This window comes from Peromyscus maniculatus, chromosome 7 (assembly GCF_049852395.1).
Source record: "Peromyscus maniculatus bairdii isolate BWxNUB_F1_BW_parent chromosome 7, HU_Pman_BW_mat_3.1, whole genome shotgun sequence".
NCBI lineage: Eukaryota > Metazoa > Chordata > Mammalia > Rodentia > Cricetidae > Peromyscus > Peromyscus maniculatus.
In genome coordinates, this window is record NC_134858.1 from 10,692,872 (window position 1) to 10,833,538 (window position 140,667).

A 140,667-nucleotide genomic window follows, 5' to 3' on the forward strand; every position below is an offset into this window, starting at 1 on the left:
AAATAATATTGGGCAATGTTCATAAGCAAGCTCTCTCTTGAATAAGTCTGTTAAAAAAACAACCTAGGAACAACAAGTTAGATAACTGGTCTATCTGTGGAAGTCTTCACAGAAGAGAGGTCGAAGACAGCCCTTCTTGTATGTCCTTCATTTATTCAGTCAGTGACAACCACTATAAATCATAAGAGCAAAGCCAGCATAACTCAGTATAAATGTTAGATATTTTAGATTTAAAATAAGATTAATCAGTCTGGAGTACAGAGAGAGGATATAAGCAAAGTGGTAATTTCTAGGGAGGGATGAGCAGTGTTCAGGGAATAATGAAGATAGAGCAGTTAATTCCATCTCTGAAAATGGACGAGAGGAGTTGATCACCAAGTTCATCCTTCAGAATGCTAGGATTTTGCATTAGAAGGTAGGTGGGTCTTCCAATTAGCAACAATAGCATGAAGGTATCACATATGTAATTCAGATCAGGTAATCAGGGTAGTATGGAAAGATGATGTTTCTGTCGATCCTACTAGCGAAGAGTCCCATCCACCCCAAACCAAAATAGTTAAGGCATTAGCATCCTCTAATTGAAAATAGAACACTGAAAAATGCATCACATATTTAGTAAACTCTTGAACAATTCATTTATAAATTACTACAGTTACAGTTAAATGGTAGTACTTGATGTTAGACTTAAAATTCACATATACCCCCTCTCTCTCGAACTGTCCCATTAAAACTGAAATAGAGAACAGATTCCTAAGACTGCAAGGTGAGAGGTCTTTGTGAGGAACATGAGAAGAAGATTGCCAATAAAAACAACTCCCAGCCACCAGGCTCTGTAGGAGCTGAGGCTACAAAAGTGAGCCTCACTGGTGAGAAGGATGCTTCTCTCTCCCTCTGGTCTGCTGAAACTTGATCTTGGGGTAGACCAGCTTAGATGGAGGTATGCTCCTCCATCAGAGGACACCTGGAGCCAGCCCACAGAAAGGAAGGACAGTACCATAGATGTGAGAGTGCCCCACATCAGTGTTAAAATAGATCTCTGGCCCTTTCCTTAGCCCATTCCCAGGACAATGCCCAAAGAACAAGGGTATTCCTTCCGTGTGGACTGATATTCACACTAATAGCAATGGACAATGGAGAATGATCACTCACCAAAGAAAGTAGATTGGACCTAGGAGAATTAAAAGATTCCATTATCCATGCCTAACTGAGGAGAAATGAATTAAGATTCATGAACCTACCATATGTGTTTGGGTCACATTTAGGCTGCAAATTTCTTGATATTCTGATCTTTTATAATAAGACCACAGGAATACACAACTTGGAAAGATCAGGGGTTCAAGGATACTTGGTTGAGGGAGGTAAAAAACAATGTCAGAGAGGTCCTGGGGCAAGATTTTGAATACCATTTTTATGCCATGTCAAAAGTGCTGAGGATAGTGGAGAGGTACATAAAGACAGGAAGGGAACGAAGAGTTGAGCTGTAAGGAGAAGCATTTTTTTAATTAAGAAAATTTTTTCATTCATTTTACACACCAAAGATCCCTATCTTCCCTCCTCCTGCCCCCCAGCCTTCCCCCAACCCACCCCCAGGACCCCCTACCAAAAGGCAAGGCCTCCCATGGAGAGACACATTCAGTAGAGGCAAGTCTAAGCCCTTCTCCCTGCCTCAAGGCTGTACGAGTTGTCCCATCATAGGTAGTGGGCTCCTGCCTCTAGGACCCAGGTCCTGAGAAGCATGTTTTTAAAGCAGGGAATGATATAGCAAGACCTGAGCTTTAGAAAGATGTCTGAGCCCTGTGAGATGGTTCATAAAGGTGCCTGCTTAGCACGTCTAATGTCCTGAGTTTAATACCTCGGAGATCCACGGTGAAAGGAAAGAACTGACTCCTGTAAGCTGTCCTTTCACGTCCACACTAATGCCAGGCCGGGCCTTGCATGAATACATACTTCTAATTTTGAGAAATTAAAACAAGAGCATGATCATGCAACGTCTGAGTAATAGAACTGAGGCCGGAGATCAGCAGACAGGGAACGCAGGAAGGAGGCTGTACAAGTGCCCAGATGCCACCTGCCCCAAACGAGAGCAGTGCCCATGAGAACAGTGCTTCCTGTGCACCACGCCAAGTCCTTCCTGTCCCACCACTTCCCTGACCTTTCTTCACAGACTCCACCCAGCTTTGGCAGTGCAATCTGAGGGCATATCCCCGTAGCCCTGGTCACAGGCCCGGGACTGCTTGCGTCTTGACCAGAATGTCTCTGGGTGAGTTGCTGTGATCTTTTGCACATCGAGGAAGTATAAGGATGCTAATGGGATAAAGTATTAACAATGGTGTCCAGGAGCCCTGTGAACAAACAGTTCTCTGCATTTCATAAAGCCTCTCAGAAGAGACTGCGGAAGCAAGAACGTCCATTGGCAACACAATGCAACCTTAGCTTATCGCCTTCTGCTCACCCTGCCACAGGTCCCCAGCCTACTATCAACTCATCCAGTATCCATGGGACTTTTCTCAGGCTGTTTGGGTAGAAATTAGGCTAAGGCAGTACTCAAAGGGTCCAGTAATTCACATGGGATCAAAGAAAGGAGAAACTTCTGAAATGGCTTAGGTTTCCATTGTAGGTGACAGAACTGGTAACTGCTGAGGCTCAGAGGATGTGTCCACCCCCACCATATGCGCGCACACACACATACACACACACACACACACACACACACACACACACACACACACACACACACACACACACACACGATGTGTGCCATTCTCACTCACTTCCATGGGTCTTGGGAAATGACTGTACTGTAAGTATCCAGTTATACCGTGGGTTGACATTGGAGACTGTTTGCTTTCTTTCCTTTGTGGTTGTTTCTCTTCCATCTCCTCCTTCTCCTCTTCCATCTCCTCCTTCTCCTCTTCCATCTCCTCCTTCTCCTCTTCCATGTCCTCTTCCATCTCCTCTTCCATGTCCTCTTCCATCTCCTCCATCTCCTCCTTCTCCTCTTCCATCTCCTGTCCCGTTTCCTGCCCTCATGTCTTTGTCACTCATATCACACAATCCATTTGCATGTTCCAAGGTAAAACTCTAAGCTGAATACACAGAAAGAATAAATAACATTTTATTAAAGATAGAGAGGAAAGAATAAAGTTAGTCCCTTGCTTACAGAGCAATTTGCTAGTATCTTCTAGTAATTTGCTAATGCCTTGGGGTCTACCAGGGACTGGTTGCGTAGTTTCTTGTGTAACACAGGCATGACTCAACTCTCCTCCATTGGGGATGCGGAGGCGGCCCCGTGCAGGTGGAGCTCAGAGACAGCCTGCACCTTCCTTCCTTGCAGTTTCTGTCCATGTGCAGGATTGTACTGAAGTGGTGGGTGCCATGCAGTATTGATTATGCGTGTAGCTGAGTCATGTCACGATGAGACTGTGTTTCCCATTATAAAGTCACGGTGACAGGAAAAAAACATCAGTATGCAAACCAATTCAACAGCTATTTCCTGTGCAATTGAGATGACCCCTGCCTCTACGTGTTTACAGTCCAGCAAAGCTGAAAATGTTTTAAGATGGAGACCATCCACCCACACCTTTCCTCTTCACTTGTGATGGTTAACATTGACTATCAGCTTGACAGGATCAAAATGAAGACAAGGCTCTGGGCATACCCGTGGAGACTGTTCCTGATGTGATTAAACTAAGGTGGAAGTCCCGTTCTAACGGTGGGTGTTACCACTCCTTGAGCCTGGATCCCAGGCTAAATAAAAAGGAGGCGGCCAGCTGAGTATCAGCATTCATCTCTCTCCGCTCCCTGACCCCAGATGCAATGTGACCGGCTGCCTCACCTTCCCACCATCACACCTTCCTTGTTACCTCAAATTGTGAGCCCAAATGAGCTCTTCCTTCCTTCCTTCCTTCCGTAAACTGAGATTGCCAGCTGTTTTACCATAGTGATGAGAAAAGTACTGAATCTAGCATCTCAGACTACCTGAGCTGGAGTAGAGCAAACAAAAGCAGAGGCCAGCCTCTCCCTGTACAAGCTTTTGTGCCCTTGCAAATGGCCAGAAAATCTAGTGCTGCTCCATCTCAGACTCTGCCACACAGCCACCACCACAGTCTCTGACAGAGGTCACAGAGTTCTGCTTCCTGCCTTACAATCTACAGAGCACATTGCTGAAGAAATTGCAATGTTAGGAAATATCATTGTTTAGAATTAAGAAAGAAGTCTTGTCATTGTAGCAAAAGATCATTGTTTTTTATTTCCTTCTAGGGCAGACACCTCCTCTGAGATCTGCCCCCTCTCAACTGATGCTGGCAAGAGCTGACCTCCTGGCCTGCTGTCACGGACCCCTTACTGTCATCCATCTGGATTAGAAGTATCTATAGAAGCAGAAAAGGAGTGAAATTCCACGCTCTGTGTTCAGGGTCATTGTCTCAAAGTCCTCCTTGGGGACTTGGGATGGGGACAGTTGGGTACTAGCCAAGGAGCTGGGTAAAACACGGCTGAATGAGGTGCTGTTTTTCCACATGCAAACAGTGGCATGGAGACTTGTCTATGCTTTGTCATGACTAGACAACCCAAATATCACCAGGCCTGCATCAGCAGTTAGGTCTGGATTCTGTCATTGTCTGTCCCTCTGGTATTCAAAGATGCTGGCTCAGGAGAGCCAGCACAGTCCCGTTTCCAAATGCATCTGAAATCCTTTAAGCCCTTTGTTGGAGGCGTTGCAAAATCACAGTGGGTATGAGCCTTTCCCTTCAGTTGCATCACAGCCACCAAGACAGCACAACTGGCTCTTTCTCCGGAGAAACCTTGGCATCTGTGGTGCAAAGGTTAAGCATGCTGGGGCCTGGCTTGTTGAATCGCATTTCATTAGAGAGTCCCAGAGAGAGCCGGCTGAGCTCTACAGCTCACTGGGGAATGGGAAGGGATCTCTTGCTATTCTTTCTCCTGGTGCTCTGCCTGGGGGCACAAACAGTTAAATCCACTGGCTTTTCTGTAGCTTCCGGGGCAGCTCTGGGGTTGGAAGGACAGGTTCTTTTCCGTTCCCTGCAGTACCTCGCTTTTGTTCCCCAGCAGCTACGTCTTGCTTGGGAGGTAAACGCTTAGCTTGGAATTGAGAATTGAGCTGCTTTGATTTCTAGATGCTTCAGCTCAGTCTCTGGAACAGTTATTGTGACTCCTGAGGTAGTTTGAAATGTTTCTCCCTTACTCCCATACACTAACAGCCTTCTCTCTGTTTCTCTTTGCCCTCCTCTGAAATGCTTATTAATGACTGTGGAACCACATTGATCCACGTGGGAAAGGCCAAGATAAAGCAAAGACAAAATACTTGGTGGTGATAGCCACGATGGTGATAATTGTGGTGTCATTGTGGTGCCAAAGACAAGGGCAATAAATACTCCTAACAAGCATTTGTTGAGATATTTTTATGTACCATGCACACAAAAAGATACTTTACATGAAGTCTCTTATTTAATTCTCTGATTCTTTCCAACACTTACAGAAATGGGTTTTCTTACTAGCCCCCCATTTTGTAGGAGAGAAAAGTAAGGCCTAATTTACTGAGAACACGATTCTAACAAAAAAGAATCAGTTATTAATCATAGTATAATGCTAACAGTGGATATTGTGGCCCCATGACATTCTCAGAATTCTGTTCTAGATGAAGATAATTGATCATTGTTCTTCATGGCAGCAAGTCCTGAGACAATAATGATGATGGCTGTAATTATTGAAAGTTTTACATATCAGACATCGTGCTCTGAGCGTCACACATACTATCTCACACAAAGCTACATGTTCATAAATAGCAAAACAGCTTGAGCGTCACAAACAAAAACATCCATGTGCAAGAGCCTTTGCTAGCTGAAACATTCTGCGCACTGGCATAATGCCACAAGTGGGACACTCCATGCCTAACTTCATGAACTGGGCCACAGTAAAAATAAAGGCACATTGAAAATGCTGCATATTGGGCTGAACACGGTGAGGCTTACAGAAGGAGCATCCCAAGTTCAAGACCAACTGGGTCACACAAAGGAGAAACAAACAAAGGAAGGAAAAGAAGAGGAGAGGAGAGGAGAGGAGAGGAGAGGAGAGGAGAGGAGAGGAGAGGAGAGGAGAGGAGAGGAGAAACCAAGATAATAGTAACATTTAAATGTTTTATCTTTAGGCTCTATAAGGTATAAACAGGTGAATGTCATATTTTATCCTAAGCCTTATCATATCACTGTATACATGCAAATATTTAATAATTCAAAACAATGCAAACCCTTCTAAGCCTCAGATAACTGCAAAATGCCACCTTACAAATGAGAAGACACAAGGTAAACTTGTGTAAATAAGTAATGTGCCCTGGTTAATCCAGCCAGTCTATGGCAAATTGGAATTCAGAACCAAAGGTGTTGATTTCAAAACCACAATATTTTCACAGGCAGTTTCAATTTTATTTTATTTATTTATTTATTTTTTTGGTTTGGTTTGGTCTTTCAAGACAAGGTTTCTCTATGTAACAGTCCTGGCTGTTCTGGAACTCACTTTGGAGACCAGGCTGGCCTCAAACTCATAGAGATCTGCCTGCCTATCTCTTGAGTGCTGGGATTAAATTCGTGCACCACCACTGTCTGGCTTAAATTTTTTTCTTACTGTTTCCTTAGGATAAATGCCCAAGGAGAGAATCACATGTTTGATAGTTTCTGTATTTATCAGAGTGTGACTGGCTGGACATCATTTCTCCACACACATTCAGCTTTGTGTGTTGGATATACAGTGTAAGTCCACTTTCAGAAGTGAGTGCCTGCTGAAATCTGCTGTATGCCAGGCTCTCCATGGGACTCTGGGATGTAATATTTGTCTCTAAGGAACCCACAGCCTCACAAGGAGGAAGACTTTCAGGAACACATTTGCCAGAATGCAGTGAGTCATGAGAGAGGCCTGCATACCCTTTCACACTATTGACACTCGGTACAATGGAGCTTTGGAGGCACTCTGGCATTGGCTAAGCACTCTTTACAGGTAGTTCAGTTTTTCACTGTTACAATTTTAGAGGGTGATGGTGTTGTTAGAAGTTTGTGAAACTAAAAAGCAAGCAACCATAGCAAATAAAACAGCCATCAGTCAGTCAATCAATTACTGAATCAGTCAGTTAGAACCTCCTCATCAGAAAGGCTTCCAGGCCATCCCCTCTTGGAAGAATAGAGCCCCTCAGGCCAGGCCACCTGTGCTGCAAGTGCTACCCTCCGCTCAGCCTGCCTTGTCCCCTGCTCAGGGTTCACTGTGCTCCCCTCCCAGCCCCAGGTGGCTTGATTGAGATGGGGGGGGGGACCCATTGTCCAGGGACAACTAGAGTCTCTCCCACAGGATGCCTTTGCTCATCACCACAGACTAGTAGCTTTCCTGGGTTGAACCAAGAGAAAGTCAGAAAATGCCAGAAAACCAAAATAGGAAAGAGAAGAAGAAAGCAGATTAACAAGAGGTTGAGGCAAGATCTCACAGTCTTGGGGTACAAAAAGAACACCCTTGAAACTCTAATTGCCTTCAAGTTCAGGGGAACAAATAACCTTCCTGTCTGGAGTCCCCCAATTTATTTTACTAAATTCTTTTGAATGTGCTCACTCTGGTAGATTTCTATTTCCTGAAGAAAGATCTTTGGCTAGACTGCTTCCAGATCCTTCTTGACTACCACAAAGTTATCTTTGTGACCCATTATTTCATCTCAACAGTCAGAACCAGCGAGAGATACCTGAAAACAGCAATATATTAGATCTGTTGCTGCTGCCTCTGTCTCCTTGCTCTGGGTTCTCTAAGCTCCAAAGACTCAGTGCCTACTTGTCTATGTGTTGGGTGTCAGCCAGCCTTTGACTCCCATGGGCACTTCCTTCAGATGGCTTCTGGGACCAATGGCTGCAGACACGTTCTGCCTTTTCTGCAGGGTGTCACTGGGGACTCCTCCTGGTCCTTGCTTGTGCTTTCTCCCCCGTGGGAGATCTATTAGTGTAAACAACTCACCTGTCAGAATGGACTATGTTCCAAGGCAAGAGACTTTCATCATCTTCAGACACCCTCAGAGTTTAGCAATCAATAGATACTAAAAATTCAGTTATGTGGCTGGAGAGACAGCTCCGCAGGTCCCTGGAGTTCACATGGTGGGAGGAGACAAGGGACTCCCACAGTTGTCCTTTGACCTCTATAGGCATGCAGTGGCTTGTGTGGGCCCCACTCTCACAAAATAAATACGTGTAAAAAAATAAAATAAAATGCAGATATAAAATTAATGAATAAGTGGATACATTCAAATTATTAGAGAGCATGAGTTAAAAATATCAACACTGAAATTCTGAAGGGAAGTGACAAGTGGAGGCATGAGGTCACATCAAACATGCACATGTCTAGAGAGCAGTACATCCAATCAGTTCTCTCACTGAAAATGCCTGGGTGATTATATAGAATACATATCATACACTGAATCACACACTCCTCTGGAAATCAAGTCTTCCCATGCTGTGTGTCTTAGTGGTAAACTGTTATCAGCATACCATGTGCTTTTCACCATAGGGCATGGCAGGTAATTGTTACATTTGTATGCTTGTTGTCTTTCTCCATGAGAATATAAGACAACGGCCTTCCTCTCACTTGCTGAGGCATCCCATGTTCCAGAAGAAGTGATGGGCAATAAACTAACTGCCATTGGAGTAATAACTGAAGGGGGAAAGACTGGAAAATGGAGATGCACAGTGGACACAGCCTCACCCTCAGTGAGCAGGAAGTGTCTTGAGCACAGAAGACTCCTTGGGTGTCCTGCCCAGATCCTTGACAACAGGCCAGAGCCTTCACCCCAGCGCTGATTAGCTTGCTGGCTGCCAGAAGCCCAAAGCTGCTCCCTCTCCTGAGAACTGCCTTCAGTGGGCAGACACAGCTCTCTCTGAAATGGCAGGGAGGTTGCATATTATCCTGAGAGGTGGCCAATGGCCAATGGCCTGGTTAACAGAAGAAAATTTTGTGCTATTGTTTGCCATCTAGTTTCCCCACAGGATCAGGATGGAGACATCTGCCTCCTCTTCATTCTGTCTCTCTCCCTCCTTGGCAGTTTTACTTGGGAGCACTCTCTCAAAAGAAATCCCTGGTATAAAAATCCTGCCACAGCCCCTGGATTTCAAGAAGCAAATGTGAGACATGGGATTAGTTATACTCTGTAACCTCTTGCTTGACATTCTCTTGTTTTGTTTTTGAGACAGGGTTTCTTGTGTAGCTCTGACCACCCTGGAACTCGCTCTGTGAACCAGGCTGGCCTCTAACTCAGACATTTATCTGCCTCTGCCTCGCCAGTGCTGGGATTAAAGGTGTATGCCACCACTGCCCAGCACTGACATTCTTTATCCACTTGTAAATTTACTTTAATTTCTCACCTTCATAACCAGGTTACAAAACCATTACCACTGATCTACTCAAGTTCATTCAGGTTAAATCACAATTAATATATTCCACATGGTCAAAGCAGGATCTGAACATCAATTATCCAACTCCAGTTTCAGGATTCATATTACTCTACAATCACACACTGTTTGCATAATCTGGAATGTCCAGATGGGCCCTTGTTTGAAGGCTTGCTCCCCTGCATGTGGCAGTATTTTGAAGGTATGGAAGCTGTAGGAAGGGCTCTGATGGCAGAGCAGGCAGTGGGGCAGGCCTTTGAGGATTATGGCCACCCCTAGCTCCTCCCCACACCCTCTGCTTCTTTTGCATGAACAACCACTGCCCCATGTTCCTTCTCCCATGCCTTCCTTGCCAAGGTGGCTGAAATCTCTCTGAAACCGTGAGCCAACACAAATCTCCCCTCCCTTAACTTGTTTCTGTCATGTATTTGGTCACATTGATAACAAAACTAACACAGAAAAGACTCAGAAAAAATTTAATGGCAAAATCATGTTTTGTGGCTGGCCCCCAGTTAACTAAGATGGGCAATTAATCTCAACTAAAAAAATCCCTAAATTAAAAGGTAATTAAGTCACTTTTCCTTTGCCAAACTGGCTCTCTCTGCAAATTCTGATGAGAATCTGGCTTCCAAGTAGATGTGGGGTAAGGGTCAGTGCTTTTCACTGCCCTCTGGGCCTTAAGTAAGTTCTAAGCACAACGGGAGACAGGTAGACCTAGCCTGTTGATTGATGAGGACATCCAGAGATGCTGAGTGCTATTCCCCAAGGCCACATAACACTTTCTCATCAGGCTTAAGCATTTCAGATTCCTTAGCCAAGCCCAAGTCTTTGGAGCTGTTGTCTTGTACAAATCCACCGCTCTCACCATTACTGAGAGTGAAGGCCCTGGAAAGAAACTGGTTTTGGCTTTAGTATCTCCATCCACGTCTGATTCTATTGGTCAAGAATGGGACAAAAGCCATGCTGGTAAGAAGCATCTCCCATGGGTAACACTCACAGTGTCATTGCATGTCTAAGTGAAACTTGGGTCAGTTGGTATGTAGAGTTGAAATCTATAAACTGTCAAATATTGGGAGGAAAGGACTGCTCATTTCTTTTGGAGATGTGTTATCTTGTCATAGGGAGATTTTGGTTTCTAAATTAAACATTTCTTTCTTCCTGGTCCAAATGAGTAAGCAGAGGTTATCAGTAGGCAGATGCACTATAAACCAAAGAGATGACAGACAACACCTCAACACAGTGCCAACAGAGAGAAAAGAACGTTGGAACTGTGGCTCAAGGGATTGCTAGTTCTTGCAAAGGAGTCAGAAACAAGGATACGGGGTAGATATTGACTGCTCTGTTCTTTCTGTCACTGCTATGTTTTGTTTCTGTCAAAAGAATGCACCGAACTTTCAAGCCCTCTCTAGATTTTATTTGCACTTGAAAACAATGGACTTTGTACCAAAGAAGAAAATAGAAAAAGTTCATTTCATTAAGTCTGCAGTATAAAAGACAAAATTTGCAATGTGATCCCCAGATTATAATAAAACTAAACTCTATTATTAGAGTCTCCTGATGGCTATGCTGTCTTGCTTACTTTGGACCAGTGGTTCTCAACCTTCCTAATGCTGTGACCCTCTAGTACAGTTCCTCATGATGTGGTCACCATAAAATTATAAAATCATAAAATTATTTTCATTTCTACTTCATAACTGTAATTTTGTACTGTTATGAATTGGAATATAAATATTTCTGGATATAGAGGTTTGCTAGAGGAATCATGAGAACTGCTGCTTGGACAATTCTGTACTCAAAGCAGAACCTCACAAAACAAAGACTTTCAAATATTGCATTACAGTAGAGAATACTTGGCTATCAATGCCTTGAACACCATTTTCTGTGTTAGTGCTGAGAGTTGAGCCCAGGGCCTTATGCCCACTAAGCACACCCTTGAGTAACGGTTACAATGTGCAGTTCAAAGACTGCACCATAGAGTGGGGAGACTTACTAACAAACAGATGGACTATTACACATTCTATTCTTTCTTGGCTTCAGTGGCCTCAGAATTATATATTAAAAGACTAGAACCAAACAATCCTTAGTGTTTCTGGTTTTTTCTTTCTTTTTTTGGTTTTTTGAGACAAGGTTTCTCTGTGTAGTTTTGGTGCCTGCCCTGGATCTCATTCTGTAGACCAGGCTGACCTTGAACTCACAGAGATCTGCCTGTCTCTGCCTCCCAAGTGCTGGGATTAAAGGCGTGCACCACCGCTGGCCAGCTCTTAGTATTTCTTCTAGCTCTGCAATTCACATTTATAACATGATTGTAACTGCTTTCGAGAAAGATCTCAGAGACTCCATAGTAAATACTTCTTGGATAATTTCTTTCTAGGATTTTGTGGTGTGATGAAGCATAACTTTCTCCCCTGAAATACCTATCATGTTGAGGGCTGGGAACACAGCTCAGTGGTAGAGCACTTGCCTAGCATGTGTTAGATCCTAAGTTCAACTCCCAAAACCAACAACAAAACAATAATAAAAACCAACAGACCAAAACAACAATAAAAGCTCTACATTTTGTATTGAGAAATTCTTGCATAAGAATTACTTTTAAATGTTTAAGCCTCATATATAATCAAAGAAATTATAGTTGACACAGTGAAATGAAATTATGTGATAAAAAAATCTGGATACTGATTCTGAAGAAGAACTTGAGATTGAAATGGTTGGGCAGACAATGTAAATCTGACAGGTCAGAAGTCAGGTCCAAGCAGATCAGCCAGCACAGGGAGCCAAGGGTGCTGTAGGTCCAGACAGAGAGAACTCAGTATCTGTAGTTACAAATGGAGAGTGGAGTCTTAAAGACCAGAATCATGGGGAGATGAGATTTTTTTCAGGCAAAGCATAGCTTATTTATGTTTTCTGTTTCTTTGTGTCCTCCCTCTTAGTTTAGGGAGCTGTGCCTCTAGAAGTGGATGATACAAATGGCTGCCTCGACCAAGATGATAGCAAATACATCCGAGGCTTGCTTTCCGTCAAGGTGCATGGGGAGAGCAGGGCGGGTTGGGGCTGAAGAGAGATACCATCCAGCTGCGCTTGCTCTCGGGCTCTCATTCTATGCTGGCTGGGTGTGGAGGGAAAATTAGCCACTCCGCTTCCTTCACACTCTCAGGCCAAGCTGAGCCAGGACACCTGGCACCAGGGCACAGGAATTAGAAAAGAAGGCAAAGCCATGACCCTCAACCTCACAGAGAACTTAACAGAAGTGCTGGCACAACCTTCACCTCCCTTCCAGAAGCATCTCTTACACTTTCCCGAAGAAAGCCACCTAGAATACCACTATGTCTAAGGACCACTCTCAATGACTTCCATAAGGTTCTGTGAGGAGACACTTTGATCTTGTCCGTCCTTCAAAGATTCAGGAAATTGGTTAGTATAGAAACACAGCAACATAGAAGATGCTCAGGAAACAAAGCTCTCTATATCCATTGATTAGAATAGACGTTCTGGTTTATATGTTTAGTGCATTCTCTAGTTGTCGTATGGAAAAACGAACATCACTGGGTTAAGAATAATAGAAAAGTTGGAGTACTTCTGAGGAATCCATGGGAGAGGTGGCAGTGCTTGGAATTCTAACAATATGTTTTGGTTAACCAGACATATGGACTAGTTTAGAGTTGGGTAGCACTGTGAATTAGTCCTGACCCATGGGCTATAGGCAGAAATAACCTATTCATGTCTGACCAGTGCTGATGTGAGGTGAATCTCTCTGTGTCCTACTGTCTTACCAGTTCCTGGGCCTGGTGACATCACATTGTGGAAGCCTTTCAATGAGGAGTTAGTGAGGAAGATGGGGCGGAGCCCCTGACGTCTAAGCAGCCTGCGTGGACTCTGGCCTGAGTGGAGCAAATGCTGAGTGTGTAAAGCACAGCGGGGAGAGTTGTGTTTGACTGCAGAACTGTGCAACAGATCTGAACATGTGGACACTGACTGGAGATGAGTGATCGGGGTTAGGAAGCAGCTCAGAGACGGATCTCACAGGACTTCCCGGTGGGTTGAAGGTAAATGGGCACTGAAAGGATTGTTAACAAGGAGCCAGAGATTAGCAATGGCTGTCAGTGCTCATCAGTTACAGATCATGCTTCCACTGAGTTCAGCACAGTCTCTAAGCCTGTTCAACAAAATGCCTTGGAAACGTCCTCAAGAGAAGAGCGGTGAGCGACTTGCTATACCTGGGGCTGCAAGCCCTCTGGCGTCATTCAACAGTGTTTTGACACTCTACGACAGGCTTGGACGCATGATTAGAACTTTTATTCTATTATGGAGCTAGTGAGTTGGGATGAAGGCAGCGCAATCGTTTTCATTTGTTTCAGCCTCTCAGAAAGAGTAAAACCCTGGGCACATCCTTGTCAACACCAACAGCAGAGTCAGAAAAGACAGAAGGGCTAAGGAAAACAACCAAAACTTTTATGAAAACCATAAATCAGGAAGAAGGAACTGCTCTTGGGTGATGGCTACAGGTAGTGTAGGTGTGCACAGCAGCTTACCTGAAAGCTAGTGACTGGTCACACTGTCTCTGAAGAAGAGGTCAAAGGTCCTTGTGGGGTTCTTGTTCTCAATATCACTGTCGCCCTGGCACAAATCTTGTTGTTAGATCAGTCATAACCACTGTGTCTCAGCCACTGGATTTTTTTTTCAGATTTAATTTTCTGATTATTTTATTTATTGATTTTATTAATTATTATGTAGCCCAGGCTGTCCTAGAGCTCACTACATGTATAGGCTGGCCTAGAAATCTTGGCAATTCTCTTTCTGCCTCATCCTTTCAGGTACTAGAATTAGAGACAAATGTCATTACACTCAGTTTAACTTAGCTATTGTAAACCAGGAATAATTAAGAAGGTTTATTTTTTATTATTATTTAGCTCCTTTAAGAGCTAAATAATATAATGCACATAAAACTTCTGGCAACCTATATAATTTGAGTCTAATATGCAAGATTGTTATTATTTTTGACCAAACCTCAAGGTTTCCTCTTTAATGTTGAGCCCACACGCAATCCTGATGGGACTACAGAGGAAGCTTAAGTCTAAATGCAAACCATGACACAATAGCATTTTCAAGATGTCACTGGCCCTGGACCCTACACATCAACTCCTGTGGGGGAATTAAATGGTCTCACTGTGAGCTTTATTTGAACTAATGAAATCGGCAGAGCATGCTCTCATTAATCAAATGTTTGTTAAGCAGTTTATGGCCCTAATCACATAGACTAAGCTCCTATTGTCCCCGCCCCAAACATGCCCTACCTCTGTAAGGCCAAATGGGGGAAAATTGTATCTAGACCTAGTTCCCACTCACCCCAACACCAATTTCCCAACTGGATTATAACAATGGGATCAGCCAAGCACCTAGATACAAAGGTATTGAGAGAAGGGTGGACCAGAAAGAAGCTCAGAGCAGCCTTGTGGTGAAGCAGTACAGGAAGGGATGCTGGACAGACCTTGCTACAGGCTATAGTTCCAACACAGGCCAGCCCTGAAAGAGAATAAGCTGTCTTGTTGGCAGTTGGAGAGCATGATGATCCCACTCTATAAGAGTCTCTTCTTAGGTTATATAAATTGGACCCTGCCTTGATTCTTTTCCTTTGGGACACTCAGAGATAAACATACCATCAATTCCCACAGCCCTTACTTTTAGTTATTAGCCAATTCAGTCCTAGTTTTATATATATCAAAATTATGTCTCTCTCTTGTCTACACAGCACAGAACAATTAGAAACCAGAGCAATACTACAGGAAACCGAGGAAGACCAGCCAACAGCCTGGACCAGACTCCAGATCTGCCTAAAGAGATAACTGCATTCTTAGGGATTCTTCATTCATTCCCATTTTTTGGAACTCACCAAATATTATCTGGCAGTTTATTATGATGAAAGTCTTAAGAAATGTTTATTAACCCTTACAATGTGCCAGGCACTTAGGTGTTAGGCACCAGGCACACAAAAATTCTTTTAACTTATCTTCCTTTAAGTGCTTGAAGTATAGTGAGACAGACAGATACAAAATCCACATGGACATGGCATGTGGAACTTTCCACACCGTGGTGTCTCTGGGAGGACACTGCATGAATTCTGAAGGTACATAAGAGGCTAGTTCTGAAGACACACAGGAGACCAACTGTGGTGATTCCTTCAACTGCAGCATTCTGAAAGCTGAGACAGAGAAGACTCTGAGTCCAAAGCTAGTCTGAGCTACACAATAAGACTCTGGCTAAAAAAAGGAATCATTACCTACAAAAGACAAGTGTGTGTGTGTGTGTGTGTGTGTGTGTGTGTGTGTGTGTGAGAGAGAGAGAGAGAGAGAGAGAGACAGAGACAGAGACAGAGACAGAGACAGAGACAGAGACAAGGAGAGAGAGGGAGAGAATGTGTGTGTATGAACAAATAAAAAGGGAAAGGAAAAGCATTTCAGACCCAAGGACCAGCCTGGTTAAAGACACAGGAGGAACCTTACCTTTGGGGACAATGGTGACCTCAGCATGGGATGTGTTTGCTATGTGAGGATGGAATAAGAATCACAGGAATCCGCTATTAAAACCCTAATCCCAGGGACACTTAAGAGCTAGAGATGTAGATTTGGCAGTTATCAGCTGCTGGACAAGGGAGGAAAAAGCCAACAAGGGGAAATGACAGATGGTGAGATTCGGACCCATGGAACACCCAGACTTGAGGGCCAGAAAAAATGGGCCACCAAGAAATGATCACTAAGGAGAAGTAATATAATACTGATAGTTTTAAGCATATGGTCTATAACAACAAAAGCACAATTAAATAAGCCAAAAGTAATAGCCATTCCATTTAGGGCCATGAAGAGGTTTTGTAAGTTTTCCAGAAGTGTACTCAGTGCTATGGGAGTCACGCACCAATGAGGAGAGTTGTAGTTGGCTTGTGTTTCTGTACTAAGAAAAGGGGTGAGCTGAAGATGGTCTCAGATAAGAAAGGACAGCTTTAAACAGAGGGCCCTGTAGGCTGAAGGGTAAGAATGAGTCGAAATGAAATACGTGGAAAAGATAGTCAAGGGAATGCAAAGTGTGAAAATATAAAGAGCAGAGAGAACACCTTGGACAGGCTGGGCTCCTAATACATTCTAACCTGTCCACTGTAAATACACGTGACTCAAGACCCAGCACAACCACAAGTGAATATTCTTAATCAAGTTTATACGTAAAACAAATTAGGAGAGAATACTCACTCTCTGCATTTTGTGAGCCCCGCCTTTTACTTTCTCTACTAATTTATTTCATTGACAAATGCAGATCTGCCAGCTTGATTCCATGGCCCACTAACTAAGAAGGACCCGGTGAATGGCAACCTTCTTCAGTTCCTAAGACTGAATGAGGAAGATTGAGATGAGATGAAAACAAATATCCAGGCACAGGCAGGAAGTAGGAGCAGTCGAGGGTGTGATGCATAGATGGGGTCATGTGCTAAGTATTTAGAGGATAGAGTGGAGGAGAGAGGCAGGAATGAGAAGGGGGGCATCCAGAGAAGTGACTGCGAAGAGAATGAGATACTGAGCAAAGAAAGGGCGGCTGCATGCTGCCTGCCAGGCCGTTGAAGCCAGAGTTTATAGCATCGGCAAGGATAATTCTGCAGAGCTGACTCCCTTCCACCAGGCTTGCCAGTTTTGTTTAGTACTCTTTCACCAAAACCAATCCATAGTTACTGAATACATACCGAAACAAAACTACACCACTCCATGAGTTCCTTTGTTGCATGATCTGACAATACCACACGGCTGTTTTAATTCCGCCCCCGACCCTGAGCAGACACAAGCACTTCCATTAAATTCCTCCCAACAGACGCACATCCTCTTCCCTCTTTATTAAGGCTTTTCTTTGGAGTCAGAAAATGGTCCAACTGTCAAACTGACAACATCAAGCATGGCCTTTGGCTTTCTATAAGTATGAATTGTTTACTCACCTGCATCTGTTTGCCATACATTGTAGAGACATGCCAGTAGCTAACAGACTGCTTCCATACATGCCACTGTAAGGTTGGAAACAATATGGCTTCTGTCATTCATTTGACAAATATTTATTGGGCAGTGCCCATGTGCCAGACACTGTTCCAGCACAAGGATAGAGCACGAACAGGAACAACATGGTCCTTGCATTCAAGTTGGAGCATTCACTTCTGAGGAGAAAGGGAGAATGAGAGACTATTTTGTTTTATTTCATCTCCTCCTCCTCTCCCTCCTCCTCCTCTTCCTCTTCCTTCTTGATGATGGAAAGATAATTAGAATGGAAGCATGTGGTGGTAGAGAAATTGCGTGCAAAATCAAGGCTGCATGTAACCTGGAGCCTGGAGCTACCATGTTCCTAGAACTGCAAGGCAATGTGGCTACAGCCTGCCATGGAAAGAACAAGACCAGAGTGTGTAGGGTTTGTAGACACATGCATTTCTCTTCCACAAGGCATTTTAGTCAGGGTAGCGATATACAGATGGCCATTCCTGAATATCTGAATATGTAGTCAATTGTAGAAATGAAATATATCCAACTGAGGTATCTCAGTGGCAAACAAGTTGGAGGTCTATTTCACATGATGCTTTGATTATTGCTGCCCCAGATGTAAACATTGACGAGCATGGTCTGCATAGTGAGGCATTTCCCTTCCATCTTCACAAAACATTTCAGTCACTTGAGCTGTAGTCCTCTCTCATTTTGGTCACTCAACCGTGAGGCCCAATGATAATGGGCCTCCTTTATATGACTGAGAAGCTGGAGTTTCCATAAGATATCTGACTTTGCACTACCAACACCTTTGGATGAGTCCTTAGGTTTCAACATCAAAACAGAACAGCATGAAGACATCTCTTTGTTTGAGTGCTGGTTTTGCCTGGAGTCACCTCTGCTCTTCAGACCTTATCACAAACTGGAAGTCTCAGAAGTACTCACTATGCTTGCCTTCCTTGCTTCCTACTCCATTTCCTGTCCTAAGGAATGTCAGTGTTCACGTGACCCTCTCCTGTCCCTTCCCATGGCTCCAAAGGTGGCTGCCGACTGAGCTGGTGTAGAGTTGACTCTGTGAGAGGCACCTGCTGGGTGTGGCAGAAGAGATGTAAGCTGTTAGCTCATGCATCTGGAATTTGTCTTGTGTCTGCTAAGTGCAAGTCTTCAGGCTTAATGATTAATTGGAATGACACCAGAGACCTGTGCAAGATGTGTACTAGAATGGCTGCATTTCGGTGAGGCTGGAAGCCTTACCCGGGGAGCCTAGGCCATGAAGTTGATGGAAAATCCGGCCTTTGCCAGGGAGACCCTGAAGCTGCCACCACGCTTGCCTATGGAAGAGGAAGGCTGTTGATACCTTAGGAGGAGAGGGGGAGGGGTCTCTAGTCTTCTCTCTGCTCCACTTGCTGACCTCTGACTTTTGCCTGTTGTGCATCCCAAGTCTCCCAGGCCCAGCCCTTTAAACCAGCCCTTTGAGGAACTTTCCCCTCTCCTAGCTCCTTATACCTGCAAGATTCAAATCCTTGAGTTAAAAACAAGTTTTTCTATTATTGCAATGACGTGTAATTAACTCATCTAATAGGTCAGCTTTGAGTTTCACCTTTTAAGAAGGTAAGTCCACAAGGCCTTTTGTGTAGTGGACTACGAGAACCTTCCTCACTGTGGTTATGAAAACTGAGATAATGAGATAATGTCCAGTGTCTCAAACATGGAACTGTTAGCTTTGCCATTGTCTTTCACTAATCTGAGAAAAGTTGATATCAAATCAAAATCTTGGACACTTGGTGATTCAGCGTTTCTCTGTTGCAGCTCAACCCTGCTGCAGCTGAGCCCCATGGTGTTCAGTAGTGCATAACTCTGGGAGTACTGGCTCTACTCACCCAGGTTAGAAGCTGGGGACAAGGGCAATGCCACTCATTAGGCTCTGATATGTGATGCAGCTATTCTTCTGAACTGGTTCACGTGATGGAAATAATTTTTCTTTAGAGTCAAATCCAGATCCAGGATATTCCCAAGCTAGTAATAGCCCAGAGTTCCTGAGTCCTCATTCCCTAGAGACTGGTGCATCTTTCCACAGGTGTGGAGGCAACAAGATACTCATTCCCCTGCTTCATTACTTGTCACCGCCTGTCCCCACACTGCTAGTATGCAATCTTCTCACAGGGCTTTCAGGTGCTCATGCCTCAGACCTCCATTGCAGTGACTCCCAGGTCAGTTACTAAGTTGCTGAGGTGCTGGGCTCTGCCCAGGTGTGTTCTAGTAACATGCACCTGCACCTACATTCACAGTCTTCTGATTGTTAGTGAAACTGACTGCCTTATCCCTAAATGCCCCTGGTTCTTAATTTCCTGCCTTTAGACTTTGCTCCCTTTGTTTACTTCCAGGAAAACCATCTCCACTCTTTGCCTTCCCTCCTGCTGACCCCCATTATCTCGTCTTGTCAATGTTCTTCTGTCTTTGTAAGTTCAACTCAAACACCTCCTCCTTGCAGCTCCCGCCTTCCCTATCTCTCCTTCCCCACTGAGCCTCAGGTTATCTTACACAAAGTTCACTTGGAGTGTTGTTTTCAAGCTACACATTTCTTCCTCTAGCTTGGAATATCCTGCTAGGGAGTCACATCTCTGATCTTCAGTTTGGGATCCTACAGAATGTCTCAGGAACGACTAAAGGTTGAGCTGCTGATCCAAGCAAGTCAGCCATAAGCCAAGTAACTTATCACCTATCCACCATGGCCTAGCACAGTGTCCAGATGCCGTGAACACACAGGTGATTAACTAGGCAAACTCTTTGTCCTTGAAGATCCCATGTTTTGTACAAATAAAATTTCAGAAGTATTTAAAAGGCAGAGGTGCAGAATGTTAGCTCAGAAGGAGAGTGCATTCCAGGCTGCTACCCCTTTGCCATCCTGGTAAAGCGATGGTTAATTAAGTTCCTATCATCCAGTGTTTGTTTTAACAGATATACTTGCATTTGATCCTCACAACAGTGCTATGAAGTCAGAACTGTTGCTACATCTGAGGAAGCTACAGCTCAGAGAAGGCCAATACTCTATCCAAGCCTATATGACTGAGTACATGGGAAGGCAGAGTCTGCTTTACTCTGAGACATTCCATCTACCAGTGATGGTGTCACCCTCACCCCAGGACTATAGGGCAAGTCTCCATACTGCCAAAAGCCACATGACCCATGGGGTGCATTTATCTGTTTTCCACTTGGACGTTTCCCAGCAATCAGTCTTTGTTGCTAAAATTCTACACACCACTTAATACGTTTTCAGCTAAAAATATTTACTCCATAAATTCCAACAAGTTCTGCCTCCACTTTTCACTAGCTGATCCTTTGTCTAGAGAGTGTTACAAGAGTGACTGCCACTAATTTAGATTTCCATGTCACCTTCAGCCCCAGAGCTGCCTCTTGACACAGTCTTCACACCCCAGACTCCTAGTAGGACCAAGTAAGTACTCTGAGTCCCTACGCTTCTGCACAAGGAGCCACTGATTAGCTTATAAAGTATCTTCTAAAACTCATACTCTCAGCATAAGGTGTGACTTTATGTGACTTTTATCCAAGACTATCTGTGGAGCAACTATTGGCAGACAGAACGGTCTACAAAAGAAGGCACAGAGGGAGCTGGGGGTCAGGCTGTGTTGCTCTGACTACCACACATCTGAAACATACTCCTCATACAGTAAATGTTGGCTAAGAAAATTCGTAAGTTACTTATTTTTTAAAATCATGTTGAAAACACTATCAGATGAACTATAGAATGTGGTAAAAAGAAAACTGACTTCATGTTAAAAATGAATTTGATGCCTGATTCCACTCTGAGGTGTGTGTGTGCCAAAGTAAATGGTTTCTTCACTCAAAGGGGATATGCTATTTGACTATTGTAAAGAAAGAGTGAATAACATGAAACATCCAGAAGTGTTGGTGCAGGGAGGGTCCTCCCTGCCAAGTCCACTAAACACCACACACTTTTGTTGGTTTGTGAACCAAAGCTTAGAAAAGTCAGAGCACACCTGGGAATGCTCCTGTCCGTGTTTGCAAGGTCCTGTAGCTGAGCTCAGGACGGTGTCGGCACGGTGTCTCACACTGACCGCTTCCTGTGTTTTAGGAGGTATCTCTCTCAGGGCTCACTGTTGTTATTTTAAGGTGTGTTAATTTTGTTTATATTGCATTTGTTTAACTCTGTGAAGCTGTGTTACTATGCCTGTCTAAAACACCTGATGTTCTAATACAAAGCCAAATGGCCAATAGCAAAGCAGGAGAAAGGATAGGCGGGGCTGGCAGGCAGAGAGAATATATAGAGGGAGAAATCTGAAAGGAGAGGAAGAAGGAGAAGGAGCAAGAGAATAAAGACCCAGGGGCCAGGCACCCAGCTATACAGGAAGCCATGGAGTAAGAGTAAGATTTACGAAAGTAAGAGACCAGGAAAAGCCCCAGGAGTTTATAAGTAAGAATAAGCTTCTGTGTGTGTTTTATTTGGCAGCTGGGTAGCGGGCCCCTCAAAAGAGTAAAAACCAAACAACAACAGCTCACCCAGCACTTGTGAGCACATTCAACACCTTAGCTTGGGAGGTTCATAATGGAGAGGGTTCCAAAGTCCAGAAACACCAGTTACCCCAAACAAGTGACTGTCCTTCCAAACTCCCAGGGGCTGTGAGCTCTTCAGTTGGCTTTATGTCACAGGGTACTCTCACTGAGTTCTGAGTAGAGCAGCAATGGAGATCCCAAGACCAGGGAGGGCGATTGCTCAAAATGTGGGAAGGTGATGGCAGCTCTTTCTATTTGTCATCCATTCCCACAGAAGATACCACCCAGGGGACCTCTGAAGCCTTTGGCATAGCCCCTGCTCTGTTGCCAGGCTCATAGTAGAGTATCAACAATTTCTACTTCCTCTCCTCCTATGAGAGGCCATTATAATGCAGTCACTGTCTTTAAGCAAAACTGCAACACTAGTCAAAGAAGAAAAAAGAGAGTGTGATGAACAGTGGTCTGGCCACTGCCATGTCCTATCCTCTGAAGGAAACCCCTCACTGATGCCACTGTGGGACAGACACTCAAGAGTTGATGTTCTCTTTCTGTTCTCTAACAAGTTCTTTGAGACAGATGCTGCTGTCCTCCACCTACAGATAGGGAGGATGATGTGAGAGAGGTTAGAAAGTTGGCCATGACCACACAGCCTGTGACTGGTTAAATCCACGGAGTCTTTGCAGATTAAATTTTACATTATATCTTCAGCTGTGAAACACCGTCTTTAAAATCTTTTCCCAGTTCTATCTACCTTACTTTAACTCATTTTAAAAAATGATGCTCAGGGGCTAGAGAGATGGCCCAGTGGTTAAGAGCACTGACTGCTCTTCCAGAGGACCCGGGTTCAATTCCCAGCACCCACATGTCAGCTCAGCTGTCTGTAACTCCAGTTGCAGGGAATCCAACACCCTCACACAGACATACAAGCAAGCAAAAACATCAATGCACATAAAATAAAAATAAATAATTTTTTTTTAAAAAAATTGATGCTCAAACATATTTCAAGTCCCACATCTAGTTCTAATACCAAGTTTTATTGATTAATTGAAGTACTCAAGTTCAGTTATGGTAAGTATAGTTGGATGGTATCATGAAGACTAGAACATGAAATTGAAGGTTTATTCTGACATATAATCATGAAACAGGAGTAGGGACAGTGGCTCCATAAAAGTAGGGAATTTGGTCTGGCAAAGCAGCACCTGGGTCACTTCTTAGAAGACAAAGAATGTGACTTGGACCTCAAGTGTCCACTAGTGCTCAAGGACACTTATATTTCACAGACAGCATGGTGCCACGCTCCTCCTGTTTGTCTGTTTAGGTCATCTAATGCACAGAATGCGAAAGCTTGGCCTTGCTCACCTCCGTCATGCTCAGAGCACTTCTACAGCGCCTGAGGTTGAGCGAATCATTTGACAGAATCATTTGACAGAGTCATTTGACGGAAAGCCTGTCTGGTTACCACTTGATCCTTGAGCTGATGAGAGAGAGCTGCAGCTCCCGATGTGCTCAGTTCTACACGAGTATGGAACCACAGGGCACTAGCTGAGGAAAAACCCAAATTCAGAATTGGAAGTTTGATTTCTGCTAACTGGATATTGATTCTGCTCCACCATAAAATTTAATCTAACCCCAAATTGAACCACTGTAATTTGGAGGCTGTCTGTACTTAGGACAAAGCACTGTGCATAGAACTGGGATGTGCCTAGCTAGAGAACTGATGTAAGAAAACTGTAACATATTAAAAAATTAGAAAATGAAAAAAGAAAGACAGACAGACAGACAACCAAGACAACTGTAACAGAACATAGTGACTGAGGGGGCAATACAACAATTTAGATCCCTACATAGAGGGGAAATCTTGGAAATGAGTCTTCAAACACGAGTCTCTTCTCTTCAATGCATCATTATTTAGCCTTTATTATGTGGTGGGGGGAGTCCAGGGTTGTAGAAAAGCTATTGTAAACCACCGTCCTTTTGAGGAATTTAAGGGTGGGTGGAAAGTCTCTAGGGGCAGGAGGTTTCCCAATTCCAGAGAAGGGAAGTTTGTGGCCTATTTAGGAAGCAATGTTCTGGTATAGTATATGGAATGAAGAGGTGAGTGGAAGAGGGTTGGGGGTGAGGCACGGTATCAAACAAGCCTGAAGAGATATGTTTGGTCCAAATAAGAACCAGGGCAAGTCGCCCAACGCAGGAGTTTTGATAGGATTTGGTGGGGAAAGTCAGGCTGCAGAGGTACATAGAAGGGAACCTATTCCTAGATCTGTGTCTACAAAGATTTCTCAGGTACCAGTTGCATATGGATTGAGCAGAAACATCATTTTACAGCTTTCAAAGAAGAAAGTAACTGAGCCCCAACTTGGACATGGGTGAGTACAGATGGAGAGAGAGAAAAGATTCTAGAATGAGGTCAGAGGAGGAAGAACCACAGGGTACTGGGGACCGACTCAATGTTCCAAGAGTCCTTTGAGTCATTTATTCTACTCCTACAACACAAGTAAGAAAACTCTCTTCAAGCTGGGTGGCAGCGGCGGCAGTGGCGGTGGTGGTGGTGGCGGCGGCGGCGGCCCATGCCTTTATCCCAGCACTCGGGAGGCAGAGGCAAGCAGATCTCTGAGTTCGAGGCCAGCCTGGTCTACAGAGTGAGTTCCAGGGCTACACACAGAGACTCTGTCTTAAAAAAAAAAGGAGAGAAGAAAGGCAAGTTGCCTGACCCATCACCATACAATGGCAGCTTTACCGGGCATGAGGTGGCATCAGTCATTTTAGTTATTTTAGTTGTGACCACGTGTCAGTTTGTTAAGACTGTTTAACAAAGAACCATCAACTAGGCAACTTAAAACAACCCAAATGCGTTGTCTCATACTTATGGAGAACAGACATCTGAAGTTAGGGTCCAGGAATGGCCAAGCTCATTCAGAAACTCTAGGGGAACTCTGCTTGGCCTCTTCTGTGCCTCGTCAGCCACCAAGTTTTGGAGTCCCTGGCTTGTGGCTGGGCTGGAGCAATCCCTCTGCAGTGTTCCTCAGCCACAGCGGATAAGAAGTCTGCCCAACTCCAGCTTCACCTTCATATGCGACATTGCAGATAAGGAGCTGACCCGACCCATGTCAGTGTAACCAATGACAACACAGCATGCCTTCCCACACAGAATGACACTCTCTCTGTGTAGACTGAACCTCTTCTTATTTGGGACTTTAAAGACAGAAGAATGCCAAATGCCTCAGGACAGGACTCCCTTCAAATGCTGCAACATTCAGAGTCCCCCAGCTTTCCCCTCCTCCTCGTGGTCACTGCTTCTGTAAGTAAGCCACACTCAGAGACATCCAAATAATTCAGACACCTTCCCATCCAGGCTTTTCTCTTCACTCATGGAGGGTGGGCAGAGGGTTTGGTTTCCAAAGTTCAACAGCACTGTGATGCCTGGTTAGAAAATGCAGGTCTTTCACTGTGTCAAGCAAGATTCCAGGGCTAGCTCTCTTGGAATAAACTGGCTTCCCCTTGCTTAAATATAGGCCAAGATCTGATAGAGCCTGTAAGGGAATAAATGGCCTATTGACTCAAACTCAGGTCTATCTCTACTCCCAGCCACAGCTGTAGCTGCAATCTTTATGCCATCTCTACTTGAACTTCAGTGGTGCAAGGTAGACAGGAGGGCGTGGCAGTGCACCAGGGAAGCCTCAGTTTCCCTGTTTCCCTGCCAGCTTCCCTGTCCTGCCATCATCCGGCACTCCGCCATAAATCTCGGAGCATGCTCAGGTTGTCTCTGTCCAGTGGGAAGGAGGAGGCTTCTCTGGATGTGGGAAGCTAATCCCCAGGCCCAGTGCATTCTTAGTCAGCAGGTGCATTTCTGTAGGAAACAGGCTGGGTGGGAACAGTCAGTGTTGCCACGTCCCGTGGTCTTCTAGACTACTGACTAATGAGGAAGCAGAGTCCAAAATAGCTGGTTTGAGCTCACCCAGGAAGTGCACCCACACCCCACTTCCTCTGACTTCTCTGGCACTGCAACTGCCGTCCGGTGCCCTGCAACCTGCCCCCGGGGTTTTCTCCTCCACACAGGCTCCTGGTCAGCCCCAGTTAGCAGCTTCTCTAAAGCCCTCTGCACAGGAGCAGACAAGCAATTGTCCCTGAGGATATTCAGATGGAGTCAGGGAATAAGGACCTTGCTTCAGGTGTTTTATCTGTCCTCTCTCTCTTGCAAAGACCCACAAAGGGTGCTATAGAAGCTTTAGGAGCCCCCTGGCATTACTCTCATAGTTTTCAGAACAGTGAAACTTAGATCACACCTTCACTTGGTATCTGAGGTCAACCAAACAGAATAAAACTGAAATTTAATTTTGCCCTCACAGTGACGGTTTGCTAAGCAAATGAATGCTGGAGTGTAAACAAGGCCTCTCCAGTCTGCCCAGGAACCTGTAAGGCACAACGTGCTTTCAGCCTTGGAAGCAATCCTTTTACATGCTAATTACAAATCCCACAGTATTTGTGAAAGTGGGTCTCTCTGGGATGTCTATTTGCCAACAAGTTGTTTATTTCCAGTTTAAAGGGAAGCGAGGGCTATGAATTATTGAGTAGCCCTCCACTCCACTACTGTGTGCTCGGCCAGCGAACCTCTGTGTGAAAGGTTGTTTATCTTCCTAGCCATCCTTGGATCTGAGCATTGCCCAGTCTGCCCCTGTGGGCTGGAGCTTCAGAGCTCCTAAGTGATGAAAACAAACTGCCAGCACAGGCAGGCACCTGTACCAGCGGGCGCTCCCCTTTGGCCACATGCTCTGCTTTTCTCTTGAGTCTCAGACTCGGCCGTCTCAGGAGTTCAGAATGGTTTGTCCCGAATTGGCTCAGATTAACCTGATTTGATAAATCTTGTTTTCATTTCAGCCAAGACCCAGACTATCAAAAGAGAAAGGTTGTGTCAGATGTAGACTGGTAACTAGTCTGTGGAGCTCCCTGAAGCCTGCCAACAACTCTGAAAGAAGAAAGGTGGAAAACCACCATCTCCTTGGCAGATGTTTCTTTCCTCTGCAAAAAAGTGTTTTCACCACTCGTGGGAGAGGAAGCTTTCTGGCCTTAGCTCATGCAAACAAGGTGTGCGCCTGGGAGGTACGGACAGTGATGCAGACACGTGGATTTAACCCTTCATCTGCACCCTTTCTGATGCTGCTGTCACTGTCTACCAAGCTCTGAAGACTGAAAAAAGGTTTGGAGACAAACTCGATGTTTGCAGAAGTCCTGCGTGCCTGCCTTGCCTGGGAGGCAGTCTGTAGGCCACATCATAACCCCCATGTAAACTTGTTTTCAGTGTGCACAGAGAACACATTGTAGTGAATTGGAAAGCTGGGCTTTTGACCCAGAGATGAAACAGCTGTTGATTTTCAGGCTGCTTGTCATTAGAAGACCTGAAACGTCACAGGAAAGTTCAAACTCTCTGAAGTTTATGGAGCATGCACTGAACTTTGCATAATGGCCCCTGTGCCATTAGCTTATTAATGGCACAGCAGCATCCGATGCATGAAACAAAACAGCTTTCAAACGATTCCAAGGCACACATATAAGTCAAGCCTTTAAAATATCCACTAATGCTGACTTTTCATGCTCCCCCAAATCTTGCAGAAACACATCAATGGGACTCTTAGGAGTTGCAGGACTGGCTCTGGATGCAAATGGCCTCAACGCCTGCGCTCACAGTGCTCTTTGTGGAGCCGCTCAGTCTAGGCTCCCAGTGCAGAGGAACTGCACATAACCCCTGCACTTCAGAGCTGAGCTTGCTTTTGCTAGGAGACTGGAGAGTAAGATCCCAGCACGCTCTGATTCATTCTGCTTACTGATTGGTTGTTTTCCCTGGCCGCTGACGTCATCCTGTTGCTGGGTGGAAAACTTCTGCACCACAGTCCTCTATACTGACTTCAGATTCTCGTGAAAGGGACATTGTACTCGACAGCGAAATCAGATTATAGCTCAAATGGAATTAGAAATCTTTTTGTGTGATTGCTTCAGTCATTGCACAGCCCTCTACCCCATAATTTAGCAAATGCTTTTATGTGGCACTTTCTCCTTCAAGCCACCCAACCCCCTTTAGAATCTCAGAAGAAACCTATCCTTTTCTCTTCCCTTTGTAGATGGAAGACGTTTTCACATCTCTTAGAACGGCTTAGCTTTCTGATTACTTTCTATCTGCCTTTACGGGCAGAATTCAAGTGTGTCAGCATTTGCTACACTGGTTGTGGAGGGGGGCTTTTTGTAATAAGTGGCTTTCTCATTCTCACGTAGCCATCCAGCATTCTGTGAGGCAAAGAATGACTGGGCAGCACTGGCCACCTCTCTGCCCTTTATAACTTGCAGGGTATTCTATAGATGGATGTCTCCAAGCTCTCTCCAGCAGCCCTGTGAGTCAGGGGCTGTTACCTCTCCCATTGTGTAGGTAAGGCATCCTTTGCTAGCTAAGGCAGGGGGCTCACAGAGGACAAGGCTGGGACTCCACCCCTGGCTTTCTGACCCAAATTCGGAATACTTCCCTCTTGGACAGAACAACTTTCAGGGCTGCAGTGAAATGATTTGCAAGGACTGGTCTGACACAAATAGATAACCCAGCAAGCATCAATCCCCAGTCCAGTCCATCTCCACAGAGCCTTTGCTTCTGAAGCTTTGGGTAGCTCTCAACACAACCTCAGGAGATGCTCTTAGGTACACGTTTATTATAGAAATCCAGCTCTTACTTAAGGCAGCTCTGAGGGGGAGAAAATAAAAGCCTAATAATTTCAACACGCATTTGCATGTATTACATAAGGCTTCTATAAGGGTAAGATTATCCAGTTGCAGGCTTATTTTAAGTCTTAATGGAATGACTTTGACAGAGCAGAAATAGCAGGCTTCATAAACAGCTCAGTAACTCGGCTGTCAGAGCAGTGGATAGGAGGCACCTCCTGGGCCCTGCAGAGCAAGGGTTGCTCTTGTGTGCCTCGGGAGGGCATGGAGAACAGTCTTCTGTTGGGCTGGCATTGCCCAGCTCACGGCAGCCATCTCATTCACCTCATTCACAGCTGTACACCCCTCCTTTCTACACCCTTTAATGCACATGTGAAATAGTTCAGCTTTCCTAAGTGATTTTTACAAAGGAAAATGCAACACACACACACACACACACACACACACACACACACACACACACACACACACCTCGAATTTACTCCATGGGAACAGCCACATCTGGCTCACTCAGTGAACCAAGGCTGCCTGAGTTTGAAAGTAGACAGAAGCTAAGAGGACACTTCAGCCAAGGCTGAGACCAAAGGCTGGAGAAAGAACACGGGGAGGAGGGACACAAGGGGTGGGTGGCTTTGGGGTTCTGTTGTTGTTGTTGTTTTTGCCTTTTTTTTTTGTTTTGTTTTTTTGTTTTGCTTTTCTCTCTTGACCTTGGCCTATATCCCCAAAACAGAAAGCCTCCTGGAGGCGGGGCGGGGGCGGGGGTGTGTGTGTGTGTGTGTGTCTCTAATACACGCTGCTGAACTTCTGATACCTCTTTCACTTTCCCATGATGGCTTTGTGCCTGTGTGACAGTGTGGGCCCCATCCGTCCGTGGACCTTGATCCTCAGGCCTGCCTGCTGGTATGTAGGGTGTCATCTCAGTTTCTGCAGAGTGCGCCCTCTGAAACTAGGGTTTTTCATAATGCTGATTTTCATACTTTTCCTGAATCTGCTTTCCTGTGTTATTTGTCACATGGAAACACACAATCTCTGCCTCAGCTCCCCCTGCCATCGTGGACACAGCACAACTGTGTCCTCACTGTTGCCTGTGTGGCTCTTAAAAACACGGAGTCAGCACCCGCAGGGGTTCAAGGAAGATTCCCAGGTCACACCTAGTCGCTAGCTGCCGGCCTCACTTATTATTCATTAATACTTTATTGATGAAGAAATACATCAATGCAGATTTTGAAGTTCATGTGCTCTCCGTGCAGTTCCAGAGTGCTGGAAATGGAAGTCAAATCAAGCTGCCCTGACCAGTGCTCCCTCCCCCTGGTTTTTGTTCTCCTGTGCGGGGTTCACTTTGCCCCAAAAGTAACCTAGTTGATGAAATTCACGAACACCCTTTATATTCAGAGCCGAGTGAGTGCTGGGAGCACATCCAGCACAGCCTGCTGCCTTTGGCCCTGGCAGACCTGTGAGTTCGGGACCCAGACTCCTGTCTCATGCAGTCTTCACCCCTGTGACACACTAGCACACCAAGAGCAGGCATGGCAACCAAAACCAATGTGCCAACGATTTCCCTGATAATTCATTTTAAAAACAAATTAGGGAGAGCAGTATATCTGTCTCTTATTGGCGGATCTAACTAAGCTAATAACTGTGACTTCAACATCACAGAACGGGGATGCACGGTGCAGAAGGGTCTCAAAAAGCCAGGTCTGACAGCATGCCTGTAATCCCAGCACTCCAGAGGCTCCTGCGGGAGGATTGCCATGAATTTGATGCCAGCCTGGGCGATATACCGAGCCTAAGGACAATTTGGTGAGACACTATATTGACAGCAACAACAACAAAGTCTCAGTAAAGGTCACCAAGCATTCAAGTATTTTGGCGAGACATATAGAAACTTGAATGTAGTAAGAAAAACTCAGGTGGTGAGGACTCATGTAGGAACCACAGTGAAACATGCCAGGAGACAATAAAAAAATACAAACGTTGAAAATGATTACTTTTTTTCTCTTTTAACAGTAAGCTTTCCGATGTTATATGACAGCATTTGCCTTTTCTGTACCAGTTAATGGGAGCTCTATCTGCAAATTGTAGGCACTTTGACATATCCTGCCTATAAAATTAAGAATCAGTGATTTATATGAGTTCTGCCTCTCTTTTCTCCAGATTTAAAAATAATTATTTATTATTATTACTGTTGTGTGCATGTATTTGTGGGTGTGGATGTGCCAAGGTGCACATGTTGAGGTCAGAGAACAACTTTTCAGTTCTCTTCTTTCTCCTTTCCAGGGATCTGGGGACTGAACTTGGGCCATGGGCTTGCATATCAAGCATCTTTTCAAGCTGAGCCACATCACCAACAAGTATCCTTGGATTTGCTGCATCACTCGTAGAGTCTCTGAACCTACTGAAGAGACTGAGCGTCTCTATGCCCCATTAGACAGTGCTGTGGAAAGCAGAGCATGCCGTGCTGTGGGATAACTCTGAGGAATGAATGTAAGCCCTGCTCAGTAACCCAGATGAAGCTAAACTGGCCACAGACCTGGGAACCATCTGCAGGGTTTCACATTTCCACTCTCAAAATTTACCAAACACCCTGGCTGATTTGCATGCTTCCTGCAAGTCTAAAAACAGTATGGGTTAAGTTATTGAGAAAATGGTTATTGAATGTCCACCCCAAACCATTCACTGTGCTCCAATTGACAATATGGTAGTGAGTAAAACGGCAACCTTTTATGGATTATCAGGTATACAACAAAATTAAAATGTAATGTCACAAGTACTGAGAAATGGGAACTCGCAGGTTTTGTGGGCACCCCTAAATAGAGCATCTGTCTTTACAGGTTAAGAGACATCTCAGGAAGAATACCATGTGTACTGATTAACTTCTACTGCTGCTATGCTAAGGGGTATCCTTAAGGACCCTGAGACCTGTCATCAGTGTTTAAGGAGAGTCCTAGGACAACACAAAGAAGACACATTGCAAATGTTTTCCTGTCCTGACTGCTCAATCCCAAACAAACACACAGAGGCTTATATATTAATATAAATGCTCAGCCAATAGCTCAGGCTTATTACTAACTAGCTCTTACATTTAACTTAACCCATTTCTATTAATCTATGTGTTGCCATGTGGCTCATTGCTTTACCTGTCCTCTAGCATCTTGCTTCCCCATGACTGGCATCTGACTCTGCCCTTCCTCCCCTTAGCATTTTCAGTTTGGTTTCCCGTCTAGCCTTATTCTTCCTTGCTATAGGCCAATCAGCTTTTTTATTAACCAATGAAAGTAATACATACTCACAGCCTACAGAAGGATTATTCCACAACAACATACTCTGTATATCTTCATGTAGTGCAGTTGGGAGAGAGAACACTAGTAAAGTGGAGGCTGAAGCATGGTTCATAAGGGCATGGCAGGCTGAGAAGGTGCCTGAAATCAGAAAGATGTAGAAGTCTATATGAAAAATGCAAACAACTGCCTATAAAAACCAGGGGTGGGGAAACTGGATCTGAAGCAGTCCACATGAGACAGCAAGGGACCAACTGAAAATGATCCCTGCTCTACCAATAAACTTCTATGATAAAGCCAGATGTCACCTAATACCTCAAGGGTAGGGATCACATCTCAGTATTTCAATTCCTCTCTTATCTAGGACAAGGCCTCATATAAAGAATGCCCAGTAAATCTTTCTGAAACTGGTCAAATAAAGGCCCCTAGATGGGGGATGAGAACATAAGCGAATGGGATGGTCGAGCTGTAACAGGGATGCAGTGGGAGGGCAAGGAAAGAGATACCATGATAGATGGAGACATCATGGGAATAGGGAGAAACAGGGAAGTTCCCAGGAATCCACAAGGATGACCCTACCTTAGACTACTAGTCATAGTGGAGAGGGTGCCTCAACTGGCCTAGTAATCAGATTGGTGAATACCCTAACTGTCATCATAGAGCCTTCATCCAGTAACTGATGGAAGCAGATGCAGAGATCCATGGTTGGGTGCCAGGCTAAGCTCCAGGGGTCCAATCAATGAGAGAGGGATTCTATGAGCAAGGGACATTGAGATCATGATGGGGAAAGGTACAGAGACAGCCAGGCCAAACTAGTGGGAACTCATGAACTATGGACTAATAGCTGTGGAGCCTCCATGGGACTGGACTAGGCCCTCTGCGTAGGCAAGACAGTGGTTTAGTTCGAACAGTTTAGGGGGCCCCCTGGCAGTGGGATCGGGATACATCCCTGGTGCATGAGCTGGCTTTTTGGAGCCCAGCGCCTATGGTAGGACACCTTGTGCAGCCTTGGTGCAGGGGGAGGGGCTTGGACCTGTCTCAACTGAGGTTCTGTTCTGTACCAGGTTCTGCTGACTCCCCATCAGAGGCCTTCTCTTGGAGGAGGTGGGAATGAGGGGTGGGTTGGAAGGTAGGGCTGGGGAGTGGGAGGAGGAAGGAGAGGGGGATCTGTGGTTGATATGTAAAATGAATAGAAAAAATTCTTAATAATAAAAAAAGTCCAGGCGGTGGTGGCACATGCCTTTAATCCCAGCACTTGGGAGGCAGAGCCAGGCGGATCTCTGTGAGTTCGAGGCCAGCCTGGGCTACCAAGTGAGTTCCAGGAAAGGCGCAAAGCTACACAGAGAAACCCTGTCTCGAAAAACCAAAAAAAAAAAAAAAAAAAAAAAAAAGGCCCCTAAAGCAATGGCTCCAGCAATGAAGAAGAGACCGTGCTTAGAGCCAAGAGAGCCTGGGCCACTTCTCTTCTTGCACGGGCTCTTCCCATGCCGCTTAGGCCCTTCTCTTCCCATTTTCTTCTGAATATAAAAACCAAGGGCTGGAGTTGACAGTTCCACAGTACCCATACAACCTCATTCCCAACTTCCCGTGCTCTCTCCATGACTCACATGTACTAGTTCTCACCATTGCCCCCAGGCCCATGTCTCCTCCACACCGGGCTCTTTGCGTGGGAGATTACACACACCCTTCCCATCTGCTTTACCTAGTCCACTGCTGCTTGTCTGCTTAGCATCTGGGGGGGCCTCCTGGACCCCCGTCCAGGCAGAGCCTCTCTATCGGATGCTTGCTGGTTCTTAGCACCAATCCCAGCCATCACTGAATGACAACTGTGGAACTGCGTCACCATTTCTGTGCCAGAGAGACTTCTGGAAGGGTGGGAGCTCCGGCTGTCTTGTTCCTCCTCCCTGGAGGCTGAGGCCTAGGTGAGAGTCCCTTAAGCTGTGATAGTCCCTGGAGAAATCTGGGGCATTCTGTGAACCTGCAGACTCTGACTCAGTGGGGCTGAGGTGGGGCCTGAGGTCCACACTTTCTTGCAAGCTTCTAAGCAGCACTGAAGTTATGGGTACCCTGATCCACTTTGTACTCAAAGCAAAGGCCTGTAGCACAGCCGTCTACATCTCTTCACTGCCTTGACCATGCCCTTCTTCCTACCCAGCCAGCTACTACCTTAGTAGGGTCCCACTGTACCCTTCAGCCAAACCATTAAGTCTCAAGCTGGTCTCCCAAACTTGGTTTTCTAGAGGTCCAATAACATCAAACAGGCTTCTCTAAATGTAAAGCCAATCATGTTACCCCCACCTCCTTTGAAAACTTTTGAGACTCCATCAATTTCTTACAGGAAAAACATCCACCTTTCTAGTATGACATTCAGGGCTTTCTTGAGCTCTGTCTGGGGCTTTCTTGGCCCTCCCTCATGTTGTCCATGCCTGTGCTGGCAAAGCCTTTTTGGGTTCTGCAGGGCAGCTACCCACCAACCCCACAGTTCCCCAGAGTTTTCTTGAGTGAGAGTAGCAGGAAATATTAGAAGGATTTAGATTGTGGAGATAAACATAGAAAACACAGAATAGCCTCAAAAGGGCCTGGAACCTATTCCAACGAGCCTTGACTATCTCTGCCCTAGAGTATTTATAGAAATGCCAAGGGGTGAAGCAAAAGACCTCCTCCCCCAGCACAGCCAAGTGCAGACCATCTCAGACTCCTGCACTCAGCCCTGTGGTCCAATCATCCTCTCTATGTGGACCTGCTGGGTAAAGCCACTAGGAACCTGAAAATGGGCTCCCACGGTGTTCTTGACCCAGACTGTTCTTTTCCTCTTCAGCTTTATCTCAGACCCTTCCTGGAGTACCCTTTCCCAGCCCCAGACCCTTGTCAAAAGTCCCTGCTCCTATCCTGACTCCCCTCCTGTGTGAAAGCACTTTAGGGGTTCTCCTCTCCAAGGGGACAATTGAACCTGTGGGTTCTGTGCTAGCTCCCTGTGCCGCCAGCTTATTCCCAGAGCAGCCTGTCCCTGTGAGCACAGAGCTCAGAGCACAACAGTGTCTTCCACCCTTATCATCTTTAGGCCGACATGGGACTGACACTTCAGAACAACGTAACACAAATGTGTCAATGTCATTGTGCTCTGCTCCAGGTGCTCTGTTAAAAGGGGTGATAGGCACAGTGGAGTCCCCTACAAAAGAAATGGTCCAGAACCCCTTTGCTGTGCGGAACAGCTCAAAGAGTGGTCTAAATGTATAACTGGAGAAAAGAGCTGCTTATATACGGTAAGTGCTCGATAGATATTTATTGGATGGAGGAGGGAACAAATGAGTCATAGCCACTGTCTCCATACGGAGCTGTCGGGGTTGAAGTGCGGTTACATGATGTGAGCCTTCTGTAGCTCCGGGAGATTTCAGCCCAATAAAATGATGGATTCCTAGGAAGACTATGCTTTATCAAATGCTGTTTTCTTTGTGAGTCTTCTAAATGACTTCTTTCTTAGAAAATTATAAAGCCACATGGTCTCAAGGTTATCATTTTTTTTTGTAGTAACTAACATTAAAAAATGAAGCCATAGGAGATTTATCAGCTCTACTGGTGTCTCAAGGACCTCTTCTCCCTCTTTCTCTCTCTGCCCTCAGCACTCATTTCTCCTGTGTGGCTTCAGTGTAAAGGTCCTACAGGTCCAACACATTTCTTTCCCAAGCAAAGCCAATGGGCCTCCTGCACAGATCCTCTCTGCTAAGCACAGCTGGGACTATGACTATGGCTGGAGAAACAGAATGATTTACAGATACTGGACCCACTGTTCTTGAGAAGGCCCCACAGCAACAGTGCCCATCAACCCCCTAGAGCAGCTGTTCTCAACCTGTGGCCTGCAACCCCTTTGCGAGTCCAAGATGGGGGTCATCTAAGACCATCAGAAGACACTGATATCTACATTACAATTCATAATAGTAGCAAAATTACAGTTATGAAGTAGCAATGCAAATAATGTTATGGTTGGGGTGAGCACAACATGAGGAACCATATTAAAGGGTCACAGCATTAGGAAGGTTGAGAAGCTTCCTAATTAGAAGGTTGGGGCGTGCGTGTGTGTGTGTGTGTGTGTGTGTGTGTGTGTGTGTGTGTGTGTGTGTGTGTGCAGTAATTCACTACACACTACCACTCACTCCTACCTCCAAGTTATATTCAACACTGAGGTCAACACACTGGAAAGCAGTCTGCCACCATGGGTATTAAAAATACCCAGGCAATGAATCCACTTTCCACTAAGAATTCACTGTTGCTATAATATAAAGGAGAACTTCATTGAGTTGATTATTCTGTCCCCAAAGTTTTCATACTGAACATAGGATGGTGAAGAAAACTGTCTCACAGAGGATCTATCTAGCAGAGAAGGAAGTTTTTAAAAGATCAAATGTGCACAGCAAGTCTGTTAGAAAACACCCTGTGTCCATTCTGCATGTTCAACTGCTAGGAAAGAGGTGACATTTTTCTTTGTTCCCTGGACCAAACACAGATTAGCTGAAGTCGCCTCTTCTTTTTCTGTGCTCACCAGAAGTACTAGCTTCTCACTTGGAGTTCTTGCGTTCAGACCTAGAAAGACTCACAAATGTGCCACTGCAGGCACCTAAATCAGCATCTTCAGAAGCACGAAAGACACAAGACAGCTTTGGATAAAATGAGTGGCTCCTGCCAGTGGCTGGGGCTGTAAAGGAATGACAGGAAAAATGAGATTGGTAATGTCTCAAAGTCCACACAGTTTGAACCCTTATGTCACCCTATGTCCTTGGTTTCGCTCATTCTTCTCAAGTTGGTGCTCTGAACTTGACACAGCCCCACAGAGCTGAGACCAGTCACCTTTGAGGTAGATATTCTTTCCATCTGCATAATACACTATATTACCTGCTTTCAGGACCCAAGGTCAGTGAGACGATCCGGCTGGTCCTGACTCTTCTTGGTAAGAATCACGATGCTCTATCTTGTCTTCCAGCCTCCATCAAGCAATAGTTTGGGTTGTTTAGTTTTCATATAATGCGGTGGGAGCTGTGTGACAAAGCTCTCCAGAATTCTGATATTTGTTTTGTACTTAGTCCCTTTTTACCAATTGCTCATTAAAATGTTGGTTGATAAGTAGCACAGCATAATTGCAGTCGCTAAGTATCTAGGAAATGGCTCTGGATGACTCTGTTCCTACTATGGAAAGCACAAGGGTGCTACCCTCAGCTGCCCGAAGAGACAGTAGGTTCCATTGTAATTGCTGGCCCAATTGTGGGCCCAGCTGGACTGACATTTTAATTTCTGCCTCTTTTGTGGCTTCCATTATCCTGGAGGCCAAGGTATAAACGTGTCTGGAATCACAATTTGTGGGAGGTTAGTACAGTTTTGGAGCGGAGCCAGGACCATTCAGGGCTTGGGATGGATTTCCTGGAGATGGTCCAGATGCAAGGCTGGTCCATTTGTGCCGTCTAGAATAGACAGTTACCATAAAGGTCTGCTTCCCGCAGCCAGCCGCACAATGGGAAAACCCTGAGTGAGCAGTCTGGAGAGGCTGCTCCTAGGCTTCAGGGCTGGGAAGGCTGCTGGAGCCCAGGATGCTTAGGAAGCAGTCACTACACAAGGGATGATTCAAAGGACAATGATGGCTGCAGCTAAACAGGGCCTGTCTGCCAAAGGTAGTCCTGTGTAATGAGAAGAACAACCCAAACCAAAAACTTAACGTGTGCTGGTTCTGCTGGTTCTCTATTTCAGCTCCAACACTCCTCAGTTGTGTGACTGAGAAATCTTACTAACTCCCCAGAAAAGCAATGGCGTCATGAACCTAGGGATAAAGGAGCTAACATGTTTAAGACTCAGCAGAAGGCCTGTTACAGAAAGCAAGTGTTTTGCCTCAATCAAAAATATTACAGCTGGGCAGTAATATTTTTAATCCCAGCACTTGGAAGGCAGAGGCAGGCAGATCTCTGAGTTCAAGGCCAGCCTGGTCTACAGAGTGAATTCCAGGATAGCCAGAGCTACATAGTAAGACCCTGTCTTGAACATATATATATATATATATATATATATATATATATATATATATATATATATATATATAATTGTAATATATACATATATTACAGTTAGAGGGTTGGGGGCTTATACTCTCTTGGGAATCCATGAAAACTGAACCCTTGCTCCTCAATAGAAAGAGGACTCATACACAAAAGTTTGTGCAGGTTTAGGGACTTAAAGACATGAGGTACAATCACAGACTCCAGGTTCAGAAACTTTGTTCTAGGGCTGGCCCCTGTTGTGAAATAATATTTTAACGGGGCAAAGATGTGTTACATTTGTCTATGCTGTAGAATATTACTTTAACTGTGTAAAGGTGTGTTGGACTTGTTTATGCTGCCTTTGTTAATGATGTAAAGATGTGTTATGTTTGTTCATGCTGCATTTAATTATGTAAAGATATGTTGCATTTGTTTCACCTTGCCTGCCTAAGACACCTGATTGATCTAATAAAAAGATGAACAGCCAATAGCTAGGCAGGAGGGGATAGGTGGTGCTGGTGGGTGGAGAGAATAAATAGGAGAGAAGAGAACAAGGGAGAAAGAGAGGGACATGTCAGTGGCTAGAAGCCAGGCAGCTGCCAGTGAGCTGGATGGGTAGGACATACAGAAGGGAAAGGTAAAAAGTCCCAAAGCAAAAACACAGATAAAGTGAAACAGGTTAAGTTATAAGAGCTAGCAAGAAATGAGCCTAAGCTAGTCTGAGCATTCATAACTAATAATAAGTCTCCGTGTCATGATTTGGGAGCTGGTTGGTGACCCTAATGAAAATGCCTGGTACAAGCGCCCATTCCCACGGGAAAGACTAAAGTCCTTGGCTTTACTGATTGTCTATAATTTTGATTACTTACAATGACAACCTCATAAGATATTTAATATAAGAATTATAGATTTTCTCTAAAATAAATCCTCTCTCTCTTTCTCTTAAGTATCTTTTAGGAGAAACAGGTTAAAGTCCCGAGAAAATACTTGGTGTTCAGGTAAACATGGAACTCTTCATTAATTTCACATATCTGTAATAGTTTTGAAAAATGAACATTTTCTTTATCTAGTCCCCTTCATGTTACAACTACTCCCGATATTTTAGCATATTTCTAATTAGTTTCTAATCCCACTCTCAGACACACTTATGATCCTGAGAAATGCATGTTCACAAAATCTGCTCTGTGTAAATGAAAATCTCCTCCACCATATTCACTTGATACTGAGCAGGCTAATGGAAGAGCTTTGCTGAAGTGCCACTAATGACATCATCTGGTCAGCGTTCCAATGAACAGACTGGCTTGGATATGTAGACGAGGCTCCAGACCACTGCATACAGTATATACGAAAGGACAGGAACCTGGACAGAGGCAGCAGCCTCATGGAGCTTACAGTCGGCAGTGGGAAGGGTCTTCTCTTTCAAACCATATGGCCAGTGTTGAGTCAATTCATGTGCATGCCAAAGGTAAGCTGCAAGCAACAAGCCACAAGAACACTATTTGTGCCTGTTCTGCCACTCTTCGGGGACATTTGCTTAAAAAAAAAAAAGAAATAGCAATTCAGTCTGGGTAGCATAAGACACGGAACAGACAGTGTTTAGGCAAACTCCCGCAGATCATTCCCCTCTGGAGGAGCAGCAGCTACAGAGGAAAGCAGGCCATGCCTAGTAAGTTTTCTTTTCTAGGAGTCACACTGAAAAAACAAAACAAAACAAAACAAAAAACTCTTTAAGTTCTTCTACTTGGCTAGCAGCACAATGTGGGTGGCTTTGAGACAAACCTGAACAACAGAGCAAAGGTACTGGGGTCTGGTGGTTTGCTACGGTGAGAAGTTAGCAGAAAATACAGCAACCGATGTCAAACACCACAGATCAATACAATGAGGAGGAGACTGGAGCATGAAAGATGGGAGAAAGACGGGGAAAGGCACCTTGTAACTGCATGCTGCTGACAGTGCTCATGGAAACCAAAAGCAGTGCAACACAGTCAGCATGGCTGGCTTGTCACTGGGACCCACAGAGGGAGTCACCTCTCACTTCAGAACAGGGCCGAGTTGTGCCGCCCAAGCCTTGCTCAGGGATGCGGAGAGGCCACACAGGCAAAGGAATGCAGGAGCAAGTCTGAATGATGCTCATAAATCTAGGCGGAGAGAAATGAGCCTAAATGAGCTACAGCATTAACTTAAGAGGACAGTCATTTACTTTTGCTCCATGCAGTGATGCAGTCATCTTGTCCATGCACTCATAACTCATGAGCCACCAGAGTTCCATTTGGCAAGTGAATTGCTTATCTCTTTTCCCAGTGAATGCTGTCATAACCAACAGAGTAAATATCCTGTAGCCTGGGTGCTTAGTTTTGTAAATGACCAGGAAACAAATAAGATATCTGTCTGATGACAAGTTCAGACTATGATAATCCTCTCTAAGCAGAAGGTGGTAATCAAAGGCAAAGACATAACCTGCTGCACTTGATATGGGCTTTTCATGCTCTGTCCATTGTACAACTCAAAGGTGTCTCCCAGCCCAGACCTATTTATAAGATAGTCAGTTTCCTACTTGAGTCACAAGGCACATATTGAGCACATCACCTTTTGTGGTTTTTGTTCATGTTACAAAAAGGTAGTTGTCTCCTGCAGAGTAAAACTGGAATCATTAGCTATAACTAGTAGGCAAAGTGCTCAAATTCCCCCCAAAGCACTGTAGCCTAGGTTTCTGGCTGTCCAATGGGAATAATAATCCCTTTTCATTAACCGTCAAATTATAATTTTTTTAGCTAAAAGTTTAAATAAGGATTGCTATCTCTAGCTCAGAAGAGAATTTGTTGAGAACAGGACACATAAATGTATACACATGTATGCCATATACACTAACACATACAAACACAAATTGCAGACACCATCTTTCTTCCTCCTCAGAGACTGAAACCAGAGACATATTCCTGTCACTGAATTTTGCAAGTATGTAGTTTCTTCATTGTTTGCCAGGGCTACACACAACGCTGAAGTCTCTATCTTATAGAATGTGACTGGGTGTACTGACTATTTGTTTATCATAAAAGCACTTTAGACCCTTTCAACCAAAACAAATTGTCCCAGGAAAGCGTATGGGAGGCCAGAACATCAAAATTCAAGGAAATTTCAATTGCTAGTGAAAAGGTGTATTATTATCACATGAGGCTTTTTCTCCCTTCAAGCCTTTCTTTTAAATTGTGCATTTTCCTTAATTATTCTTTGACAGTTTCATCCATGTATATAATGTATCTTGATCATATCCAACCTAAACTCGTCAGCCCCGTGCCACTGCCCCAACACTTCCCCTGCTTCACAATGGGTTCTTTTAAAAACAACCCATCTGTCCAGTCAGCGCTAGTTGCCTGCACAGAGGTGTGAGGCTCCCCACCAGAGCATAGACCACCTACCAGTAACCACATGCTAATAAAATGACTCCCCTCCCCCACAGCTGTCACCTGCCAGCAGCTCCTCACCAGGGCTGGAGTCTCATCAGCCCTCCCCGTCCTCGTCAGAATGCTCACTGGCTTGATCTCATGCAGAAAACCACAGCTACTGTGGGGTCATGAGTGCAATAGGTGTGCTGTATTCAAAGGTGACATCGCAGAGGTGCTCGATTCAAAGGTGACTTCTCCCCATCTTCCAGCTCTTACATTCTTCCTGGCCTTCTCCTGTGACGGTCTCTGAATTTGTGTTAGAAGGGTTAATATAAACATCAGTTTTAGGGCTGAGCACTCAATATTCCCTTCTCTCAGCACGCTGAAGAATTTAAATAGCAAAAGTAGTAGACATGTATAGAGTGCTCATAGTAGGATAGCTCTATACACTTTATGTATTTTTTAAAATTTAATTCTCACAAAACTTGTATAAACACTACAAGATGAAGTTTAAAGAGGTGTTAAACAGTGATTAGCTTATATAGTATTGGAGAAGATATAAAGAGAAAAAGAATGTTTAGTTTTACCCTTAGGCAATCCATTTCAGGTCACAACTGAAGCTACACTGTGTAACAAAAAGTGTCTCCATAGGATTCTAGTACTGGGCATTTCCGTTCCCTGCAGATTGGAGAATCTCTAGGTGTCAGCATCTTTAATGAGAAATAGAAAGCCCAAAGTGTCCATTCTTGTCCCTATGATAAAGCAATAGTGCCATCTCCCCAGCTGCTGGGCCGGTGGCCACCATGCTAAGATCACCAGGAAGACCATTTTCTTTGCTTCACCTGATCCACGAAGAAGAAGACTACCACCAAGTGAAGATTCCTTTATTTCCAAAGGCGTAACAAAGCTGGAGAACTATCCCACAAAAGGCAGTGAGAAGGGTGTGAGGGCTGGGGGGCCTCGAATGAGCCCAGTAGAAAGTCTTTCCCAGGAGAGGGAAAGACGGAGACTCTCAAGGAAGGACGAGGAAAGTGGTGCAGGAAGAAGAGCAGAAAATCCCAGCTCAAACGGCTTTTCCCACAGAGGGCCTCCTCTTCCTTTCCGGGCCAGCACCTGCCTGTTATCTCCACCTGCTCCGATTCAGGCCTAGCTTGTATACAGTTTGTGACATTCCCTCACACTCCGACTTCACTGATAACCAGCGTAGTGTCTCAGTGTACCAAGGCTGAGTGCCCAAGAAATGAATCTGACTGCTTCTGATTATCATTCAAACCACTCCATAGTTGCTAGTGGTTGGTTCTAGAGAAACAGGACAGTTAGTTGTTCAGGCACAGTCCACTCAGGAAAACTGAGTCTAATGAAAACCTCTCCACACATTTGTGTTTGCAATGCAGAGTGACCTCCTGGGTCTCTTCACACCCCGGGGGAATACCACAGCCCTGACTAACCCACAGCCTGACACACAGGACTCTCAATCACTTTGTCTTTTTTCTTGACTACTGAAATTTCAGACACTTTTGGAGAAGTTTAACAGATTTTTGTTTGTCTTTACATTTTTTTTTAAGCTTGGGACTCATAAACTGTAGAAAATCATTGGACTGGATCCCCAGGCATTAAGTCTGAATAAAGGATAATGAGTGGAAAGGGCAAAAGCATTTGCCTCAACATTTTCTTTTCAGGCACTTAACAGAAGAGGCATGAGAACCACTTTAACCTTGAGCCTGGAGAGAGAGGCACTATGGGTAATAGATTACTGCTCACTGCTCATTAAGGAACAAAAACAGGTTCTAAGAGGCTTGAGGGTTTACACACCATACTTTCTTAATGAAACTGTAACAAGTTTTTAATGTGTAAAAACTAACATGGGGCCTTCCAGCCCACTAGGTTCTAGTTCTTTCTCTTGGAATATCTTACTTTTATAACCTTTTACCAGTGAGAACTGGTTCTTCTGTAGGGGTGTCAGAAATGGGAAAGAAGGAAGATTGATCCAGCTAATTTCGTTTGCTCAAAAGAAACACAGGTACACTTACAGTGTTTGTAGTGGTAAGAGATTGATTGGGTAGAAGAAATCCCTGCATGGATAACTAGGGCCCAGGAACGGAGACAGCCAGAACTGAGGGCAGCTCCAAGACTAGGTGCTTTCTTTCCATGAGTGGTCCCACCCTCCTTCTTCATCAGCGTTCCTAGTTTGTACATGGTTCATAACATCCTCTCAGGCTCTGACAACTAGCTTAGCTTAGTTTTCCAATGCCAAATTTCCAAGGAAGGAATCTGATTGGCTGAGATGATTATTTTAATACACTTTATAAAGATGGACAACCAAGTTATAGAATGGCTGGCTGTCTTTGAGTCAACAGTCTATCCTATGATGGACAGATCTCAAGCAAGAAGTGACCACATGGCAGAGCACTGAGCACAACTGTGTAGAATGAGGCCACCAGGCAAATGGTCTCCTTAGCGGAGGATATGAGTGGGGCAAATTGGTATACATATCTCATGCTGCTGGCAGGCTATCTGGAAACAGTTCATTCATCTTGGTAATTAATCCCACTAATTGCAAATGCTCTGGTATTGCCTTGATTCATCGTGGAGAACAGCAACACCACCTTTCCCAGCATTATCACTTATGTTCATCTCTGCATCTCCATGTCTATCATGTTCACATGAGTCACCAAACACTCAGATATTTGGAATTTTAACCTAACATTCAAACAAAAGTATTTTCCTTACCAAGAGATCATCTAGTTGCTTTATTTTAGAGCAACATATTAGTAGGAACTAGATACTATAACAGAGACCAGCAAAGTGACTCAGTGGGCAAAGGCATTTGCCATCAACCATGATCACTTAGATTGATTCCTGGAAGGCATACAGAAGAAGGCAAGAACCAACTCCTACAAGTTATACTCTCATCTCCACCAGTGTGCTGTGGCAGGTATGTGCCCACGAACATTCACAATAAATAAATAAATATTAAAATAGTTTGGATTAATTTTATAGTTATTAAAATAGGGAATGGTGAGTACTACTTCTTTGCCCAATGTCAATGTTTATTTCAAAAATGTCACAGAGGTACCCAAATATATTTGGTGAATGTATGACATATCTAAGCCAATCCATATCTGGAAGTTTGATAGCATAACACAAAGAATTCATTCAAGTAATATTTACAGTAATGACTGGCTGAATACAGTAGTGTTAAGGTTGGAATCATTTAATACTGTAAATACAAGTTCAAATCCCAGTAGTTCTTCCTTGAAACAACTATGTAACACTCACTAGACCTTTATCAATATAAATCATATGCAAAATGGACACAATACAACCAGTTCCTGGGGGTTTACAAATATTAGTCAAGATAATGTATGCAGTTACTACATAGTGATTGACACATAAGATCTCAGCATGTGGTGATAGTTGCTCCTGTTACTGTGTAGATAATGTTTAACACTGTGGTATTACAAGGTTTAGAGAATACAGAGCAGTGGCAGGGTTATATCTTCAAGTACTTTATATTCTTTTTTTTTTTTTTTTTTTTTTTTTTTGGTTTTTCGAGACAGGGTTTCTCTGCGTAGCTTTGCGCCTTTCCTGGAGCTCACTTGGTAGCCCAGGCTGGCCTCGAACTCACAGAGATCCGCCTGGCTCTGCCTCCCAAGTGCTGGGATTAAAGGCGTGCGCCACCACCGCCCGGCATTATATTCTTAATGCATGCAGACATACAGGGGCGGTGCATACACATAACTTGCACACATGTGGATGGTACTTGGCAGTATAATGGCACAATTGTGAGATAATCGAGTTAACCAAAGAGTCTTTCATCAGGAAAGGAGGAAAGACTGTTTAATGTTTAAGGGGTAGTGCTCTTTGGAAATAACTAGGGATTTCACACTATGTGGGTGTTGGTGGCTGCAAAACCAGGTTCCTGGGAGTTCTGTAAATGAAGCTTGAACTCTATGGAAAGGGAAACTGAAGCATTAAGATGAGAACTACATAAGGAAGGGGCTTCCCACATGGGGTACCAGAGCATCCCTCTTGGATATGAAAAGGCAGCCACTACTTAGATTTACATTTCACTTTAACTAAGAGTGTTAAACCAGGTGAGCAACCCTGCCGTTTATTTCCTGCCTGTGTCCTTTCTAGTACAGCAGCCACTGGCGTTACTTGCTAAAGGTTCATTTTTCTTGGCTTTGTTTTAAATTGTGACTCTTGTGTTCTTCATGTCAGCTCTATGATGAAGCAAGTGCCTGCACATGGGAGGCACTGTGCATAATGCAAGGAAGCATTAAGTAATGAACATGAAACCAGGGTGCAAGACCATTGTGATACTGCTCCGCATCATTCTCTGTTCCTTGTAAGAAATCAACCCCAGTTTCTGGTTGATGTTGTAATTGCATGAATACATGGGAATTCTTCCTCAAATGTCCCAACACTACTACTGAAGGGAATCTAGTTAGAGGCATAAATGTCTAAGAGGTCTCTCTGAGTGCTTTGCTACTAATCTTTTCCTCTCAAGCCTCCATTTTCCATTTCTCTTCTCTAGCAATGCATTAGATTATAAAACTGTCCTCTGTCAGTTTTATCACCAGGACTTACCATGTGGTAAGGGTTGAAAAAACAAATTGTGAATGGAGGGATATTTAGAGCACGTATACTTCACAGCACATGCTTCCAAACCTGAAGTTTTCTAGCATCTCATAAACTGTTGTTGTGGTTTCAAGCTTGCAATTCATGTTTGCATGCATGACCTTAAATGAGCATTACATCTCTGAAGTGCTGCATGGTTGTATCATTTACTGAAGTTACTAACAAGGCCAATGGGTGGACTTTATGCTTGTACGCAAAGATGCTTACAACTTCCAGACTATTTGGGAACTTTGATTGGTAAAATCATATGTCCACTTGATTTCAGTTAGCAAACTCTGGTGCATTTCATTGTTTCCATTTGAAGAGCTTTTGAATACCTCTTAGATTTTCAAGTGCTATAAATACCTAGCAGAGTAAGGCTTTCCTGGGAGATGGATTCTAGAGTCTAAGCAGATCATAGCTACGTTCAGAAGCTTTGAAAACTGCAGTGTAGATCATTATGTCCTTCTGAGGCCCCTCTGATCTTACTTGGATGTGCCAATTCCTGAAAATCCTTTAAAATTCAACACTCTTCTATGATCTCTAGGTCTTAGATAGTAGCTCTTCTGTGTTCATATTAGCCAGTCCCGATTTATAAACTGCCTTATTCTCACATGGATGTCCCAATTATCCACCCATCCTCCTTGTGTAACACTTAGACAGCCAATGTACTTCATGGTTATCTTTACAAAAAAAATTAAATATTTTTGCTGTAGATGGGCATTATGGATATAATTTGTCCTCTATATTACATTTGCTCCCCAAAAGACTTTGGGGCAGTGAATCTGGAGTCTCAGGGAGACGAGCAGATGACAGTAAATGTCCCCAGGACACAAAGAAAAATGAACACAATCTCAAAGTATGCTTGAGAGGCTAATAAAAATTCAAACTTTAGGATTTATCGCCAAGACTGTCCCCTCTATGGCCCCAGGGGAGCTTCAAGCCATGTATTAACATAGTTCTATTTTAATTAAATTTCAAAAATCAGTATTTTACCCACTATTGGCAAAGACTGCAGTCTTTCTTTGTTCCAGTTGACTCCTTCCCACTTTCCTGTGTGCTGGAGGCAGTGGATAGCGGAGTATCTTTGGCTTGCTAAGAAGGTTGAGGTGAGAATAGCTCTCTAGTCTGGACAACATGGACAATCTTCATGGAGATCCTAGTCATTTCTGTATATAGTGGTAATGTACACAATGATTCATTATTATTAACTTTGTATTTGTAGCATTGTTTTCTTAATGACAGTCTCTTATAGTACATGCCTCGAGTCCTTACGAAGCTGGAATCTGGTCTTTGTTCAACTTAATCACCACTCACCCTTGTGAGGTTGGAAAGCTGAGGCCTCATATCATGTAGTTCTCGATGGTACTATATTAAGTCCCATTTCCTCATTTTCTGTACAGTGCTATCTCCACTGCCCTCATATTATCTTAAAGACCAAATGTCAGAAAACAAAGACCTCAATGAAAGAGGCAACTTTTATATTACAGTATTTCCTATAAGCTAGTGATAATTTTAAAGCGCTTACATAGAACTAGACCATGGTCACAGTCTATGGAAAGCATTATACCTTCATATCGCTTCAGCGGCTACTGCTGCCATACTGCTCTGCTCACCCTGTGAGTAGCACAGGCATCAGCTCACCCCATGTCTAAAGCCAGAGGACAGGTAGCACTATTATCCCCTCTTACAATTGAAGAAACTGATGAATAAAGAGATTTGGTGTCTGGCCCGATGCCATGTATCTAGGAAGGGACAAAGCTAACCGTCAAACTGAACTCATTGGTACCCAGTGATTTGGGCACATCAAAGAAAACTTTCAATGTACCTGTTCCTCCTTCTGTGGTTTTTTTGCCCTGTCACTACTGCCGTGTCCATCTTCTGTGCTCTCTTTATTCTAAAGTAACAATTAAAAAGGGGGTGGAAGAAGAATTAGGGTAAGGAGTGGGATTGAAGGCATAAAGAATAGTAGCTGTTGTTACATAGTTATCCTTCCCAGCATGGGGAGGGGACACAGACAGATGGGCAGACCCCCCCCCCACATACATATATACTCATCAAAATATCTACATACACTCTTCAGGGTATGTCACATTGTCATACATTTGACCCCTTTTCTCAGCTTTTGCTGGAGTTGGAACATATCATTTAATTTTAATTCACACTCCATAATAAAGTTAAGTGTAAAAATAAACAGATGAGAAATTTAGATGCTGGCAAAAATTTATATAGGTGGCATATTTTAAACCTACAAAGGCTGGGAAAATAATACAAATAAAACAGCAAAACATGTAATCAATAATGCATGGCAGAGATTGCATCAGATAGTGCATGCAGCCCAGCAGCTGCCACTGAACTCAACAGAAAGTTAGCATGTAAGGAAGGGAGCCCAGCATGACCAGATCTCACAAAGTTTCAAAAACGTGATATTTTTTGGTACATGAATTTCCTGAATAACAGATGTTTAAAACTAAATTCACTTTTAAAAAGCATGGAATAAAACGGCATTGGGCAGTGAAACAAACTAACACCATATTTGTGGGGTTTTCACTCGTAATCAGCCTTACAATGGGGTGTGGAGTAGAAAAGCAAGTTTGGCAGTTAGGAGAAGGCTAGTAGGACCCAAACCTTAGCAGATATAGCAGATATTCGTAACAATAGTCGTGTTGGTGGATGACTGAGGGGATAGAATGGGACTAAGCCCCGGCCTTTCTGTAGTGATTTTATTTCACCTCCTTGCAGTTGTATTGCTCTTGGGCCGCAGGAAGAAAACATAACAGGAATCTAACAGCTCTAAGGGAGCAATCAACTTACAGTGTGAAGGGCAGCTTTCTCTGCAAGAGACAAATCACAGAATTTGAAAATACGTAAATTCTGCAGGCTTTCTTTGCAGACCAAATGCCTTGAATGCGTGTGTGTGGGGGGGGGGGGGTGAGGAGGAAATCATAAATCAGGAACAGAATTTTAATGATGTCTTTAGTAGTTGATTTTCACCACTGAATCCTTACTTAGCAATCATATAGGGGCTAACAGGTCAATGAATGAGAGTCTGGGTTCTTCCTTTCAAGAGAGCTGAATATAAAACATTTCCCTCAGCACTGCCTACTTACCTAATTTGTGTCAAGAGCATTAGTTCTGTAAAAGTAGCCCCGAGCAATAATCATGTTCAATCCAAATAAGGATAGACTTGGACCCAAGCTTTCTGCTCCACAGCCTTAGTTTTTATGGGGCATTCTATTCACAAATATTTACTGGGCTCCTTTTATAAGATCTCATCACTATTATTAAAGATGAGAAAGGCCTGCCCTGAAAGAATGTTTCAAAGTAAGAATGCAAACTCATTCCTCTCCAGGATTTTCTGAGCACTTAGCTGGGAGCATAGGTAGGAGTTAGGGATGTCATAGAGCTCCATCAGTGCCCTCCAGGGGCTCCGAGTTTGGTGAGAAAGCCTTTTGCATCACTCCAGCAGAAAGCTTGATGATAAAGAAGAGGCCTGGAGGGGGACCATGGATACTTGGACAAGCACTGGAGTTCATCAGGAAATCTTTCAACAGAAGAAAGGCGATGACTCAGCAGGAGAGGGGGGCATTCAAGGGGGAGATGTACTAATGGTGGGCGGAATACTAACGGACTGGCTCTGGAGATGACAGATCAGATCTGGGTGCTCAAATGGCTGCTCTCACTGCCGTCTTTTTCAAACCTTTCCAGAAAACATGCTCAGCAAGTGCTCAAGAGCCTTAGAATATATCTCTACCCCTGTACTCTGAAATGCTCAACCTAGCAAAGAGAGATACTAGCAAAAACTTATAAATGAGGACATTTAGCACAGCATTACAACAGTCAGAAACAGTAAAAAAACTTCAGCCATAGAGTAGTGGCAAAGTAGTTATGGTACATCCAAGCTCTATAACTTAATGCATAGTTTGTTAAAAAAAAAAAAAACACATTTGAAGAATATTTCAAAATCAGCAACATGATTATGACATGAATTTCAAATCATGTAAAAATCTTTAATAAAGTACCACTCTAAGTTTTTAATGAAAAAATTAAATGGGGTGCAGCAGGACAGCTCAGCAGGTGAGGCCCCAAGCCTCATGACCTGGATTTGATCCCTGGATCCAACCTGGCAGAAGGAAAGCACTGACTCCTACAGTTGTCCTCAGACCTCCATGCCTTTGCACTTGAGTGCACATACATATGCACACAATCAAAAGATAAAGTAAAAAACACATGATTCTCCACACTGGTAGCAAATTTCACCTATGTCTGATTTTTTTAAACTTCTTTCCTATTTTAGACATATCAGACAACAAAGGATTGTCATTTCTTCCCATTTTGAGTAAAATAAAAACAACTGACTTTCTTTTCTTTCCTGTTAAGTGGCCAGTATGATCTTGGATTGGTAAATCACTCTAAGTCTCATTCGCTTTAGTCAAGCTGGCTGATGAAGGAAGCCCTCAACTTGTAAAAACCGGAAGAGAAAGGAGGGGCTTCTAGAAGCGGGATTCTACCAGCAGAGAGAACAAGTATGATGCAAGCCATGGTGTAAGGACCAAAAAGGCCGGTTGCTGAGTACCGAGAAAGACTCGATGACACTGAGCAGCACTTCAGGAGGGGAACATACATATACACATCATGGTTCAATATAAGAAATGTCACAAAGAACACACACAACCAACCAAACAAAAGCCAGGCATGGCGCACGCACCTTCAACCCAACACTTAGGAAGCAGAGGAAGGTAGATCTCTGAGTTCAAGGGCAGCCTCATCTACAGGGTAAATTCCAGGACAACCAGGGCTGTGTAAAGAAACCCTGCCTTGAAAAAACAAAACTAAAAACAAAAAGAACAACAAAAAGAAATGTCACAATGCAGTACATGATTTATAGCAAAATACTAAAGGCAAGTGGAGTGTGGTGGACCAAACCTCCTTTAGTAATCTTGGGTAGGAGATATTAGTTGTGTCAAAATGTGCTATTAGGTAGGGGATATTAGTTGTGCAAAAATGGCTAGCATTTTTTTTTTTTGGATTTATTTTGTAAAGAATGTAAAAGATCTCTTTGCTGTTAGATTGGAAAAAAAGAGTTATAAAAATATTAGAAAATAATTTGAAGTAAACTACTATTTCAGGAAATTCAATCTCTGCACTAAATTCACTTCATCCTTTAATTTCTCCTTTGCTTTTAAGTAGGTATTCACATAAAGTCAGCTTCATAAGACAGACCAAGGGACATGGCAATGCAGCCCTTTAATCACAGCAATTGGGTGCAAGAGGCAGGTGAGTCCATGAGAGTTTGAGGCCAGCCTGGTCTACATAGTGAGTTCCAGGACAGCAGACGCTATATAGTGGGACCCTGGTGGGGGGCAGGAGGGAAGAGAGAGAGAGAGAGAGAGAGAGAGAGAGAGAGAGAGAGAGAGAGAGAGAGAGAGAGAGAGAGAAAATAAATGAATGAATATCCAGCCAGGAATATATCCCAAGAAACTCAGCAAAATGAGAATACTTTTCATTTTGTATGTTTCATTTTTTACGCAAAACTGTGCCTTGTTGACTTTCTACCTAGATTCCTGCTTTTCTGCAATGAAGGGCAGGCAGTAATCTCTTCCTTCATTGAGTTTTCTTGCTTTTATGGTTTCTTTTAACTGAATGTTTAGCATCTTACCCAAACCACCGCTATTCTAGGCTATGCAGGTCTACCCAGCATCAAGCCACCCTTTGCTAGCTATCATTAGCTAAATAGACCTTCACACTTACCTAACCATATCACCTAGACCCTTGGGGTTTTCCAGTCTATTTAAACCCGATGTGGGCAGATTTCCATTTCCTTTGTTCTTTGTGTAGGCTTGTTTAAGGTGTAGGTCTCTAAAGGGGATGGAAGGGAGACAGATGTTGAGGATGGAAGAGATTGGCAGTTTGAACAGCACAGTTTGGTCTGATGGCTTTGTTATGCTAGAAGTGCGAGCTCCTCCAAGTGCGCCTTCCGGAATTTGCATCATACTACAATCATACTACATTAAATCCTTAACGCAGGGTAGTGTGTTAAATAAAAAATAATACGAGAAATGTAAACCAGTGGGTCAGTTCTGTTAAATCATCTCCACAGATACAAATTGCAGGCCTTCATAAATCCTAACACACTTGAGACCTTTAGAAGGGGAGAAGCCTAGAATACTGATTAGGCTCTCAGGAGCGAAAACAGGTGATGTCATAGCACGCAGTGCGGTGTGGTCACCGCCAAGGCCGGCTGGGGAACTGCAGTTCCTGGGAGCCTGGTGCTCTGCACCAGGGGCAGAGGCACCCTGTCATGGGCTCCCGCAACACCGGTGAGCACCGGGCACCAATCAGGTGTTCGTTCCGCAGTCTTTGTTCTCACTGGGGAGCAGGCTGCCGGAATCTGGTCTACAATCCTCTTCCTATGGTTGGTTCCGCGGGGTACCTGGCTCCCTGACTTGCCTGGGTTGGGCATCCGGCCAAAAGAGCTTTCCGCAGTGGCTTCTGTCTTCTGTCTCTGGAACGTAGAAGCTAAACCCTGACTCACCGTTGTCAGCTTTGGGAGAGGAGGGTTCAATCATTTTAAATGGCAACTCGTACTCAGAACCTACCTTCCCAAGCAGGAATTGTGCTTTGCACATCTCTAACCAGTTGCCTCGGACAGAATATGTGTGTGTGTGTGTGTGTGTGTGTGTGTGTGTGTGTGTGTGTGTGTGTGTGTGTGTGTAGGAACCTCTGACCTATTCATGCTAGATAAGGGAACTTTCTTTGCTGTGAGAATGATGGAGAGAGGGAAAACCTCCTAAACCAAAGATGTGTCTCCGGGTCCCCACTCCATTAGCTGTACAGAACTCAGACCTCTATCCCTACAGCCTCAGGTAGCTAGCTGGTCCTTCGCTCCAGACTCACGGAGCGAAGCATGAAGTTCTTTGAGATCTCTAGGTGCAAAGTGATGCAAGACCACAGTCTTCCTTACAGCTATTCTTAGATTTCGACCGAGAGAAAGCCGAACCACTGCCCCGGAGGAGGGAACGTTCTAGCGTCCAGCCTGCCCACCCCCGAGAGATCAGGAAATGTTTAGCTCGGTCTCAGATCCTCTAGCGAGCTCTAGCTTCCAGCTATTTAATCTCACTCCATTCGGCCCAGACCTCGCAGAGGGGGCGTGGCTTGTCCTGAGGGTGGCGCTAGAGTCCCGGGTTAATTTGCATACACCACACCCTCCGCTTCTCATTGGCAGACTGGAGTCCCTCCCACCCCACTACCTAACTAACCCGCGGTCACCCTTCACCGCCGAGCCTCGGAGATAAACTTAACTTGCCCGGAGATTCGAGGTGCTCTCGCCTCCCGCGATTGGCCGACGCCACTCATTGGCTGTGGGTGCGGAAGGGGGCGTGGCCGGCACGGTCTGATTGGCGGGAGGGGGCGGCTCCCAGCGCGGCAGCCCTGAAGGCGGCGAACCGCGGGGGCGGGGCTGCACTGAGGCGCTGAGACGGCCGCGGCTGCTCGTCCTGGCTGGCGGGGCGGGGGTCTGGCGATGGGGGCGGGAGGAACAACGGGCCGGTGAGCGCCACGGCCGCCGTCCCCGCCGAGCTCGCGCGGGCAGCCGCTGCGCTGTAGTTGCCGCCCGACCCCCTGAGAAGAGGACGTTGGAGAGGCCCTCCGCTAGCAGCCGCGGTGACAACCCGGCGTCGGCGCGATGAACCGCGGTGGCAGCAGCGCGTCGGCCTCGGCCAACTACCTGCTCTGCACCAACTGCCGGAAAGTGCTGCGGAAGGTACGGCGCGCCCGCGTCCGGCGGCGAGGCGCTCCCCAGGGTCGGGGTCCGGCCGGAGCTCAAGGGGGGGCGAGACGCGAAGGGTCCCCCCGCGGGGTCCCCGCGCCCGGCCCTGGGCTGCCGCCGGGTCTGCCCCGAGGCTGAAGGGATGCTGGGATGCTGGGAGGGACCGGCTCGGCTGGGGATGGAGGCTGGCCTGAAATCACTGCAGCCTGTCTGGTCTGCAGGAGCCTGGCTCCCTCTCCGCCGAGGCTGACTCTGGGGGCTGTTTTCTTTGCCTGGGTCGCTTCTGCCAGGCCTACCGTGCCCCGGCACCCCCTCTTGACATTCTCTTGGTGGCTCCCGAAAGGCACCGTGAAGGCATCTTGAACTTTATGCCCATGGGAAACGCTGTTGGTTCTTCCAGTGCCTTGGGCTGGGGTTGGTGGAGGTGGAGGTGGAGGCTGAAGTGGACGTGGGTTCGCCCTCCGTATCATCCCCCACCGCGGTGTGGATCCAGAAAATCCGACCCAGGATCGGCTTACTGCTTTCCAGAGTGACTGATAGAAAGTTTACTCCAGTATTGTTTAGCTTACTTGGCTTAATCGCTCCGTGGGGGATGGAAATGCAGGGAGAGAAAGGATGACAAAATGTCCCTGTAGGCGCAGGAGAGTTTTTAACAGATCTGAACAGCTTCCTTGAATAATACAATCCGTTTCTACTCCGCAGTCTATTTTTACATTGCATGAAGTGAGATCATTAGGTTAGGTGCTTCTGTTTGTCCAGCACCAATGAATTAAAATTGCTGAGCTGTGCATATCTGAGAGAGAGCTATGATGAATACAGTGCCGTTTTTGTCAATTTCCCTATCTACAGTCACTTTAGGATTGTTCTTTATGTATTAAGAAAAACAAGCAAGCAAGCTCAAATATTTGCGCTCTTTGTCCAAAAACTGTTTTTCTTCCTCTGTGGGTCAGGCCAAGTGCCAATCAAAGTTGTTTTTCAAGCCTCTTTTCCCTGCAGTGAAGCTGGTTTTTTTTTTTTTTTTTTTTTTTTTCCTCCTTTCTCCTATTTTATTTGAGAGCGTCAGGAAAGCAAAGGGATTGCAGGTTTGAAGTTAATCAAACAATTAAATACGCCTTAAATTGTGTTTATTGGATATGTTTCTCTTAAAACTGATTTTTATTAAATGTGCATGTTGAGTATGTGCAGTTATTTTTTTCCCCATAAACTCCTGGATCAAATTACAGTTGATACTTGCTCAGCTCATTGTAGGGCAGCTTGTGAGAAATGTAATGGATCAGAAGCTCTGTTGAGCGCAGTTGAATGTTAACTCTTTCACTGCTGGACCAGATGGCATCTGAATTTAGCTTTTAAAAAACATTGTTTCTTAATGTTTAAACCGAAACTGTCTTTGTCAGGAAAAACAATACCAGTGAACCCTGTTTAATTCAATTTACTCTCAGTTAAAATGAAAGGAAATTATATTTTTTAACTGAATGTGGGGAAAGGTGCTATAATTGACTTGCTTAAGTGATATAATTCTGTTTCAATCAAAGCACATTAAAATTTTAATAAAAATTTTTAAAAAGTTAATAGCAATTTGTTTGGCTCCAGGATATTTTTTTGAAAGAGCTTTGATTATGAATCCATAGCACTAGCACTAAGGACATGTTTATGATTTTCTTCTAGTTATTAAGGCACTAGTACTCTGTTTACCTAGGCAGATCTCCTTCATTTGTAGCCATCACTGAAAGGAAGATAAGTATGTGCACACAGGGAACACACATGTTCCTGTTTTATAACTGTGGTGCCCACCTCTGCCAGTATCCAGCTTTCAGTAACTACAAGGTGTTTAGTTTGGACTCATGTAGTAGCATGAAATGAGTTTAGATGGGGAAAGAATTGTCTGTGCCAGTTAAGGCATGACCTGGCAACGTTTGAAGCTTTTTAAGATTGCCATTCTTAAGGATTCTAGAAAGAAAATGCTCTATCATTCTAAAAATGCCACGTAAAGATTGACTTCTGATAAAGACATGTTTTTATTTTTGATAGAATATGACTATGTAAAGTTTATCTACAGCTCTCACAGCCTGATTCTTTACGTTTTCTTGTGTCCATTTAATAGTATACAGTAATAAACAAATGAGTGACAGCACTTTGGGTTTTGAGTGTCAATCGCAATGGAAGAGTCACCATCACATACATCCATGTCAGTAACCCTTTGCTATCAGAACTGACATTAATGGTAAGAGAAGGCCTTTACCTTTATATATAGCAGAAGGCTTTTTTACTGTCTGTGAACAACCTAATGTATGCAATATGTATGATGGATTCTGAGGAAACTTCAAAAGGAACTGAATTAACGTTCAAAGAAAATAATTTGTTTTAACTCGGTGTCTGAACAGTGAATTGTATATTGTATGAGAATCTCATTTATTCTTGGAAGTGTCTTCACCATTTAGGTTGACCGTTTTGCAAAATAGAGAGAATTGTTGATGTATCTGATTTGGTAATTTGAGTCATAGAAGAGCAGAGGAGAAAGCAAGAGCATCAGATCTGCAGGTCTAAGTAGGCCTGCTCTGTCACCATTACACAGTTGAATGAACTTTTTCATAAGAGGAAAACCATTTACTTTTGGGAGCATAGAAAGACTGAAAGTGTAAAACATTTGACTTTGAGAAATTCCAGTGACAACTGCAGGGATCTGATCTTTAATTTCAAACATGAAGTGGCAAAGCACATTAAGGAAGGTAGGTGACTGTCAGCCTGTTCACCTGCCACTTCAAAGTAAGGTGGCATACTTACATACTTTTGAGTGTTGAACTAGTAGATGAATAGAATTTTTTGATATAAATTAAAGGATCTAACATTTTAATTTCTTTCCTTTTTAACAAAATAGGCTCTCACTCTGTAGCCTGGGCTATCCTCAATGTAGTTCAGGCTAGCCTTGAACTCTTGATTCTCCTGCTTTAAGTCCTCCAAGTGCTGAGATTACAAGTGTGCAACACCATGCTGAGAAGTTTCCATTTTTAACGTTATTCTAAGTAGTTCTAGTGATACATCTTATTGTGGCTATAGTATTTTTTCACTTATGCAATTTGATATTCTTAAAACTTCACGATGTTTTTATAAGCAAAGAGACTATCATCTAAAATGAAAAATGTTAGTTTGACCCATATGATCCTCACTTAATATAATCAAAATGATCAGTATTAGAAATTTTATATAGTTTACCCAGTAGAATGGGTTTACTTGCGTGATGGACAGGTAGCCATCTTATGCCTTTGGCTAGTGAGCTTTATTGGGTTTTATATTTTTGATTGTGAGGTGGTTTTCAGTTAATGTTATCTTAAATAACCCAAGTAGAGGTCAAGTAGTGGGTTTGTGATAGCAACCTTAGATGCAGTTCTCTTCAGACTGGGCTGGAGAGATGGCTCAGAGGTTAAGAGCACCCACTGCTCTTCCAGAGGTCCTGAGTTCAATTCCCAGCAACCACATGGTGGCTCACAACCATCTGTAATGAGATCTGGCGCCCTCCTATGTATACATAATAAATAAATAAATCTTTAAAAAATATATAGATACTTGAAAAATGTACCCATAATTTTAACGCATTTGAATCTGTCATAATTATCTTGTGACAAGATGGTGATGATGATGATGATAATGGTGGTTATATATATTAGAACTTTTTATTATATTATTGATCAGGAAGATTGTCATTGTTTGTGAAGGCACTAGCCTTTGTAAAAAACAAATATCACATATTTGTTTCTGGGACCAAGAACTTAGTAATATAATAATTATTAATTTATAACAAAATACTTATTTAAATTGTTGCTTTGTGCATTTAATGCTTCATAGTTCAAGTTCAGTGTAAGATTTCATTTGTGAAATTGTTTCTGTTGCTTCCTATAGTTTATAAGATGGTTACAGTTTGATCTTTGGCATTGGCCTTTCTCTTGGGGTTAAGTCAGCTAACTTCCTTGAAACCCAGTTTTTTCCTGTAGACTACACATGGTTTCTACCTGTCTCATGGTGGCTTGGTGGCTTAGAGAGAATGTATGTAAGCACCATGCAAACCCTCAAATGTCACTATACAGGAATGAAAAGCTCAGTCTGTGTATTTTCCTGTTTTTTAGGATTGTAGCCACTAATATACACTGAATAATTTTGTTTGTAGTCATTTTTCATAGGAATTTTAATGATTGCTAGTAAAAGAGCAGTCATGATGATATTTTTATTGAGAGTAACCCTTATGCATATTTTTGGTTTCACGTTTCCGGTTGTATTCTCCTCTCTTCACACACCCTCCTTTAAAGAGTAATGTGATCCATTGCTTTTGGATTTTCCGATAATTTAATTAAATGTCTTTGACAAGGAAAATTGGTATTTGGCTTGAAAAGACAATGTGTTAAAGCTGAATTGCCCAATAACAGAAGATCTAGGATAAAGCAAGGGCATCTAGTTATTCAGTTTAGGAGAAGAGTTCTGAAGCAGTAGTCTCCTAATCTTACCATCTGATTTTTCCATTGATGCCTTTGCATCATCATCTCTGGTTCTTCTCAACATTGAGGAGGTTTGGGTGGCAGAGTCTCTGCCATACAACTAAGAAGACCCCTTAAGGCAGGCTCTGTTGCTGTGATGAACTCTTTTCCTTCTTCCCTGCAGTGCTGAGGCTGCAAGGGAATAGCTCCATTCCACACTCAGCCTCCGTGGGATGCTCTAGCGATCCTAGAACTGGGATTAGGAAAGTTGGCCTTCTTGACTGGGTTGCAGAAGCTAAAGGGGAAAGGGCAGCAGTCAGTTACCCCTCTCAGCTCCTGAATGCTTGTAGGCCCATCACTCCTCACTCTGGGCCCAGGACTCTGGGAGTATGTCTATGACATACCAGACATATTCAAAAACTGTTTTTGAGGCTAGAACCTCAAAACTGTTCTTATTTTTCTTTGTTACTGTGTATAAAAGCAGTGTGGGCATAAATGTGATGATCCTTCAGTGTAAATCAAGAAAGTGTCACCACTCAACATGGGGGAAATGAACAGTTTCATTTAAGAATGCTGTTGAAGAAGCAGTAAGTTTTATGTTTTGAATTTTCACCCCGGAGGCTCCTTCCTCTCACATGTGTGAGGCAGTGAGGAGGTGCACGGTACCTCTGTAGCAAGCTGCCTGTCTCATGTGTAAACATGTGCAGTAGCTTTAGTAACGAGCTGAATCAGCCAGTTTTTCATCTAAACCACTTTACTCAGAAGAGCACTGATGGACAGACTTTGCTTCCTCAGATTTGAGTGCTTAAGTAAACACATACATTAAAACTAGCAAATTTTTGTGCAATTATATTTGTTTCCATTAAATTAGAAAGTTTCTTGTATCTGTTTTGTTTTTGCGACAGGCTCATTATATAGCCCAGGCTGGCCTAGAATTCAGTATGTAGACCTGTCTGGCTTGGAACCCACAGAGATCTACCTGCCTGTGCTTCACTAGTCCTGGGATTAAAGGCATGCACCACCATACTAGGTGCAAGCTTCTCACTTTTTGAAGTCTCTCCTCTTCAGGTGAAGGATTACATTAATGGATGTGATTTTTTGATAACACATATGTGCACCAACATTTGGAAGATACACAGAACCCAGTGAACCAGTTTGTGAAAGCTGCTACACCATGTCCCACCCGATACTTTTCAGCCAAGAACCAAATCATTACATCACAATGGGTATAAACTTTGGGCTTTGCTATTGATTGCTTTAACATTGACAATGAATATTGTCAATTGTTTCTTTGAATTTTCAGTATTGTATTATTCATTTTTGAGGTGTTTATCAAGATCACATAGAGATAAAATATTCAAAATGCAAGATGGACAGGTGGATTTTAATATAATACAAAAATGTTAAATTCATGTATATGGTTTCAGAAGGGATATTTATAAGGTTTGATGTGATGTCAAAGAAAAGTGTTCATAATTGTCTCCTTTTTTTCCAACAACATATCTGATTTTCTTTAAACATTCTTCAGTCAAAACATCACAGCCAATGAATGCAGAAAACCCAGCTGTCTTATGATAAACAGACATTGAAGAGATTTGCAAAAATGTAAATGTGAATCTCACTGTTTTGTTATGGAAAATAAAGTTCCATAAAGATGTGTGATTTATGTTAACATGCAGTAGACTTTTATTTTAGGTGAATTAAACATTTAAACTTTCCCTGGCTTTAATATCTATTACAGTAACTATTGACAGTTATAACTTCTCTGGCATTTGCAATAGTTTTTGAGTGTGAAGGGCGTCCATGAGTGGGACAACTGAAAACTGTTATGCTGAAATTATGGACAGTAGAGTATGGTCCATGTAGAAGGAATTCAATGGAGAAAATAAAAAGAAAGCCATGATAGTACTGCCAGAAGATATGGATAAGGCCACCCAGTCATCTCTGTTGTGTGGGGATGCTTATAGACACTGCCTGGCACCTTTTTGTTGATGCTCCAGAAGCTTCTCTCTTAGCATGTTAAGACTTTGATCAACTGATTCTCGTGGCATCCCTTTATGTGGTAGAAATTAGGTGACCGGGCAAAATTTTGGTTCTGAAGAACTATTCTCTCTGCTATGTGAAGCAACTGAAGAAAGGTCTGGTCCAGGGCTGTGTCCATTACACTCTAATTGACTGGTGTTTTCAGAAAAGGAAAGGAAGACCCTGAGTTGCAGGGTTAGCTTGTAGGGCTTGGAAGCAGAGGCCTGTGGAAGCAGGAGAGAAACAAGGGAGAATCAGACCAGAGAAGTGTCAACCCAAGGCTTTGATAGTTAGCATTATATGACAAAGGAAAGCAAGACCACTGGTGTGGGTGGGAAATAGCACAACTCTGCAGTCGGGGCTGCTGGCTGCTTCCTTTACAGAAAAGTTTTGTGTGTGTGGAGGGGGGGAAGGATGTAGATGCAGTGTAAGAGTACATGGAAGCTCAGTAGCTATCACTAGTAGGATAGTAGCCTATCCTGTGGTCTCCAGAGTACAGGATAGGGATCTATTTCCTCTCTGTGATTAACTAAGACCTGAAAGTGGCTAGCAGCATCTGGCCTATCTTAGATATCATTGTGATAGGTGTGAGAAAGAAAGTATAATTTGCTATTAATCTTCCCACCCTTTTCCTTCTGCTATTGCCTGGACGCTAGGCTGTCCAACTACGGCATCAATTGTCCTTCACATGCTTCATTAGCACTAACAAGTGACATGGATTTTTGTCTTACCAGATGGTCTCTTATTTGGGATCTGGTTCATGAAGGTTCCCCCCCCCCTTTTAGATGATGATACTTCTATTTAAACACATAGGTATTGGCAGTGTATTCATATTGGATGCAGTACAGTAGAGCAGATACAATACAATCACACCATTTCCAAAATATATCCAGTGTGTGTATGATCTTTCCAGCTTGGTTCTACTGTTGTTATAAGAAACATTTTCAGAAATACAGTAACAAAGATGATTTGAAAAATAAAGTGTACTGGTTATTTGACTGTTTTGCTATTTTACTGTTATTGTGGCCACGAGACTGTTTCAACTATCCTACTAGTCTTTGGACAGTATTGTCATAAAGAGTAAGAATGTCTACTGAGAAAGTGTGCCAACACCAGCCTTAGAAGCTTAGAAGTATAAAATTGCTGTTGCTTTGGTGTGAACTCAAGTTATATCTCTTAGAATTTGCCAGTGTTTTGCAAGGAATGACTGTTTTAGACGAGTAGTTAAGGGCATATCTTCAATTTCCAAAATGCTTTGTGGGTATCTCTGAAAGATCCCATTCACTAAAGGGTTCTGCTTGACCTTTCCTTTCTCCTTCTCCAAGCCCTTTCCTTTACAAGGCTCCCACGCCAGCTGCAGGCACCTTGGTCATCAAGCACTCCTGTAGTAACCATGAAACAGAATGTTTTGTAGGCTCTGACTACCCCATAACTAGCCTTTACCTCTAAGATCCACCCAAGGATGACTCATCCATTGCTCTGTAAGCCAGGATATTGGTTGTCACCAAGGAGAAGACATAGATATTACAGATAGGAAGATTGCAGGATATTTCATCCTTATTTGGAAGTCAGTGGTGGGTTGAAAACTCACACATTCTACCACTGAAACTTCTGATAAGCGGTGACAGATACTTAAGGAGTAAAGTTCATATGTGAACAAGCATGACTAAGCATTTAAAGATGCCTAGCTTAGAACTGGATTATTCTGATATCAGTATAAGATGCAAATCAACTAATGCACCTGGATGTCTTATTTCATTCTTGCCTTTCCCTGTACAACAGCTAAAGCAGGACAGTTGAAGAAATGCATTTCGTCATTGTAATTACAGATGTGTATCCAATATTTAGAAAGCTCCCAACAGGGGTAACTAAAACTGGATTTTTAGATCATTATAATTATCTGAAACTGTGACACATTTCAGGTATATTTTATAATATCAATAACAAGGCAGCTTTCAGTATATGCTCCCTGGGTTGCCAGCTCCCACTAGGTGTTGAGGTCTGTGTATGTTCACATTTGTCATAGTAAACCCATGAAGAATCAATCTCTCTCTCTCTCTCTCTCTCTCTCTCTCTCTCTCTCTCTCTCTCTCTCTCTCTCTCTGTGTGTGTGTGTTTGTATGTACATGTATCTGTGTTTCACTCATTTGTGCATGTGTATGTGTGTTTATATGTGTATGTGTGTGTTTTGCTCATCTGTGCATGTGTGTAGAGGACATACATTGACATTGAATATCTTCTCAATTGCTCTCCACCTTATTTTTTGAAACCAGGCCTCTCACTGACCCAGAAGTTCACCAATGCAGCCAGAGAAGAAGCTGGCCAGCAAGGCCCCCGCCCGGGCCCTCCTTTCTCTCCTCCCTCTCCCAGAACTGGCCGTACAGGCCAGTGTCTCCTTGGCCGGCTTTCTGCATGGGCGCTGGAGACAGACTCAGAACCTCATGCTCACACAGCGAGCACTTTCCCCACTGAACCCAGCTCTCACTCTGTAACAGTGGAAAAATGGACTCAGAGCCTTAGGAACTGGCTGTGTGTCACAGTACCAACAAGCAAACAGCATTTGAAACAAGTTTGAGATCCCAAGTGTAGCACAGTATACAGGCAGAAACATTGCATGACTGTATACTCCAGTTTTCTTGATGTGAACAACTCATCAAGTCTTATGAAGTAAAATGGACTGTATCCAATAGGAACTAGAGCCTCAAGAGATTCTTACCAGGTGTGATCTCAAATTTAGATGTTTTCTTTTTTCATTCTTAATGATTTTAAATGAGGTTATTAACAATGTGGGTCATACTCTGTTGATATGATTAATCACAAGATTGATTCAGACAGATCTAGGTTGTTGTTTTTTTCTTGTAGTGACAGTTGAACCCAGGGTTGTGCACATGGGAGACGGTGGAAGTGCTTATTGCAGTTTTCACCTGTTAGTTTTTGCTTTTATCTTTTCAAACCCCCAATTATGTGGCCAGTTTTTCCTGATCTCAGAATGTCTTTTTCAAACTGCCCAGCACACTTGACCCCTCTTCCTGCCAACCAGCCAGTCATGAAAATCTCACTGTATCACCAAGGACTGCTGTCGTATCTTTGAAAAAGCATTGTCTAGAAATATTTCAGTATTGTGTTTCTTGAATAGGACCCCCAAGAAATATCCTCGCTTTTTGGTAAATTCCTTTGCAGTGCTTTATGAAGGTAAGAAGTGACATGAGTGTTCACTTCTACATTCAGGTCAGCATTCACATTGAGCATTAGTTAAAGGTGGTGTCCCCTGCTTGCTGCCCCCGTCTACCCCAGCTCCCTGCGTCTGCTGCTGTGCTGTATCCTCAGCACTGTTCTAGCCTTTAACTGGGTTTGTTTGGAGAGAGGGATTCCTGGCAGGTGCAGGTCTGCTGTTGTAGATCAGAACTCCCAAATAATGATACAGAGCTTATTATTAATTATGAAAGCTCAACTTTAGCTTAGGCTTGTCCCACTAGCGTTTATAACTTAAATTGACCCATTTATTTTAATCTACGTTCTGTCACGTGGCTTGTTACCTCATCTCTCCATACTGCTCATGCTGCTTCCTCCTCAGCTGGCTGGTGACTCCTCCTTAATCTTTTCAGAATTCTCTCTCTGTCCTAAAGTCCTGCCTACACTGCCTACCTAGCTATTGGCTGTTCAGCTTTTTATTACACCAACCACAGCAATACATTTTCACAAGTGTACAAATACCCCACAACAAAGAGTTCCCACAGAAACACCTAAGATGCCTCTGTGTGGTAGCTTGCTATGGATACTGTAAGTCTGCAGAGGTGCTCACTGATGAGCCTGCAAACCTGGCCACTAGGTATTGTTTCCAGAAGAAAGGAAGTCCTGAGATGGAAGTGACAGCTTCTTTACAAACCGTCTTTCCTAACGCACATTTTAGAAGGGTACTGATTTGGGTGTACACATAAGGAAAATTATTTAACTTCTCATCAAAACTTTCCTGTGTATTACTTGACATTGGTGAATTCTCAGTTGTGTTGTAGCCTACGTATTTATCGTGTGAGTTTGTTGTTTAAATACATTATGTTTGGTATATATTATATTTAAATACATCATGTTAGTACTATATAATAGCGTCGATATTAAATGTAGCTATAAGATATAGGTTCTGAAATATTATCTAGGCTAAGTTGTTGATATTTGGAAATTATTTTGGCTTAGCCAGGGTATGAATCAGTAGCAGATTACATGTCTAGCATGTTTGAGGCTCTGGATTAAACCCCAATAATACATAAAAGAAATTACTGTAAAATATTGATTTTATTTGACTATGCTAGAAACCTATTTAGTAGTTGGCACTCTTTAAAATGGGGGAAATATATGTTTAGGTAAATAGAAACACTTTCTTTGTAAAACTGTAGATTTTTTAAAAACAGTATGTTTCTGTGTCAAATACTATTTCTTTTAAATGGCCCTCACATTCTCAGACAAGAAATAATTGTCTTTTAATATCTATAAACCATTCAGTACTATGTATCTTCCATTAATTTATTTATTCCTTCATACATTAAATCCTTCTACCTGCTAGGTACCAAAAGAACAGAAAACGAGAAGGCCATCATTTTTACCTAAGCAGTGATTTTGCAGTGTACCTTTGGGTCTTGCAAAAACCCTTCAGGCTTATGGTTATATCTCTCATTTTATAGTACAAAAGAAGGTTTGCATACTTTCTGTAATGACCTGGGTAATACTTTGGGCTTCAGTTCATACTCACAAACATAGTACTTTAGCAACAATAAATAGTGTGGAGTGTATGTCTTTTTCTGATCTTGGCTTGGTTCTCTGCCTACCTTCCTTAACCAACATTGACAAAAGCACCCATGAAGTGTGTCATGGAAGAAAAATGCCTCCATCCCCAGAGCTGACAAGGAAAGCATCTGATGCAGGCTGCATGACTGCTGGCCTGGGGGACGTAGTGAGGGGGAATATTCACTAGAAGGTAATCCTTCTAAGGAGTGTTCCAAATACTTGTGGTGAGGGTGAGTTTTTAGAATTACTAAGCATTTGATCAGTGACTATAATATGGTACTGTTTATCTGGGTCACAGATGTAGGAGCATCCAGATGTGATGGTAGAAATCTACTGATACTCAGAGCGGTGGCACAGCCATTCATTGTTTACAGTTCAAGCCTATTTAGTCAGAATCCTCACTGAATACAGAGATGACAACCCTGTACTTAGGTCTGGAGGAAGCACTTTGACAAGCTCTTGCCATGATGCCCACGTAGAACTTGAGTACACACAACCCATATGTTAACATGGGTGATCGTGCTTAGTCTGTTTACTCTTGTGAAATATTCACTAACCAATATGTTGGTTTAAAAAAAAAATTGATGATACATAAGCAGCCATATGAAATGGAAAATATTTTACTCCTTGCTAGCTTTGAACTTTTAAATTTATGTATTTGTACCTTGCTTCCTTTACTGACTATTCACTAATGTCTAGGTGGTTCTGTTTTACTTTCCTCGCTAACTGCTGTCTTTATGGGAGGTATTGTGGAATATGTTATACACCCAGAGCAGAGGCCTGGGGCCCATTTCCCTCTGTCTTCCTCATAGTCATTTAATGCGCTTGACTGTTTAGGGATAATTAACTTTAGCAAGAACTATAAAAACCTGAAAACAAAGGTATGCTGTGCAGTCTATTGGAGATCAATCAATTCAAGATGAAGGAGTTTTAAGATAAAGATGGAAGTCTATGGAAAACCTGGATTAGGCTCACAAGAGGCAGATGCTTGCCTTTTTCTGGAATATGAATAATGCATAATTGGCTTTCAGTTATTTCTTAGAGAAATTTACATACAGGTAGTAAGTTCCTCTTCAGTCCCTAGCAGTAGGACCTGCTTCTTGAAGTCAGCGAATCCATAGGATGCATGTTCTTCAGCACCACTCAAGGTTTGGTTTCTGCATGGCTGTTACAGCACTTCACTGGACACTAATGACAAGTTGTAGGAAGTAACTTAGGTCTCAGCAAAAGCAAATACCTTCTCTAAATTACTATGATTGACTGCCCTCCCACCCCCACCTCACGGAAACCATGTTTTTCTTTTTAAAAGTTCATTTTGGAAAGATTGAAGTATTAACATGAGGGGATTCTAAAATGACCCTAGATATAGAAGCATATGGACAATAATTGAGATCAGCGTGTGAGTGTTCTGCCTGCATGCATATACATGCACCATGTGTGGGCAGTGCCTGCTGGGGAGTCCAGAAGTGGGAGTCAGATCTTCTGGAACTGGAGTTGTGAGCCACCATGTCGGTGCTTGGAATCAATCCTGGTTCCTCTACAAGAGCAGCAAGTGCTCTTACGTGCTGAGTCCAAAGACTGGCATTTAAACTCTCACAACAAAAGTAATTTTTCCCTCAAAGAGAACTAGGACACATTTCCTAAAGAAAGACCAAGAATTGATGTATTTGTTTTATTGTTTCGAGTCCTTAGAGAGGATTGTTTATATATGCTATAGGTATGTTTTCATTTATAGTAATTTACTTGCCTTGTGTAAGTATCAGATGGTGACTTTAGGAAGTCTATAAATGAAGAACAGCCCCAGGATACACAGCTGTATCTTACACGCATGTGCACACACACATACATACACACACATGCTCATGCACACATGCATGCACGTCACTAAGTGGAACCTACCTCTTTCAAAGCACAGATTGATTCAGTCAATCACAGTTTTATCTACAGCGGCAATCACAACCAATTTTATTCTGTTTGGTTGATTCTAATTTTGTGGTAATGGGTGTTTCCCTTGTGTTGTCTCTAGTGCTAAACTTGAGGCTGTTGTTGATCTTAGGAAAGAAGAAGCTCATTACATGGTTCCCTATCACACCTCCAGATGCTCAGGTGTTGGCTGCTAGAGAAGCAATTGCAGTTACTTAATTCAAAACCGTGGGGAGGGATGCTTTCCTATTGACCATTTTTCTGTCTTCTGTGAGGAAAGGACTAATAGAATGCCTTAAATAGAACTGTCTCCATGGCAATGGACAGTCAGCTTTTGACTTGGAGTCTCATAAAAAGGGAAATTTAAAAACATATTTTCATGGTCTGAAATAGCAGTATGGCATCAGGAAAGCATGAGAGTGCTTCCCGTCAGCCACTGCACCCTTGACTCCACCAGAATAAGGTGCCTTTCTTTGAATAGCGCTTGATCTGAGCATTTTTAGTCTGGACAACTCCTCCTCTTAATTAAGGGTGACAGTAAACTCGAGAATCTCTTATAAACTTAGAACTGGGGCCAGGGCCTGAGAAAAAGGTGTTTTTATCTCTGGTTGTATTCTTGCAAAGTAATAAAATACTGACCAACTGATGGGCTATTCTTGATTATGTTTAAGCAGAATTATCTCTGAAATAGTGGAAGTAATGACAATATTTAAAGTTTAATAAAAATGTATTTTTCTGGTCCCTACAATGTGTGGTCTTCAGATCACTTATCTTTTTAAAAGACAACTGCCAACCTGGATCTCCGGGTTCTGCTTCTGCCCACACCCATAGGAGAGACAGAGCCTTTGACTAGTACTGGGCCTGTCAGGGCGCACCTACAACAGAGTCCAGGATGGGAAAGGCTAGCTTCTTCAAGTACGTGATGTTTGCATTTTCTAGAAGACAGACACAGAGGAAGGAATGTCCACACTGGCAAGGTTAATTGGAGATGCTGAGATGGAAGACTATTTTAGCAATACTTATTCTTCTTGTTTTAGAGTTTGTTTTTATTACTAAGCATGAATTGGTAAACATGTTTAAAGCTGTCACTGCACATGTGAGACACACACTCTACAGCTGACCTCTATTCCCAACATCCCCCACTGGGGTTATAACTGATTAGGTTATTTGCTTATTACTATTAACAGTGGTCACAGAACAGATACAACTCCAGCCACTCAAAGATATTACTGTGTCAAACAGAAGAGTGGTTAATATGGAATTCTTGTAAACTTCCTACATGTCTTTCTGAGGAAAAGCATAGTCCTCTAGAGTGAGGGAAATTACTATTTCTTGTCAGAAATGGTCTTGACTGACATTTGAATGTATCATTTTGACATCACTGTTTCTTGAGGCGGCATTAGAATTTTCTTCACAGCTTATCTCATTTATTTTCTATAAGTACTTTATGAAGTTGAGATGCCATCCCCACTTTATGAAAGAATGTTTTCCTACTGGTCCAGTGTTATACTGGTATGTGCACTGGTATGGTACCGTGGTAACATAAAACTTTCCCTCTCTAGGAAAATGTTGATTAAGGGAACAATTTCTTTTTAAAGTTATTGTTTATAATAAAAATACAACAATCTTGTTTTCTAAATTAGAAAAAAGCACATCTTTTCTAGGGAAAATTCTTGTCAGCTTTTGTGCAGAAGGGTTTCATTGCCATATAGCCTTGGGAATCGATATTTCATGATTTGTCTAACAGAGAAAGAACTATTAATTCAGAGCTGATGGAACTGAGCTGATCTCTTGTTCCCTACAACATTCTTGTGTAATGCCTGCATGTTTTCCCCTAGGAAATCAACTAGCATTCAAATATAAGAGGTCCTTGAATGTACCAGGCTCTGCTGACTCCCCATGGGAGACCTTGCCTTGGAGGAGGTGGGAATGGGGGGTGAGTTGGAGGGGAAGACTGGGGGTGGGGGGAGGGAGGACAGGGGAATCTGTGGTTGGTATGGAAAATGAAAAGAAAATCTCTTAATAAAAAACAAACAAACAAAAATATAAGAGGTCCTTATTTACATGTGCATTTTGAAGTCCAGATGTATTGGTATGTTAATTCTTTGAAAACATTTGCCAACTAAATTCTGCTTATTAAATATATGTGCCTGTCCAAACTGTAACTTAAAATGATTTTCCTCGCATTATGGGTGAGTGATAAGTATGCCTTGGTAATTTGACTTCTGCTGTCATTCACAGGATAAAGCTACCATTGGAGTGGTCAATAAGTCCTGTATTGATTGATCTGGAAATGTACTTTGTCATGTGGTGTTGCTGGAGGGCTTCTCTCCAGGTTCCCCAAGTCCCGCAGTCCCACAATCCACTTATAAAATAATCACTTAGACGCTTATATCACTTATAAACTGTATGGCCGTGGCAGGCTTCTTGCTAACTGTTCTTTTATCTTAAATTCACCCATTTTTATAAATCTATACCTTGCCACGTGGCTGGTGGCTTACCAGCGTCTTCACATGCTGCTTGTCCTGGCGGTGGCTGCAGTGTCTCCTCCTCAGCCTTCCGCTTCCCAGAATTCTCCTCTCTCCTTGTCCCACCTACTTCCTGCCTGGCCACCTACTTCCTGCCTGGTCACTGGCCATCAGTGTTTTATTTATATAGAATGATATCCACAGCAATGTGGAATTCAACTCCAAGGTCTTGTTGCCACTTAGGTAACTGCTGAAAAGTCTTAAAGCTGTTCCCACAGCTTTAAGGAAAACAATTTGGGGTGTACCTGGGAACTCAAATGCTTTGCCTTAGAAAGTAGAATTAGTCCAAAGAGCCAACAGGAACTACTCGGGAGACCCTGCAGCTTTGTTCTTTGCCTATTTGGATACTTCTTTGGGGAATAAACCCCATGGCTAGAGAATGTGGGAGCAGTCCCTGTGAGGGAAAAGCAGGATATTAAGACAGCAGTATTCCAGGGGCCAGCCATTAGCTTGTGAAATCCTGACCCATCAGCCCACCCATGTGCTGTGACAGTGATAAATGAGCTTGGCACATTGGGGATCACATAGTGACCTTTTATCAGAGAAAATTGTGGTTTGGGGAGATGTCATTCTTAGGCAGGATCAGCTGTACTTGAAAGGTCTGTCAAACTAACAAACTTAATGAAAAGTTCAAACACAGTACTGAGCTGGGGAGCTGGCTCCATTGGAAAAGTACTCTCTGTGTGAGCATGAAGACCTGAGTTTGAGCTCCCCAACCAGGTAAAAAGCCAAGCCTGGTGGCACACACTCTAATCCCAGTGCTGAGGATGCATAGACGGGAGGACCTCTCAGGCTCAATACACAGCCAGCTGGGCTATCTGTTGAGCTTCAATCCAATCAGAGATTCCATCTAAACAGAGGGGAGGGGATGGAGAGATGGCCCAGGGGATAAGAACACTTGTTGCTCTTGCAGAAGAACTAGGTTTGATTCATAGCTCCTGTATGGCATATCACAGCCACTCTAGTACCAGGGGATCTAATGCTTTCTTTGACCTTCTTGGGCACCAGGCATATACATGTGCACATGCATACTTGCAAGCAAACATTCATACACATAAAGATGTAGCATGAATCTTAAAAGTTCTTATTAATAAAATCAAACCCGAAGCCAGTTATTGGGGTCAATGATGGTAGATCAGAGAGACAGAACAAGCCACAGCTACCTCACCTCACCGGATCCTCAGCTGGTCTTGTCTCCTCAGACTGGAGGCCTCTGAGTCCTCATCCAGAATGGGTCTCAGCTGAATTGCTGCTCAAAAGCCTGAATGCTTAACCAGCCAAATGCTTCTAGTTTCTGGTCTCCATGCCATATATATATATATATATATATATATATATATCTACTTTCTACCACCACTCCCTGGGATTAAAAACTCGCTTTCTGGGATTAAAGGCCTGAGTCACCATGCTTGGCTGTATCCTTGAACACATGGATTTCTGCCTCTGGAATGCTAGGATTAAAGGCGTGTGCTACCACTGCCTATCCTTTATGTTTAATATTGTGGCTGCTCTGTCTCTGACCCCAGATAAGTTTATTAGCATGCACAATATTTGGGGGAATACAATACCACATTTCCTCTCTTTTTGTCTAAAATTTAAAAAAGCTTATAACTAATACAAGAAAAATTATATCCAGTAAGTATATACAATATACACAGTCAAGATTACATTAACGATGTCTAGTCCATTAACATTTGACAAATTCAGATAAAAACTTCATTATATATATTAACAATGTCCAGTCCAGTAACATCTGATAAACTCAGACCAAAAAAATTTTCATTACTTATATATAAATCTTCAAGAGAGATAGCTCCTGAGGAATGACACCCAAAGTTTACCTTTAGCCCCACGTGCTCACACACATCCCACACAAACCTACAGTATATCCAGATCAGGTAATGCTTAAGGCTGAAGCTAAAATTCCATACTATGTTTTCAATGGAAATACCTGAGGACAACATATCCATACATTGTTTTGTGAGGACTTTTTAAATTATTCATAATAATAGATCATAAAGATTATTAAAAAGAATGCTCATTTATATAACTTTATTATCTCTTGATTGATAAAGAAAATAAAAATACAGAGAGGAAAATAATTAAGCTCTATAACATTAAACTGTATCTATTTAAATGGTTTTAATTTTCTTAGAGTATGGTATGTTCTGTGTTTCTCTCTCTCTCTCTGTGTGTGTGTGTGTGTGTGTGTGTGTGTGTGTGTGTGTGTGTGTGTGTGTGTAGAATGTCAGAACAATGCTTAGAATGGCTACTGTCCAGAAATGGTTACTCATATTGTGATGGTTAGTCTTGACTGTCAACTTGGATGGCCTAGAAGATTAGAGTAGCACACTTTTGGGTATGTCTTTATAGGCATGACCAGAGACAGATCTTGAAAGCTATGGGCTAATGAATGGATTGACCCTCTGTGTATTAATAAGATGGCATTATTTGGAGTTGGTAAAAAGGTATAAGGTTGGGCCTAGTTGGAGGAAGTAAATCACTAGGAGCATTTCTTTGGGCTAAATCTTGTCTTGGCCCCTTCCTGTATTCCCTTTGATCTGCCTTCTGTCACTGTGATATAAAAGCTCCAATACATGTTCTCTACCATGAAGGACTGAACCATCAGAGCCATGAGCCAAAGAGAACTTGTTCTCCTTTAAGCTGTTGTCTTGATTCGTGTTCCTGTTACTGAGATAAAATACCCTGACAAAAACAGCTAGGGGAGAAAGGGTTTATTTTAGCTCACAGTTCCAGGTTACAGTCTATCACTGTGAGCAAGTCAAGATAGGAACCCAGAAAGGCAAGATTGAGTCAACATATGCAAATCAGTAAATGTAACAGACCATTATGAATAGACTTAAGGACAGAAACCATATAACCATCTTAGTTAGGGTTTTTGTTGCTGAAATGGCATGACTAAAAGCAAAATGAGGAGAAAAGGGTTTATTTGGCTTATGCTTCAACATCATAGCCCTTCACTGAAGGAAGTCAGGACAGGAACTTGGAGGCCAAGCTGATGCAGAGGCCGAGGAGGGGTGCTGCTTACTGACTTGCTCCCCCTAGCTTGCTCAGCCTGCTTTCTTATAGAACCCAGAACCACCTGCCAAGGGATGACTCCACACACAATGGCCTGGACCCTCCCCCACTAGTTAAGAAAATGCCTGACAGGTTTGTCTACAGCTCAATCTTTTGGAGGTATTTTCTCTATTGAGGCTCTCTGTCAGATGACTCCAGCCTGTGTCAAGTTGACATAAAATTAGCCAGCACAATCATCTAGATTGATGCTGAAAAGGCATTGAACAAAATTCAGCATGCCTTAATTGGAAAAGTCCTGGAGACTTAGGAATAGATGGAACATACTTCCAAATAATAAAGGCTACATACCAACAGTGTAGTAAATGGAGTCAGACTGTATGACGGGCCAAATGTCCCTTCCTTGTTGCTCTTTTTACAGGTTTTTCATGTCACTTGTGTTTTTAAATTGTTTTAAAGTTTAATTTTACAAAAAGAAATTAATACTTCATTTGGAAATTTAAGGCTTTGATATAAAAGCAAGAAATAGCCATTGTTCTTAAGTTTCTTAGTATTTGGTTTTTATGTGAATGTTAAAGTAATTTGGGGTGGTTTGTTTGGGGAAGTTTTTTATTTGTTAATTTGTTTTTTCAAGTGGCTGAAGGAGTTTTAACAAATGTATATTGCAGGAAAGGAAATGAGCTGTATTGGTAGTGTTCATTTCAGTCAGTGGTTGTCAAAATGTATCCTGTGGACCTCACACACAAATCAGAACACATCATGTGAAACCTTTTCAAGGATCGAACCCAGTGAGTCTACTCCCTTCTGTGCATGCTCATCAACCCCAAACATCTAGTCTGGGTTCCACATCCTGGAACCTGGTCTAGTCTGACTACTCCTGCCTGTGTAGCCCCCAACTTGTCAGGACATGCCCCACCCACCTCCAATCTGCAGGTCCCTCAGGCACCATATTTGAACTTCTCTGCCCAGCCAGGTCCTGCACATCTTGCACCAGTCTGACTGGGCAAGTCTACCTCATCCTCCCTTCCAAACCTGCACCTCCCCACATCTCCAGATCTCCAAACCCCAAGCCTCGGCTGGGGCACACATCTTCCATGATAGCCCCACCCCCTATGTTCACCTGACTCCATTCCACCCAAGCCATGTCTAACCCTTACCCTGAACCCAGCTCACAACATCCTGGATTCTGCTGCATCAGCCTATTCTGTCCATATCAGACACAGAACTAACAAAAGAAGTCCAGATGTCCAGATCTCATCACAAAAATACAAACAACATGGACGATCAAGGCAGTATCTGTCCTCCAAAATCTGCCAGATTACAGAAGTGTTCACCAGTGAGAATGACGTGGATGAACTCCAGAACACAGAATTTAAAAGAACAATCATGAGTTTCATCAAAGGATTCAAAGAAAAGTTTGGAGAAGGCACAAAGAAACAAAGCAGTGAATTATAGAGAAGGAACATAAAGAGAGTAAATTTCTGAGTGATGCCCAAGAAAATACAAACATAAGGCTGATGGAAATGACAAAGACAATCCAGGAGTTGAAAACAGAATTCAGTAAAGAGATAGAAATATTAAAGATTCAAGCGGAAATTAAAATGGAATTGAAAACCCAGTAAACCAGCGAGAAAACTCAAGAAAAAAAGCCTTACAAGTAGAATGAATCAAGCAAAAGGTAGACTATGAGGACTCGAAGATAAAGAGGAGGCTCTAGAGGAATAAGCAAAGAAGATTTTGAAAAGAAAGTAAGCAAAGAACAATTTGAAGACAACAGGAAATGAACACGTGGGAAATGTGGGGCACAATGACAAGACCAAACCTTCCAATTACAGGGATGTATGTGGGAGGAGAACCCCAGGATAAGGGCATAGACACATCTTCAACAAGGTCATAGAATAGAATGCATCAGCCCCACCATAACTACTGTATTTTTCACCACTCAGTGCTCACATGAAAAGATGCCAGTTTATTCAAGAAAGTCCTTGATGAAACAGAAAAATGCTATGTTCAGTCAAGTCTTCACTGTTGAATGATTATGACTTAATAATCTGTGCTTCAAAATGGAGAAAATGCATAGAGCATTGTCCAGCAAAAGTAGTCCTGTGATGGAGTGTGAGCCATATCTGTAAACTGCTGGGCACCATAATTGTGAGCATTCAGACATGGGTATTTTGGCATACAGCTTCACAAAAATGAACAAAGTCAGACTCTCACTTAAAGGAAAACAGCTAGCAGGATTTCCTGCTGATGACAAGGCCGTGAGAAGAAAAGCATTTTGGAAAATGTGTATCTTGCCATGAGCTTGACTACCTCAACACTTAAAGACTCACCAGAGGACTGGAGAGATGGCTCAGAGGTTAAGAGCACTGGCTGCTCTTCCAGAGATCATGAGTTCAATTCCCATCAACTACATGATGGCTCACAACCATCTATAATTAGATCTGGTGTGTAGGCAGAACACTGTATACATAATAAATAAATCTTTAAAAAAAAATGCTGGGCAGTGGTGGCACATGCCTTTAAAAACAAAAAACAAAAAAAGACTTACCAGAAGTGATATTATGCTAACAAATTTTATTTTTAATACTGTATTAAATGTATCATCTGCAACTTGCAGAGCTCAGTGAACCAATATTTTATAAATGATGAGAGATTAGTATTATGAAATCAAGCATGAGTAAAACAAGTCATTTAAACTATCTGGTCAACCAATGGATTTTAATGTAATTGCATAAGAAATTTGAAATAGTATCAGATTCTACATAGTAACATGTTTCTCTAAAAGCTCTGTCATGAAACTTGAGAGTTTGATAAAAGAATATCTAACATTATATTTAGAGGACCACTAAGATATTCTGGTCTGAAGAGATAGCTCAGGTAGTACAGTGCTGAGTTCGGTCCCCAGAACCCACTGCAAAACCTGGGCATGATGGGCATGATGCCCTAGTAATCTCAGTACTGGGGAGGAGAGGAGGCAGGATCACCCAAAACAAGGTGAACCACACCTGGGAATGGCATCCAAGGTTGACCATTGGCCTCCACACACACATTAACACACACATGAGCATAAACACACATATTCATGCACATCCCCACACATGTAAATAAATTAAAAATGTAAGACTGTTCTGCTTCCCAGTCACATCGTTCTGAGCCCAGATTCTTTGTGATTTTCAGTCACCATGACCTATACAAATGAAATACTGGAGTGTATGTGAGACTCCAGCTGCGTTTAATTCAGTCAAATATTTGCACAAATATAAGACATACTCCTTAATTTTATCTAAATTATAGTTTACAAACAATCACTTTTGTTGATATGTGTAGATGAACAGTCTTATTAAATAAGAAACACAGAGCCAATTGCAGAGTTAAAAGCCCAAGAAGTCAGAGCAATAGCTAAGAACTAAAACTTAAAACCACCTTTCTTACCCTTAGCTGCCACTGCTGTCCTTCCCCTCAGCAAGAGGCCTACTGTCCTTTTTATTGACTTTCTGTTCTGCCTTCTCATTGGTTGTAAACCCAACCACATGACCTCCTTGTCACTGCCTGTCTATACAGACCTCCAAGTCTTCTTTGGTTGGTATTGAGATTAAAGGTATGTGTCTCCATGCTGGCTGTATCCTTCCTTGAATACGCAGAGATCCGCCTAGCTCTGCCTCCCAAGTGCTGGGATTAAAGGCATGCCCACCACCGCCCAGTTTCTGCTATGGCTTGCTATTAGCTCTGACCCCCAGGCAACTTTATTTATTAACATAAAAATAAAATCACATTTCAGTACAAATAAAATAGGATTTGCTGAAAGAGGCAGGAGGATCCCTGAGTTTGAGGCCAACCTAGGAAAAGCTTTGGCCAGGGCCAAGCCACAAATGGTGGTGGGACCATGCAGGCAGTGGCTACTGCTCCGAGTTGCTGGCTTCTTCTCATCCTGTTGGTTGTTGTGCCCAGATCGTGACCCCCAGAGAGACCACCAAAGACGAGCATGCCGGAATGCAAAAGCAAGGTTTAATTCTGGATATCCAAAAGCAATACAAGCCTAGGCAGGGACTTCGTCCAATACATCCAACGCAATGGAGGCTGGAGGAAGCGCCCACCTGTCTGCAAGCTCAGTTTTTAAAGGGAAAAGTCACAAGGTTACATCATTTAGGGGTGCTAGTACAGGTACAATTCTGATTGGCTCGCTTCTAGGGACTTCTAGAAATTACTTCTAAGGGAGTGGTTGCCCGCCACCATTTCTCATTGGCTGCCCTCAGGTGGGGGCATTTCTGGAAACCAGGGAGAGGACATTCCATAGTCTGGCAGGCATTACCTCGTGACTATTTTGTGACTCTGTACTTTTACACTTCCTGGTTTCTGGAATCTGAACTGACTGGTCTCAGTAACTTCTGGCCTGTTCCAGTAACTTATGGCCTGTAGCTAAAAGGAGCAGTCTTAGGCCTTTAGTTTTGGGGTGAGAGCATTTTGGTCTTATTTTGGTTCCACATTGGTGACTACAGTGATGCTGCTACCTGGGACGAAGGTTCACTGCTGCTTGTTCAGAGAAGAATTGCCAGGACCATCGTGTTACCAGAAAGCATCGACAAAGGTCAGTTAGGAAAAGTTTGGCAAGACAAATGGTGGGGAGAAATTGCTGTGAAGATATTCTCTTCTAGGGAAGAACAATCATAGTTCTGAGAGATAGGCATTAATCAGACTGTGATTGCGCCAAACCACAGAGGAGGCACACACACAAAAAAATTCTTTAGGGAACCATGATCACGCCTAACAGCAACTTTAAAATCTTCAAAAAGATGACAGGAGCCCACAATGATGATTCCACATGGACTATGATAAAACCATTAAGCTGATTAACACCACCAAAAGATCGACTTTGGACTACAAACTCCTCAGGACGAGTTTGAGATGGCTAGCCGAGATGATCCAGCCTGACAGACTACTCGAACAAGGACTTGAAACAAGCCCTGCACTTTCTCATTATGCAGAGACTGGACAAATGATACAAGACTTTACAATTAACCCAAAAATTTCTTTTCAGGATTCCCCAAAGATGTCTTCACCCCCAGAAAGCAGGAAGTAATTTTAAGAAAACTATGCCCATATTCCCAAGAGGTGCGGTGGATATTTTTTGGTCGTTTAATGAGTTAAGGATATTGTCATTGTTTATGATGGTTGGTTACAAGTTGTTAATTGTTAATGGTCAGGAAAAAAGCTGAACAAGGAGATTAGATTCAGAAGTTTTGTTTAAGAAAAAGAAAAAGGAAAAAGAGAATATAGATACAAGGTAGATCTACTCTGAGAAAAAAGATAAAGGAATAAATGGGTAGATCATTGAATCTACACTAAAAAGAAAAAGGGGAAGATATGAAAATGACAAAAGGTAGATTATTGAACTATTATGAAAAGAAAAAAGAGAATATGAATATGATAAGATAAAAAGGTCAATGTTTGAATCTACTTTTAAAAAAGAACTACTTGTTTTAAATAGGATAAGTAATGAAAATTTTTGTCTGAGTTTATCAAATGTTACTGGACTGGACATTGTTATATATTAATGAAGTTTTTATCTGAATCTGTCAAATGTTAATGGACTAGACATCGTTAATGTAATTCTTGACTGTATATATTGTATATACTTATTGGATCGTTTTTCTTGTGTTATAAGCTTTTTTTTAATTTTAGACAAAAAAAAAGGGGGGGGAAATGTGGTGGTATTGTGTTCCCCAAAATATAGAGGATAGGCAGTGGTAGCACACACCTTTAATCCTAACATTCTAGGGGAAGAAATCCCTCTGGATCTCTGTGAGTTCAAGGCCACATTGGAAACAGCCAGGCATGGTGACACACGCCTTTAATCCCAAGAAGTGAGCCTTTAATCCCAGGAAGTGATAGCAGATAGCAGAAAGGTATATAAGGTGTGAAGACCAGGAACTAGAAGCATTTAGCTGGTTAAGCATTTGGCTGGATAAGCTTTTAGGCTTTTGAACAATAGTTCAGCTGAAAGCCATTCTGGATGAGGACTCAGAGGTTTCCAGTCTGAGGAAACAGGATCAGCTGAGGAACTGGTGAGGTGAGGTAGCTGTGGTTTGTTCTGCTTCTCTGATATTCCAGCATTCACCCCAATACTTGGCTCACGTTTGACTTTATTTATAAGACTCTTTAAGATTCATGCAACAGATATGTAATGGGTCTCTTTTTATTTTCACTGTTCCTTTTGGTGGGTGAGGGTTGCTGGAGCTTGAATCCAGAGCCTGGCAGATATTAACCACATCCTCTCCCACAGAGCTATGCTATTAGCCTCTATTCTTATTTTTCAGTGAATTAATAAATTAAGTGTTTTTTTTAAGTTTTCTTTGATTTAGTTTCTAATATAGTTATTGATATGATAACTAAGCAAAAAGGTTTGAGATCCATATTTTTAAGAATATATAGAGGTACCGATATTTAAAAGGTTATGAGCAGTTTTTGAAAGGAGCTTATTTCAGTGTGTGTGTGTGTGTGTGTGTGTGTGTGTGCGCGCGTGCGCGCCACAGTGCATGTGTGGAGGTCAGAGGACAGCTCGCAGAAGTCAGTTCTCCTGTGATCATGTGTTATCTGGGCTCAAACTTGAACTCAGGTTGTCAGGTTTGACAGCAAGCACCTTCTGCTAAGCCATCTACCTGGGTCTAATTATGAGTTTAATTCAGGTTACAATCCGTTGTAAATTTACTCACATATGTTAAGGCATAATCTTGTAGTCCACAATCGGGGTGAAGTCCATGGGTACTTACTATATAGGACAGTGTTCTGTTCCAGACGAAAATTAAGAGATGTTTCCTTCAAACTAAGAGTAGAAGTTTCTGGTTTAATGTTTTTCTTAAAATCAAAGTTTAACAGGATTTGATGTAAAGTCAAACATTTTATCTAGTGCAGTTGTGTTCCCAGGACTCTGTGAAAATGACTTTTTCAGTTTAAGTGATGATGAGTCCTTGCTGCTCCTGACCACTCCTCTGTGTATAAAGAATGACTGGGTTTCATTAACTAAATGCTTACACATTTTGTGAATCTGTGGGAGATCAAATGTGCTTAGTTTAGAGCCCCGATTTCTTTAAGCTGAGTAAATGGTCTGTGTTGTAAATAAATAAATAAATAAATAAATAAATAAGCCTGAAAATTGTCCTGTTTCCACTGGAGTAACAAAAGCTCTTTCCCTTTGTCTTGGCAAGCTGCTAAATAGACGCTTGACACAGAACTCCATCTCCCTGGTGCCAAGCCTGCTGCCTTTATTTGTGTGCTTCTCCAGAAGGACTAGCTACCTCCCGAGCATTGACTGAGTACTGGAATTCTCTGTAGCAATAATCATGGAAATTTTACTTTCTAGAACTCCCAATTTTAAGTCCTCTGAATCTAATGGGGGTGTGATTTTAATAGGGAAAGCTTTCTACAGTTTAAAGTAAGGTTTTGTTGTTGTGCAGTCCAGAAGCCTAAATGTTTTTGTAGAAATGCAGGCCTTCCTAATACTTCTGTGGAACTGGACCTTATAATTAGTGGTAGGAAAGTACATTGTATGTTAGTAGAGAAACATTGAGTTAGGTGGCTGTTAGTGTGCTTGTATTATCTCAGGTACAAAGACTTACAGTTCTCTCCTTATTTTCTTGAACTTTAGCCAAAAATTTTAATAGCATATTCAACAAGTATCTTTGTGCCCTTCATCTCTGAATACTTAAAGCTTAAAAGGAGGTTTTTCTACTCAAATTGGTGTCACAGCATATAAACTATTTATTTCTGGTCTCTAAGAACTTAGGGCAATTTATGGCAAATTGCAGATCCTGCTTGTTTTAATGGAATAAAACAAGTAAATGAGGATCCAGATGGTACATGGAGACTAGTAGTACATCGATGCACAGTCCTGCGTTGAATTTATTAGTTTAAGCTAGTGATGTTCTAGAATGTCACCTTCCTCAGGTAACAACATGGTTTTACAATGTGCAGGGAAGAGAAGGGAACTGAAGAGCCTCAGGCTGGCCACCTCCCACTTCTTAATTCAAGTCCAGTCAATTTGTGAGGAATTTGTTCTTTCCTCATTGTGCTGTGATTCTGGAGTTGCTGATGTGGATCCTATAGAGTTATAAAGAAGTTACAAGATTGTGGTTTACCTTAGTATCTCTGAGGAAGGGAAACTGTCATTGTGAATCTTAAGAATATATTTGAATTCATAGAAGAACTTGAAAATTAGCAAGACCCACAGACCTGGTAATTTAAGATGGGTCACAGAGCTGGGATTTAAGATGGGTCTAAAAGGAAGATTGGGTAGGCAGTAAAGAGTACAGTAAGGGGACAGAGAGGCTCAGGAAATACTGTCTTAAGTAGAGGTCAGCAGCGTTCCTCTGACTGAACTCCACCCATCATCGCTAATGTATAGAGCAGGCGGTTTACTTGGTGCTACCCTGTGACCTCTCACAGAGGGTGAGAAGGAATTCACCTCTCCTGACTCTCAGCATGAGTGGGATTCTGGGTTTAGTTCTTTTCTCAATAACTAAATAGTGCAATGTTCATTCTGAAGCTTAAAGGTGGTCTGGCCCAGTATTTTATTTATTATTTTTACTTTTGGATTTTTTTTTAAATCATTCTGGAGGTACAGGATTCAGGTACCTTTAAGTAGTCTGTTTAGAAGCTTGTGCTCCATAGTGTGGTGGTTTGAAAGAAAATGGCCCCTATAGGCTTATAGGGAGTGGCACTATTAGGAGGTGTGGCCTTGTTGGAGTAGGTGTGAGTGACCTTGTTGGAGGAAGTGTGTCAATGGGGGCAGGCGTTGAGGTCTCAGATGCTAAAGCCAGACCCAATGTGGCATTCTCTTCCCACTGTCTGCTGATCCAGATGTAGAACTCTCAGCTCCTTCTTCAGCACCATGTCTGCCTGCATGCTGCCATGCTTCCTGCTGTGATGATAATGGGCTAAACCTCTGAAACTGTAAGCAAGCCCCAATTAAATATTTTTCTTTATAAGAGTTGTCATGGTCATGGTGTCTCTTCACAGCAATAGAAACTCTAAGACAGCCGGTGGTGGTGGCACATGCCTTTAATCCCAGCACTTGGGAGGCAGAAGCAGGCAGATCTAGATCTCTGTAAGTTCAAGGCTAGCCTGGTCTCCAGAGCTAATTCTAGGACAGTTAAGGCTATTGCACAGAGAAACCCTGTCTCGAAAAACCAAAGAAAAAAAGAGAAGAAAAAAAGACAAGAAATCCTAAGACAGTCTGTGTCAATGCATTTCTTGACTTTCAATAGGTTACATTTGTAAGTTGCAAATACTTTACATCAGAAGTATATTGAATACCCAACCTACTTAGCCTCACCTTACCTCAAATGTGCACTGCTGTGGGATGTTCTGTATGTCCTGTGGGAGCCCGTTCTCGGGTTCCTCATGGCTTTACCCAGCAGGTCCGCATAGAGGATGATTAGGACCACGGGCCTGAGTGCAGGTGTCTGAGATGGTCTGCACTTGGCTGTGCTGGGGGATGGTCTGTATGTCAAGTTGCTCTGATTGGTCAATAAATAAAACCTGATTGGCTGTGGCTAGGCAGGAAGTATAGGCAGGACTAACAGAGAGGAGAAATAAAAAAACAGGAAGGCAGAAGGAGTCACTGCCAGCCGCCCGCCAGGACAAGCAGCATGTGAAAATGCAGGTAAGCCACGAGCCACATGGCAGGGTATAGATTTGTAGAAATGGATTAATTTAAGCTATAAGAACAGTTAGTAAGAAGCCTGCCATGGCCATACAGTTTGAAGCAACATAAGTCTCTGTGTTTACTTGGTTGGGTCTGAGCGGCTGTGGGACTGGTGGGTGACAAAGATTTGTCCTGACTGTGGGCAAGGCAGGAAAACTCTAGTTACAGTGCACAGATACTTTTTATATAAATTTATTTATTTATTTGTTCCTTTGTTTATTTATTTATTTTACAGGCTGGTCATGGTTTCCTCTCCCTCCTCTCCTCCATACCCCACCCCCACTGCACAGATACTTAATGTTAGCCTCCAGTTGGGCAAAGTCTTCTGTCATATAAAGTCTATATTTTTAAAAAGTGTTAAATATCTATGTTGCTTAGTGAACACTGTATGAAAAGCTAAAGGGGGGAAACAGAATTGTTCTTAATGAGAACCATGAATATTGGTTAAGTTCAAGTACAGTGTCTACTAACTGCATTTCATTTTTAAGCAGAACCATTGTTCAGTTAAGGACCATCCTATAACTAGAAACACTTTCTGACTCTGGGGCTCACGATGTAGCCCAGGTTGGCCTTGAACTCAGAGTAGTTCTTCTGCTTATCCCTTGAGGGGTGGGATTATGGGTATGCACCACGGACTCCCAGTTCTGCATTATCTAATGAGTGAAATTTAAAGGGCTGTTGTTGCTAAGCTAGGGAGAGCTCATTTAGCTGCAGTTCTCTTCAGTGTGCATACAGTTTATTATTAGCCTCACTTTGTTTTGTGGCTGTGTTTTGATTCTTCACATAACACTGTCCCTTCATTCCTGAGATGAAGACTCCTAGGGATCTGTGAACTAATTCACTACAAGGAGTTCTGTCATATACCACTGCTTAGAGATGAGCAGAGTACTGTCCCAGCCTGCAAGGGGACTGGTGGCTTGGGGAGGGTGAAGGTAAAGAAATTGTGATATAGTTGGTGAATGCAGTGTTTTTGAGTACAGACGTTTTCAGATTTCTACTTAAGAAATCTGTGTGAACCATTAAAGCAGGCTCAATTTTGTCCTGTAACAGGATCTCTGTGATATTGCTTTCATGGACCCAGAATTAGAACATGACCAGGAAAGACTTAATAGTCTTGGCTTCTGTCTTAGTCAGTATTCTATTGCTGTGAAGAGACATCATGACCATGGCAACTCTTATAAAAGAAAGCATTTAATTGGGGCTTGCTTACAGTTTCAGAGGTTTAGTCTGTTATCAGCATGGTGGAAGCATGGTGGCATGCAGGCAGACATAGTGCTGGAGAAGGAACTCGGAATTCTACATCCAAATCTGCAGACAGCAGGCAGAGAAAGAGCCAATGTGTCTGGCTTGGGTTTCTAAAACTTCAAAGCCCAACCCTAGTAACACACTTCCTCTAACATGGCCACACCTCCTAATCCTAAGTAGTGTCACTCCCTGATGATTAAGCATTCAAGTATATGAGCCTATGGGGGCCATTCTTATTCAAACCACTCCCTTCCACTCTCTGGCCCCATAGACTTGTAGCCATATCATAATGCAAAAATGCATTCAGTCCAACTACAAAAGTCCCCGTAGTCTACAATAATCTTACACTGTTTAAATGTCCAAAGTCTCTCCTGAGACTCATGGCAACCCCCCACCCACCCACCCACAGGACTTCTCTGTGTAGCTTTGCACCTTTCCTGGAACTCAGTCTGTAGCCCAGGCTGGCCTCAAACTCACAGAGTGCTGGGATTAAAGGTGTGCACCACCACTGCCTGGCTTCATGGCAATCTCTTAATTGTAACCCCCTGTAAAACCAGAATCCAAAAGCAGATCACAAACTTCCAACATACAATGGCACAGAATATACATTACCATTCCAAAAGTTAGCATAATGAGGAAATACTGAATCAAAGCAAAACCAAAAACCAGCTGGGCAAACTTCAGACTCAGCATCTCCATGTCTAATGTCAAAGCATTCTTTATATCTCTAACTGCTTTTAGCTTTGTTAAATGTAACACACTTCTTTCTCTTGGGCTGGTTCTACACCCTGTTAGCAGCACTCCTTGGTTGGTATCCCATGACTGTGGCATCTTCAACATCTTGGAGTTTCCAACAAAACCTGGTTTCACTCTCACAGCTTCACTCAATGGCCTCTTTGGGCCTCCATGCAGGGACTCTCCTGAGACATGCCTGCTGCCCTCAGTGGCTTTCCTTAGCTGTGGAGGGATATTCCATACCCCCTTTCTTGTGTCCTTGACTTAAAGCCAGAACCATGCAGCTGAAGCTGCCAACCAAATTCTTCTCTTGCTGAGGCTGAAATTGGGCCCCTTCATTCAAATACAATTCTCATCAGCTTTCTGTTTTCAGTGGTTTTCTTCACTGCTTAAGCTTTTCTTTAATTCCTTTCAATAAGTTGAAAGCTTAGTTGGGTAGGATCTTGCCCTGAGGCCATCACTCCCTTTACTGCATTTAGCATTAGGCTTTTCTTTAAACTTTTTATCTCCTTGAGCACAGGACTTAGGTCCATTATAATTTCTGGTTCTCCTTTTCTCCTCAAACTGTACATTTTGCATTTTTCCTTGCTCAGCTTGCTCCTTTTCATTATAGATCTGATAAGAGTGACTACCAATAACCACATGACAGAGTCAGTACTAGGCTGTCTTGAAATCGCCTCTGCCAGCACCATTAATCCAAAACTCTTTAATTTAGCCTCAGGCAGATTGTTTTTGGACAAGGACAGAAAGCAGCCACATTCTTCTCCAAAATATTATGTTGTCTCTAGGCCACTTACTAATACTCTTTTCCTCTGAAACTTCTTAAGCTGGGCCCCCATAGTTCAAATTGTCCTCAGTGCTATTATCCATGCTCCTATTAGTATGGCCCATTAAGTCCTGCTTAAAGCATTCAACTGCTTTCTTAAAACAAAGTCCGAAAGTCTACATTCTGCCAATAAAGCAACATGGTCAGTCAGGCCTGTCACAGCAATACCCTGCTCCCTGGCACCAACTCCTGTCTTAGTTGATGTCTCTGTTACTGTGAAGAGACACCATGGTCTTGGCAATCCATTCAAATGTGTGAGCCTATGTGGGCCATTCTTACTCAAAATGCCACAGCATCAGTAGCTCAGCTGCAAATGGTACACTTCCAAGGTTTTCTCGAACAAGATGGCATTACCGCAATGAAGACAGCTTGGATGCTCTTTAGGGTGTCTGTGAACTTCCACACAGCACAGTGCCCAGGCCAGTTCCTGATGCTCTGTACTTCCCTGAAACACTAGCTCAGAATAAGAGGAGAGAGGTCATATATAAAAGATTCTTGTGCTGTGGCTCTCCTCATTCCAGATCTTTCTCACTAAGTAGCTGTAGATCTCAGACATTATGGTATTGCAAATGCAAATACACATTTTAATTAAGCCTGGGAGAGGTGTGACTTTTTAAAAGTCTATTATATTTTTCTTCTCAAAATAGTAGGAACAGTTGCACACTGAAAGTAGGGAATGACACTTTTGTGCCAAGTGCTTTAGCCACTAAGTCATCTCCCTAGCTCGGATTGAGTTGTTAAAGCAGTCCCTCTGTGCTTCTCTCTATATGACCATTCCTTTTGAAATATACAATGTCGTTAATATCTGCATAGGTCATATAGCTGAAATTACCTACCAAGAAACCAAGCAGAAGCATCCACATTGTTTCCTAGCACAGCGCCTGTCATCTAGCCCTGGTCTTTCTTCAGTGATTCTGCTGAGACGGAGCATCTGTAGTCAGTGTGAGGACAGACAATAACTGAAATGCATGACTCACCTCATCAGGGACAATCAGATCTCCTATATTCACAGGAAAGTTTGTTTAGGGAGTGTGTAATCATTAAGATGTTTTTGTTGTTATACATTAAAACTGCTGAAACTGTTAAACTGCCATCTGAGGCTATCTTTAAAAGCTATGGGGTTAGATTTCACTTTGGCAGAATGGTTTTACACATTAAGCAGATGGCACTTACAAAGACACATAATGTCTTTATAAAATTAATCACACATGCTGCTATTCATATTTTCTGTGGAGTGAGTGCAGGAACAGCTTTACATGAGTAGGTACAAGTGCACATTTTTGTTTGTGCATTTTCTAATGACACAAACTGAAGAACAGATAAGTAAAAATTAAATTTAATCATTTAAATCTTTTAGCAGCTTAGAATGTAGCAATTAATTCTCATTGGCAGTCAGCCTTTTAGGGGCAAGTAATTTGCTGCTTAATTTTAAAGAGTCATAATTTTCAGAGTTCCTAGCTTGCAAGTGTCTTAATTTTCTATTGGGATTAATTTATATAAAATGATCTTGTAAAGTGCTTAGCTCTTAAGTGTCAAAATAACTAATTTTCTAAATATATCTCAACTTTATCCTTTCAGGGTTTTGTTTGCCAGCAGGTAATTGCTTACCGGGCATAATTTCAGCTGATTTCTGTCTAGTAGATCCTCTCTGCTTGCACTGTCCAGAAGGGGCCATGCTGCAGCACTGCTGAAGCCCCTCAGAATGTGTAGGATGGGAGGGTGAAGTATAGCTCCTGTGTTATGGCTCCTGTGTTATAGCTCCTGTGTTATGGCCAGTTCTTTCTTGATTGAAATGATTGAGTCTTATAGATAAAATAAGCATGTTTTGACTGTTGCCTAAAGTATTTGAAAACAAACCACAAGTTAAATTCCTGCTGTTTTAGGTACTTTAGATACCCCTATACTCCTTTTTGTTTTTCAACACTGGAATCAGCACTATAGATAATTTCTCTTCATTTTTGGTGGTTTCAAAGTTTTTAACAAATGAAGACTGAGGAATGGTGTCTTCCAGCTTTTCTAGCTAGTTAATTTGGTTTTACGTTTTCCCACAGTTACATCTTGTCTCCTGCCCATCCAACCCCCACACTTGTACATGTTGTACTGGGTTCAGTCCTGTGAAAACAGCCATTTTCCACCTATCCATTGCCCCAAAAATCAGCCCTGCCTTACTGTATCACAGAACCTTTGGTGATGATGGAATACTCTAGAATCACATCCTGGGCACGTAGGTAGGCAATTGAGGCTTAAAATCTGTAACTTAATATTAATCAACTTAAAATCCAGCAGTCCATGTGGCTAGTGGCTACCGTGATGGACAGCCCAGCTTGAAAAAGCTCTAGGCTGTTTGCTTCTGTGGCTTTCAGAAAAGCTAAACAAGATTCTTGATGTAAATGTCATGGTAAAATTCACTGGTATGATAAAAGACTTTTAAGTCCAAGAATAAATCATTAACTTTACCACAGATAGTTAAAGAAAAGGACCCAGGACATTTTCCCCCTTAAAATTAATGGAGCTGGGTCCATGAGATGAGTCACCTGGCAAAGTACTTGCTACCAAGCCCCACAGCCTAAGTCCTGTCCTGGGGCTCACATGGCGGGAGGGGAGAACTGATTCCAAGTGTTATTCTCTGACCTCTGCATATACACCAAGGTGTATGCACCCCCGTCACACATATAAATCGATAAATGTAATAAAAGTTTGAATTTCATACAGCTGCAGGTTATTTTCCCTGTAATATAGAATAACCCACGTTTCCATGGAGCTTTTTTCTCCCATTGGGGAAATGGGCAAAAGGAGACTGTGGTGCCTCATTTTATACCAAGCTTTGTGTGTCAGTTGGAAGTATTGCCAGAGCTCTCAACAAGGGCAGGAGCTACAGCCCAGAGCTGACATCTTCCTTAGCGTGAGCAAACACTGAAAGGCATTACAGGATTGTCGGCTGTCTGCATGCAGGACCACCCTCCACTGAGTGGAAGCAGGGTCACTGCTGGGTCGTGTGCCCTTCTCACCTAGCATCATGAAGTCTTTGGAGTAAAAGACTACTTCCAACCTGTGAGTTTTTATATGTGTCCAGGTTGCAGCTCAGGACCTCATGTGCTCAAAGATAGCTACAAAACATGAAATTGTAAACTCAGGTAAAACATTGAGATTTTTTTTTCTTTGTCACTCAGTCATACAGCTCCAGAATGTACTTCATAAATGACAAAGTCATTTTGTAGTATAAAAAATGGAACGCATCTGACAATATCCCAGGACATCCCAGCGCCAGCTTAAGGACTTTGGAGAGCTTACCCCTCACTTAGAGAAGATACAGTCACATCTTCTGTTCCTTTTCCCTTAAAGCCCTCGTCATTGAGCACCCTCATCCTCCAGTGTTCAGGATTGGGGTTGACTTTGTTCTGTGGCAGTAAAAGCCATGGAAGAGCATGTTCACTGGAGAGAATCATTCTTTGTGGTGAAAGAAATGCGAGGGTGTCCTTCCTGGTGGGCCATGCGGTTCGTAGAGATCATGATGGAATGCTCTAGAATCACATGGCTTGGAACCCACTTGCCATGTTGCTTTTGAGTTCTGGAAGCTGAGTGAGGGAGAGCTGAGAGCAAGCATGAACTGAACATTCTGTGAGAAGGGCCTCAGGTGGAGTTTGCTTAGAAGAGCGTCTGGTAGGAGGCCGGTGGCTCGGCTGTGTTGAATGGGTTTAGAGTTTCAGTTTCTCAGGACTAAGAAGCTCACAGAGCTGCCCTTGCTGGTCACTCACAGTTGGGTATCACATGCTGAGTAAAGGTAGATCCCTTGTGGTGTTAATTTTAAAAAGAGGGGAGTAGTGTTCAGCACTTTTGTGGAGAGTAATGTGAACAGAATCTAGACACATTTTCAGAACCGAGGGAAGAGGGACAATAGTACTGGCCATTCCTTTGCAGTGGTGCCAGAACTGGCTAACCTAGCAGCTTTTGTCAAGTAGTGTGTCTCAAGCACCGGAAGTGTGACTAGTGTAGACGCAAACTGCTTTAAAGTTTTTTAAATGTAGCTAAATGTAGCCAGTGTCTGTCATCTGGGCACCTGAGGCTAGGCTTTTAGGATGGTTATTAGAAAGAATGAAGTAGGAATCTGGTCCTTCGGTATTTCAGATACCCAAGGAAAAGCTGAGGTAAGGTGAAAGGTTGACTAGAACTCTAGTGTAGAGTTTAAAGCAAATTTCGTGGTCATCTTGGTTTTTTATTTCTCTTATGTTTGATCTTACCTTAAAACATACAGTGATAAAAAGTGATGGGTAGAATTATTTTTAGAGTAAAATGAACTCAGTGTAAAATTGAGGATCTGACTTGACCATTTTTAAAATGTGTTTTCAGCCTTTTAGAAATGTATACAACAGCCATTTGATGTAGCAGAAAAACACCAGAAAGGCTGTCTCATGCAGAAGCAGGGACAGGGTGGTGACTTCAAAAGTGGTACCAGTTAAAGAGTGTGACTGAGGGATGGTGTAATGACTCACACTTGTAATCCAAGAGGAGGCAGAGACTGGAAGATTGCTACAGGTCAGATTGTTGAGTTCCAAGCCAGCCAGAGCTACATAGCAAGACCCGTCTCAAACAAAACCATGCATATACACATAGTATACATGTACATGTAGGTATATTTGTATATATACACACTATTACCTACTATATATGTAATAATATAAATATATGTATATAGTGTGTATGTGTGTGTCTGAGAAAAGAGAAAAGGAAATGGTATTAGCTCTCCATTCAACTTATTGAAAAGACAGTGCCCTCCCTCAGGTAGGAGTGCACCACCCCTCATGGGCACTCACCAGAGCGCTGCCATTTTCCTCTCTATGGCCCAGATGCAGTGTCACCCCCAGAATGACATTGCAAACGCAGATTTGGTCCTCATCTCTGTTTATGAATTTGGTACTCAAATGGCATACAGTAAAAGAACCCAAGTGCACTTCTCTTTTGAAACGAATGTGTCATGTGGACATTTTCTCAGGTGATGAAGATGGGCATTTTTGCTTTTCTGTAGCACCATGCAACTCTTTTAAGGTTAACTATAATCTAAACCCCAGGAAGTCATCTTGCAGCAGAAACTAAGCTAAGTCTCAAGAACCATGCCACAGGTCTCTTGCTATAAAGATGTTCCTACCAGCATTACTCATGACTGAAGTGCACACACCCTGCATTTGGAACCTTGAGGTAGATGATGGTTGCTAACACACTTGTCCCAGCCACACTGTGTGTGCCTGCCAGTGTGAGACAAATGGTATACTTAGATGCGTGTATGTCTGCCTTCTTTGTAGCGGGTTAAAAATGATGCTATATTTATCTGCATGCAGGAGCCTGTAGATATATTACAATGAAAACACATTTCATATTTAGATGTTGCCTGTTCCAGAAAGTACTGTTGTAAGCAAAGTAACAGTTTTAAAAATTTAAAAATGAATTAGGTTCATTAATGAATTAACTCAGGATTTTTTTTTTTTTTTTTGGTTTTTCAAGACAGGGTTTCTCTGTGTAGCTTTGCGCCTTTCCTGGAACTCACTTGGTAGACCAGGCTGGCCTCGAACTCACAGAGATCCGCCTGTCTCTGCCTCCCGAGTGCTGGGATTAAAGGCGTGCGCCACCACCGCCCGGCTTAACTCAGGATTTTTATAAATGTATTATAACAATAGTACCTCATTCTGTCTCCAGAAACCCCTTGTATACTTCCATATAAGAATAAGTGTATTTTTCTACCCTACATTTCTCTAAATTTTTCTGAATTTTATGTATTTTTTTTATTTTACAGTGTTCATTCATACTTACATCTTTTTCTCTTCAAACTTCATTTCCCCCTTACATCAGCTTCTTAGATTCTTTGTTTATTGGAAATGATTAGTTATCCAGGAAGTCTGCTTTTCCCATACTAGTTCATGAAGTTCCACAGGCAGGTGCATTGGGGGGTTTATTCTTGCTTTTGTGTTTCTAGAGATCAGATAACTGTGTAGCCCGGGCTGGTCTAAGTAGCCCAGGCTGATCTATGTAGCCCAGGCTGGTCTGGGACAGGTGTCACCTCCACAATTGTCTCGACATTTTAGCTGTTGTCATTTGCAGAGGGGAGCTAGGGAAACACACATCTTCCATTTTGAATTCTTTTTCTAGACAAATTAAATTATGGTCAGTGTAGACAAGAAATACTGAATTAATCCAGTTCACGTACCATCCTCTAGTGCACTTGAGCAATCGATTGGGAATTATGTCATTGCTTTGTAATCTAGATGTGTCACTTGTTTGGAAACTTAAGCTGCTTAAAGTTGTTATGTGATGTATACATTTCGCTAGAGTACTGACAGTTGATGAAGAGTGTGTGCCAAGTTCAGAAGGGTTGGGCTATGTCTGTTTTCTTACCCCTCTCCTCGGTCTATCACAATATCCAATTAGGCTCTCAAAGACATCATTGTTGGATACCCAACTGCCTACTTTTGCCAATTTGTTTTAAAACTGCTTCCTAATGAAGTAAGGGACTTAAAGGATTTAAATAACTATTTTGTGTTTGGTAGGCTCTTTGATTTGTAAGGAACAAAAGACTAAAGTTACCCACTAACAAGGGGAGGGAGGAAGGGAGAGAATGAATATAAATGACCATGTTTAAGCTTTACTTTTTTCCAGAAATCCATAGCAACGCCACTGCCACTGGTTTCTCTGTTGATACCCACCCGGGGCTTTTCTTTTGTTTCCTCCTACATCTGCATTTGAGTGACATTTTGTTTCTCCTAGCACTCTGGTTGCATCATGTCCATGTAACTACTGTGTAGTCCTGAGGAATTGTACGCTAATTAGCCGTAATTCGGTTTGGACAGAAGGTTTATACCCAGGTATCTACCCATGGGCCACCAGTCAGCTTCCATGTGATTGTCTGGATCTTAGCATAGGCTCATTTACTTTCACATAAGGAGCCCCGGAGTTAACTTTCTTAGCTTCAAGTTTCCTCGAGAGGGTTTATGGCATCAAAAGCTTAACAAACTTTTCTAATAGGCACAAGGCCTGTATTCCTTACTCTTCCTGCTCAGTCTTTTTTAAACCCTGCTGTCATCCATAGTTCATGTTGTGACTTCAAAAGGTTGATTCTTAACTCAGAGTGTTACCTTGATCATAGAAAATCAAGTGGCTGTTTTCCTCAGGTCATCTCCTGGCTAAGGATTTCAAGAGGGTTCCTTATTCTCTGCACCTAGGCTTGCCCATGAAGAGGGAAGCAATCTCATTAGAATCTTCATGATTTATATAGAGAGACTTAAGTGAAAACAAAAATATTAATATTCCTCAACAATGTTCAACCGTAGCAGTGTACTGACAGGTATGAACTTATTGTAGAGGTTAATGGCTTTCAGTGGTGTAAAATGTGGGCTAAAGTCCTGTGAGCTATGATGACGGAATTTCCCCCAGCACTGTGGTAGAAGTCTGTCCCTTTATCTCACTTCTACACAACCAGTGCTGCTCTGGATTTTCTTTGACCTGGACCCCAAACTTCTTCGGGGTTACATAGTTCCGTTGACTTACATTGGCTGTAAATGTCTAACAATCAAATTTTCTGGGAAAGACATCATAACACATTGAACTTTTCTTTTGCAAACAGGATAAAAGAATCAGAATGTCTCAACCCCTAACAAGAGGACCAAGTGCCTTTATTCCAGAGAAGGAAGTAAGTTCATTTGTGTTTAATACATTGTCTAGTCAGAAACTAACTCTAAAACTACATCCATTTTTTTCTTGAAAAAGTAGATGTGCTTTTGCTCTTTAATGTCTTATTCATGTCAGAAAAATGCAGAGTTGTTTTTTCAGATTCACTAAGAAAGTCTGAAGGTTTTCAGGTTTAAAGAGACCAGTATTTCTTATATCTCATAATTGGGATAAAAAAGATATTTTGAAATGAAATATGAGTTTCCAACCACACCTTTAAAAGACAGACAATGCCTTCATTGTCTGTAGTTTCTTCTCCTTTACAAGTTTGATTGACAGGAAACCATAGACTCTCCAACAATTGTGTGTCTTTGGTGAGGGTTTGGTAACGAGATGGTTAAGTGCAAGGCAGAGAGGTTATCAGTGGTACAGAGTAAGGTTTGTGCCTGTTTTGTTGGTAGACATCTTGGTGGCTGATGACAGTGAGGTTTGGGGTCTTTGTGATGCCTCTTGGCTGTCATCAGGCTGAGAGCCACTGTTCCGGACTTACTTGTGTGCTTAAGGAGTGCCCAGTGCATGGGGATGCAGTTGTCTCATGGCTGCTGTTCCCTAGTTGTGCATAGATGTCTTTGTCTGTGGATGTCTAGGATGGGGCCTTTACTTTACCTTCCTTCCCTGCTGTAATGACCTTGTCATTGACGCAAACTAAAGTGACAGTGGTGCATCCCCAGAGCTCAAAGGTGGCACCTTCAAGTACAAGAGGCACTGCTGTGCATGTGCCGGTTGGCTTCCTAGCTCAGGGCTGCACTGTGGGATGGTGGCCTAACGCATACGAATGACCTCCCCGAGCATTCTTAGGATCTGTTGCATACAAATCTAATGATTATTGTGAACATCCTGTGAGAATTAAGAAACTTCTAGAGAAAGCAAATCAAAATAGTAGACTACTCTAGCCCCAATTATGTTTGGGTTTGGATCCTCTTAGCTCAGTCCCTCAAGGCAACTGAACCGAGAAATGGGCAAATGAGAGTACCCAGGGTTCAGTAATGAGGTGAGGTGAAGTTGCCTTTGGTATTTCTGCCAGTGTATCTAGCATGTCTCCACTGCCTCAAGTTCAGATACGCTCCATTCAAGATTAAGTCTTTGTCCATAAACAGTTCCTTTGAATAATGAAGACTTCCCAGGGGGTAAAAGGAACTGTGAAGCCAGCTCTGAAGAGAGCAGTTTCCTGACTGTAGTGTGAGTCTTTAAAGGACCATCACTTTGAACTTCACAGGGTCTAGTCAAACCACTTTGCTATTAACTAGATGCACAAGATTGAATTAAATCCAGAATCCGCTTCCTTATGTCTAAACTGAGAAGCATGTTCATCTTACATCTAGAAGTATAGCTCTAAAACACAAATGAGAAATAAGCCAGTGATGGAATCACACTCATGTCCATCCATTGCCATGGAGCTGCATCTTCCCACAAGCGTTAACAAGCTCTTCACATTGCCGCAGCCAATTTGTGTGTGACACCAAGCTGGCATGGTGCATACGGCTGGATATTACCATTTTGAGAAGGTTTTTTGGTCCCTAGATGGAGGAAGTAAGTTCTGTTTTCATGCCTTGATTTTAATAATTACTACGAGAGGCTTAAGCTAACAATGACAGGATCTAGTGTTCATATTAATTTTCAACTAATATTTTCCCACAAGTCATCATATGTTCCTGTATCTCTAAAACAGATTTCATAAAGCTTTTAAAAATGTTGACTAGCAAAAACAACAAAGGATCAGATATTTGTACAAAATAATTTAATTAGTTTTCTTTGTCAGTTGATGAGAGGAGGCTGCAAATGCATGGGACCAAATGCTGCTGGCTTTGCCTCCCTACACTTGTGTGACAATGGCCAGGCAACAGCTCTGGAGTCTGCCTGCTCGCCTGCAAAGACAGATGGAGGCTTCTTTCCTCCGCTTTAGAACTGTGTGGTTAATGTTTGATAACTTACCATTTGTTGTTTAATAAAGTGTGGTACCAAAGCCAAAACTGAATGGTACTTTCTCTTTTTAAATTCCTGTTTCTAGTATGAGCAACTGCACAGTTTCAGTGTCTGTTAGCATCAAATGAATACGTATTTCTTCAGTAGAGGCAGAGTCCATGTAAACCAAAGCTGTCTTACGTCACAGTAGTCACAGCATTCTATGCTTCTTGGTTCAAAGGTTGTCCAAGCAAACACAGTGGATGAACGAACAAACTTCCTTGTGGAAGAGTACTCTACATCCGGTCGCCTGGACAACATCACTCAGGTGATGAGTTTGCACACTCAGTACCTGGAGTCTTTCTTGCGGAGCCAGTTCTACATGCTGCGCATGGATGGCCCCCTCCCCCTCCCAGACAGGCACTACATTGCCATCATGGTAGGTGCTTACGGCCTGCTGTTCCCCACTGTCGGGAACTCGGTTCCACGTGTTCTGTGTCCCTTCTAAAATCTGTGTTTGGGGGAGGGGTGTGAGTGAGTCTGCCTGTAAAAGACTATGTATATGTGTGGAATGTGTGTGCATGAATGTTTGGGGGTGGGTTGGGTTAGTGTGTATGTGAATGTGTGTGAGAGATTTTATGTGTGGGATGTATGTGTAAGTGTGTGCAGTGTATGTGTGTGGTGAGTGAATACATACATGGTTGTGTATGTGTGTATGTGTATATGTTTGTGTGTATATATATGTGTGAGAGAGTGCATGTGTATGTATGCATGCATATGTGTGAGAGTGCATGTGTATGTATGCATGCATATGTGTGTGAGTGTGTGTATGTGTGTGTGTGTGTGTGTGTGTGTGTGTGTGTATGCGTGTGTGTGCATGTGTGTGAAACTGAGTATAGTTACATGGGGCAAAGCCAAGGAAACCTCTGGCTCTTTCAATGTCACATCCCTTGGATACATTCAGAGCTGCTTTAAGCCACTTAATAAGTGTTTCTCGTTTAACCTTCAGTAGAATTATTTTTCATATCTAGTTTCTTATGATTAAAGATGGCTCCTGGGTCTTCTTTTGCATAAGCTGATTGTGGGCATTTTCCTTAGTCGTCTCATACATGAAGATGATCCCTGGTGTGGGGTAGGAGAAAAGGACCAGTTGTCACTAGTGACAGATCTGTTAAGAGGAGAATTAGTGAGTGGATCACAGCACTTCCAAGTGTAGACCTGGCTACAGGTTGTCTAATTAGTCAGTGTTACCTGCAACACTGTAGAGGGCCAGGGAGGAGGCTGTGATGGAGGTCCTGGAGCAGTAGGAGGAAGGCAGAAGCTGTGGCTCTCCTTAGCCAGCCAGTGGGGGCAGGGGCCATGGCGCTGTGCGTGGGAAGGCAAAGGCAGCAGCAGCCAGCAGAGCTGCCCTGGACTCAGGAGGTGAGTGTCAGCAAGATGAACAAAAAAGCAGCATTCTGTGCTTTCTGACATGGTGTGATGAGTACTGTGATTTTAACAGAAAGGCTGACAGCAGCTGAGAATGCTCCCTCATTAGACAGAGCAGAGACAGAGACTGGAAAGAACAAAACAGGTTGTTTTACAAGCAGCAGCCACAGAAGAGAGGGCGAAAGTACTTCATCTTAATGTCCCGTTGACAGTACTCAGTTGACACTGACCACATACCAAGAGGACTGGCGATGCCTGAGGTCAGATATAGTTACTGCAGCTATGCTACGGGATAAGTACTCACATAAGCAAGAGTCCTGACTAGGATATACGCTACTAAAAAGTTCCTGAATTTTAAATAGAACATACTGTTGATGTAACTAACCGTCTTATTAAATAAGAAACACAGAAACAATGTAAAGGAGAAAGCCGAGAGGTCAGAGCTCAGAGCTAAAATCTCACCCTTCCGCCTGCGGTGTCCCAGCTTCCCGAAAGAGAGCTACTTCCTGTCTGTAAATCGATTTTCCAGTCATTCTGCCTTCTCATAGGTTGTAAACCCAAACACGTGACTGCCTCGTCACTGTCTGAATGTACAGCCCCCTAGGTCTTAAAGGCATATGTCTCCAATGCTGGCTGTATCCCTGAACACATAGAGATCTATGGGATTAAAGGCGTGTGCCACCACCGCCACACTCTTGCTATGGCTCTAATAGCTCTGACCCCCGGGCAACTTTATTTATTAACATACAATCAAAATCACATTTCAGTACAATTAGATTACCACCACAACATACTGTAGCTTCCCCATAGCAGACTTGGACCATGCCTGTACATTTCCTGAAAACAGCTAGTGTAGTTGCAGGTCTGTGCATACCAAACTGAGAAAGAAGTTGTTGGCTTCATGTGACAAGTACTTGCCTTTAAAACTGCATACCCGCCTCATGTACTGATTCAAGAATCTGCAACAACAGTGTGGTAAACATTTTTGAAGAAGGAGGGTTTTGTGAGAAAAGAGTTACTGAGTAAAAAAATAGTATTGGCTCCATCTCAGTGACTCGCTTGTGGAAAGGCCTGCTCATGACTGTTCTCAGGAAACTTGTTCTGTGCTTTAGGCTGCAGCCAGACACCAGTGTTCCTACCTAATAAACATGCATGTGGATGAATTTTTAAAGACCGGGGGGATTGCTGAGTGGCTGAACGGCTTGGAATATGTACCACAACGACTGAGAAATCTTAATGAAATTAACAAGCTGCTGGCACACCGGCCCTGGCTGATCACGAAAGAGCACATTCAGGTATTGGGTGTTTCTATACACGTTCTCAGTTACACTTGAAGTTTGAGAGTTTACTCATACCCTCTTTTTCCATTATACATGCATATATATATATGCATGTATATATATATATATATATATATGTATATGGACTCATTTTTAAATACCTATATATTAGCAACTTGAGAAATAAGAGATGTGTATTATGTATAGAAAAGATAATTAGAAATTCAGTGGGTTTCATTTAAGTACAGATGAAAACTGATCCTCTGTGAGCATTGCTCATTGGCCTAAACTTGTGCTGTGGTGACTGGCTGTGGGGGAAGTTGGTTTCTGTTGTCCAGGAGATGATAGATCCAAGTCTACTAACGTCAAGTATGCCTGACTTCTGGCTGCTATTGTCAGCAATATGTGCCCTTTAGTTAGTAAATTCCATGAAGTGGGGAGATCTGTGAATTCTAAATCCTTCACTAGTTTTAAGATTCATAAAGAAATAGTTTTGTAAATCAAAGGTGGCTTGCTAGCAGGTGTGGGAATTACTAACCAGAAAATAGTGTCCGTCTCAGACACTTCCTTGTTCCTTCTGTCCGTCAGCTGCCCAGCAGTGTTCAGCACAGGAGACCTTCCCTCCATCTCAGACACTTGCTTACCAATGCATACGTAATGTGCTAACACATAGAAATGCCTTCGAAACAATTGTCCTATTACACTACATCAGTGTGATTGGTCCAGTTTTTAAAGCAAGTATCTTGTTTCCATGTTTTTTAAATATTAGATTTTGATAACTTTTGGACTCTGTGAAGCACAGTCTGTGTTCTGATTTCACAGTGTGTTAGTTACATCAGAGAAATGATGGGAAGGAGATTAGATAGGAAGGAAAGAAGGGGGGAAATAAGCAAGTCGAGGTGAAGGACCAATCACCCTAAGGTCTTAAGACTGAGGAAGGAGGACTGTGCACAGGGCAGGACAGGCCAACATTTCAAAGGCAAGTGATGATGAGGAGGAGGACCCGTTTCAGGGTTTGATAGAAGCTGTAGCATGAAGAAGCTATTCATTGTAGCAAATAACCGAAGGGGACAAAAGAACAATTTGACATCAATTCAGAAATGAAGTAGTTAGGTGCATTACAATTGTACCTGTACCTATAAAATTAGTATAATAGTGTAACCTCAAAAAAATGAACATGTCAAATATCATATTTGAAAAGCAGAAAAATATATGTCTATGGCTGTAGTCGTATGAAGATGATTATTTTTTAAAATAAAGAAAAGAACAGCATTGCCTGTGTGAATGAATATTGAACTCATGGGAAGGAGTCTCTGGGGAGTATTGGTGAAATTCACCCTTGGAAGTTACCCTGCAAAAAGCAACCTATGAGAGAAAGGATGTATTGTAAATTACAATTCCAAGTTGTAGTCCATCAGTCATTGCAGGGAAGTGAGGACAGGAGCTTGAAGCAGCTAGCACATCCACACTTCAGGAGCAGAGAGAGAGAATACATGCATGCCTTTCAACTGCTCAGCTCGCTTTCCTCTACAATTCAGGACCTGGCCCATTTTTAGGGTATGTCTTCAAGTAATCCAGTTAAGAAAATTCCTCACTCGAGTGCACAGTAACTTGCCTTGTACTTGACTTCAGATACAGTCAGATTGATAACCAAGATTGGGCATTACAAGGTTGTTTTGTTTTTGTCTTTGTTTTCTTGTTTTGTTTGTTTTTTGAGAAAGGGTTTCTCTATGTAGCTTTGGAGCCTGTCCTGGATCTTGCCCTGTAGACCAGGCTAGCCTTGAACTCACAGAGATCCACCCACCTGCTTCTGCTTCCCAAGTGCTGAGATTAAAGGCATGTGCCACCACCACCTGGCTGGTATTGTTGTTTTTAATGGATTTAATTGTGGCTCTAAATACAGGCCAAATAAAATAGCATATGGAAAAATTTACTGACATATCATAAGTTTTTATTCCAGTGTATGGTCATATTCAATCCTGTGGCATGGGATGGTGGGGGTCTCCACCAGATGCTCTCTAGAGGGAAATCAACAGCTACCCTGTTAAACTGGACATATCCAAAATGCCTGAAAATGAATGGCTGGTAGAAATTGTCAAAATCCCTTCTAGCTTTAAAGTTTCTTGATTCTCTTAACATTTTATGTTTTTAAAGTGCTTTAGTTCAGTATTTATTATAGGCAATGCCACCACATAATTATGTTGTGAGGTTTTGGTACTTTGTTGTGTGAAGCATTGTAAAAGAAGTTTTAGTTTGCATTACTGCAAGTGAGCATACGAGAGAGTGTGGCTTCCTCTGGTTTCCATGTTGACCTTGGCGCATATTCTCATTTCAGAAACTTGTCAAAACTGGAGAAAATAATTGGTCCCTGCCTGAGCTAGTGCACGCCGTGGTCCTCCTGGCTCACTATCACGCTTTGGCTAGCTTTGTTTTTGGTAGTGGCATCAACCCAGAGAGAGAACCGGGAATCTCCAATGGATTCAGACTAATCTCGGTGAACAGCTTCTGCGTCTGTGACCTGGCTAATGACAACAACATTGACAATGCATCCCTGGCAGGCAACAACTTTGGGGTTCGTTCTCAACTCTCTCTCAGAACTTTCTTGCTGATATTATCTAGAGAGTTCGCTGTGACCAGATAGGATGTTATGTACTAAAAGATGCTTTTAGCACTATAACAGTTTCATTAGCACCTGATATTCTGACTTTTTTTTTAAACTTTAGGGCTTTATTATACAATACCTTTGCCCACCCACACCTGAACTTTTAAGTTGTTATTACTCTGGGATTCCTAGCAGCCCCATTCATGATCTCCATGTGAATGTTGAAAATACTATAACCAGGAAAACTCCAAGCTTTCTTCTTTAAACACACACCCATATTTACAGAGTTCACCTTTCCACTAACAGTGAAAAATCATACTGAAATTTATCATTGAACTAACTTTTTCCCTTCTTAAATGTCTTTCTAAATAGCTTCACTGCCCAGGTGACTTCTTGGCTTTAATTTTTGGGTATACATGATGTCTGTATCCTTCTTTGGATTTCCTATACCTTTCTTCTTGACACTTTAAGCAAAGTGATATTGTTAGAAATAACAAAAAACTGAGCATTGATACATTTAGTATCACAGGCTTTTAAAGTCAGACCCATGCACAGCAGATCTCAAAATGCTGCATCTGTCTGTAGGATGCTGGACAACTAAGGAAAACATACCATAGGAGGCAGAAAGGAGAAATTTTGAGACTGCTTGATTTTTCAGGAAATTACAAGTTACTGTGAACCAAACACTAGAATTCTGTATTTCAACACACACACACACACACACACACACACACACCTATAATTTTTTTTATATTTTATATTTTTATAATTTTTTATATTTATACCTGAAGCAGACTCATGCATCTGAAAATATTTAAGTATGTCATATAATTGCTGTGGAGTTAATGAAAAACTCCAGGTATTTTTTAAATAGCTTCAGTGAAATGTTAATCACATATCACCCAATTTGCCCATTAAAGGGGTACAACCAAATAGTTCTGAGGATGATCATAGAGTTTGGCAACAATAAACTTTAGGATGTTGCCACAGTATAAAAAGGAACTCCATAGCCATTAGCATCACACCCCAGGTCCTCTTCCCTCTTGGCTAGCCCATGGCAGTCACTCATCTACCTTCTATCTCTATGTACTTGCCTACCCTAGCCATGTTTTAAATGTTCCTGGCAATTAAAAGTTCCTATCGTTTGACCGGCATCTCTGCTATAGCCTAGATGACTGTCCTCTGTGCATACTAGAGTGGAGCTGGAGGAGGAGGGGCTTCCTGGAGCAGTTCGAAGTGCCATAGCACCCACATTGTGATGTTCTTCCAGATTGTGGAGTCACTGGGTGAGCTAGAAGCCTTAATGGAAAGGATGAAAAGGCTTCAGGAAGACAGGGAAGATGGAGAGACGACTTGCGAAGAAATGACCACGCGTTTTGAACAGGAAAAGAAAGAAAGTCTCTTTGTGGTCCCTGGAGAGACTTTCCATTCGTTTCCTCACTCAGGTGTGTTCTTCCTTGCTCTTGCCGTTGGTTCTTCCGTACAGCTTCCTAAAGATGAGTCTGCTGCCGTCCCTCTTTTACCTGTGCACTCCTGCCTCACTGGTGTGGGGTGCATTCGGAGAGACCTGCAGTTATGCACACACTATGGAGTGCACTCCCACATACCAAGATGGTGCAGCTTCTGAACAAGAGGGGTGTGCAGCTGCTGCCAGCAGAACGTTGCATGGTAGTCTGCAGTGCATGTTTGATGAGTGATGAAAGGGGTGTGTTCAACAATCACATGAGAAGCACAGACAGCAAGTGCATGAATCAGTAGCTCTGTTTTTGTGTTGCATCATGGTATATGCTGGGTGACTGGCAGGGCACCAGGTCTGTTTACAGGGTTGTCACCACAAATGTGAAATGCCCGAGATTGCAATGTGTTAGCTGTAGTGTCAACAGGCAGTAGGAATTTTCTAGATCCAGTATCATCTTGAAGAACCACCTTCATATATGCACACAGCACATGGCTATCACTAATCCTGAGACATATTTGTAGGATTGTTGTCTTTATTCTGTCCTGGATACATATTTAAAGCAGGTCAATTGCTGAGGTCAGCAAGATTGCCTAGTAGTAGTAGTAGTAGTAGTAGTAGTAGTAGTAGTTACTACAAACTTGACAGTCTGAGTTTGATCCTGAGACCCACATAGTGAAAGGCAAGAACTTACTCCTGTAGGCTTTTGTCTAACCTCCACACATCCTCCATGGCACGTGTGCGTGTGTGCACGCACGCACGCACACACACACACACACATATATATATTTTACTATACATATATTATTATACATATATATACATTTATATATATGTAAAAATGAGTTATTCTTTTATGCTTAAGGAATTTTGGAATAGTAGGCAACTTTCCAGTTCCATCTTTTAAAGGCACTGAGCACCACATAGTAAATACTACCTCAGCAACATGGACTAAACACAAATATGAACGCCTCAAAGGTTTTGTCTAAGTCATATTCCTCTTGAAACTAGATCAGTCAGTCTTAGGTTCTGAGAGTTGTGCTGCAGAGATGTGTGTGCCAAAGAGCATGGAACAGTAACTCAGAAGTGCTGCAGGAAGAACAGAATACCATTTGTCATTTTCTTGATCATTTTAAATAAAACTTTTAGACTTATTTTATTTTATGTGTGTGAGTGTTTTTCCCACATGTATGTATGTATGTCACATGTGTGCCTGGTGCCTGTGGAGATCATTGATCCCTTGGAACTGGAGTTATGAATGGCTGTGAGCCACATGTAGGTTCTGTGAATCAAACCCAGCTCCTCTGCAAGAGTAGCCAATGTTCTTAACTGAGAGCCACCTCTCAGCCCCCAATATCTATCCACCCTCGGCTGTGCCTACAGACCAAACACCTTTGCACAGCACCCAGGAGCAGAGCAGAGACCAGGAAGGTCCTAAGCTTGAGAACAGTGTGGGATATATCAATGTCTCACTGTGAGCTTGAGTCAGAAACTAAGAAATGAGCTGGGTGCATGGCAATCAGCTGAATTGCCGACTTTAACAACAACAAACAGAAAACTAGAGAGAGAACAAGTGGAAGGAAAGGAGAGTGGTTCAGTGATGTGTTGATACTGCAGTGGGGGATACAGTGGTATGTTGATACTGCAGTGGGGATGCAGTGGTGTATTGATACTGCAGTGGGGATGCAGTGGTGTGTTGACACTGCAGTGGGGATACAGTGGTGTATTGATGATACTGCAGTGGGGATGCAGTGGTGTATTGATGACACTGCAGTAGGGATGCAGTGGTGTATTGATGATACTGCAGTGGGGATGCAGTGGTGTATTGATGATACTGCAGTGGAGATGCAGTGGTGTATTGATGATACTGCAGTGGGGATGCAGTGGTGTGTTGATGATACTGCATTGAGGGTTCTTACTGGTAGAAAAGGCAGACAATGATGCTAAATATCCATTTACTCTAACATTTTCCATTTCTTTAAGATCACTGGAGCTTTCAAAATGTAAATACTTTACCTCTTTACATTGTTTTGAAATAATAGAAAGATATTTTAGATTCTAAGTAGACTTCTTTTTATCTTTTCAAGACAGGGTTTCTCTATGGGGCCCTGGCTGTCCTAGAATTCACGCTATAGACTGACCTTGAACTCAGAATCCTGCCTTTAGAGTGCTGGTATTGAAGGTGTATGCTTCCACCCAGGCTCTAAGTAGACTTCTTGAACCCTTACACAGACTACTTGAGAAGAAATTTTAACTAAAAAAACATTTGAACCTATTTCAAAAATTACATTCTAATTTAAAATATTTTTGAGATTTATTTTATGTATGTGAGTGTTTTTTCTGTGTGTGTGTATGTATGTGTATATATGTGTGTGTATATACATATATATGTATATATATGTGTATATACATACACACACACACACATATATATATATATGTATACACACACACACATATATATATGCAACAAGTGTGTGTGTGCCTGGTACCAGAGAGGTCAGAAGAGGATATTGGATCCCCTGGAACTGGAGTTTTAGGTGGTTGTGAGCTGCCAAATAGGTACCGGGAACTAAACCCCAGTCCTCAGAGGGAGAAATAAGTGCACTTAACAGCTTATCCATCTCTCCAACTCCTGCATTCTGATTTAAATAAATAAGGCCATATCATATATCAGTCATTCCACTGTATTAAATATTTGTACCATTAACCATCCCAGCACCAAATTTGCCAACTGTAGAAAGGTAGTATAGAAAAATGATCCTGTACAGTAGCTAATTGAGTTTCAGATAGATAGAAAGAGAGATGATAGATAATTACACACACATATAAATATATATTTATCAATTTTAGAATGAAAGTAGAATTAATTTTTCCTATCTAAAAAAAATATTAGTATGACAAAACTCCCAGATTCTATGTAGGGAAGAACTCTTTTAATCCTGAAGAAAATACATCTTTATTATATTAGTTTATATTATCTTTATGAGAAAATCACTCCATTACTACAATAGAGTGTCTTATGTCTCATATTATTAACTACTTATCTATTGAAAGTTGTATATATACAGACATAATAGAGAGGCCCTGTCTCAAAAAAAGAAACGGAAAAAAAAAACAACAAAAAAAAAAAAAACCCAGAAAGTTGTATATATGTGTGTGTAAAATGCTGTTTGCTTTCATTACACATTTAAATATTTGTTTAGGTAAAATCAGAATTAATTTTAGGTTTTTGATCACCTGATTACCAGAATAGTAATTTTAAGTCTTCAAGGTAAATCTAAAAAAGAATGGTTCTCTATGACTCTTAGAAATACTGAGATAGTCAACCTGTGATTGGCTGCTCTATTAGACATCAGCCTGGATTGGCTGGCTCCATTGCTTTGGGTCTGTGGCAGCACAAATCCAGGAAGACACAAGGTCCTATACGGCTACTTTTGAGGGAACCCTAACCACCTAAACACCTCATAGGAGGCTCCACCTCCTACAGGTCCAGCCTTTCCCATGTGGACACTGGAAGAACAGTTAAGACCCAAGTGTAGTAAACTGTAAGTAGTTAAGGGACCTTCGTACATCCTTTTTCATGGACAGATTACTTAGAAAAAGGGTCTTATCTGCTGCTGCTTCTAAGTTATGAGGTTTTTCCTGGGATCCACTTTTATGTGGTTAGTTACTATTTATTTTGAAATTAAAGTGTTTAAAATTGTATATGAGCAAATAAAATACTAGTATCAAATGCAAAGGCAGTACTGTGACCGTCAAGTCCAGTGTTAGCATTTGCAAGAGAATCAGTGGCACAGGATAGGGAAACTGACAGTTCAGTACCACAGATATTCTTGGTGGGATTTTACTTTGCAAGCCACAAAACTCTGATTTTCCTAGTAGGCTTGTCTGGCTGTGATTACGTTTGTTGTCCTTTGATTATGGTGCGATGGGGTGGATGAAAGAAAGGGTGACTTCTTTGAGTCAGGAGCTGATGCTTTGAAAATTCCCTTGCTGTGCTAATGTTAATCTGAATGGAGTCTGGACTGTAGGAGAATCAGTGGTTATGGGTTTGTGTTACACGTAAGCCCTCATACAGGGCTTTCCTCACACGGGAAAACTACTTCAAAGCTTTAGATGGCACTGGAGACAGAGCTCCTGGGTGCAGTAGTTGCTCTGTATGCACAAGGCCTGTATGCATATTTGCCCCATACTCACTGGAGAAAGACCTCACATAAGAACTAATAGTTACTTATTTCTTAAATGGAGTTTTCCTTTTAATATAATGAAATAAAGAAAAACGTGACGGCTGTTGGGGTACAGCATCACACCTGCCATGCAGGAAGTGCTCAGCAGGTGTCCGTTTCTTCTCTGCCTGAGTAATGAAGGGTTAGACTTCAGTGTCATGTGTTCAACATTGTGTGACCCTGGAATTTGATCTTCTCTGCTGCTCTCATGCATCCTGAAGTTAGTCCATGGTCCCAGCTTAAAGATAAAAAGGGACTTTTTCTTATTGGAATTTTCATGTATAGTCTTTCAGAAGAATTTGTATGATTGTTTTTCAAATTCCTAAAAATTTTATCTAGGTGAGAATTACAGTTTTTTATTAAAGACAGAATCAATTTAACATTAATTAAATTACTTACAAAGAACTTATTCCTTGCATAGGAACTGCTTTTTTGTTTTGAGAATGATATGTTCATTTATGGAATAAAGAAAAAGTTTGTTTATTCACTGTTAAATAATTGGAGTCAGGGAGGGGATGGAATAATTACAAAGATACTAATCTAAAAAACAGTGAGTTAGAAGACAGTTGTCTTTGGCTTCAAAGAACGTGCACTAAGCATTTGCAGTTTCTCAGCCGTGGGTTTTCACCATCGAGCATGTAGAACCTATTGTAAATAGTGATGTTGCCTTGCTGCGTCCCTGCACTCTGGGGCGGTGCCCTGACCACAGCCTCAGTGGCTTTCTGAACAGCATGGGAGTGTTCTGCTCCCATATGCATGGCGGGCTAGTGTGAGTGTTCACTAACTTCAGAAAGAGGCTGACCTAGCACCTAGAAGGCCCCTTCTCTTGGGACTTCATGCCTCATCTTTTGACTGGCTCGCCTCCCGGAAGGTAACAGTGAACTAGAGTGAAGAGATTTTTGCTGTTAAATGCAATCAGATGTAATTCTAAAAGATCTGTCTTCAAACTCAGTCATTGTCTCCCTTGTCCCTTCTCTTCCCGCATACCCCACTTTATCTCCTTGAAGAGATCAAACAAGTTTTAGACCTTAGATTCACAAGCCTTTTCTTCTGTTTCTAAATTAGTAAATATGACATACTGATCTTTTGCTACTGTTGTTTAAATATTTCAACTTAGTTGTTTTTTTTTTCCTATATAACTATAATTAAACCTTAATACCCAATATTTGGTAAGGAAATTGTACTTAGAACTTCACCAATAGGTATTTTATGTGAATATAAACCAAGTAGTCAGCACTGTCACTTTTGAGAATCTAAAATGTAGAGGGAACTGGGCTTCAGGCTCGTTGTTTTAGATGTATAAGTGTCCTGAATGCCTTCATTGTCCCTTAGATTTTGAAGATGACATGATCCTAACAGCTGACGTCTCTCGATACATCGAAGACCCAGGTTTTGGGTATGAGGACTTTGCCAGACGAGGAGAAGAGCATCTGCCAACATTCCGAGCCCAGGTACACAGAGCTTTTGACTTAGAGAAACTAGGGAGTTCTGCCCTTCCAAGGCAATGTTGAAATGTAAGTAAGTGTCTTCTAAAGTAGCCAATAGGCATTTTGATAGTGTCTTAATACTTTTTATCTAACCTAGTTTTCAACCCAGTCTATTTGATGTTCTCCTAGGAAGGTAATTATTTCAACATATTCACCCTTAGGAAGTCACTAGGAAACAGTATGCTTGATTTAGTTGCCTGCATTATGCAGGATAATTACATATATTTGTGCCATTCTTGGAGGGGTAGGGAAGAAATCAAACAATATGATGACGTTTATAATAAGGCATTTTGATATTTGACTACACCAGAAGTTTGTACTTCAAGACCAGCCTCCCACGGGACTCTGTCAGGGACAGGAGTTAAATTCAGACTCTTTCATGCCTGAGGAAGTTTGGTAACATAGCAATAGTCAAGAACTTCTGGATCCTTTCAGATAAGTGCATAGTGCCTGTCCAAAGGAGGTGGCTAGAGTTCATTACAAATATGCCAAGCCCTAGATCCCGTGAGACACACCCTGGCTCTGTACGCTACAGCCTGACCAGAAACATTCTTGGTAAAGCTTCCATCCTAGAACTGAGTTAGAAATACACCCCCACTAACTTTTTTCAATAGTTTTACTTTATTTTAAAAATAAAAGATGCAGGGTTTAACAGAGAATGCCCATTTTGTAAGTGGACACTTTTTCTGCAACAGGACTACACCTGGGAAAATCACGGGTTCTCCCTGGTGAACAGGCTTTACTCTGACATTGGACATCTGCTGGATGAGAAGTTTCGAATGGTCTACAATCTCACCTACAACACAATGGCCACCCATGAGGATGTTGACACGACCACACTACGCAGAGCTTTGTTCAACTATGTTCACTGTATGTTTGGAATCAGGTATGTTCAGATTATTTTATATATTTCTGAGTAGAAATGCAAGCATTTGTTTCATTTATAGCCTGTTGAGAGTATATCTTTCTGGGGGGAAATGCTACCTAATTTAAAAATTAATTTCATCTTAGAGATTATTTTTCTTCATTTAAAGTGTTAAGAGTCTGGGACTTAGGGTGATGGCTCAGTTGGTAAAACTTGTCATGTGAGCATTAGGACCTGAGTTCAATCCCTAGCACTTACTTAAATGCCCACTTGTAGTCCCAGCACTGGGAAGGTGGGGACAGGTCCCTAGGGCTCACTGGGCAGCCAGCCTTGCCTGATTGTCAAGCTGCAGGTCCTAGCAAGAGCTCCTGTCTCAAAGACTGAGGTGGACAGCATCTGAAGACTAGTGCTAAGGTTCAGCCTTGGCTTCCACATGTGCACGTCACATGTACATGAACATGTAAGTAAATTACAAATCAATAAAAAGTGTGTTGTGAGTCTTGATAATGACAGAAGTACAATAGGAAGACTTTACTAAGAAATGGGAATAAAGAGTCTGAGATGCAAGTTTAAGAATCCTTCCTGAAAGAATAGGTCAGTGTTAGGAGAAAAAAAAGTGTCTATTCACGTAGCAATAAGAAATTCAGGTCTGTATGGTTATTGTGGCTTGCCTTATAAAGGAATCTTAGTTAGGGCACACTGTCCTCCCGATGCTGGGCCACTCTCGAAAGCACCAAGGTGAGGTGGTTGACTCACAAGTTAATGAACAGCCTTTAAACTGACAAAGTTAGCTGGAGAGGACGGTAAGTCCTGGAGGGAAGGAGATGGAGAGGGCTAGAGGGAAAGCTGCCTGAGCTGGACTCTGCAGACTTCCTTGTGAGATAGATTTGCAGAGTGAAGCTATGCAGTCATGAGCTAGTGCATCCAGATCCTTGATAGTAAAAGAAAGCGGTACAGACTGGAACTGGGATTTAGTTTGTTAAGCAGTCTTTTCTATAGTTTTAACCAAAACACCACAAAATTCCTGACGTATCAACTAATAATGCAACATATTATGTAAAGAACACTACAGGGTTAACATCCCTAACCTGAAAAGCATCTGGCAGCTGAAGCTGAAGATTTGCCTTGCGTGTGCAAGGCCTGGGTTTGATCTCCATTATTGCAAAGGAGAAATCAGAAAATGCCCAAACTCTAAACGTGACCTCTTGCTCACATGGCTTTGGAGTTTGGAGTGTTCAGAATTTCAGTTTTAAGGCTGTTTTCTGCTCCATTGGTCTGAAGTGTCATCAGACTCGTAACAATGTGTTAGACTCAGGGTTTCACCCTCTGTCTGGGAACACCCGACTAGCCTTTCCTGGCTGGCCTTACTCTTGCTCAGTCAATACCTTCTAGTGTTTTCTAAAATGCTTCTCTCAGAGAATACCTGCCTGTCCTGTTTAAAATCACAGCCCAATCCTCCCAAGCTGCAAATCTATTTTTCTTTTTCTTCTCTGGTTTTTGGTTTGGTTTGTTTTTTTGTTTTGTTTTGTTTTGATTTTTGGTTTTTGAGACAGGGTTTCTCTGTGTACTTCTGTCTGTCCTTGAACTCACTCTGTAGACTAGGCTGGCAACGAACTCAGTGTGAACGAACTGTGTGCCTCTGCCTCTGGATTGCTGGGATTAAAAGTGTGCACCACCCACCTGGCCCAATTTTCTCTAGGTTATCACCACCTACAAACTGTGTGTTTGCTTTGTAGTGTTTTTCTCTTTACACCTTAATAGAGTTTAAGCTCTGTGATGCTAGGGGTGGAGTTTTTCTCCTGTTCACTACAGAACCCCAGTAACAAGAAGGATGTATGACACACCAGGCACTCAGGAAATACTTCCTATGACTTACTTAATGAGCTTTGCTTGGACATCATTGCTTAGCAAGGTCTAAGCAGTGAGCTTGGATATCTCATCACAGTGCTGTCACTCACAGGTATGACGACTATGATTACGGGGAAGTTAACCAGCTACTTGAACGGAGCCTGAAGGTTTACATCAAGACAGTGACCTGCTACCCTGAGAGAACCACAAAGCGCATGTATGACAGCTACTGGCGGCAGTTCACACACTCAGAGAAGGTCAGTGTCATCATCATGCAGACCTCAAAGAGGTGTGTGTTCAACATGACAGTTTCAGTCATGAAACAGGGAGGGAGGCATTAATAGATTGGTGCCATTGAACTAGCTATTGGTTTTCATGTTTTATTAATCTAAAGTATATTGACTAGTCACTAAATATTAGATGTGTGCTCTGTGCAACATGGTGTACATCTTGGTCAAGGTTTCTATTGCTGTGATAAACACCATGATGAAAAGCACCTTTGGGAAGAAGGGCTATTTCAGCTCACAGCTCTCAGGTCACGTGGGTCAGAGCAGGAGCCTGGAATGAAGGGAACATTGCTTCATCGCTTACTGCCTTGCTCAGCCTGCTTTCTTACAGCACCCAAGACCACCTGCCCGAGGGTGGCACCACTTGCAGTGAGCTGGACCATCCCACATATTCTCAACCAAGATGCCCTACAGATTTGCCCACAGGCCAATCCTGTGGAGGCATCTTCTCAATTAAGATTCTTTCTCCCAGATGGACTACCTTCTGGCAAGTAGACATAAAACTAGCCCACACAGTGCGTAACGTGAATTTTAGCATCAGCCTCTGAGAGATTGGCTATAATACCAGTAAATCTACCATTCTGACTATTAAAAAGCCCACTAAGAAGCAGTGCTGGGTTGAATTGTACCCAGCATTGAAGGCACTGGCATTTAGAAACTCTTGGTAGCTACCACATTACTGTTAGAACAAAAATTTCTCATTGTAATTTAGTATTTTGCCATTATAGTGAAGGATCTGTGAGCCAAATATATTGTTATATAAGAATATCTGTAGATGGACTATATATAAATTATTATTTAGATTAGAACCTAGTAAGCATTAAGAATCTTTACCAATGTTATAGCATCAGATCTGGCTTTAGGTTCTAGGCCTTTGAACATTGAATCTAAGAGTCTCCTTTATACTACCATATTCAAGCTGGAGGTAAGAATCTCATTCTGGAGTCCTAACAGTCCCCAGTGAGCTGTATGGCTTTGGCAAAGTATGTTGTGGCTCAACTTCTATTAACTTTTGAAGTCTTAAAGTTAGTCATACACCAGGCATATTACCCATTCATCTTCAGCCTTGATGCATCTTTGTGCTGTTTTTATATTTGCAATAGATCTCCTCCCTTTCTAGAGACGGTATATTCTCATCAGGAGAATATGCCCAACAACATGTTCAAGTGATAGGAAGGCATGGTGATAACTCATAATTAGAACATTTCCCTGCAGTCAGTTTAGAACGTATAAAGGTATTACATCAGCCTTTCAGCTGAGAGGTTTTTCCCACAGAGGTGTCCTGAGATTTTACCAGTCTGTGCAAGTGCTGGGCTTCTGGTGAGGTCACATACTCACACAAACCGAGTTGAGTGGCAGTTTCACTCTAGGACTACAGTTAAAGTTGGGAGTGCATTTTTAACTTTACTTCTTAATTTAAATTGTTAAATGCTAGGAATATATTTTTAATTTAAATTTACTATCCACAAATGCACGTTTGAGTGTTCATCATATATATGTGCATACTCAGGCCTGTGTGTGTAGTCTCAGGATACACATAACCTATGCAAATGTGGCACCTAAGAACCTCTGTGCATCCTTCCACTGTGCTGTGTAGTGACTGAGCCAATGCCGTCTGGTTTCCAGGTGCACGTGAACCTGCTTCTGATGGAGGCTCGGATGCAGGCTGAGCTGCTTTACGCCCTGCGTGCGATAACTCGGCACCTGACCTGAAGCACCACCAGGAAGCAGCAGCACATGTCAAGGCCTCTCCCACAGGACTCCCATCAGAACTTGTTTGTGATGCAGCTCAGCGGTTGTTCAGTTCCCTAGTGTCAAAGTTGAGCTGTCGGGGTTTTGTTTCTGTTTTTGTTTTGTTGTTGTTAGGGTTTGATTTGGAGGGGGGTCGTTTGTTTGTTTGGTTTTTTTTTTTTCCTGGCTGTAATGTGCAATGGTGTGTTTTATATTTTTCGATGCTTAACATTGCTAACAATTGCAAAGTAACCCTGACGAGCACTACTTTACATTGCTTAGAGTTGGATTTTTGGATCTGACCATAAATCATGAACTGGTTTGTTAATGCTTCACTTCAGTACTTTGGAGTTCATGTGTATGTGTATTATTTTTCTTTACTTAAAAAAAATAAGGAAAAGTGCTTACAATCCGCTCAAGCAGTTGTTTTTCAGATACCAACATTCAGCAAAGAATGGTGCCCTCTACCGCTCTAATGCCCACGTGTGTCCCGAGTCTGGGAAAAGCATGTGCTGTGGAACCAAGCTGCTCCCAGGACACAGCTTGCATCCCCGGAGATGATCAGGCACTGTTCTGGTTTTGTTTATCTGTTTTTTTTTTTTTTTCTTACACTGCTATTGGCAATAACGTGAAATGTGATACAGACATCGTCCATAATTTAATGTGAAATTAATTATGATGAATTCTATAGCATGCTACTGAAATGCCAAATTCAGCTACTTTGTCTTCTAAAACAGAGGCCTCATTTTCCCACAAGGCTGTCTGTGTGGCAGTGGACTGAGGACAGTCCCCTGAGTCCTGCACCGTGGTCCTCCATCACCTCTAGTAGCTGGTACCACAGTGCTGCTTACAGCTCACACTCTTGGCACACATAAACCCACACCACACAACACTGACCAAATGTTTCTTTGCACATTCTCCTTTTCTGAGAGTTAAGGAACGTTAGTTAATACACCCTATTTCCTGTTACACTTTTGGAAATTATTTTACATGACTTTCTTCTTATAACAGGTTAAGTAATTTGTTATTCAGAGGTAAAAATTGTGTTTCTGTGCATTAATGTGATTGAACAACAACAAAACAGTGCAATGTTTTTAAAAATCAACTCAACTTCCCCTATCATGTCACTGCAGAAGTGTCCTTTTAAACAGAGCCATAAAGAGATGGTCCTCAGATTTCTTTATTGTGCTAGGCCTTTTTCAGTTTTACATTGTTGAGTTTGAACCACGATTTCACCATGCCAAAGCATTCATTCCCCAGAAAAATATGTTTGGACAATTAGTTAAAAAAAAAAAATGCATTGTCATAGGGGAAAGAAAAGGCAGACAAAAAGTCACATTTTTGCATCAATTTGTGTTGTTGGATTAGACTATCTTCAGAGAGCACAACCTTATGTGTTGATAGCTTTAATTTGTGTTATGTTAATGAACCAGTCAAGTGCCTGGAGAGCTGCGGCAGCACCCAGAGGACACAGCTGCACGGCTTGAGCACCTCGGCTTGATGGAAGGTGACGTCATCTTACACATGCATGCTAGCCTAGAACATACCCGTCTCCAGGACGTCGTCCAGGGAGCTCCCACAGAGCACTCACTGGGGGTCTCCCTGATGTGTGGGTGTACTTTTTCTCTTAGGAAAGAACTGTGGGCCAGTGTTCTGTCAGGCTGTCCTTCTGTCTGCCATCCTTCTCTGGGATGTTAGCTCCTTTCCCTTAGCATTCTGTTCCAGAGAGAACAATGATGGCTGTAGACTTGTCAGCATGGCTAGTTCTGCGTTTTTAGACTCCAGGATCTTGTTTAAAATCCTCTGTGTGAGGAAAAAGTCACTAGGATTTTTGAAGACAGGGTGGTTTCTCTAGAGATTATTCAGAGAGCTTGTGGCAGGGTTCTGGGTTCTCTCTGTTCTACGGACTGCCTTCATTTCAGCTTTAGCTGTGTGTGAACTACAAGGAAAGTATGTAGAAGGACGGTAAAACACAGGGGTGCCAGGAGAGTCCACGGGCTTTCCCCAGTTCTAAGGCTTTCACATGAGGATCTAGCTTATTATTGCATTTTGTAAGTGTTAGGAAACTTTGATTTCATAGCCCCTTATTTCTGGTCAGGTGAACTGAACGACAGGATGAAAATACTTTTTATGTATTGACTAAAAGGAGGAATTCGCACAGAACCACGAATAAGCTTTAGACCAAAAGGGAAGAAAAGGGTTAAGTATAGAGGCTACTTACTTTTTGCTTTTGGTTTTGTGTTGCCCCAGAAATGTAAGTAGAGATTGGACTGTGGAAATATTAGTGCCTTTAATAGATTTCTCTCCTAGCAAAACTTCCTTTTAGTTCAACAGACCAATCAATAATCAGGAAAAAAAAAAAAAAAAAAAAAAAAAAAAGGTTGACTTGGAACGGTGAATAAAAACACAGCAATGTATTTATGAACCTCAGTGAACCGGCCTCACAAAGATGGTTTGTGAAGGTGGCCCCACCTCCACACTACAGCATGCACCCAGTATTCCTGGTGTGGACGCTGCTCGAAGAGTTGCCTGTCAACCCGCTTTATCCAGTGCAAACTTGAAATTCTGATGCGGTTTTCCAGGGTGGCATTTTTTTCAGAGTATTGAATTTACAACGTAGTAATTTATAGTGTAGCTTTTTATACTGAAATGAGATATTTTTCAAAGGAGCGATCTGACTCAATCGGTGTAATACCAGAGCCTATGACAAGCTGAGCTGCACCCGGGGCTCACATTGTGCCAAACAGAAGCATGCGAGTGTGTGTGAAGAGCACGTCTGATTGTGAAGCCCTCAACTCCTTGCTCCTTGTGTTAAAATCAGCCTGATAACCCTGATGGACATGCTGGAATAATGCTGTCCAATTTGGAATTTCACATTTGCCAGCATCTGTGCTAATTCTTAATTTCTCAGATCACTATCAGAAACACCAAGGAAATCAGGCTTGGTGGCACATACCTATAATCCCAATGCATGGAAGCCTAAGGCAAGAGAATGGTGTTTTTGAGGCCAGCCTGGGCTACATAGTAAGTTCAAGGCCAGCCTGAGCTACATAGTGATACCCTGTCTCAAAAAATTAAAAAAGAGAGAAAGAAATATGTAAGTACCTTACCCATGAAAGTGGGTCTGCTCTTTAACCCACCTGACTGTAGAAGTGGTCAGAGTACCCTGGGGCTGCCTCCCAAGTGGCCTCCTTGGGTAGACTTGTGCTACTCTGATGGGAAAAGTCTTTTGAGATGGACTGTGTTTTAAAAGAAGTACCTTGTCTTGGTCCGAGGAAGAATTTGCCCCCCAGCCCTTAGGGTGCTCTGTACATCAGGGGTAGCTAACACAGAGTCCAGGATGTAGCCTTGGCCTTTTACACCAGTTTTAAACCCAATAATAGCACAGCTGTACAGGGCTATTTTTAAAAGAGAAAACTTAAGTAAGATTTATATAAAGGTCATGTAAAATTTGAACCAGAGCCCTATTTTATTTATGTCTGTTAAAGATTTTACATAAGTCTAAGATCTAATGGATATCATCCAGGGAAGTACTCCCTCCCCCACCTCATAAAGTTTTGCTAATCCAAAATCGTAGAATTTTATGCCGCACCAAAGTAAATCTATCAGCAAACAGTTATAGATTACTACTTAAAATAGTCATCACTTCCAGTGACAAGTGCATGCCTGTATGATGGCAAGGCTCCTTTAAACCGTAAGATAAGGACAAAGAACAAATCCAGTGTACCATATAAATGGTATGTGCTGCGACAACCGCAAATGAGGTTTTTACTTTGTTGTGTTTAAGGACAATTCTAAATCACCACTCTCATTCTTAGTGAAATGGACCGTTCTACATGGAATAAAAACATGCAGGATGATCCACATACACAGTGCATAAGCATTCTTAGTGGTACCTCACCAGCAAGCAGAAAGGCAACCCCTCTGAAGAGGGCACTGTAAGCCACATGTCCCTGCAACTGGAACCAGCTCTAGGTGGCCATCACCCCGCACTGTTCCCTGCTGTCCCTCTGGAGACTCAGATGCAGATTCAGTCTTTCCTCAAAGCAGGCCATAGCAGGAGTGTATCCTGTCAGTCTACAGAGTGTTTACCCTACACATCTGTAGTTTCTTTTACTGCTAAGTTGGACCCATCAGCAGCACCTGCTTAGGTAAGACCCAAAACAGAAAAGGCTGGTGTGAAGTGGGTCTGGAGTGGAGATGTGCACCAAGGCTGAGCCCTGTGAGGAAGAACATGTTTTCCAGGACCACTGGAACACCGAGCTGAGATTCTGGCTGTCCTTGGCACATGCGTCTGCTCTATGGTGGAGGTTCCCACCGGTCTTCGTCCACCCTTTCCTGCCTTTCTCTTCCTCCAAGTGCCTCAGCCACCACTCCCACACTCCTCCCCTCCCCAAGCCTCTCTGGGTCTTAATGCCTTTCACAATCGAACATCACCAGCCACCTGCTGAGCATTACCAGGATGTCTTTTTCTGAGTATGTCTTCCCCCATCATTGAGAATATGGTTTTCCCCAAGCCCCTTCTGGTCTCTCCACCATCCATCTATATTATTGCCTTGGACACCTTACCAGATGTATCACAGCATCTGGTGTGTCCTGTCGACCCCCAGCTGTTCATACCCTCTTCCCAGCTGCCAAAATATCTTGTTCTCCTCTACCTCATCCCCCAAAAGCCTATAAATGCAGAGCACCCAGCCTTCTCATGGGTTCATTCTCTGTTGTTCAGTAATACTACTCCATATTTTAAATAAATCATAAAATGTTTGCCTTCTATCAAAGTAGGAACCTTTATATTTATACATGATACAGAAATTGAACTATTTCTACCATGCAGAATTTAGCATTTAGCAAGAATTCAAAGTGATTGAATCACTAGCCTAACTTGGTCTGTATTAGATGGTAAATACTTGGTAATAGTCCCGGTTGCTTGAATGCAGAGTTAAAATTCTCCCATGGTCCCGATTAACCTAAGTCTTCAGTGGGACAGGAAATCCCCAGCAGACAGGTGAGCAGTGTGCAGACATCCATTTTACTGGTGCTGTCTGGACCCTAAAACACATTTCTCATGGAAGGACATTATTAAAGGTGTTTGTTTAGAGGGTCAGATTGGATCACATTGGCCTATTTGCTGTGTAATGTAGATAAAAATCCCACAAAACTGAGTACAGGATCATTTGACTCAATTAACTAAGCTTCTAATCGCATCCCTCCCTTCCTCACTGGGAGAAAAACTTACCTTGGGAGATAGGAAGGAAATGTGCTGGCTTGCTCCCCAGCTGCCCATCCTGTATGTCCAGATAGCTGTCATTAAGAAGGAGGATGTCGCACAGAGGCAGTAACGCTGCTCCTGCCCCGCTACCAGGCTCCTAACAGGATGCTAGATGGCTGTCTAACCCAAAGGTGAACTCCCCTGTTTGGGAGTGTAGATCTGAGATGACCTTCAGATGTTTCCACCCCAGTCATGAGCACTGCACTTGCAATGCCCGATTAATCCATTTAAAGATTCAAAGTGAAGGAGGCACCTAGTTAGGCAGTGACCTGGTGACTTAACACACCACGAAGTGTTCATTTAGCTTTGACTAAATTAGGACTGCACTGCTGTGAAGGTCAGAATCAAAGGAGTAAAGGAGTGTGTGCTTTTGAAAGCCTATGGAAACCCTTGAGGTAACTAGCATGTGCCACAAAGTAGCCTGTAGAATGAGCACCCCACTTCATAGTTCATAGGAGCCCAAACAGTAAAAATTGAAATATCATAAACATAATTTTGGTATGTAAAATTTTGCTAAAACTGTCTACTTCTTACTCCAAGTAACCTTTTAAAATGAATGTATCATTTCTATAGAAAGAATGTTAGAGAGAGTCTATGGTCGTTAGTGTTAAAATATTGCTCATGGGTACCACTGAGTTAAATGGACACTTATATCCAGAAGAAACTTGATTTCTTAATTGATCTTTACAAACTTTAACTGGCTCTCCTGAGTGTGATAAAAGAACAAAAGGTAGGATGAGGGAAGTGTATCAGGTGAGTGACCAAGGGTTTTCCTTTCTAAAGCAGAGACATCTCTCCTAAATCTCACTGGTTTCCTAAAACAGAAGCTGAGTTAAATGGTACCCTGCCCACCAAGAAAAGTAATCCATATTGCATCTAGTGCAGACATTTCTTTGGTATTTGGATGTCTCTGCAGAGAGAGAAAATAGGATTTTTTTTCCTTCTTCTTTCTTGTCACATTTACTCTTTTAACCCAAAACAAGATGGACGTGAAAGCAAGTGCCAGGCCACTTGGCATCTTCTCCTTACTAATGGAATAGGTACAGAGTCTGGACAAGGTCAGCCAGAACCCTGTCAGGCCACCCTGGAAGCATGGCCTCGCCACTTGGCTTACCTCCTTCAAACCTGAAAGCAGCGTTCCTCTCATGGAAGAACTGGATGTAGCTTTTAACTATGAACTAGGAGTTGAACTTGAAAATCCTTCGGAATCCTGGTTGTGCAGGGCAGCTGCATAATGAATGTATCCATGAAGACTGTAGCTGAATTGCACGAGTCAGATGCCAACTTCATGACTTTCCATGTAGACATCTTCTCCTTGAGTTGTGAGTGACGTATGTAGCATGCTGTGAAGCACCTGTCCTAGTTTAATTCATCAGTATTAATACAGAGTTACCCTTGCGTTCCTTGGTACTTTATATTCAATGTAATCAGAAGCTGTGATGTTTCGCCTTCGTAGTCCTGTGCTTTGTTGCTGTAATTTTCCTTATGAAGCACGTGACTTTGGACTCACGTAAGGTGGATGACATGATCTTGAAGACTGCTACACACACACACACACACACACACACACACACACACACACACACACACACACACATCAGTCTCTTACTCTATACAGTTTAAGTTAGGATAAGCTTTTCTCCAATAGACTATTGATGCAGTTTAGGGTCCACAAGTTCACTGTCAAGTGGCAGCATCCTCTTTGTAGTTTCAACTCTGAAAGCAAGCTTTATCAACAGCCACTTCACCCTTGTTCTAGCAGAGCAGACCCTGCTGTAGATGTAGACTATGGTGGTTACTGATAATGCCCTCCGCATGCATTGGCAGTTCTGGAGATGGCAGAACCCATGAGAGCTTCTTGTATGTATAGGTAGGCTTAATTTTGTTCTTATGTTGCTGACTTGACAGTTCTGACTAAAGCCGACCCAAACGGGCCAGCTTGTGTGTACTATCCTAGTGCTTTAACGCCGCCTCTCTTCTTGTTCTGCTGTTGTTGTTTTTGTTTTTGAGGGATGGGTAATATTATTTGAACAGATAAAGAAGGAACTGTTAGTGAATCAAGACAAACACATCTGAAATAAAGGAACTGTGTATTAACCTGTTAACAATTCATAACTGCACTTTTTATGACATTTTGAAAATCTATTTATAGGTACAGAACAATGGGTTTTGTTAAACTGTATCACGTTTATACCTGCAGAATTTATTTCATTGTTATTAGTAGGAATTTTATTGGTTCAATAAAATTGGCAAAACTGACCCCACTTTCTCTCATTATTTAGTGAAGAATATTCTCACTTCATTTTGCATCTGCTTAGCAAGTGAAACATGTACTCTAGGATATGTGAGGGTTGTGGGAATTGCTGTCTTTCCCAGTGGTATTGATTTCTTATCTCTTGATCTACAGTGGCATGCATAAGTTGTTCAGAATGTAGAACTACTGTTATTTTTAAAGGGTTGTCTCAGAAAAGGCAAGTCAGTGTTAGTGTGTCTTATTGCCAACATCATCATTAGAATGGGAGGGGTGCTCAGCACAGGGTCAGAACTGTTTAAAACCCATTTTTGTCATATTCTGGTATCTTTCGGGCACTGGGAGTAATCTAAGCTCTATGAATTCTGATTTTCACACACAGAATGAGAGAAGTACCTGTCTGAAACATTTTTGGTGAATCAGGTCATGTGCACTGGTTTCTTTGCTCACAAGTGAACTTGAATGTATAGTCAAAAAGCCCAGAAAATGGTGTTATGAACTGAGGTCAAGTAGGAAGGAGAATGGATGGGAAGGAACTGATGCCTGTATAATGTTGAGGGGTGACGAGGCTCCCAGCACACAAGGAAGAATCGGGAGGAACGTTTAGGGTCTTTTGTGAAGGCTTTCCAATGAAAGTCCTAAGAATCCATCCCAAAGACAAAATACCTCCGTGGGGCACATTCCAACTGTAGTAGGGGTCAACAGAACCAGCTTCTTGCTGGTTGGAGTCTTTTTTTTTATAATATGCAACCTCCAGGGGGAGAAAGGGCAGGCAACTGAGACCAGCCCTTCTGGAATAGATTATCCCAAACTCAAAGTCCACACTCTCAAGGCTTTTATAAGGTTACAAACAACTTTATGTGTGTGTGTGTGTGTGTGTGTGTGTGTGTGTGTGTGTGTGTGTGTGTGTGTGTTTTGTTCTGTCCTGTATAAAGTCTCATTCAGTCCTCACAGTAACTTGAAAAGATCTGACCCTTTGATTTTACAGAGGAGAAAGCCAAGAATTGGCTTTGTCATCTAAGAATCTGAACTCTGAACTCTGCTTTCTGACATTTTTTTTATTAACATAATTTCTTTATTGATTCTTTCAGAATTTCACATCATGCATCCCAATTCTGCTCATCTGCCAGGTTCTCCTATATCTACCCCTTACCATTACAATGTCCCCCCTAAAAGAAACTTTTAAAAAAGAAACAAACAAACAAAAAGCCTTTCTTCACTATCTTTCCAGCCTCTCCAATACCTCTTCATTCATCTTAGTGGCATTGGGAGCTGCAGTGTGTCACATAGTATACCCTTTTGTCCAATCAGCCTTACTTGCAAATGTTCATTGCATTAAGTCATTGGTTTGGTCCATCGCCTGTGGCTTCTGGTACCCCACCATCACTGAACCCTCACCAAAACTCTCGGATATCCCTCTGCCACCCTGAGTCATGGAGATCCTGTTCATATCATTCCACAGGACCAGTCCCTTCATGAACTCCAGCAAGTCCTAGATGGGGTAGATGTTAGAGTGGGCCAACCCAAGGCCAAGGCCTGTGTGGCAGCTGAGCTGATTGGTCCAGGCCACTGAAGCCACCCACTTCAGGTGAGGGGCAGGGCAAGCTCTTCTATGCCCTTGCCTCAGGGCCAGTTTCCTCATACCCTTGATGAGGGTTGGGGCCATCTCTCCTGAGTGGGGGTGGTGGGAAGTAGCTCTCCCATGAGGGTCGGGCATCTCTTGCTACAGTGACCAGCAAGGGGCAGGGCCAGCGAAGGGTGGGGCTGGCTCAGCATGGCTTTCTGATTTCATCACACACAGTCCCTATGGCCCCTTGTGGTAACACAGGCCACAGATACCAACACAGACCTCAGCTGCTGCAGGACCACAGACCTAGACATGGCCCTCACCATGGCAGCAGGTGGTAGCACAGCCACTCAGATCAGCATGGCTGTGGTGGCAGCATGGCCCTGGGACACCAACAAGGCCATAGGTTGTAGCCTCTACCCCAGGCTTTCATGTGGCCTTTGGTGGTAACACAGGCCTCGGACTTCAACACAGACCCCAGCTGTGGTAGGACCATGGACGCAGACATAGTCCTCCACAACAGCCGGGTCTGGGTGCATCACCCCAGGTAGCAGCACAGGCCACTCAGATAGGCATGGCTCCAGTAGCAAGGTGGCCCTCAGACATAATAAACATGGCTCCAGGTGGTGGCCCAGACCTAAGGCATTCACATGGCCTTTAATGGTAACAGGAGCCATGGACATCAACACAGACCCTGCCTCAGTAGGGCCAGAGACCCAGACGCTTTCTCTCTCTCTCTCTCTCTTTTTTTTTTTTTTTTTGTTTTTGTTTTTCATGACAGGGTTTCTCTGTGTAGCTTTGCGCCTTTCCTGGAACTCACTTGGTAGCCCAGGCTGGCCTTGAACTCACAGAGATCCGCCTGCCTCTGCCTCCCGAGTGCTGGGATTAAAGGCGTGCGCCACCACCGCCTGGCTTCTCTCATTTTTATACTGAAGTGCACCACCTTAATTCAGCCCAGGCTTCTTGACCAGAGGTATAAATGACTATTGTCATATGCTATCTACATGACACTTTACTAAGATGTAAAAAGATAATATGTGCTCCAAACAATGAGATAATTTTCTTCTCTGGCTAACTTGATATTTTTAATTTTAAAAAAAATAATTTTTTTAGTCCAAAAAAGGCCATATGATTTAATAAATAAGAGGTGAGGTCCATTAATCCATTCTCACCTAGGAATAGGGACTACAAGATTCAGGAAAGCCTTAAATTAATGCACTTTGTTGGTGGGGGCTTTTCTATATAAAAAAGTTATAAATCAAACTATAGCTTCTAAGGTAAGCTTCCCTTACCTTGGGGAGAAGGTGGGAAGAAAGTCCATCTCAGCAAATGTCTCTTTTCCCAGAATCTCTCACATCGGACAAGACTCAAAGTATAGGGATTCCATAAAACACCACTTGTCTGGGAATATCTGGGAATCTGAGATGGCTTTAAGGCTTGGGCAAAGATATCAAGTAGACTAATGGAGGCTTTGTATATGGGGTTTAGGGAAACAGGACAAGTGGAAAGAACCAAGGAATGGAAGGACCAGTGATGCAGAGAAAAGGGCCTGTACCACACCTGTCCCCATGCTGGCTGCAACAGGGAATGGAGGAGATGTGGTGCTCACATGGAACTTAGGGTGGAGGGAACAGAAATGGAGGAGAAAAAGCAAGAAGGCCACAAAGCTACCTCACTTATGTGTTGAAGCAAAGGGGAAAGACAAGAAATAAGATTAAATGTTAAAGCAAGCCATTCAGTCCGGACGCACCAGGATGCTAGTGAGTGCCAGGTGCCCCCATAGTAAGTGCTGTAGGGTCTGTGGTAGTGTCTCATCTCCTGGCATCAAAAGTGATGGAGATGGGAATCCCCTCTACATGTTGCCTCCTCACCCACTGCAAGGTCTTCCCTCCCCAGTTCAGAATGACTAAGTGACTTGACCAGTGAGTGTCTCCAAAAATACCAGAACAGCTGAAGAATCCACTCAGAACAACCAAAGAAGGAGTCTATGAATATGATGGGTGAAGGAGCCATCACAGACCCTGGCCCAGTTGAGACAGATGGGAGGACTAAGCATTCCCTGGGTACCGGGTGAGATATTAAGCATGGTTAAAACATGGTTAAAATCTGTTGAAACTATTTGGTAGTTCATATGTTTATGGTGTAAGCACCTGCTACTCATGTTCCTGTAAATAAGAAATGATGTTGGGAAAGGGCAATTGGACTCTGATCCCCAGGTATTGGATTCTCACTTCTTTCCTGTGCTATCTTAAGCAAGGCCTACCATGATGCCTAATGCTCAGTGGGGCTACCCTTCTGCCAATAACAGCTAGCCAGAACTCTCCATGACTTCTTCAAACGATCCCAACCATTCCAGTTGATCACCACTCCTGAAGGCAGCTCCTGCCAGGCCCATTTGAAACAGTTGTGTCTACCTTCCTATAATCGCAAGCCTAGATGGACCATTTCCTCCTTAGGAGGGAGGGAAAAAAAGAAGGAGCACTTTCCAGAGTGAAGGGACAAAGGTGACTAAGGAGTTGCTAAGGACTAAGGCTGTGATTGGTCCAAAGCCACAAGCATTAATGACTGATTGGTGCTAAGAGACAAAGCTATGGTTGACCCAAACAAATGGCAGTGATTGGTCCAAACACCCCTTGAGAGACATTTTCCTGTGCTATCTGCTTAGGTGTTATAATATGAGGCCTAGTAAAGGATGGGCCCTGTCTGTCTGTCTATCTGTCTATCTGTCTATTTGTCTATCTATCTATCCATCCATCTCTCCATCTATCTCTCTATCGATCTATCTATCTCCCCACACATACACGCCTTCTTGTGCGTAGCTGGCTGGGAGCAGAGGCAGCACAGAGGGGGCAGCAGTGGTGGACTTGGACAGCTCATGGAGAGGTAGGCTCAGCAGCTGGGACCACTACTGCCCAGCTTTCAGTCCCCATCAGTATGCGCCCAAACGGCCTGGCTTACGTCCATTAGTAACACTGCTGGACAGCTGAAACTCCCGCAGTGACTGGCCTTCTGCGGTGCACCCTGTCCACTGGCGACCCTGTCTGCTTGCTTGCATGCCACCTAGTGGCCAGCAATCCCACTGGTACAAATTCTGGTGCCCATATCCTGAGCAGTCAGCTGACTGCTCCAGCTCCCAAGGGGTAGCAGGTGGCCAACTCTCAGGCACAGTCCTGGGCAGGCCAGCACTTCAGCTAATCCGGGTAGTATATACTGAAGGGTCGGGCAGCCTTGATGATAACAATTTCAGAGCAACCAGGGCGGGAAAAGAAGAGCAGTAGAGGCCGTGAGAGAGCAGAGCACTGATAAAAGGCTGTGAAGAGCCAGAGAGGAGAACACGCAGGCCCTGCCCACCAGGAGAGCTCCAGAGAGCTGGGCCCTGTAACACTGGTCACTGCCAGGAGCCCAGGGTTCTGATACCAAGGCCTGCAAAGGGGCTACAATGTTTGTAGGATTAAGGGTCCTAATATCCCATCAGACAGGAGGACTGTAACAATAGAATGCCACCTGCCAGTGCTCTCCCTGCTGGCTGCCACCACTCACTACTGTCAGGCCAGCATCTTGCTCACCCTGGATTTCACCCAGGTAGAGCAGAACTCTCAGCCTGCTGATTACTGGCAGCTGGACTCTTCCCCAGGCCTGGAGCCTGCACAAAGTGGTCCATGGTGGGCCCCTAAGGGAACAAAACCCTTGGTTAAAGCAAAATTACTCAGCCAGTATGGGGTCTCTCTCAGCCATGCCAAGCCAACACCAAAGCGAAGGTAACAGTGGTTGCCATGGTGATTTTTATGCTCAGAGCACTAGACAGTCAGATGGTCATACTTACTGGGGCCCGAGCCATCTGGATAGAGCCTAACAGTTTTGTTGGGTGTCTGAAACACACCCCAGACTAAATCTTGATGCTGATTCAGCAAGGCCCATGTCACCTGCATTCTAGATTCCTTTAATTCTTGAGAAGTATGGTCTGATGCACTGCAGCCCAATCCAACTGGACACATGGGTGGCAGATCTTCAAGGCAGCAGGATTGTTCAGTGTGACAGGACCCCACCTCAAATTCCAAGCTCTACCAACTGGTTCAGTGACCCTGGGTAGATGATGTTTGTTTTTAATTCCTTAAAACACTTTGCCTTCCTTCTTCACCTTTATAGGAGCAATGAAAAGGCTCTTCCCAACCTGCTCGGAGCCAGGGCAGGCTCTTCTCGGAGCCAGGGCAGGCTCTTCTCGGAGCCAGGGCAGGCTCTCACTCCCCCATCCTGCATGTGTGCGGCCTCGCCCACAGCTGCGGTCTTCTCCCTGACCACATGCCCCAAGCCCCGGTTTTCCCTGAATCCAAGTCTTCTGAACTCCCCTGCTCATCTTTCAGGGTACAAAGCAAATGCCACCTCCTCTTTGGAGCCCCTGCACCCCACCTTATCCAAGGAGCTGCTCCTTTCTCTGCACCTACACCCTTCCTCCACCTCGTACAAGTGTGAACGATAAACAGCACCAGGCATCAAGGTCCCAAGCTTTGAAGTGAGCGCGATCTTAGGATACACAACACAAGATAAACGAAACTGAGTGACCAGCTCAATGGCACACAGCCCATCAGTGGCCAAGCCAGGCTGTCTGACACCAGGTAAGTGCTCTGAACCACTGAACCACGGTACTGTGCTGCCAACACCAGTGCCCATGGCACCCATGCCCATCTCCTCCATTGAGTGAGACATCTAGGGACTGTATTTTAGTCACATCCATATTTTATTCATTTTCTGCAGCTCCTCTCCTAGCACCTGGCACACAGGTGTATGCAAGTTTCTGCCCACCAGACACTAACACAGGGTGATTGAAAGAATACCACTAACCCAGGAGACCCATTCCCCCAACACATGCTAGTCTGCTGCCCGTGATTCCCAATCCCTCCACTACAGTCCTATCCGAGGGGCCTGGTATGGCCTCGTGGAAGTTGGTGGGCAATAAAGAGCTACTTCTGGTGTGTCTGATTGAGACTCCACTGCCGGGTTTGTCCTGCGCAGCTCGGCCTGACGCTACACAGAAGCCGCATTTCTCCAGACACCTCTTCCCGTGGAATGACTGTGCTCTGAGGGGAAAGGGCCACCTGACCTGCAGAGGGGCTCTGGCTGGCCACACAGCTCCCAGAGGCAGCGGAGATATCTGGGGTTGGAGGAAGCCTTGAAGAGGGAGTTCTCTGAAGTCACAGCTGGCTGCACACCAGTCCTGGAGCTGGCAGCCAGCCTTGCCCAGCTCACACCAGCCAGAATGTCGCTAGACGGGCCAACAAATCAGAGAAGGTGATACATTTAAAGCCTTCAGAGTTAGCAAAACTGGAGCTCACCTGGCCTGGGCCTGTTTCTTTCGCCAAGTTTAATGTCTAGTTTTCATTTTTCCAGGACTCGGACCTATATAAACAGTCTCCGAGTCTCCAGTGTTCCTTGGGCATTTTCCCTCCTCAGAATGAGAAGGCAGACTTTGCCAAAATGGAATTCTTTTCAAAGCTCCATGTCTGGCTTACTACATGTGCCCAACAGGAATGAAGCCTTAAAAAGAACCATCTTTCAAGGTTGGGCTCTACATGAACCATCATTTAAGCCAATGCTTAAACAACTTGGGCTGGAAGCTCTGACTTGGAAACTGCCTGAAAGAGTAGGGAGGGGACAGGTGTGGCCAGGACGTGTTGGCGGAGGAGGCTCCCCTGCTCTCCAGCTTTGCCACCAGGCTGCAGCTGATGCAGTGATGAGTTTTCAGACTCATGGTAAACACACACTGAGCATGTGTTGCAACAATGCTCGCTGTGGCATCTGAAAGTTCACAAGATAGGGTCACTGCCCTTAAGTAACTCTGTCACTGGGAGATTCTGGACATAAAGGGCATAGGACATGGTCGAGTCCCCGTGGGACTGTCTCCTTTTATGTCTGCTGGAGAGAAAGACTCGGCCACTGGAGCTGCCCCTAGAGAGACGGGCACTTTCACCATGGAAACAGAACATGAGGGGAGGGGCATGGTTGTCCTGCGTGGCAGAGGCACCAGCATGAGAGGAAGATGACTGTGAGGGCTGAACATGGTCAGCTGGTAGAGAAAAGCTAGAGAAGGGTCCAAGCTGGACAGTAGTGAGAGAAAGAGGCAAAGAGCCCAAACCAGGACCTACAAGTAAGGCCAAGTGGTTTGGCTTAGTCCAGGTTTCCACTGGGAATCTTGGCGCTCTGACAACTGTGTGTGTACTTGTTGGGTGTGGGTGGGAAGAGGGTAGGTATGTGGTGTGTGTGTGTGTGTGTGTGTGTGTGTGTGTGTGTGTGTGTGTGTGTGTTTTGCTTTAGTTGAGAATCATTATATAGTTTTTAAATCTACATGTGAATATCTGGGATGGGGAAAATAGTTGCTCTGCTTCTACCTTACCTTCAAACACACTTTGCCTCCCTCTTGCCCACTCGGATCTTTGCATTAAGTACCTACATGAACCTGAGTTCCTGGCTTCCGCCATAGAAACAGTAGGAACCATTGGAAGGTTTAGAATGGTGGAAAGAGTTTTAGAACTGCCATTCCCATAGGAGGTTCCCAGGTGAAAATACAGGACACCCAGGGACAACTGAATTCCATATGAACAATTTTAAAAATAGAAGTATGGACCATACAATTTTTTTTTTTTGCCTAAAGTTTTAATTTAAAGAGCATCTATTTCCCCCTTTGCTAAATCTGGCAACCTTGCCCATTTGGGATATGACAAACAAAAGGAAAGATATCAAGGAAGAAGTCCAGTGCAGACCTGTGAGAGAGCCACACAGCCATGAGGGGGGCTCCATTTTCTATGGAGTAGGCAGGTGGGGTGCCATGAGAGGTAGTGAAGGATGAACACAGAGCAGGCAGCTGACAGGGTTGTGTGGCAGACAAAGCAGCAGCCCTAGCACAGAGATGCAACTCCCGAGTAAGACAAGAGACTTTTCTTGTTCCCCCGGAATGCCAAGGTGGACACATCTTTCACACACTGCGTGAGTCTAACAGTGAGCCCAGGCCACACTACCTGCCATGCCCATGCTGTGGAAGCCATGTCTCTTCTGAACTGCCTGCCTGGCTTTTTGACGAGTGGGTAATAGGATATAAGCTTTGCCACCCCTACCCCATGGAGGCCCACAGAGGCTTCCTAGTGAGACTTGACTCAGGGTCAGAGAATCTGAGCTTGCTTTACATAGCAGGGCTGCATAAGGAGATGATTTGGCCACGGGCATGGTTACCAGGTGTTTGGAAGGGTCTACACTTGGCTGTGTGGTGTGCTTTGATCTTGCAAGGGGGAGGTCTTTTGCCTCTCCCCTTGGCATATTATAAAAAGTCCTTTTGAATAAATTTCTGGGTGGCTAGGTATTGATCCAGGGCCCTCCCAAAGCTATTCTGTCTTTCTTATCATCTCTTTCTATCTTTCTACCTAATATTTCCTCACTCCTCTCTCCTCCACCCATGAACCCTTCAATAGGTGAGAACAGGTCGAAGCTGGACTCCAGCAGACTCCCACATTGCCCCATGGCCTACACTGCTTGGACTTATAAAACTCCAGTTTCTCTACTTACTAATTGGGTAGACTACCCAGCTTTTCTACCCAAACACAAGGCACTTTGTGACCTGCACTCCTTTTATGTATGTTTCCATTTGTTGTATCAGTTTTAGAAGTGGCATTTACACTACATTGTCTAACACAGTTCCTTTCTGAGGCACATAAACTAACCCTCTAGAGCAGTGGTTTTTAACCTTCCTAACATTGCGATCCTTTAGTATAGTTCCTCATGTTGTGATCACCCAAACCACAAAATTACTTTTGTCGTTACTTCATAACTCTAATTTTGCTGTTGTGAATCATAAATATCTGATATGAGACCCCCAAAGGGGTTGCGACCCACAGGTTGAGAACCACTGTCCCAGAGCTTGGATTTCCTCAAGTCCCCTCATCAACCACAGTAGTCCTGGAAGCCCTTCCAGCCCACACCTAAACCCTGACAACTCACTTCCCACTTCTAGCTGGGCTCTCTACAGGCAGAAGTCTGCTTAATCAACCTTTTTAGTTGCTTTTCTTAAAAATATCCAAAATTAAACCACTTTACTCTCTTGTCCAAAGTTGTCCAGTCTTGGTCAAGGCTCTCCATCCTTCTCAGAGCTGTTCTTAATGCACCCGTACGTCATGGGGCAGGGGACCTTTCAAATCTAGCACGGCTCTTAAACATGGTTCAAGGTTCAGCTGTCTGTCTCTGTCTCTCTGTCTCTGTCTCTGTCTCTGTCTCTCTGTCTCTCTCTCTCTCATCACTACTCTGGCCTTCAGATTGTGAATATCAATTTCCATCTGCTGCTAAATATCCAAGGACAATTCTCCCCTGCTTTCCCATTGAATCCACCATCTGCCACGCCTGTGGAGCTCTATCCAACTGCCCCTTTCCAGCAGAGTGTGACACTCAGGGTCTGACCACAGGCCCAGCAAGGCCTCCTTAACTGGCACATAGTAGATATTTCATAAATATGTGTTGAATGATAAAAACAATCATATGAGCCCTTAATTGCCAAGAAGAATCATTTTAAGAGGAAACTCATGAGGACATCCAGAGGACAGTCAGTTCTGCCCACAGCCACTGCTGTTACCACAGCAGGCAGCAAAGGCCTCTGCAGGCAGGCACTCCCTCCCTCCCTCCCTCCCTCCCTCCCCCTGCCCCCCCCCCTCTCTCTCTCTCTCTCTCACACACACACACACACACACACACACACACACACACACGAACACGGACACACGGACACACAGACACGGACACACACAGAGACACACACACGGACACATGGACACACACAGAGACACACAGATACACACACACACTACACACAACCTTTCTCTGTCCCTCTTACCTTATGCTGGAAACTTTTCAGCTACTTAAAAATGTAAACAATTCTTAAAAGGAAGGAGAGACAAAAGAACAGTCCCCTCCACACAGCCAGTTTACCTGGGCTTTACTAGTGACAAGGACAGACACTTCTTGGAGAGCCTGGCCAGTTAGACCCAGCGCAGGATGCCCCATGCTGCCCTGAGAGGGGCAGGAAAGAGGAGCCATGCAGAGAAGAGGGACAGCCACCTGGAAGATGCTCAAGTCCCACTTTGCTGGGGGTAGAGTGAAGAACGATGCCGAGGGCACACACAGAAACCTGGACTAAGCATGCCCTCTGCAGGTAGAGCTGGGAAATGCACTCACTGTGCAAGAGTGTAGAGAACAGCTGTGTAGGTCCAGGCTGCTCCCTGGTGGCCTGGGATTGCTCAGAGGCTCCACAGTAAAGAGGGCACTGTGGCAGCTTTCAGAGTGCTGTCTGGCCACCTTGACAGAAGTTGGTAGGCTGCCAGAGTCTGGTGGGACTCAACCTTCACTGCATCTATCTCCCGATCTGAGAGCACCCCCTTGCTGTCAGGCATGCCTGGGGACCCCCAGGGGCACTGTCTAGATGCAAATCAGCAAGCGGCTCCACCACCAGCCTTCTCATCTCAGTCAGCCTACCAAGGCGAGGACCGTCAAGGTGGGCAGGCATGCACACTGCTATCCAAGGCTCCAATCCAAAGAAAAGGAAAGGATGGAAATAAGAGGACTTGGGCCCACTATCCCACCGGCCATTCTTAACCCTTTCCATCTCACCCCTGCTGTGTGTCTCCGGAGCTGGACAGGGGAGCAGAAGAAACACTGGGACTCACATAGCTCTGCCCTCTCAGCATGTGCCAGGAGCCAGGCATGGCAGCTCAATCACAGCTGAGGACAAACACTTTGTCCTAGATCTGCAATGCCCTGTGGGCAGCCCTGTTGTTCCCCATCAGCAGGGAACAACCCAGAGAGACTCAGGTCGACTGTGCATATCCCAGCAGGGATGCTCTCTCCACCGAGACCTCCTAGGAACCGAGAGATGCTATTCAAGGGCCTCTGAGTCCCCATCCCATGTGGATGTGTGTGTGTGTGTGTGTGTGTGTGTGTGTGTGTGTGTGTGTGTGTGTGTGTGTGAATGCATACGTAGTAGTCTCTGTGTCTTTTGCAACTGCAGGCAAACACTGTTCACTCTCAGGCCCTGCACAAGGTACAGCCACACACTCAAGAGTGTGCTTGCATCTGCTTGCATCTGCATTGGAGGGTTTCATTCTTTCTCAACTCTGACCTCTGAATTTGCAGGTGTCCACATCCCCACTGTGTGTAAAGGTCACCAACCAAGTCAGCTCCTACTCCTGAGAAAATGAACTATTATGGCTCCCCCCCCCCCCCCCGCAAGCCCATAGGCTCGAATTTAACAAAGGTATTGTTTGGGTGCAGTCATTGTGAGTTAGGATGAAGGACATCTCTCAGGCAGCCAGGCCTTGTCCTCTCCGCCTTCAAGGAAAAGAATATCCTGTTCTGGCCACATTCGGTTGGCCACACCCTGGGCTCCCATCTCTTCTAGGATGCCAAAGAAAGTGCAAGCCCCACTCTTCTTGGAGGTTTCTGCCTGGAAAGAAAATAGACCTTTCTTATGACACTGGGGGAGGCTGGATGGGGCTTCGCCTGTACTGAGTACTGCAGCCTTTGACTTCTTGCTGACAGGGACCCCCGGGCAGGATGGAAAATTTGTGCAAGGTCTGCTGCCAATAAATGACAGAGGAGTCGCAAACACAGTGCTGTCTGGCTTGCAGAAATTAACCAGGGAGGACAAAGGTACAGGTAAGTACAGCTAATGGTGAAATCGATGTACATCCATGCGGACACAGACAATGAGACAGATACGCAGGTAACAGAGTTATGACTATAGGAATCTAGACAGATACAGATGCATGCATCTTCCACCATGCCCAGAGATGAGGAATAATGCCACTGAGACACTGTTCCCTTTCCATCCCAGCCCTCCAAAAGCCCTGGCAGACGTTCCTTGACTCCAGTTCTATGTGCCACAGAAAACGGCATCTTCCCACTCCCCATCAGTCTATGGCCACTGTCAGTCTGCTGTGTTTCCTGGACTAATTGTCCACCCCAGATAAATCACCTTGCTTCTCTTACAAACCTGTGTGGTGCCTAACTTTCCAACTCTTTGCCTAAGATGACAAGAAACACCCGGCCCTGGAGCGTGACTACCAGTGACAACATGCCAGCCTTGATCTGCGGCTATTTAGAGGGGACAGGAAGGTAGACAGGGACCCAGTGACAGGGCAGTCAAGGGAGTCTGGGTGCAGAGGGCAGGACAATGCTCTCTGGCAACCCTTTGGAACTTCTTGCCACTCTTTCCTGAGAAATGTGTCCCCTCCTCTCTTCCCTCCTGATAAATGTGTCCCCTCCTCTCTTCCCTTCAACTCTCTTCTTCTCTTTCTTGTTTTCTCACCCAGAAAACCTCAATTTCATCTTTTCTTCTTCCCCACCGACCCCTGATTCTTCATTCACCGGCTTCCTCTGGTTCCCCACAGCTTAAGAAGGGGAGGCTGGGCCAGCCACAGACTGAAGGATGGGGTCTGGCAAAGGCCTGTGTGCTCTGTTTCATTTCTTCCTCTCTGCATGCTAGCCTCCGAAGATGACACCCTTGTGACTGACTTGTTTGTTCACAGCCTCCCACCGCCAGCCTCTATGAGGGACTCTTGTCCCTGAACTATTTACAGTTGAGAGCAGTGGTCCTCAATCTTCCTAATGTTGTGACCTTTTAATACAGTTCCTCATGTTGTGGTGACTCCAACCATAAAATTGTTTTCATTGCTACTTCAGAACTGTGAGTTTGACACAGTTATGAATCATGATGTAACTATCTTTCCTGGTGATCTCAGGTGACCCTGCACAACCCACAGTTTGAGAACCACTGCTTCAGTGAATCTGTGTAGTTGTGTGGCCACAATTTGGAGCCCTGGAGAAAAACAAATTCAGCTCACAGTCATTAAAATGCCCCAGGCTGCCCTGAGGAATCCCTGTGCAGGCTGTGAGAAGGCACTTAGAACACTGCCTTGGTGTTCTGTTTGAGCTAGGAGACCTGGCCTACCCTTTGAGAACTGTCTGGGAGTTGGGGCGTAAATACTGTTGTCCGCATGTCTAGGGCCATGACTGACTGCCCAGACACATCAGCTACAACTCCCTCCTAGGATGGCACCTTCACTGGCTATATTATTTACTCAGCAGCCATTTGCCCTGTCGCCTGTACTGGGAACTGGGTTGGTGTCAACGGTGCAGGCCCTTGATACTGCTAAGACAATTCAGAAGGGCTGTCCCAGCTTCAGAGCCATGGAGTCTGCTAAATTCGCTATGGCTGTGGCACAGGCCACCTTCATGTCTATCTGTGACCTTCCCTTTCCAAGGCTTTGGTCCTCAGAACCCTGTTTTGTCTTGTTTTTCCAGGTTTTTTTTTTTTTTTTTTTTTTTTTTTGGTGGGTTGCTTCCCTCCTGCTGCCCCTGAGTACTCTGTAAACTTCCTCCGAGTATCCCCCATTAACTCATTTCTCACTCCTCAGTGATTCTCAGGAAGCGTACCCACAAAGTAGGAAATGCCTACGGTCAACCCTGGTTTTGTGATTTAGGACAAGTTTTTAATCTTTCTAAATCTCGTTTGCCACCAGGAGACAAGGGCTTCTATGAGGACTCATTTTTGTATTGTGTGCGAGCATCCAGAGCACTGAGCAAGGGATGCTCCAGCACCCCTTCTGGGATGGCTCTTGAACACACCACACATTCTACTCAGTTCAGGTTTCTACTGCACCAAGTTTTTTTTAATATGTATTTTTCCTCGTGTTTATGAATGCAGCATAGCCCTGAGAAGAATGTCCTCTCCGTAACTCAGATCTGAGAGCTCCGCCCTACATAAAGTCGCCCCCGTCAGAAGACCAGAGAGCTCTGGAGTTAGCTGATTTCAAACACTTCATCAAACCTGGATAATTCATCCTGAAGTTTCCTTACCTGCCTGTGGCCGATCCACCTCTCCATGAATTTCTTCCAATCCCAGCTGCTCCTCAGAAAGCCTCCATCATCCATCCTCCGTCACTAGACAGAGACTGCCCATCATCTGGGCTGGCCTGACCTGCTCAGTCATTGCACTACATAGAATATTCTTCTGGGATATCCAAAACAAGGTGAGCCTCCTTGTCTGGATCTTTTGGAATTTTCTCTCTGGTAACCCGGGCACCAAGCTGTGAGAAACTCATGCTCCAAGAGATGCTGTGTGGGGTGCACTGGTTAACCGTGCCAGTGGGCAGCTGGTGGCAATGGCAGCCAAGTGAGTGGACCTTCCTGGGCATCCTTCCACCTTGGCCTTCAGATGCCTACAGCCCCCCCCAGCTGCCACCTGACTGCAGTTCCATAAGAGCCCCCCCCCCCAAAAGAAGAGCCCTGCTAAGCCCAGAAACCGACAACCAAGAAACGTAATTATGTTGTTTTTAGCCACTAAGGCACAGTTTTTTACACTGGAACCATAATGCCACCTCCTGGGGTGTTCAGAAAATTAAATGAGATAACTCAGGCGAATGGATTAATTCTGTCAGCGATTACTAACCTTTTAAAATGCAATCTGCCTACAAGCTCCAAGTCCTGGACACAGTCAGCACCTCCTAGTCCATGGTTAGTGGGCATCTGTCCCAGACAAGCTTTCTGTGTGGTCATAGATTTTCATAGTTTCATAGTTTCATAATCCAATAATAGTTTTAAGCCCTATCTACTCCAGGAAGAGCAGCAATGGCCATGTCAGAGGCAAACACGTGGGCGTCTCTACAGGGTTTCATATGTACAGTGACAGCAGGAGGAGGCAGGTATTCCCTCTAAGGCCGCCCTCACTGCACACCGCTTACATGAGCTCGGGTACCCGAGCTCTGGAGCCTGCTTCTGGGTTTTCTGGGCACCACCATGTGATTCCGAGTGGCAGTTCTCGGGTGCCCTGGCTCCTTGATCCAGATCCTGAAGTTGGACTCTTGCACACACGTCACTGTCCCTACTGATCTCTTCAAGGAAGGAAGGGAGGGCAGAGGGGAGGGCAGAGGGGAGGGCAGAGGGGAGGGCAGAGGGGAGGGCAGAGGGGAGGGCAGAGGGGAGGGCAGAGGGGAGAGCAGGAGGGAGGGCCTGCCTAACTCTGGAACTGGGCCAGCAGAGGTCTTTCAGGCTATTGCTTAGGTCTTGTTTGTTAACTCATCATTAAGCCCCTAGCTCCCAGAACAACCAAAACAAGACAAAACTGAAAAGAAAAAGAAAAATTACCCTATCGTGTGAAATTCAGAAAAACACCAGCAATGATTCTTTGGGGTCAAGTCTGTTTCAAAAACAACATCAGGGAAAATCAACAGCAGCCCCCTTGGGTTTCCCGCTGACACCATGTTTTTAACAGGCTGGTGATCTCAGAGGCAGGGGAAGCCAGTTATTACAAAACCCTCATGAGTTCACGCTGGGGTCACCAGAGCCCCACCAGCAACAGCTGCTGAGTTTGCGGGGCTATCAGTTCTCCACAGAGAGCTGAGTTTTATGGATTCTTAAAATTATCTTTAAAAACGTCTCGCAGGCGGTACATACAATCACAGGGGTTGAAAATTTTGTGTTTTATTTAACATGTAGGAGAGTTTTGCATACATGGATGGAGCACCATATGTGTGCAGTGCCCATGGAGGCCAGAAGAGGGCGCCAGATCCCTTGAACTGAAATCAAGGACAGGCTAAACAGCCCATGTCCATGCGGGAACTCTAACCCAGGGCCTCAGGAACAACACCGTGTTTTCTTAAGCACTAGATTAGAACTTTTTATTTTAAATGACAGTCGTAAATTCTGTGCCATATTTTGGATTTGGTGCTTTGGTTTGGTTTGGTTTTAGTGTGTGGGTTTTTCGTTTTGAGCAGATTCCTTCATCACCTCCCTGAGTGACCTGGAACCACTCTCAGGGTTTTGGGAGGAGCACCAATCCACACAAGCAGCAGAAAGCTCGCTTCCTTGCGTAGTTGATTCTCTCTAATCACAAATCAGATGTCTTCTCCTCTACCCTCTCTGTTGGTAAGTTTTGCCTAAAACCTGGTAAGGGTTTGATTAACATCTCTTGGAATGCCTGCAATTACAGTTTGCACAAAATGGAGCCGCTCTCTTAACCAGCTTACCGCAATTTTTGTAATTAACAATGTATTTGTATTGTAAGGGGGACTCAATCTGTTTAATCATCTTCAAAGGGTACCTTGTCCTATACAATATCACCAATCCTTTTCTAGGCAGGAAAGGACAGGAAAGTTACGATTATAAAGAAAGCCTTGTAGGGAAAGTGTAGAGTATTTCCTTTGGAATGTACGGGAGGGGACTAAGAATTTAGAGGGGAATGATGCCTTAGAAATGCCTGGAACTCTTGGGGAGATGTTAATGAGTGTGTGCTTTGGGGCAGGAAGGATGGAGTGCAGACAATTCCAGAAGCTGTAGGACAAACCCCAGAAGATAGACAGGGACTTCTGTAGTCTGGGGCAGTGGTGGGTGATTGGAGAGCTGAGCACGTGTATGAATAGGAGCATACAGGATATTCCTCAGAGGGTGGAAGGAGATCCTAGTTAGAGGTGGATTCCAGATTGCCAGGACTAGCATCAAGGGGTTGCAGGAGCAACAGAGTTGGCCGGGAGGCTCAGGACATAAGGGTCCCTGCAGGAATGTGGCTAGTTCATGAGGGCACTAGCCAAAGGGGAAAGCCACGCCTTGGTGAGAGTAGAACCCTGTGTCTGCAGATGGCTTCTCCTTCTTAAAGCAGAAGTGGAGGAACTCTTACAGCATGACTAAAGCTCACTTCAGCCTCTGCTCGGCCCCTTAAAGGCGATGGGTGTGTGGGACTCCTTGGCCATCAGCCTCACTTTCACAGCCTGGTTAGGGGTTCGACTCTCTCATGCTCAGCATAAACACAATAGCATACATGGTGACCTAGTCTGTTCCTAATGGACCCCTTAGAAGAGGGGAGGCTCTGCGTGCATCTCCAGATTTCTCTACATCACTGTCCTATAACCCAAGAACCAGAGTTTGCATTTATTCCTTCATCCCCATCTAGACTTGGTCCAGGATCCAATAGCTTATCTTTGAAACAATATTGTCCGGGGTCTTTCCCTTTCTTTTTATGATCTTGCATTTGCTATGAACCCACACTGTTGTTTATCAAATGTGACGTCTTTCCAGCAGTATAGATGCTTTTGAGTCAGTCCTGCTCCTGGAGGTAGCCCCTCACCCACATCCCTGCAAGTAACTCCAACAAGTCCATCAGTTCACCAAGGTGAACTTCGGTCCATCATGGCCTCTTTATCTGGGGGTGAAATATATGAGAGAAAGCTGAGGTGGCTTTAAGTGTGCATACTGCAGTGTGCGTACTGGAGTGGGGTTGATGCATCAAGACAAGTTCATTAACATCCTGTGCGGCCTTGGGCAAAGCCCAATGACGTCACTAAGGAGCAAACAAACCCAACAGGCACAGGCTTTACTCACCAGTGCTCAGTGACCCCCGGCTGCCAGTCATCATATCAGGAACCTTCTGGAATTGTCTAAGAGAAGATTTGTTATCTTCAGAGATCATAGCATAATTCCCACCTAACATGGCTTCTGGGCCCTAACTTAGAGGAGGGCGTCTCAGCCAGAGTGAGTGTGGCTGACTGTGGAGTGTTGGTTCTGACAGTTTTCTCCAGATCTGAGAAACCAAATGTGGGCTCTAATGAGGTCCTGGAAGAACTGGGGCTGATCGGAGGAAGACTCACACCGAACACAGAACCGGTTAACCTGATGACATTTCCTTCTTTTAACTTGAGAAGCAGAATTGACCACAGACCAACACAGCATTGGCACCTGAGTACATGCATCCCCTCGTCATGCATAAAGCTGAAACACCATTGGAATCACTCCTTTCCCTTTTGCCACAGTAAAGCGCCCTCAAGGAGGTTTGGAGTCTGCTTAGTGGATTCACTCCACAGAGGCAGAGCAGCAGGGGATCCAGACAGGGAGTGGCTGAAGCAGACTAGGAGAGAGGTGTGGGCTAAATCATGACTCAGTGGCATTGGGCTAAGATAACTGGATGCAAATCTATAAATATTCAAAGCAAATTCCCTAGACTTCCTCTGTCCTGCACAGCATGTCTTGGCCTCGCTGTGGCTTTTCAGCTCTTTTTCTGATGGGCCTTGTCTACAGATCTTGGTCTGTATATCTTATGCTCACAACTGGAATATAGCACAGTGGTGTGAGGAGTCAGCTTGGAAGCACAGGACAGGGTGGGGTGGAAGTGGGAGCAGGGGTGTGACCAGCTCTGCCCAAGGCTGCTTTCGGAGGATCACACCAGCAGTGAAAACCCACAGAAATCAGCAAACATCACATGTCAAGGAGGCCCTCCCACACCCCAGAAGGCCAGCTGTGCAGCAGGTACCAACATCATTGGGTGTGAGTGCAATGTATTTCCAACCTTGTTTCTCTTGGGTGTACCCAGCCTAGAAGGTTCTTACACTCACATTTAGAGACAAATGTCCTGGTCTTAGGAGGCCTCTCAATTTGTTCCCGGCACTCATAATCAAGGGCTTTCCTTAAGTCAGAAAGGCTCTGGGTTCATGGGAGGCTGGCCTAAGGTAGGCACCTGCCAACTCTCAGGAAAGTATCCCAGAACACCTCTTACCTACTGAACAGATATCTCCTTGTGTGGGGAAACTGTTTCCAGCTTGGGGGAAGATTTCATAAAGTCACTGATAATCTGGACACACCGTGTTGGCTCTCCTCAGACTGTTTGCTTTGGTAACATACAGGAAAAGAGAAGTGGTGAGATTTCCCAGAGTGCGGCAGGCTGCTAGGGTGCTAACTGGAAACAAGGAGCATGAGCAGTTTCTTAAATGCCTTCAGGTTAACTGCTCCAGTAACTCACAAATCCAAGAAGAAGAAGAAAATGGTAATAGTGTGGCTGCAGAGTCCTGCTGCTTCCCACTCTCTTCTTGCTTACAAATACAGCAGCAGCAATCCCTGCCAAAGGCAGTGCTCACCGGGAAACTCAATCTCTGGGGACCGGGTGGCATGCTCCCACCCCGCTTCACTTCTGGATGCAGTGAACAGTAGATACCTGGGGGCCACAATCTGCAAATACGTTCAGGAGACCATGCTCTAGCTTGCAGCCTCCAGGAGTACCATCAGGAGTACTGTCTGGTGCTGAGAACAGCCTGGGCTGGCCCAGGCTTCGCCAGCTGCCAGGCACGAGGCACCTTCTGCAGTCTAGAGTCTCACCTGTGGCTATTCTATAGCGTCTCACCTGTTTCCCACTCAGCTCTTACTGTTAAGTGACTCACGTGTATCTTTTATGTCAATGTCTATTATCCCAGGGATTCAGCTGACTTACCCAGAAGAGCAAACGGGTCTTGGGTTTGTGAGATATTCCATAGCAGAGGCAAAATGCATTGGGTTTTATGAATAAAGACTTGGAGCCAGAGAGGTGGCTCAGAGGGATAAGGGCACTTGCCACCAAGTCTGACAATCTGAGCTCAGCTGTGGAGGTCCAGGAAGTCTGCCGTCTCATTTCCCCAGGCCAAGTAGCCTTCTGTGAATGAATTCATAATGCCTTATCTAAGAGGCCGACAAATACAGAATGGCTGTTCACAGTGAGGACCCACCACTTCCTGGCAGCCAAGATGTTGTCACCTGCGTGGTTCCCTCTCACCTAAGTAAAAGTCTGGAGAGGCCACATCTGTCATGAAACACTGGGTCCCATGAGACAGAGACAAGAAAGCCTCGTGTCTCCCTTCCTAAAAAGCACTGCAAACACAGGTTTCTGTTTTCTTTTTTTTTTTTTTTTTTTTTTTTTTTTTTTGTTTGTTTTTCGAGACAGGGTTTCTCTGTGTAGCTTTGTGCCTTTCCTGGAACTCACTTGGTAGCCCAGGCTGGCCTCGAACTCACAGAGATCCGCCTGGCTCTGCCTCCCGAGTGCTGGGATTAAAGGCGTGCGCCACCACCGCCCGGCAGGTTTCTGTTTTCTTATAATCCTGTTTACAGACATCCACCCAGTCTTTCAGATTCATGGACACCAATGAGGCATTCTGGTTTCCTTCGCTTTCATTCATGACATTGACTCCTGTCCTGTACTCTGACTTTCCACCTTCATTCATGACATTGACTCCTGTCCTATACTTTGACTCTTTCAGGCTTTGATCTAGAAACATCATGATCTGTATGGAAACTCCCAGGCAAGTTCACCCAGGATGTGTGGGCACAATGCCAACAGCAGCAGCACAGCTAACACTTGCTGAACAGTGTGCACAGTGACAGACACTCTGTGTTCATTATCTAGTTGATCTAAAGTGTTCGTGGTAACCTGGCCAGCTGAATACTCAGCCCTGTCTTTCAGATGAGAAGCAGAGGTAGGTAACTTATGCATGGATGTTAGTAAGCCAGGACTCGGACTTTGTCATCTGAACTACAGAGCAATATTGGCCTCCAGGAGTGACCTCCTCACCTCCAGGGAGCATCTCAAATTGCAACCCTGGACACACAGGTGGTCATGAGTGCTTAGTTGTTTGCATTGTGTCCTTTTGACATCACACCATGACCCTGGGGAAATACCAACATAGACAGCCAATGAGAACTCTGAGAACTCACAGGAGAGGCCAAGAGCCCCACTACATGCTTAGAGTGCAGCACTGTGTAAAACATGTGTGATGTGTTAAATAGACAGGGCACTCAACACATGACACACATGAAGTTCTACCCTTTCACTCTAAGGTGCCTCACCACAGGCCACAGAGGACCACCTCTCTCTCTCTCTCCACAGGCTGCCTTTTCTGAACTGTGTGAGTTTCCTGATGCATAAACAAATAGGAGCATTTCTATAATTTTCTATG

At 43.4% G+C, this 140,667-nt stretch overlaps 1 protein-coding gene and 2 long non-coding RNA genes across 3 annotated transcripts; 2 read left to right on the forward strand and 1 right to left on the reverse strand.

Annotated features, from left to right (window-relative positions):
• Positions 1–44,529: 44,529 nt before the first annotated feature.
• On the reverse strand, positions 44,530–52,540 carry LOC121830724 (uncharacterized). The gene is made up of 4 exons (XR_013052607.1): positions 52,403–52,540; positions 51,704–51,811; positions 47,781–47,849; positions 44,530–47,121 (listed from the first exon to the last, which is right to left on the reverse strand). It is a non-coding gene; the product is annotated as an uncharacterized LOC121830724 (long non-coding RNA).
• An 811-nt stretch (positions 52,541–53,351) lies between these two features.
• Positions 53,352–112,981, forward strand: Sesn3 (sestrin 3). Its single transcript, XM_006992800.4, has 10 exons — positions 53,352–53,714; positions 92,590–92,655; positions 94,837–95,034; positions 97,136–97,318; positions 99,639–99,875; positions 101,176–101,350; positions 106,923–107,041; positions 107,773–107,963; positions 109,903–110,047; positions 111,704–112,981. Exons 1-10 carry the CDS (start codon positions 53,637–53,639, stop codon positions 111,788–111,790), a joined length of 1,479 nt encoding a protein of 492 aa, XP_006992862.1. The 5' UTR covers positions 53,352–53,636; the 3' UTR covers positions 111,791–112,981.
• Positions 112,982–131,463: 18,482 nt separating this feature from the next.
• On the forward strand, positions 131,464–136,418 carry LOC121831049 (uncharacterized). The gene is made up of 3 exons (XR_006074441.2): positions 131,464–131,578; positions 133,629–133,953; positions 135,697–136,418. It is a non-coding gene; the product is annotated as an uncharacterized LOC121831049 (long non-coding RNA).
• Positions 136,419–140,667: the final 4,249 nt, after the last annotated feature.

What these genes read in the sequence shown, in the direction of transcription:
- Sesn3 (XM_006992800.4), top strand. Translation starts at nt 53,637, where the DNA reads ATGAACCGCGGTGGCAGCAGCGCGTCGGCCTCGGCCAACTACCTGCTC. An exon ending in TCACGAAAGAGCACATTCAG is followed by an intron (nt 97,319 to 99,638) that starts GTATTGGGTGTT and finishes TTCTCATTTCAG; the next exon opens with AAACTTGTCAAAACTGGAGA. An exon ending in TGGCAGGCAACAACTTTGGG is followed by an intron (nt 99,876 to 101,175) that starts GTTCGTTCTCAA and finishes ATGTTCTTCCAG; the next exon opens with ATTGTGGAGTCACTGGGTGA.